This window comes from Solea senegalensis, linkage group LG11 (genome assembly GCF_019176455.1).
Source record: "Solea senegalensis isolate Sse05_10M linkage group LG11, IFAPA_SoseM_1, whole genome shotgun sequence".
NCBI classification, from domain to species: Eukaryota; Metazoa; Chordata; class Actinopteri; order Pleuronectiformes; family Soleidae; genus Solea; species Solea senegalensis.
Genome location: NC_058031.1, coordinates 18,865,378 through 19,007,375, shown reverse-complemented (window position 1 = coordinate 19,007,375; position 141,998 = coordinate 18,865,378). Strand labels below are relative to the sequence as shown.

Here is a 141,998-nt window from a genome sequence, read left to right as displayed (position 1 = left end):
CAACAAGGACAGAAACATCCAGTGATCAGCACGTCTATGGACGGATGATGAGACGTCAGAATGGTTTAAGCTGACAGGAAGGCACGGCATCAGAAAACCACCTCAGGTTCCTCTCTCGTCCAACAAGATCCAGACTCACCAACAGATGTAATATAAGTATAAAATATCAAATATAAAAACACATACGTACCAACAAACCAAACACCAGGGAGCACACAAAACCGAAATACAACACAACATAGAAAATAATGAATTAGAGGCTGTATATAATAGGACTCTGCACACATAATACCAACCAGTCTTCTTCTGCATGTGTTTGAGAGTTGTCACGTGTGCCATAATGAATCCATAAGAACGCTGTTTCCCAACTTTTTATATGAGGACCAATTTGTGTTTTTTATCACAACGCGATTCACCACATAATTACAACTCTGACTCTTTTACTGACATTTCTGCAACACTTTTAAAAAAAGAAAAAGGTGAAGCAGACATTCGGGATAAACTGTGTTTAAATCAATCACAGATTCAGCTCATGCCGTTATTTTGAATCTCCTTTTGTCTTCGCGCCGTCGAGGTAGCCACAGTGAGTCCCTCGCGTCCTCCGTCACAGCATCCATGAACCTTCTCTGTGGTCGTCCTCTTTTCCTGCTGCCCTGCAGCTCCATCTTCAACCGTCCTTTGTCCTTTCACTTTACTTTATCACATACATTTTAAGTTAAAGGCTGGGGAAAATAAAATTCTGTAACTTTTATTTGGCAACGAGAAAAAAGAAAATCTCTACATGACGTATTTATTAAGCCCCGGCCCAGTTTCCTCGGAGTGACGGCACTAAAACACCTTTAGGATATTTTCCACCGACAGATTAAACGTGGAGCAAAATGTCAAAAAGATGTGTCCTAACGAAGAGCTCAGTGCACAGTTCTCACACGGTGGACCTCTGCACATGTTATTTCACCAAGAGGAAGAATGACAAACAAGAAAGATAAAGGTCCACAGTTTTTCCAAGAATTGCTGACAATTTGACTTTACAGAACGTTTGAAGACACAACACGCCGATGACTGCAGCGTGTTGCCTGCAGATAGTCAGCTTGTGTATCTCTGGTGTTTTCCAGTATCACGTTGATCAGCGTTTATGTCTCAGATAAAGCTCAGGAACTTGAGTTTTTGTGCTGATCCTTTTTTTGTGCGGCGGTTGTCATCAGATACAGTGAGAATTGTCTTAGTCATCGAGATGTCACCGTGATGAAATGTCACATTTGAGCGCTTGTCCTAGGGTTTTCCCCCCCCCCACGGTGTTTTTGCTTTTATGTTCAAAGTGACCATGCCACCTAGTGGCACCACGCCTGCCACATCTTGGCACAGGCTATGCATACACTTCCACTTCCAGACTGCACAACACAGTCACATGGACGTTAGATGAAGGTAAAGCCCTGTGACAGGCTGCAGAGTTGATAGCAGAACTTCAAGGCTGGACCAAAGTTTACAGGCCGAGCGAGCACAGCCGTGACGACCCCTCTGTTTCCTCCTCTTCTCTTGATCCCTAAACTGAAACCTTTCAGCATATGAAAATCCTGTCAGGGCCACAGACCATAACCACCCCTGTAAAACACACACATTCTCTGACCCGTGTGTCATTAGCAACATAACAGTGTAAGGGAGAGGCGTCTCCACTCGGCCCCAGCTGTGCCAGCTTTAAGCAGGACGCAGGTTATCCTCATTGTCTGGGCCTCTCAACCTGCACCAGATGTTTGACCTTTATTGCTTTATTATTTTACTATTTATTAGTCTAGGGCTGCCACAAGCGATTATTTCAGTAATCGACTAGTCACCGATTGTTTTGGCGATTAGCCGACTAATCGGATCATTCGTAAATCCGATGCAGCTCATCGCACCAGCATACGGCTGGTAGCTACAGGTATGTGCTAACTAAAAATAAAGACGATTCAACTTTTAATGAACTTTGCAGCTTGTAGCAGCATCTCTGACATGTTTTAATGTGATAGTGCAAAATAAAATGAAGGCACGACTCTGGCCTTTAATATCATAATATATTATAAAACATTAGCGTTATCACATTTCGCAAACACATAACATACGTGTGCTAAGGCTAATGAATTCATCATCGTTCATATTAACGTCTACATGTATAAGTTATTATTATTAATAATAATAATAATAATAATAATAATAATGATAATTTTACCAGCTAATTAGCCAATTATCGCACATTCTTCTCTTTTATTTTGGTAAAATGCCCCCGAACGTTCGAGCTCTGTTGCCGGCTAGCCGATGTGTGATGACATCACACATCAACCCCCGATTACCCCCACTGCGCAAGTGCGTCAAGGACAGACAGGCAGACAAGACAGCGGAAGGTGCAGCGACAGTTTGGAGAGAAAAACAAAGCTTCAAAAAAAGCTTTTTAAATTAAATTATTAAATTTGTCGCCCACGAATTCGATAGTCGACGTAACTTGGCAGCTCTAACCCGGAGAGCGAGCCGCCATCGTGACACCGCAAACATCTCGCCCTCTCTCGCGTCGCTGAACACGTCCACTGTGTGTCAGCGACATGTTAAAAGCTCGCGTGACGTGTAGGTTCATGTCTGTGGAGAAGCCTGCAGAGCGAGCGCACACACTGGGCTGCTTTCACGACGCTGCTCACTGTAGCATCAATGCAGCATTGTCTCCCTTCAGCGTGTGTGTGTGTGTGTGTGTGTAAGAAGCAGCACTTACTGTTCAGTCTCAGCGGCAGTGTGTGTTTCTCTGTGTATAACACTACGAGGCCTGATTGGACATGTCACTGATGGCTGATGGGGGGTCTCTGGGCACTAAATGACCCATCACCTCCCCGGGCGAGCTTCATCTGTCTCGCTCTTGTTTGCTCTCGCTCTGCCTCCTCTTCTTCAGCCCCTTAAGAGGCCCGCTGCAGTTTTCGCTGCAGACCCAGGGGTCAGATGGAAAACATACACTCATAAACAGCATCTATTATTCATGCCTTACAGCCCAGTGATCCACTCACAGCACGCAATGGCTGGAACAGCTGTCCAGCCACTCCAGTCACTGACAGACAAATAGGATCCGTGTATAAAGGCAACATGTTTTCAAGTGCGTTATATACGGAGTTAATATATGGCTGTTTTAACCGGCCGCAGTTATCGCCTCAGCTTACGGAGGTAAACACATCTGTGGTGCATCTGAGTTCGCCGCTCGCCGCTCGTCCACGCACGCCGAGCACGTTCATAAACCGGACGAGGACATGAACACACGGTTTGTGTTGTTGCCGTTTTCCTAATCAACCGAGCTCAAAAACGAGTCATTTGAGTATTATGAAGTCCTCTGTTGATAGGGGCAATTAAGACTTTTCCACTTGAGCGATTGTGTCATTTGACAGCGCCGGCAGGTTTGCGTGGGCCCAGCTTGGCCCAGAGTTGACAGAGTGTTCGTGTACTAATCCATTAGGGCCCCCAAAGGCCCTGTGATTGCACGCACTGCTAATACACACGTTGGTGCTTTACTTCAGAGACTTTTTGTTGACGTATCGGTGGCAGCTTGGCTTGTTCGGTGTGTTTGTGTGTGTGACTGATGGAGGTGGACGGGTGGGGCAGATGGATGTTTGTGCCTGTGTGTGTGCGTTCAGGGTCCAGCGGGCACATAACGCTTTGCTTGAGGTCAGAGAAGAGAGTGGCGCTCGTCTCGCCTCTGACACGCCTCCCTCGCCGGCACCCACAGGCGGCCCCTGCAGCATCCAGCTCCCAAACCCCCCTCTTCTACCGCGACCCTTCCCAACCTTTCCCAGCGAGCTCAGCAGTAAGCGACTCCCGCTAACAACTCTAACTCAACTCTAATGATTTTAATCGTCCACAATCAGACGCAGGAGTCACGAAATCTGCGGACGAGAGACAAGACAGAGAGACGTTTTCTTTGGCAGCAGCAGCGGCAGCAGCAGCAGCAGCAGCAGCAGCAGGGTGTTCGTGTGCAGTGTAGGAGCCTGGCACAATTACCTCCATAGTCCATGGGAACATGATTCCCCACTCCAAAGCAAAGAGACGGGTAATGGGAGCGCCATTCTGGCTCAAGTGGGCTTGATTTGTTGGCTGCGTGCTACGGCATCTGTAATGGGAGAATCTTAAGTTTTCATCTTGTAATTTGACAGTCGGTTTCCAACTCATCACTGTTACCCTGCAGAGGCAGTGATTTCTCTACTCTGCCCCTGATGATTTCAGCTCACGGGCTGTGGTTCATTGACTAAGGGAAGGGAAGGTTGTAACAGAAAGAAGCCGAGTCTGATGCATCTCCGCTTTGTCCCGAATCGTCCCTCCCGACAGACGTACTCTTACACTTTTTACTTCTCCAAAAGCCTCAGGAATACAGAACATCCACATCCTCCCATATGATAAAAATATAACTTGCAACACTGACTGATTCTCAGTGGAGCTCCACATTCGGAACACAGTGAGGTTGTTTTGCGGCTGCCAAGGGAGCCGGAGAGGAGGGGAGTTTTAGGGGTTGGAGGGTGGGGGGTAAGGCCCTGCCAGAGCCGCATGAAGCAGGACCACCCAGGGTGGCGTCAGGAGCTTGGCAGGGATTCAGGGAGGTTGGTCGGCGAGGCCGGCTGGCAGCCCGTACCCACGGCTGAGGCAGCAGGCGGCAGCAGGCGCTCTGAGGCCCTGCCAGAGTGGACGGAGATATTCAGCTCAGCCCACAAAGGCCACTTCAGCCTCCCACAGCAGAGCCACAGTGATAGGGAGTGTGTGTGTGTGTGTGTGTGTGTGTGTGCATCCGTCCATGTAGGTCAGGAAAAGTCTGGGGCAAAGTGAGATATTTTTAGGATCGAGTTTCCTCACATATAAGAGACCTCCCATATGGAAATGAAGAGGCGAAACCAGAACATGTTTATTCATGAGAAGTCCATACATCAGCAGTCTTGGTGTCTGTGTGAAGATGTCCTCGCTCTGCTGTGGACTACAGACCTTATACTGTCACTCAGTCCTGTGCTACCGTGCTACCGGTCGCTCTCCGCCCTCCCCGGGGCTGAGCACAGGCTGCAAAACAAAAGACTTTCTCGTGGTGTTTATCTCTTCCAGCGGGGGCCGGGCCTTTTCATCACAGCACTCACGGCGTATAAACGCCACGACAAATCACATTAGTGTTTAGCTTTTCTCAGCAGTTTGCTACCTTTCAGCTAAAGTGTCGTCTATCGCTCCGTAATTCACTTTCCTGGGTAAAGTGAACTCCTGGCGGCTCCGTTGCATCTGCCTGCTGCAGACGACGTGAGCTCGTAAACACCTTTGTAGAAAAAAAATCACACATGAAATGAATTGTTGGCAACACGAGGAACTCTGAAACCTACAAATAAACACTCTGGTGCTGCTGTTATCAAGTCATCTGGACACTTTTCATCCACTTCTTCCTTCCTGTCTTCTCCCCCAGGGAGGAGCAGTGTGCATCAGGCTCGAGTCCATTTAAGGCTTATAAAACTTTCTCTAACACACAATAATATTTGCTGTCGAGCTTTTATTCAATTATGCCATGAGAGGGGGGGGGGAAATGAGGATATGTGGGCCCCAGAAGGACTTATCTTTGTTTACAAGCTCCGCTGCATGTGGTGTGGCATTCAGTGCATTACTCACATTTCTCTCAGCTGTGTAAAGATAAAAAACAAAAAAAAAACAAAAAGAAGAAGCAATTGTTCCACAACACTATCAACACAACTGCTGTGATGCACCCTTGTTATTCTTTAAAGAACCTATCTCCATGTTTGTCATTATTCTCACTCACAGAAACACTGGGATCCACTGAGACGTATAAATCGTGTGGAATTTGAGTAAATGTCACACAAACCATAATCTCAATGCCATTACTGTCACACGCACACTCTCGTGAGTTGATTTATGGGTGTTTTATTGGGGGGGGGGGTCTTTTTGCTAAAAGAAAAACTTAATGATTGCTTATTATTTATTTAATTAGCGACGGAGACGAACTGTGTTTTTCTGTTTCATTTGTGAAGCCGTGGATCGTCTGCATGTGCGGCACACGTGACACCGACTGACAACAGCGAACAGTGACTCTGCAAATATCTGTGAGCAGTGAAATTTACGGCCTTTACTTCTGTGAGTGATTACGGCGCCGCACTGTTTGATATTAGCGGCTTATGTTCTGTTTCCTCGCCGAATGCAAACTTGTCACATTTCACTGCAGCTCCAGTCTCCGCCTCCAAGAACATGACATGTAAAGATGGAGGCAGTAGATCACGACTGCAGCTGCGGATGAGACACATGTGAACATCTGTGTTGTGTCTTATAGGAAACAATTATTTTTGGAACGTTGAAGTGAAATGTTTCCTAATTAAATATACGATTTAAATGTAATAAAGCGTTGTTAACTTTCAACACGTGTATGAATCACTCAGCCTAATCTGCTTTTAATACAGTTTTATTGTTTGTGGATTATTTATTAAATATTGTAACGTGTCAAGTTTCAAATTAAGACCTCAGCCCTTAATTTAATTTATACTGTGTAACATTTAGGAGGGTGTAGTGGCAGAAATGGCTACACTACCCATAAGTATGTTTGTATAAGTGTAAGAGGTCTTTTTGTTTCCTTAGAATAAGCCTTTAATATGCCATTTAGGCAAGGGCCTTGCTTTAAGGAGTTAAGGAGAACTTGTGTGGCCATGTTTCTAGAGTGGTCTGAATGGATAAAACTTTCTTTCTCGTTTGCAAACGCTCTAATTTTCCTGACGCACTTAAAAAGGGAAGTGTCTCGTCGTCCGTTTGTTACAGTCTGCAGTCTCACCATTAGATGTCACTCATTCTTCCACACAGGACCCTTTTATAAGTCACCTCACAGTTAGCGACGTATCTTTCTCAATAAAAAAGACCCTGCTCCTCTTTCGGTACTGACTAACCAGTGTGTGTATAAAGAACAAAGAAGAAAAAGTGGTATGGAGCAGCCTCCTCCTCCTCCTCCTCCTCCTCGGCTGGCACACAGCTCCTTCCTGCTCCCCGCATCTTGTTTGAGTTGAGTGCAGCTCATGCAGGGCATGGCAGGTGTTTGACTGATCTCCATAGCCTATTTCCCCCAGGCCGTTTATCACTGTCACAGCCACAGCCCAAATCAAACTCTCCCCCGCTTTAGATTCTCTCTGCGTCTTTCTTAAAGATGAACAGATTCTGCTCTCACACATCTCTGCTCGTGTCACACCCCACTGCTTTTCTATGCCCATCTTTTATTTGGCATCGCTTGTTTTGCTCTTCCCTCGCCTCACGCTGTTCCCCAGTCTCTCACCGTCAGCTCACTGGGCCTGTCTCCGTCCGTCAACACAGATAAATCGGCCCCAGTCTCTCCCCTCTGCCCCCCCTCCACGATACATTTGCAATTAATTTATTTTTGCCTCGGTTTCCTCTCCCCGTGCCTCTCCTTTCCCTTGATCCAAAGTGGAGCAGTCTGGAAGTGATTTTGACGCTTTACTTGTAGCGTGCAGCTGCCTACTGGGGACATTTTGCACTCTCTGACTTTTTATTACAAGGGAAATACCATAATAGGTTGTGAAGCAGAGATTGTTTCACTGCTAAAGATTACTTCTTCACTGTAAACCCGGCAGTGTTGTAGTTGTAAACAGGAAGTAGTGCTCTGTTTATTTGTCCTAATATAGGTGATATAATGAGGGGGGTGGGGAAATGTACGAGCGGCCTCTAAGAATATTATCGCTGATGATTTGTTTCCTCTGTGACACTGAAGTGGTGAATGAACGCAACTGTAACCGTGTTTGAGGCGTGAACTCTTGAGGTTTTAGTGTGTAACAGGTTCTCCACCCTGACACCTCTCTCCACCCTGCTCATCTCCTACTGGCACACACACACACACACACACACACACACACACACACACACCTGTTGTGTTCAGCTGAGCAGGCAAATCATGTGTGGCACTTCTGAGGAAAAGATAACATGAGAGGAAACCACAGGTCAAACATAATGTAGCAGCTCTCTGCATCACCACTTTCTCTCACTGAATAATTCTGAATAATGTCATTGAAGTTTGAACTGAACTTTGTCATTGTCTCATTTCTACTTATATTTATTCTTAAGTTATACATATATACAGTGTATATATATATAGTTAATATAAGTAGTGGCTCTTTGTTGCATACTTGACAGTTCCACAGAAACTGTGTCAGGATAACGGACACTTTCACATGTGAAATCAGAATGAAAAACATTTGCACACGACTACGGTTCAGTTACAGTTCTCTGCTGACATTAAACATTGTTTCCTGACTCTCTCGCAGGCTCGTCACACACGTGAAGTTGTGCTTGCTCGGCGCGAGGCCGACGACCACGCCTACAAAAACACTGTAAAATGGACTTCTTGGCCCCCGGAGAGAGATTTTCTAAATTTGAATTTTGAAATTGGGCATCACATAAGAAAACACTCATTTTTAGAAGTAAATGACAAGGTGCATACTTTACAATTTGGCCCCGAGGCCCAGTTGTGTGAGGAGAAACTGCAACGGCCAAGCCTGCTCTGCCTCAAATACACCTGGGTATATTTCCTGTCAGTGCTCAGTGACCCTGTGGGATGTGTTGTTTGCCCTGCAGATGTTTAATCTGCACTCAGCAGCAGCAGCAGCACCTTAGCCTTTGCTGGTGATCTATCAAACCAGCCATCATTAACCTCCAGAGAGTTGACATTCGGGTTTTACACCCTCCCACTCTGGGGTGAGCGCGGAAACTGATTGCAAAAGTAGAGAGAAAGTACTCTGAGACTTATGCTAAGTCCTGAATCCAGGCCTGGATCATATGGACGTAGTAAAGGATGCTAGAGGAAAACAGACGACAAACATGGCTCCAGCGTGATTGACAGTTGGTATCAATCTCCTGCGTCATCACCAAGCTCTGATAAAAGTGTCCGCCCCTTCTATCGCAAACCTACATCCCAAGAAAAGTGAAATCAGAATTTGCGGAGAACATAAACCTTCTCTCGTCGGAGGAAATAATAGATTTAAAAATGAAGAGCCGGTGACCATAAATCATTAATGCTGGAAACTGTTAATTAATCGTTATAATATCTGCACAACAGTGAGCTCTCTCTCTCCATTACAGGCAGTTGTGTTGCCACTGGTCAAACAGCTTCTATCGCCACCGCTGTGGTCGATTTGTTACCCTTGCTGCGTGTGTGTGTGTGTGTGTGTGTGTGTGTGTGTGGATGATGAGTATTATGTGTGCGCGCCATCCCACAGGCCCACAGCCTAGTGGTCGTCTGGCGGTTTGTTTTGGGGGGGGATCTCCTCTTCAAGTACAAAGTTGGCTAATTGCCCCCCACAGCCACACACACACACACACAAACACATGAGTATTCTCTGTTGTCCTGCTGGTTGGAGGCAGGAGAGGAGAGTTAATCCTAATTGCGGTGTGTGGGAGCCTGGAGAGAGGCCAGGATTACTGGGGGCTTGTGCCTGATCCACAAAGATGCTGATGGTAATGCTCCCTGCCCATCCCATCCTCTGGCAGCGTCCTGCGCCGTATACGCGCATGCATCAGCGACGGCACGCCCACTCCCATGCGCACACATGCAGCGGAGTGGATTTTCACAAACACAGCAGCCCATAAGTATAGGTTCTGTGTCCTGAATCACCGGCGCTGGTGATTCACTTCTCCCTGTGCAGCCTTAGCCTCGCTCTGCACGGGCGTGTGAGGCCGCGGCCTTACGTCACGACTGCTGCGCTGCTGTTTATGTCTGCTGTCATGTACGCAGGCTGCACCCCCAGCTGACGCACGGCTGCTTCAGTGGCATTAACCTGGTCAACAGTGGGGCCCGCGTTCAGCCCTCAGAGCGCTCGCTGTCTGCTCAGTCATCGCGGCTTTTATTGGTTAAAAGAAAGACAGATTCTTTTAGATACTGTGCTTAGTTGTTGTTTCTTGCAAACAGAACATCTTCTGTGTTTTTACTGTATATGGTCAAAATGAATCCATGTCTAAACTAAAATGTGAATGTGGGATTTTTCGAGCTTATCTTGGAGCATCTAGACTGCGACGAGGTTGTTTGTTTCCCCCCCCGGCTGAGACGTCATCGTTGATGTGCAGACTTCAGAGTGGGATCACATTCACTTGTAAATGGCTCCTTGCAGCATGTATTACCTCACCAAAGAGATTGTGTTGTTTTGGTCTCATTCGCCTGTTTTTGTGCGACTCGGGGAAAAATAAAGAAACAGATTTTTATTGACTTTTCCTCCGAAGTGCTACCTGTGTTTCAGTCAAATGGTCAAAACCTCTTGAGGACCAGTTCCATCTGTGTTGTCGTATACGAGCTGGAAGCCGTGTCTCTGTTGTGAGGTTTCTCCATTCATGCACTGAGCCCCGAGCCAGACCTTTTCTGCCCCGTCAGGCCTCTCCACCATTACCCTGGCTGTGTGAGAAGCCGCAGGCTTGCCCTCCTCCCTTTAACAAAATCATGTCAAAAAGCAATTAATATCTTAATACCTCCATCAGCGCCAACCACCAAGCAGCCGAAAGGCCCGACTGTGTTTTTTCCGCCTCGGTGTCGGCTGTTGTGCAGCTCTGGCTCGGCCCGTGGTTTCCTCGGTTTCATTTCCCAGTGCCCTGGTGGTCAGCTGTGGTTTTCCAGGGGGCACGGGGGTAGGACGTTGTGGGCAGGAAGGTCCTCCACTCCTCCCCAGCATTAAGTACTCCTCTCCAGGCCTGAGAGCTTCAGTGGCCACAGCCCTGGCCCCATCTAATGCAGAGACCTATAAGGATCAGACCTGACCAGAGACACTCATCCACTCCGCAAGCTTTTCATCCATTAAGGACACAGCAAGGATAATGGTGGACACCTTTGATTCCGTCTCTGGGGAAGTTTACTGCGTTGAACTCCTCATTTATATGAATGTTAAACCTGACTTTGCCGAGCAACACATTTTCCTTAAAGCTCCGTAAAGAAAATCAGAAATGATTCATGATGTTGTCCCACATGAGTTAAAAAGCTTGTACCAGCTTATACTGCACAAGAATTAGCCAGGCGATATGAAACACACAGATTCCTCTGAACCTAATTAAAGTGTCTCTTATCCACACACTGTACTGTGAACACAATACCTGGCCCCCGTTGGGTGTTCCTCCTTTTATAGCTTCATTCTTCAAAGGAAAGAAAAAGATGGGTTTTGACTTCTGAGCCATGGCTCCACAATATTTGGTTTCTCTACATTTTCATTCATTTCTCTTGGCAGGCGCGACGAGTCACTGGTGGAAGGTCTTGGCAGAACATGCGATAAAAGCTCATGATTAAAGGGACTAAAATAAGTACTGTATATAACTCATGTATCCATTAACCGCTGAGAAGAGAAACAGAAAGGAGCAAAAAAAAAGAAATTGTTTTTCTTTTTAACTTTTTCCTGGTTAGTCTATATTGTATTATAAATTCAGCCGTGCGTCTTCGTGTCGCCTCTGTGTTTATCTCTGGTTTTCTTGTTGCACCTTCTCATTGCGAGGCTTGTGCGTGTCCTGCCTGGGTCGTGAATCTTTGCGATGCATGTGCTATATGATATGATACCTTAAACACTCTTTATACGGCGTGTGCACATTTTACTCAGCTCCACTGTACAGGGTCATCGTTTCCCCGCCAGTGAGCCCACACACCTTGGCCGGCAGGGTGGTGTTGCCTTTGAGTACACTGTAGTGGTTTGGCCCTGGGCTTCTGCCTGGCTCCACTGCTATGCAGCATGTGTGCTTTTTGCTCCTTTTGGACATTATGCCTTACGCAGACTCTACTGCTTTCCTTTACCATCAGACGGCAGCTAAATAGCAGCTGTGCAAACACATATACATTAAACCGGGGCCCGTATTAATGACTTTATGTTGGAGCCCCTGTGCAGCAGCGGCTCTGATATTCTAAGAATTTGTAGTGGTCGTTTTAACGGTGGTGGTCTCAGGCGTCAGAAACGCTGATGTCGGCGGACTCCTTCAAGGGTACGCACCGGTGGGGAGAAAATGGAGCGGCCCCAGCTGGACTGGGCTGGACGTCAGGATGTGGATTTTGACGTGCGTAGTATAAGAGTGATTGCCTCGACATGGACAATGGAGGTGACTATAAACTATTGGGTTACAAGCAATTTGGCCACAGTGAGTACATTGTCTTCTCCTAATGATAGGTTTACGGATTATGGGGTTTGAATTCCAAAAACGTTGATTTATCTGCGAAAGAGCGGCGAGACAGTGAACCCGAGTGAACAGCTTGAGCAGTGATTGCTGATGGTTAAAGACAGAGCGAGGTTGTTACCGTTGGTCCTGCGCGAGCTCTGAGTGGGAGCGCGTTGGACAAAAGATTGATTTACTATTTATCCCTCTGACAGCACAGATAGGGAAGAGTCATAATTCTGTGCACTGGGGAGATTAAATTCCTGTATCGCTGTCAGCTACATTAACTGACTTCCTGGATCTCAATTCAATTAGCGCAGCAGCATTTTCTAGCATTAATAAATCAATAGTGATGGCCTGCTGATAGGCGCGCTTACATGCTGAAGATGCTTTCTGTGCACATGCACGTGCACAAAGTCGTCTGTTACACTGCGTCTCTGCACTGTTCATTACTGCTCATTAACGACTCCCAGCCCTGCAGCCGCCAGTTAGCATGTTAGCTGATGTTTAACTACACTTCCACCTGACAGGCCGGGGCCCGCTCTCGGAGATTTACGCACACCAAACACACGCGACTGATATCATCGCAAAGAACAACTTTATAGAGTTGTTTATTTATTGTGTTGCTGCCGTTCAAATGCATAATTGAAGACTGATTTCTCCCTCAAGTCTCTTAACTCTTCACTCGCTCACTTCAGCGGGGGGGGGAGCCGAGCCAAGAAACGCATGTGCCTGTGAGCACAAGAGAAGACACAAGCTATTGTTTTCCAGCCGTTAAATCTCCACAGCTGTTTGGAAACTTCTGTGACAGCCAGTGGAGAAGTGGACCCAGATTTAGTGTATACCGCTGACAGTGAGAGGGAGGAAGAGGAGAGAGGAGAGACGTGCTATTTCTGCTGACCTTTGTGAGACGGTTTCAGCATCAGCTGAAGTTGTCAGGACGCGTGGAAGAAAGTTCGCTTTTCAGTTAAAGGTCCAGTGTGTCACACTGAGAAACTGATTATATTATGCACAAGTATTGTTTGTGTACGTGTGTAGTTGCATTGAACGAAGGAGACACATTTTTATTCCAGAATAATCCAAATAAATTCAGGCAAAATCACCCAGAAGTCAATGTGAAATACCGCTGCGTAAACAGTCTGGTTGTTTCTGGGTATTATACATCTGTCAGTACCTGTGTGATGTGTTCCTTTCTCTATTTCTTTTCATCTTTTTATCCTCCTCATCTATTTTCTGTCACTGGCCGTTAGTTTAACTGTTTTTCCAGGGGATACTCTTGTTTCTTAGATGTTGATTCCTCCTTGATTACACCAACTATGCGTCACTCTGTGAATTGCCAGAGGCTAATTTAGCCTGATGAGACAGTTGATAAGGGCATTGATTGGCTCTCCTTCTGAAGGAGGGAAGGATTTCATTGAGAAAAAGATACGTGGGCAACGCGGCATTCATTTCAGCAATCAGTCCAACCATCCTGCCTCCTCCTTCTTTTCCTTTCCACATTTGACCAAACTCTTCCCAGAAGTCTTTCAATATGGATTACACTGCACGGTGCGGACAGTGGTAATTCAAGGTGAAATGAAACTCTTCTAATCCTACATCGAGAGAGAGTCTGAAAGGATACAAGAACAGACATCAAGCTCGAGGTGATTAGATGAATGCAGTCGTTTCTTTTGATGCCCATATCTGCCGATTCCTACCTCTGTGGAAGTTGATTTGGTAGTGACGGTCTGGTGAGCACGTCCTGTAAGTCAAGTCCCTGTCTCCTCTTTCTGTTGCTCCAAAAAATCATAGGCCTTCATTATCTCCAGTCGGGCAATTTTGGGAACATAATACTGTCTCGGGATTGGAGAGCTTGCCCCCATCAGGGCTGGGGCCTGATCAAACCACTTGCACCGGGAAGGGGAGTTAAAGAGAAGCACGCCCACTAGTCGGTTCATCTCCCTTCAAAGGCATATGGTGCAAATTTGATCAAAAGTGTAGGGGGGTGGAGGGGGGGACGGGACGTGGGAGGGGTGGGGGTTTGAGGGGCCATTCACGTCGCTGATGTGAAAAATAAGGCCAGGCTGTAAAAAACCAAATCAAACCATGGTCGGCTCTCTGGGAGTGATTAGCCCAAAGAAGAACCAGCTGCAGCATCGTCAGCCGCATCTCAATCTCGTTCCACACACTGGCAGACTGCTGGCTGGGCAGGGCAGAGGCAGAGAGAGACAGGGAGAGGGGGAGAGAGGGAGAGAGGGAGAGAGGGAGAAGGAACGGTGCTCATCCCTTCATCTGCCTCAGTGGCTCCTGAGCGCTGAGGATCAGGAGGAAACAGAGCGATGAAGGTGAAGAGGAGAGGAGGACGAGAGGCAGAGACGTACGTGAAGGAAAGTGCAACAGAGGTGACAGGTCAGAGTTAGGAGATAGTGCAATAAGGCGAGAGTGAGGATATAAGGGGGCGGGGGGGGTCTGCTTCACCCCCTCTGGGATGTTAAATGGAAGAGTCCCAGTGTGTTCTTAAATATTCATGTGAAGTGTGAGTTGCAGGCCTCTCTAATGTTCACTAGTGGCCCTGGGAGACCAGGCCCTCCACGCATGAGCGTACACTTCATTTCAAATTACAGCATCATTCAGACAAACACGTCTTGATTGCTCTTTTACAGTCGGCCCATTCTTTGATGAACATCTTTAGTGTTAGAAAGCAGCTCAGAGAGAGAGAGAGAGTTGTTCCACAGCTGATGATCATCGTGTGGCGTCTGCAGGAAGAAGAAAGCCTGCGGATCGCTCACTTCGCAGGAAGTGAAATAAATAAGTAAAGGAAGCTGCTGAGAGACGCGTGTGTCATTTTAAAGTGTTTGCAGTCGTCTTTGTTCGTCCGCCCAGCGTAACACGCAGCCCGTCTGAACCAGAGCAGGCAGATAAACTGGTTCTAAACTAAACACCGTGTTAACCTCAGTCTTATCGCGCCGCTTTTGATCTGAAATAATCAAATCAATCTCAAAGTCAAGTTCATAAAGCAACCTCCTTTGCGTTCATTTCATTTCCTATCAAGTTGTGATTAGACAGAAATGAATTCTTGAATAAAACGTGAATTGTTGGTGATAAATGTGAACACTGACAACACAGAAGTCTCCAGTCTCTTCCACGTCCTCTCTGCCTTAATGACAGCAGTTACTGAGAGGAGACAGAGACAGAACTCCTCACCTCGTGACTCGGGCTGCATCCTCATCAGGGCCCTAAAAGCCCCTTTTGTCCTCCACAGGGGAGGGGATGTGAAATGGAGCTGAGATGGTGTAGGGACCAAAGGGACTGTATACTTTGTATTTTTTCGCCTAGAGGTAGCGAGTGTTCGTCATCGCCATGAATCATTCAAAATACTCAACAGAGCTGTGCAACATCCATCTTGTCCACATAATTCAAGGCCATCAGTGCGTTTCATCTATTAGCAACGCTCACACACACACACACACACACACAGCTAATACACGGAGCAGTAATCAATGCCATTACCAATATAGTCACAGGAGTCAGTGCAGGGCACGACCCGCTCTCCATCCTCTAACGCCATGGTCAGGTCCAGAGGTTAAGGTCAAGTTTTCAGCGTGACTGTTCCAGCTGTAGCTCAACCACAGAGCAGAAGGCTGGAACCTGGTCTCCGTCTGTGGACCTGCACCACCTCCAGATTGTGAATGGTCTCGCGGTCACGGTGGGCAGTGACCGAAGCCTTGAAGAGAGAGAGAGGGGGTCCCGGCACAACAAAGGTCTGCCCTGTGTGCTGCAGGGAGCGGGTTAGTCTGTGTGGCAAGAGGGCAGGGGGAAGTCCACAATGGTGAAGCCCAAGGCCTCATTGTAGACCAGGCGCTGACGATTCGCTGGGGTGCTCATTTTAAAGGCTCTCGAGATGAAGCATAACAACTCATTTGAGCTTTAACCTCGCCAGGTTTTTGTTTTTTTTGCATTATTTGTGATTACTGCATTTCAATTGTAACGTGTAATAACGAATGTAACAGGATTCTTATTGAAGACACTCATTAGCATAGCATGCTACTACAACATTGGCGAACTTGCAGTCACAGCTTCACTGTCTTTTGTTCTCTGGGAACTTTTCTTCTCCCACTGTCTGAAAAATAACATATGCTTGGATTGATCAACAGGCTTAATCTTTTATGACTGGGCAAGAGCTCAGAGGAGCTTCTTACGTAGAGACGTCCCGATCAGCTGTAAACACTGATGTCGTATAAATGTTGGCTGAACAGAAATGTTTCATAAGGCGCTTTGGGGATAAAAGAAAGGATGATTTGACAAGTAATGGAGTCCATGATGGACGTATTATTTACTGGTCTTTAAATGATGATCAATATGTATCCTGATGATAATCACAGTGGGGTTCCTACACCTGTAGTGAAATATGGCCGTACATCAAAGTATAAAAAGTTTATATACACCCTTCCTTCCTTCTAACTCCCCTGAGTCGCAGTCATTTTTCTTGCCTGCACTGGGACGTATGGATGTATTCAATCAGAAGCCATTCCCACTGAAACATGCTCTTACACAGCGAGTGAGTAAACCTTTATGTAACCGCCGGATCGAGTGGGGAGTTGATTTGATGGAGAGCCCTGCTTGATTTGTTTGTGGCTCCAAAGAGGCTTATGACACGCAGCGCTGCCCCTGTTCTGCTCTGATAAATGGTTCTGGTGAGAGGGAGGAAGGAGAAAAAGTGTGTGTGAGACCTCGCCAAAGACTTTGGGGTTTTTCACAGCTTAACTATATTAAGAGACAATCCCCCACAGACACGCACACGCACGCACACACACACACACACACACGTACATATTTAGCTATTAAATATGAATGCACACACACATGCATACATCGGGCCATGCTGGCACATACCCGACGCTCGCTGGGTGGTATTTATTGAAATAAAACAGTGCAGTGATGAGGTGGGATTCTGCTCAGACTCCAGAGGAAATGGTGGCTCCTCATCCTCGGACACGCCCTCCGCCGCCCGTCCTCCTGCAGAGTGTGTTGCGTGTTTGCGTAGTAACGCGACACGACTGTAATTGAACGTTACCTGTCCCGCCCGGGCAGCCAGTCCCCGGCAAAACACTGCCACAGCCCATCAGCTAACACTGCAGCTATGCTAATGACCCATGAACACACACACACACACACACACACACACAGGGGCCCACATGGAATGTGTGTGTGTGTGTGTGTGTGTGTGTCTGGTTCCTTTATATCTGTGACTATGACGTGTAATGGCTGAGTATTACTATAGCGACCGGCTGCTGACAGGCCACACAGAACGGAACACAGTGGTCATGCCGTTGTCCCACTGTCTCCCCCACCGTCTCCCCCACTCTGCCCACAACACACACACAGTCATCATGTCAGGGCTGGGCTGAGAGTGTGCCACTGGTGCACACAGATTTGCTCCGGCTGATGGCAAACCACAGCAGTGAAGCCTGTGGTGGACTGCATTTCCTTTAATATCCTGGCTAATGTACAGAGAGAAGCCAGGGCCTCTAGAAAGCCTCTGGATCGCGGCCAGACTCCCCAGACCTACCACCACACCAGTCTTATGTAATGTTCTGGTCCCTGCAGTGGGCCGTGGGCCGTTTGCTCGGGATGTAAATGTGACTCGTATCAGTACATGACAGTGTCTTGTTCACTAATCACTCGTTGCTGAGTCTCTTGGCCTCCTCTGTGTCATTTAGTTGGACTTTACTTTGACAATGTGCACGGCAGCTAAATGACTGTTTTGGCTGAATGTGAGACTCCTAACTGCTTGTGTTGATAATGTTTCCCTCGAGACACTGTTAGTCCAAGAATAAATTAGTCTTAATCTCCAAAATCCTTTTGCTTTCTCTGGTAAAAAAAAAAAGAAAAAAAAGAAAAAGGAAAAATCTAAATGTGACATTTTCTATTAAAGCCTGATATTAATGTAATTCATGTCAGACGCAGTCACAACGCGTTGTGTGCGATCCGTTGATGAGGAGGTTTTCTCGTCAGCACCTCATCATCATCATCGCTCTGAAACCACAGACTGTTGACGTAGTTTTCCCGTTTCCTCCTTGAAGGCAACCTGGAAGTAACATTATATTGAATAGCCAGCAGGGGGCGACCCTGCTGATTGGGAATTAGTGGTCTCACCAGTTTCACGTCGTCTTTCTACAGGAAATGAAGCAGATTTTGTAAATAAGAACAGCAAGAGAGCACAACACATATTATCACTGAATGGGAGCCCGGTGGGCCACACAGGTGGTGTAGTGGTTAGCACTCTTGCCTTTGCAGCAAGAAGACCCAGATTCGAGCCACGGTTTGGAACAAGGATCTTTCTGCATGGAGTTGTTCTCCTCGTGTGTGAGTGGGTTTTGGGTTTTGGGTCAGTTGGACATTTTAATCAATGTTTAAATCAGGGGTGTTAAACGTACGGCCCATGGGCCAGAACCAGCCCACCAGAGGGTCCGATGTGGCCCACAGGATGAATTTGTGAAAATGTCACTAAATTTTTCAGTTCCAGAAAACTGTGACTAGTTTTTGTCCCTTTGTGATCCACTGGGATCCGTACGTTGTAATGCTCGTGTGTAAATGGTAAACTTAGGCATCATTTTGTTGAAATTGCATTTATTTTTGTCAAGAAATGTCAGGTTGTTCATAATACTTCAAAAATGTAAAACAAAGGGGAAATTTGGAGTTCTTGTTTACAGGTTATTATGCTGTTATTTTACTGATCCGGCCCACTTGAGATCTAATTGCGTTGTGTGTGGCCCCTGAACCCCTGCTCTAAATTGACCGTAGGTGTGAGAGTGAATGGTTGTTTGTCTCCATATGTGTCCCCGTGATGGACTGGCAAACTGTCCAGGGTGTGACCCCGCCCAGCTCCCCCCGCGACCCTCATGTGGAGGATAAAGCGGTAGCAGATGGATGGACGGACATCTCTTACCTTCTGTTGGCTCCGGCCAAACTGCGACTCTCAAGGCTTCAAAATGGGAGTTCAGATTTTTATGTGTAACGTCACGACCGCTGCCACACGTTCTATTGAGGACGACCTTGGCTGAATAAAAATACAGCGGGAAATCCAGATTTACACTCACTGTAAAAATGGCAGCTTTTCATTTTTATAACTCAGCTTTTGTCTGCGTTGATCAAACAAGGCATCGCGTGTTTGCGTGAGAGGATTTTGCCACTGCGGGACGGAGCCTGGCGAGCGGCTTATGTCTAACTGTCATCATCTCAGCATCAAGGTGTGTACGTCCAGAGAGGAAGCTGAACTCATAGAGATGGTCGATCCCCTGCAGTGATAATATTGATAATACGTAGACGTGATGGAGGGATGGGGTATGCGGCCATAGATGTTGTTGTGAAGTGGCGGTGGGGGGGTGTAACGCGTGGCTTCATGCGCAGACCTTCGTTGCAGGATTCATAGCAGCTGGAGAAACCACATCTCCTCCCATGGAGCAGAGCCAGGGCCACAGCCAGACCCGAATAGCATCATCTTTTTTATACCACAAAAGAAAAAGAAAGCAAAAGAGATTGAAGGAGAGAGAGAGAGAGAGAGAGGGAGATTTGGTGCAGCAGTAAAGGGGAGGCTGTCTGCATGGGGGTTTGGGGCCGAGGAGCTGAGGAAGGAAACCACAGGAGGATTACGAGCGAGGGCCTCTGTGTTTCAGTTAAACTTTTCTCTCGCTCTCGGAAACGGTTATACTGTATAGACTTGCTGACCTCTCTCTCTCTCTCTCTCAGTCAGAGTTTCCTGCCTCTGTCTGCCACGCAGAACCACTCACCTGCTTCGAGCCAAATCACACTTCTCAGCTGGACAGTAGAAGTCCATGAATGACTCCACAGAGAGGAGTTCTTGCCCAAACTCACTCTCTTGCTTCCTGCTTTAAAGCCGGGGGCCTCTGTTCTCTGTGTCTGTGTTCTTACACTTCAAACCAGTTACACTCACTTGGCTGCTGCCGAGTCGCTGAGTTGGCACACCTGAGAATTACCTGTGTTACAACCGCGGGCATTAACAGCTGCTGCTGGCACTTTGATGAATGGTAGGTGAAACGAGAGGAGGAGCGCGGGAGGAAGGCCCGCTCAGTGGAGCGCTGCAGTTGTTATTCCTGCCGTTCAGAAACTTCCTGTTGAACTTGGTCATGTGTTGCGGCCGGTTCCGGCTTCATCTGGTCCGGTCTGGTTCCTCTCCTCATGTAGGAGGCGCTGTGCTTGGCCCAACTCGCCCAGCTCGACTTGACTTCCCACAGAGGCTGGTGTTAACAATGGGTAAATGTTACTGCTGGTGTGTTTTTGTGTCAGAGCAGGATAATTGCACCCTGTCCATCGGTCATCCTTGGACCACAGCTATATGCAGTGTGTGTGTATTGACTCTACTGTTTCTCCTCTGTATTTTTCTTATTTGAACTCTCTCTCTCTATCTCTCTCCCTGTCTCTCTCTCTCTCTGTCTCTCTGTCTCTCTCTCTCTCTGGCTGGTGTGGGCTGACGGAAGTGGTTTCCGACAGCTTCTTCTATTAACGTTGTCTTGTTTTGGAAAAGTTTAAAAGCACACGGATCTCTCGTCTTGAGGCAGAACTATCGAGAACACTCTCATCATTGTGCTTGTGTGTCTTGTACCGAGTACAGTACGACTCTGACCACCTACAGTGTACAGTAGAAAACCCCTGCAGCCGCCACAGCTGCTCCGCGTTTGCTGGAGCATTGTGTAATACAGCAGTTGTCGTCGGGAATAAATGAGATTAAGATATAAATGAGAATGCTGAAGTCTCTGTCATATCCTGTTTCCAGGCAGTGTCGAGTACTATTTACTATTTATTTGTTGTTTATCATAGAGAAATGTGTGGTTACAGTCCAGCGTTAATGCCCAACATCACATTTCTAGTCATCTCCTCATAATCTGTAAGAGGAGGAACATCTGCAGAGAACCCCCATAATTATATCTGAAGATGTGGAGAAGAGGGGGGGAGGGGGGGATAAAGGAATAAAAAGAAGGGGGTGAACACAGAGGGGCGATACAAAAAAAAAAAAACCTTCTGACTGTGAAATGACTGCCAGATTTCTATTTGTGCGTCTTGAAAGGCCCGTGTCTCTGCCGCTGCATATGGGATGTGGGATGAGAGCTCTGGTAAATCAAAGGCGTGCTGGATAAAGATCTCTGGAAGCCCATGCTAGTAAACAGGCCCATAAAAGCGGCTTGCGGGGTGGAGCGTCAAAGAAAAACTTGAACGTCTGCCCACCTCCAATAAAGCCAGAGCTTCTGCAGGCGTCGGTTCCAGCGGTGCACACGGCCGGGCGCGCGGTGCTGCCGGTGGTTTGGAGCGTCCCCTGACTTAGACTTATCAGTCGTGCACGGTCCTGCAGCGTCTCTGATTTTCCATATTTGTTGACTCTTCTCATCGTCTTCATCGCGGTGGAACGTCAACTCCACTTTTCACCGTTTCAACGTTATTTCCACACTCACTCTGTCATTTCCTGTAATCATTAACCGCCACGTCTTCTTAATCTAAACCCACTTGACTGTTTTCTTTCTCCAGCTAATGACGCCTGTCCCACAGTAGCACTTGTAGCTATCGCTAGCAGCCCCAAAACCCTGAGTCAGCAGATCAGCACCAGGTTCTGCAGCTGCCCCCATTTTCTTTTTAATTTTTCCTCTTTTTTTGTGTGTGTGCGTAATTTATCGCCGCCAACCATCGATGCACACTGTGCCTTTTTTTTTTCTCTTTTTTTTTTCCCTCCATCGCGGATGTAAGTGTTTGTGACATTGTGGCTGGAGGGGGTGGAGGTGTTGAGGCCAAACTATTTCATTTGAAACAACTAAACCCCGGTAGCATTCCAATGTAGCCAACCCTCCTGCAGTTTGTGAGAGAAGGAGAGAAAAAAAGAAGAAGCAGGAAACAGAAAAACATGGCTGTAGTGGAGGCTTCATGCTGTGTGGCATCTGTGTGTTGTTGTTGTTGTTGTGTGCGAATACTTTACACCACAGAAATCGCCTTTACCTTTTAACGCTGATAATAACAAACAACTTTTGTATTGTAGAAACACTTTAAAAGTCTTTAAAGTGGAAGTAAGGCAACACTGATCTTTAATCTTTAATCTTTAATCTTTGTGTCTTGATACTTGGAAACTCTCATCCCATATGATGAAAAAACGTGGCCGGTGTCTCATATACATTCACTTGTTCCTTGTTAATCTCCACCCCGCTGCCCCGTGTTTGTGTTTGAAGTATCTCTCTAACAAAGAGCCGTCTGTATGAAGGCAGACGGAGCACTGCCCTCCAGTGGTGCAGCAGCTAACAGGGGCCCTTCAGAGCCACGCTGCTTTATGTGCATTCCACCTCGGCTGCAAGTCGTCGAGGGCTCCTGATTTGACAAAGGCAAACGCAGCAGCGTTAAAGAGAAAACCTGTTTCCACCGCAGTCTGAGGAATGTTTATCAGTGGTGAGCACGTTGCCCTGAAAGCATATGGTGTGGTTTCACTGCTTTGGGTGCATGAGAGGTGAACTTAACGCAAGTTGTGTGATCGTAGACGAGCTCACGAGTGGTTGAACGTGTGAGTTTTTCGAGTAAACGCTCTGTTTATTTTTTATCTGATCAAAAATACTGGCCCAAGAAAAACGAGTGCAGTATATTATGTGTTTTTTATTTCATCCTTTTCAGGGTGACACATTTAAAGTGTCACGCACGCACACACACACACACACAGTAAACGTGGGTGTATCTGTTACATGACTGCCACCTTAGGTATGCAGGCTCAGTTAAGTAAGGCTTCTGGCGTCCACAGCACTTGTTGTTCTTTAACCTTGATCATTGTCATTGACACGATTTAAAGGTGACACTCCCTGAACACGGTGGAATACAAATTGTCATGTGATTGTGTTTGCGATCTTTCCGTACACTTATTGTGCGATTAGAATGTTGTTGTGTGTTTTTGGAAGGTTAATGTGTTTCCTCGTGTGCTGCACTCCACTTTATTGGTAGTTTACACAAGTTTTACTTTCACTAGGACGTAGGGCTTTCATCCTACGTGTTCAGCTTACATAGGAACATATGGGTTGTATAGAATAACCTAATCCTGATATATGAATGTTTACTTTGTGGTGAGAGAACTAAAGTAACACAATGTAGGTAGATTTGCTCTCGGGGGGCCCCCTACAGTTTGTAAATGGTACTGTGACATATGCCGTAAAGCTGGGGGCCTCTAATTCAAAATGAGCTGGGGGCCAGTGAACTTCTAGACTGGTCAGGAGAGTGCCCGGGGGTCGCTCAAGTAAAAAAAAACACTTAATATATCTAGGATGATATTGCACAGCACCATTTCAAAGTCAAAGTGTAAAAACATAATGACAAATAAAGGCTATTTTATTCTATTCTATAATTGTGATGCAAAATGAATCTGTAAAAAACGACTGATAGAAAGCAAAACAAATCAAAATAACATGTAGACAATTAAACACTAGACAAGCTTATATACAATTAAATGTATAGAAATATCTTTAGAGACACTGTTGGGCAGTTTGGAAGTGAAGGGCCACAGGACATTAACTGGGGCAGTTTGGGGCCCCTGCCGTAAGGAGAATGTTGTTGTTATTTTTGTCGCATGGACCCGGAACCAGATGTTCCATAGTGCCGATGCGGGCTGTGCAGATGTGCTCAGGCTTTGACGTTATTTGAAGGTTGAAATCCTGGTATTTTGAGAAACAAACATTTAATCAATGACCCAGTGAAAGTCTTTTAAAAAGACTCTTCACTACAATCTCAACACACACACAGAAGACCCTTGTGTGTCAAAGGCTCCCAGCGCCCAATACTTTTAATGACCTTCTCCCCCAGCAGGGGCTCGTTAACTTCTCCTTAGGACAAATTAGGAGGTGTTATGTGTGTCAGAGGTCACTCTGCCGCTCTCTCCACGCCCCCATCATCTGTAACCCTGAAAGGTGTTAACTCAAAGTTCACCACCTCATTTAAATCCTCGAGTTACTGCCACAGCTCAGGTCGGCGAGGTGAAGGGACTTTCTGCAGCGTGCTGGAGTCTTGTTCGCTGATGCCACTGCTTTGTTTTTCTTGGCTCTGTATGAATAGCACTGTAGGATCGCTGGATATACAATAAAGCACATTTGCTATTATGCTGCCACGCAATAGTGGTCTGCTTCTTTTTTGTATTATTATGCAGTGGGTGTAGAGATGTGATGAAATTCTGGTCAGGATCTTTATTTTGGTGTGTCGCCAAATGTTACTTGGTTGATATTGCACATATATTAAAGTATAATTTAGCTCCGAGGCACATTTTGCGTGTGAGTGATGTGGTTTAAAAATAGTTGCCCTTGCGTAAGAGTTTCATCAAAAGCAGTATTGTACAAGAGATGAATATTCCACCCACCAGGGTTTTCAACTTTACTATAAAAAGAAACAAAAAAATCCCCTTATTGTTTTGGTTCACATTATAAATGATGCATTAAAAATGTGGTGGCTCCAAACTTTTCTGCTGATTATCCGTGACGTCAGAGTTCACCTGATGGGATTCATGTAACACCTCCTGCACTCCCAGGAACAAATGCACTTGATTATCTCGGTCTGTACCCCCCGATTTCTCGAGTGTAAATTACATGTCGTCAACATTAAATATTAAACCCCCGACGGTGTTTTAATAATTGATGGCATCACTTGTTCTGCAACGGTGGCCGAGCACCGGGCGCAGAAAAGCCCCCTTGCATTAGCCTTTCCTTGAGGTTAGAGACTGCGGCCACATATATCCATCCATTTCTTTTTAGCAGCCTGATGGATGATTGCAGGAAGTTCATAAAAGAAGATCTCCCCCACCAGAACGGTATCATCTTGGGCAGGGAATGGCAGAGTGCTGAGTGGATGTAAGTGCTTCTTCAACCACAACTAAGTATGTTTCTGTGGACCTGAGGACTTTCGGGCTGTGGGCAGGATGGGTATAATGATTGGTTTGGGGGAAAGAAAGAAAGAATAGTGCGTGTGTGTGTGTGCGTGTGTGTGTGTGTGTGTGTGGTGCATGGTAGGTTACCCACATGGCTCCCAAAGCCTGCAAGCTGTTCCCTCGGCCCCCAAAAGTGGTGTGTTTGGGGTGGCTCTGGCATCTCAGAGTGCTACCACTTTGAAAGTTTATTCAATAGCTGGACAGCCGTAATTATTGGGATGATAAAAGCTGGAAACCACTGATGGAATTTGATGGTAAATATGACTTCCCTGATAGAGTGAAAACACTCGGTTAAACCGTACATCATAATATACAACATATGTAGATATATATATATATATATATATACAGGGTGAAACAAAGACCCAGCTAGTTCTGGTCCCAAGCCCAGATAAATCGAGAGGGTTGCATCAGGAAGGGCATCCGGCGTAAAACCTTTGCCAAATCAAATATGCGGTTCACTATAAACAGCACTGTAAATAGTACTGACATAGTGGATCGGTCCAGGTCCAGGTTAACAACGACCGCCATAGTGACCAACAGGGCTCAGATGGAAATGTTGCTACTGTTGGCCAAAGACAAAGGCAGAGGAGAGGGGGGGAAGGCGTGTTCGGAGGCAGCGAGTGTAAGGACTCTAAATGTACGGGACTATGAGGTGAGAGCTGGCTGATATGATGAGAGAAGGAAGGTACAGACACAAGTATATTGTGTGTGCAAGTCCAGATTCAAACTGTGTGAATAACAGGTGGTACAATAAAGATGAAGAAGAAGTAGACGTAAAGTGGACGAGTTCAAATACCTGGGGTCAAACTTCCAAACCCACTGTCGAAAAGAGGAGGAGGAGATACTGAGAATTTTGTTGGGAGTGAGCGGAACGGACAGGATTAGAAATGAACATATTAAAAGGGCAGCTCAGGATGAACGGTCTGGATGTAAAGCAAGAGAGGCGAGGTTGAGATGGACGGACACGTGCAGGAGGAGGGATCGTGACAAAGCATGTTGTAAATGGAGCTGGGAGGGCACGAGGAAAAGAGGCGGACCACAGAGGAGGTTCATGGATGTTCGTGGATGGAGGCAGATGATCCGCTGTGGGAAAAGCTGAAAGAAGAAGCCTTAAACAAAGCATCATAACAAATACTGCTTATAGACAAATGTTGTAAACAGCTTCAAACTGTCCACTAGTGTTCTTTACTACAGTACTATAGTGCAGGGAGTTGTAAAAGTCTCTCCCTATACAGATCAACAGTCTCTCTCTAGCACACTCATTTCCCCCTGGCAGTAATCAATACAGCTTAATAAGAACCTATAATCAGTCTCGTCACGTTGGGAGTGATGGTGACTGATAGGCTTCGGCTGTCCGCCTGGCGCTCCTGCTGCCACTAATGCACCGGCCGTCTATATACGACTGTTTATTACTCAATAAGGACATTTGCAAATAGCCTGATCAATAATAAATGCAGCTCCCTTAAGTCTGACTGCATGCATGGACGAGGCAGAGGAGCATGTAAACAACAAAGCAGCGCGGCTGTGCAGTGTTCTTAAAGACGGCGCGTGTCATATTTTAATGTCGCTGTAGTTTTTCTTTTGTCTGTCACATTCAAACCACTGTCAAATGTTTCACACAATGCTGATTAAGATGCATTTCATGTCAGGACTGATGAAGGAAGCACAACAGCTAAATAGTGCTAGTAAAGTCAGGCCGCTGCATACAGTTGGACGATGGCTGAAAAAGCAACAAGTTTCAGGAGTGGATTCTCCAACTAAAAATAAACCTGGACATTCAGTAGCAGTCATGGTTTTTTTATTGTCTGATATTTAAAATGTGCGCTAAAACCAACAGAATTCAAAGCAAATCAGTCGCTCCCCAAACAAGTGTCTGCATCTGCTGCTGTTCCTGCACCATGCAGCTCCAAGTTTCCTAGATGCAGAGGGCAAATCCCTCTGTCAGGGAATATGTGAAATAAAAAGTAACTTTGTAACTAAGCTTAATAAATAATCTTGATCTCAATATCAATTAGAATAATCAGGGTGGTTATTTTGGGATAAATGCTTATTGCAGCTGGGTAGTGGAGGCATACGACATGGTTCTCCAAAGACAAACTGATCAACAAGCAACAGTGATTTTTAGTTGTCAGTAGCTACACAATAGAATAACCTGAGATGCAACAATCAACATGTGTACATGAGCAATGGCTCAAATGCCAGTTTGTCATGTGATGTATAGTTTGTGGAAGTGAGTGATCGTCCAGTGTCACAGCAGATAATTACATAAAAGTTACCCATTCAGTCATGACTTGAGGTGCACAGACGCTGTCCTGAAGCAGCCGATAAAAGACAACCAATGCAGATTAAGGGTGCCATAGAATTGCAGTGTTTCCATTGTGCACGATGTTTTGATTCTGCAAAGTAAATCCCCTCAAAGTGGTTTACAAAGCTGTTCAAATGGCCTGCTTTTAACATACACAACCACCAATGTCTTAAGTTACAGACGACGCTGATGTTGTGGAGGTAAAAATTTGCTGTGAGCACTGAGGTGGCCCTCCCTCCCTCCCAACAGGGCCGTTTAACGTGGTGAAAAACACTTTGATTCTGCTCTGTGAATGGTCCTTTTCAGTTGACACTCACTTTCAAACAGCGAGGGCGACAGATATATAAAAGCAGCTCTTCAGGAGCTTAGAAAATATTTTTGGAAACCAAAATAGCCCGGTACTTCTGAGAGAGAGAGAGAGAGAGAGAGAGAATGACACTGTTTTTTCTTCAGTGTAACTGGAAAGGCGACGGCGGTACATATCTGCCTGTTTAAATCTCTTTGGTGGGGGAAAAAAAAGTTTATTTTTTTCCTTTTTGCCACAACTTAGAAACCCAAGGAATCTTGTGTCCTCCTCGCTCCACCGCCTGAAGGTTCAGTGTTTGTGTTTGTGCCTCCAGAGTCATCGAGGGGGGAGAGGTTGGGGGTTTAGGGACTCTAAAAGTGGCTGAGGTTTTCTCTGCTCCTGTTTGGGCATACCGAGAGCATCCTGTGCTGAGCGCAGCCTCACACCATAAGTAAAACTGCTGGAGAGGAGGAGACGCCCCGTCGTCTGCCCGTCTATATCAAAATATTTGTTCTGCATGCATGGGGGCTGGGTGTGTGTGTGTGTGTGTGTGTGTGTGTGTGTGTGTGTGTCCTGTGTGTTTAAAAGTGGGACGGTCAGCGGGACTTGTGGCACTCCATGTGTGGGCACTGCCCAGGCTGTCTTGCCACCCTTTGCCACCACACACAGCCACTCATCTCACCTTTGCAGGATGAATGTATGTCCATCCCTGTCCGCACACACACACACACACACAGAGCCGAGTCAGACCACCCAGGCGAGTGGGGAACCATGAGAAGGCCACTTTATGCTCCCAGACAGTCCAGTCCGACCACAGTGGCGCCCCTCTAACACCCATGCAGCCACTTTTACCCACAGAGCCAGTGTGTGTGTGTGTGTGTGTGCTGCTCTGACAAACGTGTGTGGACGAGGTTGTGACTCTTCTCTTTATATTCCGACGACCACAGGCTCCAACATTTAACTGGCTTCATTTAGTTTGATTACTCCAGTGCAACTTCACATGTTTTTTTTACCTGTGTGTGTGTGTGTGTGTTAGGATCAGGTCCAGCCGCGGGGAGGATTCCACCGTTTTCTGCAGCTCAGTCATTATTCTGGCTAATATTTATGCTGGTGTGTGTGTCAGGAGCAGTAATGAGAGGCTGGACTGGTCAAAGTGGGTTTGTGGCTCCATTGGTTTAGTCTTGTCATGTGACCGTCTCATCTCTCTTCTCTCTCTGACCGTCATCCAAACATGGTGGAAATAAACATATGATGGATAATGGAAATAACAAGTGATTGCTGCACAGCTTACTGTCATAGTGTCCGTGTTTGTGTGTGTGTGCGTGCATGATTCAGACAAAAAGAAAAAGCATTGGTCCACATTAATCATATCTATTCTTCGTCTGTGATAAAAATAAATAAAAATAAGTGTCAGTTTGATTGCTGTGGCATTCCTGATGAGGGAGGAGAAGTGCACCAACAAATCTGGAAAAGCACAAGTGGGTTTTCTGTGATACTTTTCCAGCTGAGCAGCTGTTCCTCCTCTGATTGTTGACTATTGTCGGCCCTCGCGCCTGTGATCTGTCGTCGTGACTTGCTTCAATCACCAGAACATTTGTTCAGCTAATCCTCAAATGCACAGCGCTACATTTAATCTAATGTACTTTTTAAAGCTTATAAATGGCATAATTATGTTCCCGTTCAACAGCCTGTATGTAATGATCTTTAACTACACTGATTAACGTAAATGACATAGTCTATTGATATGCATCAAAGATTCCATTTCATTTATTTTGTTTTTTTGTGCCCAACCCTCATGGGTTTATAAGACACCATCACAGAGTACATGACATTCAAAATACAAATGATTATACAAAATATTCCTCCTTCTTTCCCAAGAAAATTTGCCTCCAAAAATATGTTCCCTTTTAAAGCTGAAGTTGTTCATATTCACCAAAAGAAATCAACACAAATAAATAATAAAGACGTTTTAGTAAAAAATACATTCCTCAAATCATCATATCATCATAAACTGGGCAATAAAATGAATCCCATTCTCATTGATCGCATTGATCGGCAAAGACAATAGTGAATGTGGAGCAAAACTAGAAAGCACAAACATTCTTAACAACACTGTCACCATCGCCCGCGGCACAAATGGCCAATGATGAAACCGGCCAGTGTCCATTCAGGGACAGCGCCGCCTGTTCATTTTTCCTCCCTGCCCTGTGATTGGCCGGCAGAGGTGTGCGGCCAGTGAGTGGCGAGCTTCCCCTCCAGAGCCCGATGACAGATCTAAAGGATAGTTCCCTATCCCCCTTGTTACAAATAACTTCCTATGACATGTTTGGGCAAGCTGACAATGTTTTGAGTGAAAACAGCTTTCAGGGTTGGATGGGATACAAGCTTTCAACCCCAAGGGTGGGCTACTTCTTCAACTGCAGCTTTATATCCCTCTGAAGAGAGAAGGCAAGTGGGACCAGAGCGAGAGAGAGAGGGAGAGAGAGAGAGACTCAAGCAAGGCTGGGATTATGCCCTGCACAAGACAGTGAAGGACCATGAATAAAAGCTTTCTGGAGAGTATGTGATTTTGGCTTTACAGTGTGACACAGTCCTGTTTTCACTCTTTCACTCCCAGCAGCAGCAGCAGCAGCAGCGTGAAGGAGGGGGGCAGACTGGAGCAGAGGTGTGTCATTGTTGACACAGACAGGGAAGAATGCCTGGACAGTTTTCCCTCTGTTGCTATGACTTGATCCACTTCTGTGGTCGGACCTGTTTGTTTAGAAGCAGTTCCAGGTCATTGCATGAGATCAGTGTCACAGGCACAGGCGAGCTTCATGTCTGCTCTCTGTCGGTCTGCTCGAAAAATCATTGAGCAGAACACGTTCCACTGCTTTGTGTGCACCACAAATCCATTGATGTCGGCGGAGGCATACAAGTATTGCTGTTGTGCCTTTTATTTTTTCCATTAATTCACCGTTTGCTCCAATCCTCCCCTGAACTGCAGCCGTCCAATCACAGCTTAGCAATTATAACCAAGGAAAAACAGGTCTGTGAGCTTGGAAATTTTTAAATTTTGCGGGTGGCTTCGAGTTTTTATTCGTCTGCGGAGAATATTTAAAGGGCATTTCCGGTATTTATCTACCTGGGTGTTTAGAAACGTGGGCATGTACGTGACAAAAAGTTTCATCCAGTGGATCGACCTCGGGTTGGACAGCGAGTATTGTTTTTGGTAGCTCTGTCTCTCTGTCTGTCTGTCTGTCTGCTTCCGAACTTGCCAACATGACCAACAGAGGCCGCCAGAGGCTTGTTGCGTGAATGGGGTGAAGTCTGCCATCTCCGATTGTTTTGGTTTAACATTATTTGTTGTCGAGCAATACTATCAGACCTGATTGAAGGAGCATTTGTGTGTACACAGTGGCAGCACAGGGTCAGGAGGGCAGGAGTGACCGGGTTTTTCAATTTGCTTTAATATAACACTTCGTATTAAAGGAACACATATCACCACACATGCATGCTTAGTCTTTATTAAGCATGCATTAACACCTTAATCAGGAAAAATCTTAATTCATGTCGTAATAGAGGTAGAATAAGGTGTTAATACGTGCTTAATATTTACTTCATTCCTTAATATAAAGTGCTTCTGAAGTTTGCTTTACTAGCACAATGTTGCTGTTGCCTTCTGCCTTGACATAAAATGAATTACCTCCACAGCTAACTAAACACAGACAGAGTGGTGTGGAGCTGCAGGTCAAACAGTCTGCTGCTGTATAACTGCGTTAGTTTGTTGGATTCACAGGTCATTATAATAAACACAGATAAATAACATGTACTGTGTAGTATTCTTAGCAGGCCTAATGCTCTGAGAGTGTGGGCCAATGTTAGCTGCTGCTGCTGCGTCCTGCTGTTTATTGGATTTGTGTAAGTTTACACTCCAGCCACTCGGGTCAATGCCTCCCCAGATATAACATTACGAGTGGCATCGCGGTGGTCACTCCTCATCCTGAACGCCGTTTTTCTTCTGCAGCATCAACGATAAAATAAACAAGCAAGACTCACAGCCAAACCATGTTATGTAATCTTCATTTATATGACTTATAATGTATCTTTAGTAACACTTTACATTACGGAACACATATTCAGTATTAATGAGTAACATAATGACTCTTAATTAGTCATTATTTAGTACTTATTAGCCTTATTACACAACCAGTACACCATTAACTCAGAGTTTTCCCTCAATAACCTCAGAATTATGGCTTATTAGCAGTAAGTAAGGAAGTTGTTGTATATGAATTACAATCTCAGTATGCTTTACTTAGTATGGACTTTATAAGGTGGTAATATCTAAGTTAGATATTAATATCTAATATCTAACTTTAGATTAGGGAACATGTGTTGGTTAATAAGTGTTCAACTACAAGTGAGTTAGTAGTGATCAAGATGTCACTTTAGTATGGGGAATATATTCTAAGTAACAAAGACTTCATTTAGAGTTATTTGAACACTATTAACACTTTTTGTTATGTAAGAACAGACCATATTCATTAGAGAATAACTATTCATTAATAAGTACTTCATAATGACTCATTAAGAGCCAATATGTTACTAATTTGCATGTGAATAAGCAACTAATAAACGGTGAAAATGTGTTAATCTAATGCGTTACTGTGTCTTTCAATGGAAGACGTAGCTTTAGGGTGCGTGGGATCATACGCTCTGTGCATCCATTTCCACGTCGTTCCGCCCGGGCCACACACAGACACACAAATCTGCACACAGCTCCACTTTAATGTCACCTGTGCACGCTCGCTGCACCACCAACACTTCACAGTGCAGTCAAAATAGACAGTGAAGGAGACGGTAGCCATGGAAAGTTGCTTGAGGTTGAACGAGGAAGTCCACTTATGCATCCACACGTGTACAACGAAGAGAAGGGCATGAAAAAAAAGAATGTGATTTCCTGGCTGTGTGTGTGTGTGTGTGACAGTTAGTGAAAGCAGATGAACAGGAAAAGAACAGGTTAACAGAGGACGAGCGACCTGAGCTTCAGACAGACACGTAATTAAATAAACAGTAACAGTTTGAACTAGAGCGTGGCACTGCAACAATCTGGTGAAGGCCGGCGTTTAACTCATCTTCACAAGAGCTTTTCAAAGAGCCGCCTGTGCGTGACTTTGACCAAGAACTTGTGTCTTAAATGGATTTTACACACGTTAAGAGTTTGACAACCAGGTAGATAAAGTAAAAAGTCTGTTTTGAATAATTACAGACCGACGTCTGCGTGAAAGAACAAACAAGGACGCGGTGAACGATCATTTTTTACACTTTTTCTCGTTTTTATCAGCCGTCCTCCGGGACGAGTCCTCCCGATCAGGCTCATCGAAAAGTTGGTACGTTCTCCTCAATTGCCTAATCAGAGGAGATGGTGAAATCAATGAGGTGTATGGATCCTAACAGGAATCTGAAATGAACACCATCCTGCCTGCAGGATCAATGCGTTTCTGCATTTGTCTGTGTTTGCATGTGCGAGTGTGAGGGGCTGAAAATGTTCGACCTTCGCCCGGGACAACGCGTGCGGCTGTGATGAATCACTTTTGGGAAATGATAGCGGGAGGAAGGGGGGAGGACAGGAGGGAGGTGTTAATTAGAGGTCGAGGAATTGCAGAAGAAGAAGAAGAAGCAGCAGAAGCAGCAGCAGCTACCCACCACAAGCCACTTTATGAAAATCAGAGCACAATCTTTTGCGGCCGAATCAATCTATCAGCAATATGCAACGACAACTGATCCTGAAGGATCAATCAGAGCAAGTGCAGCGTGAGGGATGTGTGAGGTGAAGTCAGTGGACGTGGATTTAGTCTTGGGTGGGAAGAGAAAGGCAATTTTTCTTGATGAGAATGAACCCCAGCCATGAGAAAGATAAGAAAAGAAAAAATGGATGAGAGGTGAAAAGATGCAAAGCTCATCATCATCATCATCATCTCCTCACCATCTGGTCTCCATCACTTCTGCTAGGACTCCAGTGATGTCACTCTGAGAGTAGATGGTACCAATTAGAAACCAACATCTCTTCAACAGGGACACATGGGCTGAGTCCCAGGTCTTTGTATGAGCCGTGGAAGCTGCTGTCTCTGTAATAAGACCACTGTTTCCAGTTATGCTTGTTGATGTTTCCAGTATTGATCTTCTACATATCGTACTGTGTGTTGTAGATAATGGCTGTCTGGCTGCAAGCGCACAACATTTGAAAAGCTCCGACTGTCGCCTCAGGAATGAGACGAGCAAGCGCTGGTTCTGCTCTCATTTCTTAATCGGGGTCGGAGATTATTCAAACGCTTTCCCAGAATCTGTCAGGGCTGGAGAAGCACAACGCTTCATCCATCACAGGAGCCAGCTCCACAGGCTTTTCATTTGACTCGGGGAGGCCCACTTCAGAGGCCAGAGACCCATTAAGTTTTCACATTCATGTCCCAACGCCTGTCATTTGGCTCACATCAACCGAAGCACTCCTTCATTCTCACTGTTTCTCTCCGTCTATTCTTCATGTCCCATTTATCTTTATTTCTCAGGTTCTCCCTCTTTGACTAACGCCCCCCCCACACACACACACACACACACCACCCCATCGCTCCATCACTTTTCTCACTTCTAATGAGGAGTGAACTCGTTTTAAAAAATTATGGCGTGATCCCGAGGTCAAAACTGCAAATCAAACGCAGGTTTGCGAGCTCACAAACACGGAGGAGGACGTGCAGGGTTTCCAAAATAAAGCTGCTGCTACTTTCTGTGCTTCTGTCGTCGACGCGACTTCGACCAGAGCTCAGAACAAAACATGTCTGTCACGATTAGATTAACCGACCCGTGACGAGACGCCGTGGATTCTGTTTGTTTTTTATTTTACTTGATGGAAAAAATGCCGTTGGATGCAGTTTTTCTTCTGTCAGCTCAGTGATCCGGCCTTTGAGGTAATAAATACTCCAAATAAAACTGCACTTCAGAGACTTATGTTAAACACATGGCGTATAGTTTGTGCTGCTGTGAGTCTCTCAGCGGAAAACAATCACAACCTATAGTTTGGAATCATGGCAATTGTTGAGCTTCAGTAGCAGAGCGCACAGGAAACGACAATCCATTAGTGACAAATACACAAAATAAAATAACAAAAAAGCTAAAGACAACGCGCTGGTTGTATTTCCTTGTCCCAAAGTGTGTAAGTGTCATATACGGTAATGTGTAAATGTGGTTGTACACGTTTGATACATGCTTTACAGTAAATGGGGGAAGTAGTTGGAGGTCACGCAGCCAAGTGTCGGTGTAACAGTAACAGTCACCGTTTACCTCGAATATAAATGACACACGACTTAGATATTTTAATACAGAAATGTTAAGTATAATATCTAGTCAGTAGATTTATTTACCAGTGGTGACAACACCAACGGAGCACAGTGGGCATCACTCCTCTGGTTACGAGCCCAGTTCCCTTCCACCTGTCCACAGGCTGTCCGACATGACGGCAGTGACCAAACTAAAGTCTTTTTTTGTGAGAAAGACACATTAAAGAAAGTAAGAGCTCAGTAGCTTCATTAAACCGATTCACCAGTTTAGTCAGTTCAGTCCACTTTGTACTGTATTGTTATCTTTTACTTTATATAACTGATTTAAACCTGTATAACTCGATGTATCGTTTCAGCTGTATTCCATTCTGTCCCTCAGAGTTTGGGAGTCCTTGCCCTTCCCTCATCGTTGTCGTCTTGGTTACACTCTGGTTCTCATTTTGTTCATGAGGGATTTCTGGTTTACTAGAACACTCTTACTTTTAGTCTCTAATCATGTCAGCCGAGTGACAACAGTGGTGTCTTCCTCTGCAGTCGAGCAGAAAATGTCTGAACAGACGAGTGAACACTATCAGGTTCCTGCCGTTTCTATGCTTCCCTCCCTGAGAGCGAGGCATGTGGCGAGCGTCGCTCTGCGGGGCCCGATCACAGGCGAACGTTGTTGACAGTCAGATTTACTCTTGGAACGGGCTCGGTGCATCCACTGCTTTCTTCTCCTTCATCTTCTCTGACCGTTTAAGAGCGGTTCTGGTATCACTGCCAATCACTCCACAAACATCTTCCCTAATGGAAATCCGATGACTCGAGGCCATTTATCCGTCATTCTGGTGCTTTTCTGAAAACTGGAATGACAACATTCGGTCTTAAAGCATGCGTGTACTGTCCTTGATCAGACCCACATATCTTCTGTCTTCATATATATATATATGTATATATATGTATATATATATATATATATATATATATATATATATATATATATATATATATATATATATATGTATATATATATATATACATATATATATATATATACATATATATACATATATATACATATATATCAGCTTGTGGCTCTGTGTGTTTTGGCCCACCGTGACGCCGGTGACTTCTGCTGCACATGAAGGGAATTATTATATAATTTAATCATAATGACTAGACTCTCCAAATGTTATTAGGCCGAATAGATAGAATTCTGATAATACAGCCACATAGTTTTATTTAGGAATGTGTATGAGAAGAAGAAATCCTTCTCCGCCATGTGATGAAATTACAATACCATGTACAACCACTACAAGATTTGCACCAACACATTCATTGTAATTAGAGTTTTTTTTTGGTCTATTAAAGCTCCATATGTGTAAGAATGAGTTAAATCTAATGGTGCGACTGTAGACTGTTTGGCTTTAAAATACTCTTATACTGCCATAGAAACACGGTACGATCCAAGATGGCGGCGTCTGTAAAACAAGGCCCTCGCCTTAAATAAAAGGCTTTTTCTAAGGCAAAGAATATCAAATCCTTTTTATTTTAATAACATTATAAATGTATTGATTGAATATTACGATAAACACATGGGACCTTCTGATTTATTTAACCCTATTTCACTTACAAGTGAGTCCTAACCAAGACAAGATCCGGACAAACATGTCAAACCATTAAAGAGCTTCACTTCACCTTTTTTTCTTGTTTGTGGAATTCTCTGTAAATGTTCCCTTCAGTCTGTACAATGAAATGTTTATAGGGCAAGACGATCATTAATCTACAATGATATTGTGGTTCTAATTATCTAAATATTGCACGACCTGCGATTTGAAAAGTGCAGTAGGCCATTTTGCGATTTCGAGCTTCAGCTCTACATCCAAGTGCAAGCTGGTAATCTACTTCCTTTTTTACACAGCCCATGGCTAAGAGGAAGGGAATTAGGCTTGTAAGTGGAGGGTTACCGGTTCAAATCTCGGGACAGGTTGAGGGCTGCTGTGCAATGTACACAACCACCATTTCCCCCGGGTGCAGGAGCAGTGGTGGTTTATGTGTGTAAAAATTACAAGTTAAATTTACTGTCACTAATTTCTTCCTCTGGATCATTTTCATTGTAAGACATATTAGTGTGACATTTATTGTTATATGAATGCAACAATGCAGCTAAATTCTGACTTTGCCAGTCTCCCTCTACTAAAATAAATAAATAAATGAATGAATGAATGAATGAATAAAAGTCCTGTGATGTGGCAGCAGTTCATGCAGAAAAGGACAGGCTACACAGTAAATGACATGCATTTTCTTGGCAAACTACCACGGCCAGTGGTCCATCAACGGAACGGCACAAATGTGTTTTGCATCACCAGCACGTTCGTGTGCACGCAGCACATATAACGCACAAAATGGGAACTCTGTGGCACCACTAAAAACCTCCACTGGGATCCTTTAATTGATGACTTCTGAACCCAGTGCTTTTGTAGCCAAACCAAAGAGAGGAATCGTTCTTTTCCCTCCACATTATTCATGTAATCCAATAGAAATGTAAAGTCACTGCATATGCAAGTGTAAAAAACACACACACACACACACACACACACACACACACGTTCTATAAAACAGAATATTAAAGCACAGCCTCGAAAGCCACTCATGAAATCTGAAATCAACCCGATACATTTTATCGTCCACGGAGGTCTAAAAACAGGATTAGCACAGACACAGTAACAGACACAGTTACAGTAACAGACACTGTAACTGACACAGACACAGAAACAGAAACAGATACAGTAACAGACACAGAAACAGTAACAGACACAGAAACAGTAACAGAAACAGACACTGTAACAGACACAGAAACAGAAACAGATACAGTAACAGACACAGAAACAGTAACAGACACAGACACAGTAACAGACACAGAAACAGTAACAGACACATAACAGAAACAGACACTGTAACAGACACATAAACAGATACAGTAACAGACACAGCAACAGACACAGCAACAGACACATTAACAGAGACAGTAACAGACACAGAAACAGATACAGTAACAGATACAGTAACAGACACAGAAACAGAAACAGTAACAGACACAGAAACAGAAACAGACACAGTAACAGACACAGAAACAGATACAGTAACAGACACAGAAACAGATACAACAGAGACAGTAACAGACACAGAAACAGACACTGTAACAGACACAGAAACAGATACAGTAACAGACACATACACAGACACAGACAGTAACAGACACAGACACACAGTAACACATTAACAGAGACACATTAACAGAGACACAGTAACAGACACAGAAACAGACACATTTACAGTAACAGAAACAGTAACAGACACAGAAACAGTAACAGACACAGAAACAGTAACAGAGACAGTAACAGACACAGAAACAGACACACAGTAACAGACAAAGACACAGCAACAGACACAGTTACAGTAACAGACAAAGACACAGTAACATACACAGTTACAGTAACAGACACAGTAACTGACACAGTAACAGACACAGACACAGAAACAGGAACAGGAACAGAAACAGAAACAGACACAGTTACAGTAACAGACACAGTAACAGACACTGTAACAGTAACAGACACAGAAACAGAAACAAAACAGGTGAAATTCACTTCCCTCCAGCTGTTCGACACAAACCACGCCCCACACTTTAGCAGCGTGTAGTATCTCTGTAAAAGGTGTTTCTGATGAAACCACAGCTCCGCCCTGTCACACATGAACGGACGCGTCCTCGCCGTCTCATTTGCATGTTTTTATTGTTGTCGTGCCAAGTGGCGCTGCCAGTAAGAGAGCGTTTAAAGTAAACATGCTGAACATTCCTGTGTGTTGTGATTGCGGTGTCGTGTGTTCTCACATGTTTCGGGGGGTTTCGAGCATGCGTTGCCCCCCCGCCCCCCCGTGTGTGTCAGCAGCACTCAGCAGTTCAGGTCCAGAGAGAGAAGTCAGAGTATTGATTCGGGGTCAGCGATCCACACACGGTTTATTTACTTTATTTTGCCTTTTTGTCAACTCTGACCTTGTCTCCTCTCTTATCCCCTATCTGCCGTTCATATCTCCATCCAGGAAGGGCACAGTCGTTGTGAAACACTCGGGTGGTTTCCTCCCTCCGTGTATCATAAGTCAATGCTCTCACAAAAACAGCAACAAAGGAAAAAAAAACAAAAAAACGTGGGCTTGGCCATTGTTCTATCTATTCATCAGCGTGTTTGGGTTTCTTTGCAAAGCACCAAATGTTTTGGTTTTTGTGCATCTGTGCAGCACTTAAGTGAAAACCTTTATTTAATCTTTACATTTCGACTATAGTTCACTCTCTCTCCCTCTCCGCCTCGGCTCTTTAAGGTGTTTATATAATGAACATATTGAATTTGTTACAGGGCCCAAGTCTTATTTCCACTTCACTCTGGGTAAATAAGAGGATAGACCCCTATATTAAAACATATTTTTAAAATTATATGATAATTAAACCAATTAGGAGTTGTTTATGGGCCTGTGCTTGGGTTATGACCACTTTGGGCATGCCATTGAACAATGTGGATCTTGTTTGGCTGACGTTTGAAGCGGTTTGGCTGTTTGCAGGGTCCCGTTAACTGACTCTTTTAAATGGCTGCTCTTTTTTTGAAGCGCCGTCGTGTGCTCTGCACTCAGCCCAATCTACGGGCTCCTGGAAACCCGAGGGAAACATTATCAAATTTAACACAAAAACACACATTCTGTTTCATATTTTGTCGACCGTGTCCCCTCCACCGACCCAGCCCTGCACGGCAGAGACACTCGCGCCCCTTTTTTCTGCACCAGCTCCACCTACCGTACCCCAGCCTGTTCCACGAAGAGTTCATGTTGATGTCTTACTGTATGCACTTCTTGCACAAGCTTGTTTTTAATTCATCTTTATGCCGTTGTATTAAATTCATATAAAGCTCCCTTTCTTTTATTTTATTATATTATATATTTACTTTAGTGGAGGATTGGAGTGGATTCGAAGAATTGCATGACATGTCGAGCAAAGACGTGCGAGAAACTATGCATCAGTGGCTTTTCCTCTGGTACATTTTGGAGAAGGCTTTCACAAACCGCTGGTAAAAATGTTTGTCTCAAGTTAATGGTCCTGCCTTCACACTCGAGACCAAACAGAACAAACAAAAAGCACTTATGTCAAACAGCATCCTTCATTACATAGGAAAGAGAATGTTTTATTAACTCTAAATAAGCCCCACACCTATCGTAAACACCTATATTACTGTAATGCTATCATTAAATGATGGAGAGGAATCCTTTCAGCCTGATAAATAGCAAACAGCTCTCCATTTGCCTCTGACTAAAATGATTTAATGGCCAGATTGAATCAGTGGAATTAAGTTGTTGTTTCATTCCTAATGTATAAGCAGCTGAGCCGGAGCCAACGGGAACTTACAGTTTGTAACTCTGAGGAGCGTGAAGCTCCAAACACATGATTTATGCATGTATGCATTCAGTAAATGTACTCACGTGGAGAAATATTTATTGTAAACAACAAGTCTTTTTAATTGGCTCATGCATTGACAGATGGGCGGATTATTTTTTGTTTACATCTTGACGCTCGTCTTTCTCTGATGACCTGAGATGCCATTTTGTGGCACGTGTCACGTGACCCCGTCAATTTTTTTTTCTATTTTTTTCCCCCCACCCCATAAATCTATCCTCTGCCTCTAATAACGCGGAGTGCGGATGGACGAAAGCGTCACGGCATTATCCCGCTGCACAACAAGGCCCTGTTTACTTTTTTGAATCTCAAACAACTCGATTTGTGCCAGTAATATAGAGAGAGAAGCCACATGCCTTCATGTGTGGTAGGACTCCCAGGCCTGCACTCATACCTCTGGTTAACCATTATCTTACATCAGTTTTGGCATTCCTGGCCGCAGCCAAGATCAGGCCTGAAATAGGTGGTTAGTGTGTGTGTGTGTGTGTGTGTGTGGGGTAAGAGCAGCATGGGTCGGCTCCAGTGGATTAGCATCAGTTGCAGCAGCGCTGCTCGTCCTGCGCGGGGTATTTTTAACTGTCAGCACTAAATGCCTCATTCAGGCCGAGCGCACACCCCACCCACCTCGTAACCTCAGCCAGAATACCTTCACTTCTGTGTATACAGCACCACAGGCAGGCTCTGCCAGCTGTTTACACACACACACACACACACACACACAGACTTACACACACACAGACAAACACAGAACGCATCTATATAAACTTCATATTTCTGCAAATGTAGTCCCACAAATAGACCCTTCCTCTGTACACACACACACATGTGATTTGGCCCAGGCCTGCACTGTCTGTCGGCGAGTCAGAGGAACGGAATGTGTAAAGTAACGGTGCCACACATCGAGCAGCCACCCAACGCTCGAGCTGGCATCGGGCGCGGCGGGAAAATGTGCCCGATTGAAGAGGAATGCGCATGGATAATAAAATAATTCTGCGGCAATTAAATTCCGTTTCACACCTTCACATCGTCAGATCTGAAGGTGGCTCAAAGTGACGAGACGATGGTTATCTGTGCAATCACTCTCTCTGGTGAGACAGTTTTATGGCATCTAATGAATTTCTCCCACGCCACCGCCAACACTTTTCAATTACAGTCAGGAGAAGTTTTTATCTGCAGGCGTGAGTGGGTGTGGTCGAGACGTGAAACGGTCTCATGGTAGACAGATAGGTGTCGTTACCACACACCTATCAGATGCTTCGACGTTGCATCACCTTGTGCACACACACACACACACACACACACACATGCTGCCTCTCTGCGTTCCCTCCGTTAGCTCCTGCGTCTGACAGTGCTAATGAATGAACGAGAGGCGCTGTGGCTGAGCTGCTCTGTATTTTTAGGGCTGTGTGCCTGTGGTCTGTGTGGCCGGTCCCATTCAGAGGAGCCATGGGGGGATATTTTTGGCCACAGCCAGAGCTGAGTCCAGGCCCACACAGAATCGCTGACAGATGCAGGCGAGGAGGAAAGAGGGATGTTTTCCTATTGGGAGGAAACCAGGCCTGATTATGGAGGGGAGAGAGAGAGAGAGAGAGAGAGAGAGAGAGAGACCAAGAGAAAAGGCACATGACTGAGTTTGAATGTCAGTGATAAAGAGAGATTTCCACGTGCATGCTCTTTGCATTCCTCACATCTCAAATGCTTTAAATTTGACATTTTAGTCTAAAGAAGGACACGAAAAGGCCTCATTTGTCATAAACTTAGCAGATTCTCTATTGTTAATAGTTCACACAAGGTCAAATATGCAAATTAAAACAAAACAATGAAATTCACGGTAATTGCTTCCCAGATTTATGTTATTTTTTCCCTCCGCAGTTGGTATAGCCTATATTAATGATATTAAAGATCACCATAGTTTTATTTATACAGCTCTCCAGATGCTATTTCAGTTGGCTCACTGATTGGAGCGATTTGCATGCTCCATGTAATGTGGATACAGCTCTCAGGCTATGATTCCCCCATATTAATATTTAATTGCCATCAAAGTGTGTTTTCAAAGTATAGGGTGACGCTCCAATCTCCCGGCCCAGTCACGACAGAGCTGATTCCAGAGCGAGGAGAAGAGCGCGGTGCGGTTCCAAACAGACGAGTTTTCGGTCATCTTATCCCCCCCTCCTCGCGCGCCGGCACCTGTAGCGCCTCTCCAGCAACAGTAAATCACGTGACCATTTCCTCGCGAAGAAATCCTAATCCTCGTGCCGGATCCGTCCGGGGCCCAAGACATGCTGAAACCCGAGGCGACGACATTAAGAATTAAAAACGCTAGAAAGTGGTCCCTGTGCGCGCCTTGTTTTGTCATCAATGTTCCATTAGTGTCACTTTATTCTGCGCCTCCCCTCCTTCTCCCCTCTGCGTGTTTGAGTCAATATCGGGAAAGCCGGCCCGTTTCTGCCCAAATGGTTACAATATACCATCTTCACGCCTAAAGAGCTGACAAAGGTTATTAGGCTGACCTGCGCTCCGAGCTGCAGACGGGGCCAAACAGATAAATCAGGGCTGCAACAGATATGTAATCTCCAGCCTTGGGAATTTGCTCCGAGAGAATAATGTGTGAGAGGATACAGGGGCCATGCTGAAGTCCTTAAACTGTGAAACACACTGTGAAACACACTGTGAAACACACTGTGAAACATGTTTCTCCTTCATCCTGTGCTCCGCGTGTCAGATGGTGTACCTGACTTCCTGGACAGTGGCCTCGGTGTTTAGAGGGCTTTCCTCCAGCAGGAAGCCTCATGGATATAATACCTATGTGCGGCTCCGGCCCGTGGCCAGTGTGGTGATGTTGATACAGCAGCAGACCTGACACACACACACACACACACAGCTGTTGTTTATGATGTGGCTAGCCCAGGTAGACGGGACATGGCCACAAGCCAACCTCACCCTGAATCCACAGATCTATAGCTCTGACCAGAGCTGTTTTTAAGTCCAGGGAGAGACAAACCAAGTCTGTCCCAGCAAATCCCAGCAAATCCCAGGCAAAGCACGAGCTCCAGGCCCGGGTAAATCTTATCACAAGCAGTTCTAAGATCACGTTCTAAATCACGTTCTGAGATCAGATCCTAAAATCAAGTTCTAAGATCACATCCTAAAATCACGTTCTAAGACAGTTCTAAGATCACATCCTAAAATCATGTCCTAAAATCACGTTCTAAGACAGTTCTAAGATCACGTTCTAAGATCATGTCCTAAAATCACGTTCTAAGACAGTTCTAAGATCACGATCTAAAATCATGTCCTAAAATCAAGTTCTAAGATCACATCCTAAAATCACATTCTAAGATCACGTTCTAAGACACTTCTAAGATCACGTCTAAGATCAGATCCTAAATACAAGTTCTAAGATCACATCCTAAAATCATGTCCTAAAATCAAACTTCTAAGATCACGTTCTAAATCACGTTCTGAGATCAGATCCTAAAATCATGTCCTAAAATCACATTCTAAGACAGTTCTAAGATCACGTTTCTAAGATCACATCCTAAAATCAAGTCCTAAAATCACGTTCTAAGACACTTCTAAGATCACGTCCTAAGATCACGTTGCATCTTGAGGACCAGAGACCCTGACTGTGGTGACTCTACATGTAGATTAAATAATGTTGTGGATGTGCATGTAGTCACTTCAACTTCAACTTTATTGTCACGTACATCAGAAACATGCAACATGAAACATGGTAGAACATTAATAACATAAACACTTAAATTAAATTTAGAGCTAAAGCTAAATGTACATCAAGATGAACGTATACCATCTCTCTCTTTCTCTCTCTCTCCCTCTCTCTCTCTCTCTCTCTCTCTCTCTCTCTCTCTCTCTCTCTCTCTCTCTCTCTCTCCCTCCCTCTCTCTCTCCCTCTCTCTCTCCTTCTGTCACTTACATAAAAAACCTCACACTGACAAAATTAGGTAACTATTAAGTTCTCAGGTTCTGTTTCCTAATAATTACACGAATGGAGTTTATATGTAACCAGTAATTTCCGAAGAAGTTTCCTGGAAACATTACTGCACATTTATTGCAAATAAAGTTAAAAAAAAAGCACTATAAGCACTGTCAGTTTATTTATTTGACTTTCTTAGATCTTAATTATATAGTAGTTAGACAAAAATAAAAGAGGTCATTTTAATTGGGTTCAAATGAAAGTGCTAATGTATGAAAATATTTTCTTGCAAAGAGCAAAAAGAGAATTCTGGATTTATAATTGGAAAAAGTGAGGCAGAGACGTGCAGCATGAGTGACAGGCTAGGTGTGTGTGTGTGTGTGTGGAAAGAGTAGTTTAAAACTTTCTAAGTCACTTATTCTCTTGAGATAATTACCTTAGCTTGGAACAAACACAGGACAACCGCCCTGGTTTCTTTCATGCGATTAAAGGCGTTAATAAACAAGCTGTTTCCATGCCGACGGTCTTTATTCTAGGCTTTACTCTAAGTGGTAATCTCATACCTTACAAGGCGTAGGAGGCACATCGACTCTCATCAAGCATGCAAAGAAGAGTTCGGACTGAGTTATGAAATTTAAAAGTAAACCATCAATGAGTAGTTTCACTGCACGGCTTATAATAACATATGAAGACAATGAGTGTGTTTGACAAGGTTACACCCTGACTCTTGATCTTGGCAAAGAACAATAATAATAATCCCTGTTTATTTAAAGTTTATTAAATTAATTATGTATTTTAAAGGTGACACTGTGGCGTACTGTAACACCTCATGACCCTCATCTTTACCCTCCATCTTCTGTGGGGGGTTTTTCACAGTTAAAGTTTTTTATTTAGCTTCAGGGTTTCGCGTGACAGCCACAAACAAACTTTTCAAACTGTATAAAACAATAAAAGCTTTTTCATTCAGACGCATCAAACATGCTAAAATGTTAACGCACACACACACACACACACACAAACAGAGGCAGTAATAGAACTCTGATCTCTGGCCTTTCGAGTCATCTAGCTACGTCAATAAATACGGCAAAATAGCATTAGCAATAACTTCAACGATATGACGAGGCTCTAATATGATAGAATTAGTATCAGTGTTTTAAGGTTTGGCCATTTAGGTGAAATCCTAAGCCGGGCAGGGAGTAATTTGGACACAGGGAAAATTGATTTTGACCATCAGCACTTTCTCATTTTCAAACAGTGCCTGTGGCTAAATGGGTTAGCCTGTTAAGCACATTACACAGGTAGCTTCTCCTTTCCTCCCCAATGATTATGTGTCCGCCTTGAGCAATTGATATTTCTTGCAAATAAGAAAATTATCATATTCCATGACTGGAAAGAGAAATTAGGGCCTGCTGTTATGGAGTGCAGTCTCTGCGCTGAGAGACGGAGGCTGAGCTACATTTTTCTTTTTCCTTTTTTGTGTGTTTTTTTTTGTTTTTTTTACAGGGCGGGGTGTGTATATCAAATGTCCCAAGCTATATTTGAATTGGGGCGCTGTCAGACCTCATCAATAAAAATATGCAGTGATAGACTGTAAGTGGTGAAGGGGGGGGGCAAGGAGGGATGAGAGACAGAGGGACGGGCTTTCACTCTGCGATACAGCAGCAGGAGAAGCTGGGAACACATACAGCTGGGTGTGCCATAAGAAACGCTGTAATTTTACCAGCAGACTGTGCACTGCTCCCATAAATCATAACTACAGTTCAATGTATTTGACCAAGGTTAAATAAACATTTCATCTGCTGCATCAATCCTTCTTTGTAGTGTCAGATCTAATCTGATTTATCGCATCATGCCATGTAGAGCCGTAGCACCACCTCCGAGGCCGTCGGACACCAGAGTCACCACGGGGCAATGAGGTGTGTTTTACGGAGCCGGTTCAATGGGGCCTTTCCCTGCACCACTCCTGTCCTGTGGCCTGAGTGTCTGTCTGTCTGTCTGCAGACTGGAGCTGGAGCCCCCGGCGGCCTAAGTGGAACCACATGCAGGAACCTGATAGCAGCGCTGGCCAGAGGAGAAGTCAACCTTGCCAGTGCGACAGGCAGCAGTGAGATGGATGGTCACTGCTGCAGCCCCTGACCCTCAACGTCACCCTGACGACGGCGCCTCACATACCTGTGCGTGCGCGCGCTCCCACTCTCTCTGCCCTCGTGTGCACACCTCATTCATCCTACACCCTCTCGGGGGGGTTCTGCGCTGGCCCTCAGGAGTGGCCGACCGATGAGGAGCATTGACTGCGGGGCCAGTCGGCACGTGAACAACACCAAACACGCTAATGGGAGGGAGACAAAGCCACAGGCCACAGACATCCAGTAAACAGCAGACCACAGTCCATCAGATGCATGCTCTCTCTTTCCTTTGACCATGTAGGTCCGGCCAGAGTTGTGACTGTCTCAAGTCTTTTGCGTGTTACCGCTTGTGCCGTGATCCGGGGGAAACGTGAGCGACTAAAGCAGCACAGCTACTGTGTAACAACAGCGCCATTAAGTGTGTCACTCTCTTACACCTGCACTTTTAATTTGGAGGTCTCTTTCTAGAAATAATCACTCTCGCTCTCTCTGTCTCTGTCTCACCTCCTCTATCTGATGTGTTCTGCAGACATGTGGTTCCCGTTACGTTGGCGCTCAACCCCGCGCAGAGGTTAAGTGAAACTACCTGCTCCTCTGTGCGTGGCGATTATTTGCTTTGTTCGTGGCACCGCCACATCATAAAACACTTGCGTCCACTTTCCTCCCACTCTCAGCGTCCCCCGAGGTTCTTTATTATTATTGTTATTACGCCCGGACGTGTGGCTGTACAAGGCCACCTTTCAAACGTCACATCGTGACAGCGCACGAGGCTTTCGCGTATTACAACAGCAAACTGTTGTGCACTTCAAAAACCTTTTTCCTCTCCGTCGTTTACACACAGTCTGCACGTGATACAGTAAATAGTGAAAAATGAGGTTTCTGCAGGCAAATGAGATGAGACATGAAAAGTGGACTGCAGCGCTGGCTCTGGTTTCCTGTCTGAATGGCTGTTAATTAATGGAGCAGACGAAGGTCATAACTCTTCACCGGCCCGGGACAGTTCAGCGATCACAGCCACACACTGACCTGTAAGCCTCCTGCTTACAGTGGATTTTTCTTTCTGTTTTGAAATAATTCATTTCTGTTAGTCTGTGGGGAAACCCAAGCCAATCTCTCTTTCTTTTTCTTTTTTTTTGTACCCCACACAGACTTACAGATCTAAGGAAGATCAAGCCTTTTTCACCCCCTATCAGTTTGGAACGCCGGTCCGTTGTAAATGATTTTTCCAAATACCACATGTGATTTGTCTCTGTCTCCACCGTCGACTTCATTTGCAGGACTTTAAAGATCAAAAGGCTGAGCAGCTCGTCTGAGACGAGCTCTAATCTCTTCATTAAACGCAGCGGTGTGGACCTCTCTGCCCCGGACGGTGCCAGCTGAAAACGGCCTCCTCCAAAGTTCTGCTCTCTTGAGCAGACGACCACTCGTGAGGGGAAACGTTGGCGCCTCTCGTTGACTCTGATTAAAGTAAATGAATGAAATAAGATACAATTAAATTGGAATGATTAATTTTCGTTGTAACCACGACGACCAGCGAGGCTCAGCTGCTTCGGATCACAAGCGGCTGACAAAGGCATTGATTGTGAATTCCGACCCACGGATTTCTCTCAGCTTTCAAACGTGGTTGAATCTCACAGACGTTTCCTGAGCGGCGCGAGGCCTCGGTCGCTGGACTCCCAGAACTTTTCATGGGAGCTTCTCTGTGTTTTCAGTCCAACCTGCGTGCAGTCGTCTCACTTTCTTCAAATCACTTTATTTTATCTGTTTATTTTTTATATCACTGACCTACTTTTATGTTGTGGAATCACAACGACAATAAAACTTCCCTATGTCCTTACTTCTGTGCAGTAAGCACCCGCTCTACTGAGGAAGACAGGTAGAGTCGTATGGAACTGATACAGTGAATCAGCATTTTGTGAACACATTTGTCAACGGACATTTGTTTATATGTAAAAGTTACACATTTCAGTCTTTTATGGTCGTTAAAACAAAGCTGTGAACACAACAATAACTTATTACTGAACCAGCCAATATTTTCACACAAATTTACGGCGCATATATATTGATTTATTAGCTAGATATTGAAATCTCGTGTCGTCACGGGACACAATATACACACAGCAAAACAACAAACAAAAACACCGGGCTTGATGTGATCTACTGTTGGTACAAAACTAATCACCTTTGATATCCACTACAATTAAAGAGATGTCGGTACCTTTGTACTGCTCATTTGCACAATGCACATTTTCTACAGTATGACATTGCACTCCATTATGCCACTCCTTTATTATTGCACTTTTTTCTTTTCTTACTGTTGCACATTTTACATCTTATGTTTATAATACTGTTTGTATTGCTGCTTTGTTAAAACAATTTCCCCTTGGGGATGAATAAAGTATTTCTATTCTATTCTATTCTATTCTAAAAAAAATAATAATAATAATTTGGATAAACAAGTTATTAAAATGAGTCGATGTTCACCTTAAGATCAAGGTCATACTCGTACACAATCACAATCTCAACGAGAGTTTGCCCTGGTTGGCATGTCGTCGTGATTTAGTCACCAGACTTATACCTGCAACGCAATACTGTACATACATTTTATTCATGCTGTTTTTAGCGCGTCGCCTGAGTGAACTTGTTTTGATCTGTCAGCTTCGTGGCTGTATTTCTTTCTTATTTTTGTGTGTGTTTTTACACCTCTCTCCCACTCGGTGTCTGTAGGCGTGGGTGTAAAAGGGACCGCATTCCCAGTGGGGACGGTTAAGTCCCTCACAAGGGGAAGCAATCAGAACCCAAACCTCCAAATGATGTGTCGTCTTCCTCCCTCCCCATCCGGCTGGAGCCTGCGAGTGGTGGTTGGTTTGTCCCATCCTCGCCACCACACTCTGGGCTGGGGTTCCCACTAAGAACCCACATGGCTGTGCTGTAAGGGCCGGGATAATGAGACACTCTGAGGACAACAAACAAGGCATCTGCCTTTCCTCTTAAGTCACATCGCAAGTATGTATGTGAAATTCCCAACCTCAAATACAGTATGCAGCATCAGAGTTTGGACAGGGGCGCTGTTGAGTGGCAAATTACAGACGTGGCCATCGTGAAAGAGTGCTGCAGTCCGTTGAATATGCTGACGTGCACACATGAAGCAACAATTTAAAACTCAACTCAGACTATAAATACCTCACATTAGCAACCGTTTTCTCTTCTTTCCTTTTTTTTCACTCAAATGTTTTTTTGTGGAAAACGTCGGTTTATAGAATAAACAGTGCAGGGTGTATTTTCCCTTTAATGCCATGTGTCATTTTGCGTTGTATCAGAAAAGGAAATGAAACACAGTATGTAATGTTTTAATGATGGGGCAGTAATGGCCTCAAAAATAGTCTTAAACCAAAGACCTGGAAGACGTATAAACATTTAACGGGAGGAAAAGAGCCAGAAAAATACATGGACAATTTATGCTATAATTAATCACACGTGAATTAAAACTGTCCGGTCAGTCGACGGCTCACACTCATCACACAACCGCCGACCTCCACAACAACCTCTGCCACCCTCCAGTGCCTCTGTGGTGTTTGATCCCAGGCCTGTGTCCACCAACAACCCCCCCCCCTCCTCCAGTGCCCACTTTCATCCCCCACCCACCTGGCACAAGAAGAAAGGCCGCGTCTAAACACAGTGCAGAGCAAGTCAAGCCCAGCAGGCATCATGCCATGCGTACATTTCCACATTCTCTCATCGCCTGTGCTGTGTTTCCTCTCCGGGAGCCATACATCAGCCACTGCTGGGCCTGTGCCGTGCCCTGCCCGGCTCCTCTGCGCCTCGCAACAGGACTACAAAGCCACGGGCTGAGAATATGCACAGCGTGACGAGGAACTAAGAGAGGGTATTGAGCGTGGAAGTATTAAAAAAAGAACATAAGCGTGAATGAGGGCCCAGTCAAAAGCTCTCTGGTGAATTCAAACATGCAGCTGTATCAGTGGGTGCCGCGCTGTGAAGCCGGGAGAGGGCGAGGACGCCGCGGGCCGCTTGCCAAGTGTGGAAGTTTCAGGGCTTCCGAGTAGGACACAAATTGTCACATGCACCAGTGGCCAAACCCAAACCACCATGACCGAGGGTGGAAGTGACATCATCCTCTATGGTTTGGCAGGCGGGAATGATGGCATTATAATAGCAATGGCGTCGGGCTGGAGCAAAGAGCCAAGAACGGGTCGACGGCGGTGAAATACAGAGAGTGGAGGGAAAAGTTGACTCGTCAGGTGAAGGCTGATCGATTAACAGCACAGCTTTACATGCGCTGACAGGTGAGATTAATATTGTTTTAAAAATATTGTCAAAATCCTGTTACTTTATCATGTGCTTACAAACATTAAAAGACAATGAGAGAAAGTGTCTCATATCCAAGTGTGAGTGAACCATGTGTCTCCTACATCAGTTGTAACTAAACCCTCCTCCCTCCCTGAGTTAAAGGCTTCAGCAGCCAGATTATAACTGTCTATTAAACCTGTATCGAGATGCTATAAAAGAAATCTCCATCGAGCTCCATGTTTTTGTTCAATACACTCTGGCAGCAGATCTTTGGCATCAGATGTCATCGAATCACACCTCTAAGGTCGGGACCGTGAGGCTCGGCGCTCGACGCCGCCGCTGTGAAAGGGATGATACTCCCGCAGCATCCTGAATGTGTGTTTATAAACAAGACTCAATATTATTGTGATGCCTGAGCCGAATTCGATAGATTCCTCTTCTGTCAGTTGTGCTTCCGCCTGCAACACGATCCGAAATTACATTGGGCAGCAACAGGAGATGGGAACGGCTCATTCTGTCTGCTGCAGCGCTCCTGCTGCCTCTCTAACTTCATCACGGGGGCTCGGAGGGGCTTGCGAGGGGCCATGGGAGTCTGAAAACACCCAGGTCCATTACTCAGATTGAGAGGCTAACCTGGAGTTAGAGTGTCTTGGCTACCTCCATCACAGTCCCATGTCTGGCTAGAAATGTTCCCTCAGAGGCTTTTGGCTTTAATGGACTCTGCTAAACGCATTCTCCCTGTATATTACCTTTAGGATTGGCCCCTATCTGGTTTCTATATACTCTTGTTTATACATGGCTCGAGCGTGTACGAGCTAATGCTCCACTTTTCCTCTTCATCTCTCCATTTCTATATTTTTTACTATTTCTCTGTGATATTTTTTTCTGGTTCATAATAATTCTCTCTTCCCCCCCCCTGCATGTGAAAGATTTCTTCTTTTTTTTTTTGATTATTTCCCACCGCCCTCTGCATGGTCCTCCCCCCTGAGTGTCAGATTATAGCCCACATTAGTGGAGACACCTCATTCATTCACACACACAGCCTCCATCACTGCATATTGTCTGACTGAAACAATTCATTGACGCTGGAAAATCCGTCTTTTTGTGTCTTTCTTTGACAGAAAAGTTGAAGACTGCAGGAAATGCTGGGAGAGAAACATGCCGTTGAATCCGGGACTCGCTATTCGGGGCATGTGTGGCCATGTGGCGCACACTGTACCCATGCAGTATCACACCGTCTGGTTTTAATGACTGCGAGTCACCCACAGAGCCATTATAACATGACAGACAAAATAGCGCACTGGAAATTTTTACACTTTAAAAAAAAAAAAAAGGCCTTTTTTTTCCGTCTGTTCTAACATCAGCAATTGCTTTTGTCATTGCTTTGAACTGGTCGTCATGGTTTGGTTGCGTTGCATTGATGTTGTGTTGTGATTCATCACACAGTAGTAACCTCTGCTGCAGTGTCATCACGCCGCTCATCACGTTAGTATGGGTAAGTCAGGTAAGCAAGTTAGTTTGTTAAAGTTCTTTTACTAATTGTTGGTTGGAAACAACTGTGTTAATGTCAATGTGATGATGCCTCTCGATATTGAAAATTGATTTCAAAGAAAAACCCCAAAGCCCCAGGCCTGTTTCTGTTCCTGAGTTGACCAGATGACAATAAAGCACATTTAATTGTGATGTCCACAGTGGATCAGACCATCTGGGTATTTTCCTCTAGTTTTAATAATTAATGGTCGATGGTGTTTTACTGCAGTGTCGATGGATGATTAAATCAAGAAGGCAAAAGTACAGTTCTTAGTAAAACAACAACATAGATTATTCAGGTATGGAATCATTGCTACTTTCTTGCTGTGGATGCAAACTGCCTTTAAACACCAAAAAAGAAGAAGAAGACTTGAGGATTTGAAAGTGATTTAAAAGAATCTACTGACTATGGGTCTCAGTCAGGACTCTGGTCTCAGTAACTCTGGTTTTTTCTCATGTCTTTGACCTTTTTGTTGTGGTCTGGACTGCGACACTATTGCATACGCACACAGTTCTAATCCAACTGTATTTGTTCAGCACTTCAAAACAAACCACAGTGGACCAAAGAAAATGAAATAAAATAGATTAAAATAAATTGAAATAACAGTTGACCTGTGTGTGCTAACATAAGTGGCACCAGGAAAAAGGGAACTGGTTCAAAGAGGTTTTGCACCCTAGTGTCAGTTTCTTGTACCCAGCTAATTGTAGAATAAAAAATCTGAATTGTTTTTATTTGATGGTTATTCTCATGGCCTTCTCTCTCAGTTCAGATGCTCACCAGCTTTCCTACGCTGTTGTTACTCCAGTTTGAAACCTAATCAAAACTGTTTTTAACACCTGGTTCATTCCCTGAATCTGGTGCTCAGTCATTAACATGTATCACCTATATTCAGTCATTCAGAAGACTTATTTCAAGGTCTCACAACACAAAATCCCAGGGGAAAATCCTCTCCGTCTGGGAAACGACTAAATGAACATTGCCTCACAAAAAAAGAAAAGAAAAAGTGTTTCCATGAATATAAAAGATCTTTTAGAGCCCTAAATAGTTCAGAGAATAAATCCCACTGACCCAGAAGAAAGGGCTCATTTATCACTCGGCAGTTCACAGAGGTGTTGTTGACACTTGTTTTTGATACTTGGCTCTGGTTTGATTATCATCAGATTTGCAATTAGATCACTGGAGCCTTGAACTGGAGATGAAAGGACGGAGTGCAGTTCTTGTACTAAACAGATTGTTGGTTCTCAGAGCACAATATTGGATGGGAATGGGATGCACTTGTGTGGAGTGAGGGCATTTTTGGAAAGTGAGGACATTTCGGCGCATCCTAAAGGGCTTTTTTGGGTGTTAAGACCTGGTTTTAGTGTTAGGGTTAGAGTTCATTTAGTTGTGATGTAGGGTTAATAGTCTATGATGTGTCGTCACTACGATTAACGCACAAATATGTGTGTGTTTGCCGATACAGCTGCATGTCCGGGGGCTGTTGACCTCTTATCACAGCCCTCTACAGTGGTGCATTGTTTGGCCAAGCGAGAAGTTTACTTCCTCATTAAGGTCCTCTGGTAAGAGGATGAGAAGTCGGAAGCAAAACAAAAAAACCTATGACAATTTTGGGCCCCGCTCGAGGGAAGACACTCATGTTGAACTTGTGTGTGGGTACGGTGGTGAACGGATGCTTCACGGGACCCTGCGCTTTCATCTCTGGTGAGAACTCGACTCTCCTGAAGACTGCGCCTGTGGGAAACGCAGACACATTTGCTGGAGCGAGGATACGCGTGGAGATGTGACCTTTTTTTGTTGAATAACCTCAATCAGGAACTAATGGAACGATCCTCTCTGGTAGAAGATCAGGGAAATGGCTCCCTCTTGTGGTGAATGCGTTTGCAGGATGTTGTTAGAGCTGGTGTTCAGTCGCTGTAGTTGTGATCACCTCACTACATTTTTTCTCTTCAGGACAAACACTTCCATCTGATGGTCCCACTTGGACCCACTTACCGGAATCACTCAAACTCTTCCATTGCTGTCCTCTGAGTTTATATTGTTGCACTTTAATTCTGATCAGTAATTATGATCATAAAGTTTGTGGATGAGTCTGAGTTCCTTTGGATGACAACACAGGAGACATCTGTGTGCCCGCAATGTTCGGGCCGTGGAGCTGCTCTCCCTGTGGTTGCTGCTAGTGGAAAACCCATAATGGCCTTTAATTGGGACTTTAATTGTGTGTGGTGGAGCTAAAGCACTGACTGCGAAACTGGTGGTATTTGAGTGCATACATGCATCTTTTGTGTAAGTATATGCGTCGCTCACCAAATCCTCTTCCTCTCTTTGTCTGTGGAGGGCTTCTCCTGGAAGCAGAGCAGCTAGTAGCACCATGTCAAATCAGGTACATCACGATCTCCATGATCTTTGCATCATTTTGCCTACAGGGGACGACGGTAATTGGCGAGTCGAGCTCGAATAAGACACGCATACACTGTCATTTGTGCCGACACAAAGATGCATTTGGCGCACAGATTCCCATCCAAGTAGCTCTATATTCATTCCAATCACGCGTGCCCTTTGGATATGTGGAACTGCAACAGCAGCTTGGGAATCAATGGCTGCCTGATAACGATGTGCTGTGAGGATCGTTTCAGCTGGAAATGTGCTTGATGACATATGACCCCGTGAGAGATTGCAATTTCTTTTAAATGCAACGCTGCAGCGAGGGAGTATTTTTAGTGATGTTGGCAGATGAACGCTCTCTGAACATCCCCCAAAGTCCAAATCATCATATTATGTTTTTATTCAACATGGACTTGATAGTGTGAGAGGATATGACTGAGAACCTTCACACAATATGGGAGGCATATCTGCGAAGCCTGAGGGAGAGAACGGGTGGAAAGGGGAGGGTCGTGCAAACGGGGTGGAGAAGTGAGGGCATGTGTTGAACACACTGAGAAACAGCAAAAGAACAAGAGAGGGAGTGTGGAGGAGGGGAAGAGGAAGGAAATGAGCAGGAGGGAGATGAAACGGGACGGGTTGTGCCTGTCATGATTATCCTGGCACCAGTGGGAACATGTGGATGAGATGGAAAACAAGACACCATCTTGTGTTCCATTCATGTCTGCAACGCCTTCTTGGACTCCTCTGTTGTCCACATACATACATGCACACACACGCACACACACGGCCAGATTTACATGAAACACACACTGGCAGAGCGAGCAGAGGCAGGAGCTTGTGGTTCCAGTCCAGTGACGGCGGCCTGTAGTCAGGGTGGCGACTCTTCAGGAGTAGCTCCTTGTATTGGAGAAGCATGTTTGTGTTGGCCCTGAATTAATAACTTTTCATTTACTGCGGAAATGACAGGAATAGTAATTAAGGAAATGGAATGATTTTATTGGCCATGATGTTTATATTAAGTTCCAGATGTGAAGCAGCTGCCTGCACCAGAGCCCCATGTGCTATCTAGAGGAACTCTTATTAAGAGCAAGATAACGGCCCTGTTCAAATGTATTTCTGTATGTACAAAAACACAGAGGCTTTCACTCACAGCACGTGACAGAGCAGACTTATGTCACGTATGAGTTGATTAATGGGAGACAGTTATGAAGCAGGTCTGCTCTGTATTTAGAAATGTGCCCCTAAAGTGCAATTTATTTGCAGATATAATGTTACCCTATTTCAGGCCCGATTTGCCTGAGTGGAAAAGTTAATATTGAGGAGTGGCTGTTCAGCGTTTTTGGGTGGCCCCTGCACATGTGAGATACACGTCGTACTGTGCTAAAGCTCAGTATCCTTTAAACGGCAGTGACAGCGCTGCCGGGATCACGTTACCTGTCACAAAGCCAATTTGTATTTCAAATTTGGTTCAAACCAATCTCCGCTGAATCTTACCGAGCTCTTTGCAGGACCATGACGAGCACTGGCACAGAAATAAGCAGAATTACTTCTTCTTTGTTTTCTTTTGCTTTCAGCCTCACTGTTGCTACAGCGCTGTAACTGTATGTCCGTGCAGTGATACTCACACTTACTGTGGAGTACAGACTGGTTTTTGGTAAAAATCCATGTTGGGTGTAGCAGGGAAATTTGCTTCATTGTCTTTTTGTTATTTGTTACTTTGCTCTCTCCCTCTCTCTCTCTTTCTCTCCCTCCCTCATTTGAAAGTCATTTATTATGAAGATGTTTTCTTTTTTGCAGCGCATTACTGTAGCCAATCACGTTCTGTTGTGATGTGCTCCCATCTGGTTCCCAGCGAAAATGCATCACTCCATTAACATTCTCTGTGATCTAAAGGATGCTTTAATCTAAGACTATAAACTTCACTTAATTACATCCTCCAAAAAGAGCTCTATTGGTACAAATGCAGTTAAAACAAAGAGGACGACCGTTTTTGCAAGTCAGAGGCGTTCATATGGCTCCTGAACCCGTTTACTTTTGTCATTGAATCATATTTCTATGATCGGATTGGAACGTACATTTTTCTCTTTTTATGACTGAGGCCTGTGTTGTTTTTTTGTGAGTGATGTTAGGGTTCCATTTCCCTAAAGAAAAACATGACCATAAAAATTGAGTTGAGAGGAGTTTAAACAGAGTCACTGTGTAGCACACTGGTGACTTTACAGCTGACCTTTCATGCTTCTCTCTCTCTCTATAACCTCTGGTCATGTTCATAATCGCTGCCTCTGTGCGTCACGCCACTTTCAATTAGTCAAAGTGTCTTCCAGTGAATTTAAAGCAAAATGGCGTGGAGGAAAACAAGACACAAAGACACAATACAAGATGCCAGGCAATCCCTTTAGCCACGCTGTTGTGATAAAAACAGGCACACAACTGATGCAACATTACAACAACAACAAAAAGAATGTTGTTTGTGTTTTTTTTATATAAGGACTTGACAGAAAACTGTCAGAAAATTAACCCCAAATAAAACTGTGAAAATCCCACTTCCTGTTCAGTGTCAGTGCCTCAAAAGTCTCCTTTTAATTATGATTATGACTTAAACTGTATTCTATGAAATCTTGTTTGCCTTCTGCTCATCCAGATTCTTGATTCCACCAGTAATTCATACAATTTGCACATTTCTTTATGGAATACTTTTTAAGTTTGGTATGAAATCTGTGAGGCGAACAACTATGTTTGAACGTGAGGACACACAGATTGAATACACGACCCATAAGTGTGTTTATAAGTGTGTAATCGCAATAGAGACCATTCACCCGCAGTATGACTGTTGAGGACTGCAGGTTTAGAAGAGGCTTGGGTCATGAGAACTTTTATTCAAAGTTCTCTCATGCAACTTGGGACATTTTTGTGGTCAACGGGCCTTTGTGTTTTTAGTTAGAGTGCTTGTTTTGGTGCTTTGTTTCAGCATTTTTAATTCCAGTTTTGATGATAATTCAATTGTTGGAATTTTTCCACGGGCAGAAATCTTTGAAGATTGTTGCTTTGTCTACATGCACAACACTGACACTAGATGTGTGCACACAGAAACTAATGCTAATACTGACCAGGATAAAAACAATGCAGCAATTCTCACGACCATGATAGAGATCAAAATGATCATTCTGTTGTATCCCCATGGTACATCTGCTCGTAGCTATGAGGGGCAGATATCTGGTATTTTCTTTGCTTTTTTGCATACATAATGGAGATGGGGGACTCAGCTTTAACTGTCAGTTCCTCTCCCGTCTGCTACTTGTATGGTTAGACTGGCTTCCACTCTGGAGCCAGTGAGGGGAAAACAGAGGACAGCAAACTCCCGAGTGAATTATCCGTCTTCATTTGTGTCCTGTCTTGCTATCTTTTGTCTCCCTCCTCGACAGCCACCAGCAATATAAATTCATGTAAATTTCCCCACTACAGGACTAGTAAAGGACTATCTTATCTTTATATAGTAGTCTTTTTTCTTTCTTTCTTTCTTTCTTAGTGTCAGCAGCAAGATCGATCTCCTCCTGTACTTTCTTACCTATGAGGTGATGGTATATGATCAATAAATAATAGAAAATCAATCATATGGAGATTAAATAGTCTATACATACACTATGATGTTATTTTATTTTGTAAACGCAATGATATAGCATGCTGTATACAAACATTGACAACGCATTGGGGGGGTTATATATTGGTAGGGCTGCAATTAACAATTATTTTTAGAATGAGTAATCTGTCGATTATTTTCTCCATTAATGTATGATTAATGTGAATATTCTTTTGTCCATAAAATGTTGAAGAATGCCGATCAGTGTTTACTAAACCTGGAAATCATGATGTTCTCAAATGTCTTTCAGTTTTAATGATTTTTTTGTCAAATGGAGCAAAGAAACCAGATAATATTCACATTTAAGCAGCTGAAAAATCAGAAAGCTTGTATTAACTGTTTAGAAAAAAAACCCAGATTAAACAGATTTTATTCGCATAAAATAGCTTTGAATAAATATGTCGTGTCGTGCTTTAGAAGTTGTATTCTTAATTTTTATTAATTTTTATTTTTTTTTACGTTCCTCTGTGTTCATATCCTGTCTGACAGTCTCACTTCCGGTGTTCGCCACTCGCCGAGGAACAACAATGGCGTCCTGTAGTGAGGTGAGTTGTTTTCTTTTCCAAATTAAATGTTCTCAGTTGTGTTAACGTTATGGTACGTTGGATTAGTGTGTCTTATATAATATATTTGACATCTTAAATTTAATATCGCCCCGCTGAAACTCTCTCACTTTGTTGTGTTAAAGCTAAACGAGGTTAGCTAGTGCTGTTGAGCTAACGTTAGCTCGTTGCAACATCGTTCCGTTGCCGTTTTAAGTCATTTCTGTCTCGTATGTTCTTCTCGTCGTGTCTATAATATGTTTATCACAACGTCTTATGTTTTTGTTTTGTTGAAGTCACAACTGTCTGTGTTTTTATTATCAGGGATCTCGTACAGCCACCGAAGAGGAAACAACCGAATCCCCTGCGGCACAGAAGCGAGAGGCGAGATTACGAAAATTCCGAGAGTTACACTTTAAAAGGGTGAGTTGTCAAACTTTGCCCGGCTAAATCACACGTACGTTGTGGATACAATGTTTTCTATAAGCCGTGGACTGACTGACACTGAGCTGTGACCAAACAAACACACACAGTAGCACTTTCGGTGTTGTCAACAACAGTATTGTTCTGCACCTAAACCACATTGATGCTTGGGTGATCGTACTGTAGGTACTTGATATTGTATTACTGTTGGTTCCACTTAAACACAGCTGTTAAACATGCATTATTCTCTTCTGCAGAATGAAGCACGTAAGCTGAATCACCAGGAGGTTGTGGAGGAGGACAAGAGATTGAAACTTCCTACAAACTGGGAGGCAAAGAAAGCCAGACTGGAGTGGGAGCTTGCTGAAGACCAGAAGAAAAAGGTATTTCAATGTCTAAATGATACTGATAGTTGCTTTACTTGCAGAATTTGTTAAATAACACTTACGATGTATTATGTACATGAAACTGGCAATTAACCGTGTCTCTAATGTTGTCAGATTGATAATGTGTGAAAATAAAATTTAATGATGGCCAGACAACAATTAGCCATTGCAGATGTCTAAATTGCAAAATCAGCTGAGTGATTCATAATTCAACCTATACTTTTCTGTATGTTTAGCGCAGGGTGCTGTTGACGAAGCTGTGTAAATTAGAGTTGCTATCTTATATCTCACCAAAGTTTTTATTTAGAAATTTGCAAAACCATCTTACATCAGTCAAACAACAAGCAACTGCCTTTCAAGTTCATTTATGCTATTAGTCCTGCCTTTAGGGTACTATAAAAATAACATAAAAATCTTTCTCTGCCAGGATTGCGCGGACAGAGGTGAGAACTATGACCAAGTGAAACTGCTGGAGATCACTGCTGATGATGCGGAGCGATGGGAGAGGAAGAAAAAGAAGAAGAACCCAGACACTGGATTTGCAGGTGTGTGTTAGTGCTTTATTTCATACACTTTAAAATGTGTCATCAAGTCAATTAAACAAAAATACTGTTAAATGTATTGTTGAATCCACATTGCTATGCATATCTGCTTGTATGTTAACGACTGCAGTTTCATTCATACTAAGAAGAGAGTTTGCATCAATGTAGTATTACAGGCATCCATACTCCTTACGTTTAATTCCAGGAGTTGCGCTTAATCACCAGCAGTTCACCCTATTTGTAATCTTTGAGTGATGAGCTATACAGGCTCGGATACCAGCCAACCTGCTTGTGTAAACTTAGTTGTTTTCGTCTTTGACCAGAACAAGAGCACACCACCAGTGGGACTGGAAAGTGTTGTACTATATGCAGTTTGAGTATATGGCCTCTGTGATAACATTAAATGTTTGGCTGGTCCCCTGTGTCCGTAAAGAGTACGCGTGGCTATACATACAGTACATGGGAAGACGATATTTGTGTGTCTTGTTTGTATTTTGAATCTGGTCTCACTTCGTCATTAGCCCTCTGCATACTAACTGATTGGGCATGTGTGTAGTGACTGGCTGTCCTCAGAAATAATAGCAGCATCCCATAGCTCAACATGTTTTGAATATTTAACTTCATCTCTAATTTGACAATGCTTTATCACATTTTGAACAAGGTTTGATAAATTCTCTAGACTTGATACAGATGAACAGCTCGTTACCAGGCTTCTGCAGAGCTTGTTGACGAGCTGACCACCTGAAGGTGTGTTGGAGCAGGGCAACAAATAAAACATGCAGGGCAGTGTTCCTTGAGGACCAGGGTTGGGAAACACTGCTCTAGACATTCAGTGTGTTTAGAAGCATGTTAGAAGTCTGACTAAGACAATAATTTGGTTTGTTTAATGTCATGAAAACACATTATTCTGACCAAAATTAAGCTGGTCTTAATCGGACTAACATACCTGGATAATAAGTCACAAGTTCACATGCAAAAATTGCTTCATTTAATTTTAAAAGAATTCTTCATTGATTATCTTTCTCTTCTCCTCACTCCTAATATGAAGGACATTCTCTGTTTAAGACACTGCAATGGTTTTCACTTAATGACTTTGGAATCTCTTCTGAGGCAAATGGATGATAAAAGCTGCTTCATTCAACGCCCTCATGTCGTGTCAGAGAACCATAGTCCATTCCATTAGATCTTGGTGCAATGTTATTCTTTTGTAAAGTTTTTAGTACTTCTCTGTATCATGTGATTGTTTGATACATTTCCACTTCGTAATCACACTGTGATATGTTGCTGCTAAAGATGACACTGTCAAAGTCCTACACAGCTGTAGTTCAGAGTCAATCCAGTGGCAACTTCCTGGGAAAATTATCTCACATTGCTCCCACGTAAGTCTTCTAAAAAAAAAAATATGGCTGCCATCTTTTGCATCAAACCTTTCACGGCATTAAAACCTCAGAGGGGAAAGTTACCACCAGAGGGGCTTCAAGAGAGGAAGGAAGTAGAATTGCCTCTTCATCTCTGCTTAACCAGCCACAGGTTTTGTCACTGAGCGTTGTGCCTGCTTGCTGTTTGTTCCGGTAATTATCCTCCAGTCATTTGTTTTCCCTCTGCCTCACACAATGAACTGCAGGTTATGCTGAGGCCCAGTTGCGACAGTACCAGAGGCTCACTAAGCAGATCAGACCAGACTTGGAAAGCTATGAGAAACAGCGGCAAGAATGGTGAGTTTAAGCCTCTGTCCCTTCTCCCTTTGCTGTGGCGGTAACATATGTGTCTTTTAATAGTTTACTGAGATACACAGACACCTTACCATGGAAAGAAACGTCATCTGCACCAAGGCATCTCTGGTATTAAAAGCGTAACTGTGACATTTTTAGTCAAGTGAAATGAATTGTAACGACTTACTTTGCACCATCATCTTAGCATTCCCCCATCACATGTGCACAAAGCATTTTCTATAAGCTGAGTCCTGTACCCCCTCATATGCCCTGGGGCTAGTGTTTCTCCAAAATAATTTAAAGATACAGAAGTGTTCCGGCGTGGTTTACACAGTAAGTTCAGAGATAAGATCAGTGCCCACAGGTTTTCACTCCAGTAGAATGAACACATTTTGTCTTTAAGCTATAGAAGGATGACCATAATCACAATGATGGTATAGAGAAGTCACATTTGAGTCTGTTAAAATGGTGATTATCTGTGGTAATGAATTTCTAATTTGTTTGCTGGTGCTCCACAGTGGTGAAGACTTCTACCCTACAGCCAACAGCCTGATCCACGGCACACATGTCCCCACAAAGGATGGAATCGACCGCATGGTGGAAGATGTCGAGAAACAGTAAGTGATACTCTGAAAAAAGCGTTAGGATACAAATTCAGTCAGCTCATTTGGTTTTTTGTCATCTCAGTGGGCAGACCATAAACTTTCATATCGTTCTTCAAATTCTGTACACTGGCTGTTTTTATTAAGAAATAACAAGAATCAAAGTAAAACTTAGTTGAAATCATAGGGATTTAAAGTAAATTAAATGTTTGCTTTTTTTGTCATGTGTCATATCATTTCAGTTTCCTCTTTAAATGGTTCATAGAATTAACATAATATTGTTAGTCAGCAGTTTTTTTCCATAAATGAAGTTGGGGCGGGGGGGTTCATTCATTAGTTAGTAATGGGACCGTGTAAAGTAATGACGTTATTATAAAGCCGTTCATCCTCTGTGAGCTCACTACTATCTGGGTCATCCTTGCTAACTGCAATGCAAACTGGTCAAAGACGTTTTTGTTCGTGTCTCATTCTGACATACGACACATTCTGATTTCTGGCTCTGGCACACCACAAACGTCATTTTGAGATGAAACATGAGACTGTACCAGTTGTCGTAAATTATGCGTGGAACCACTGAGTTTAGGACTTTTGCCAACTTGGAAGAGGGGAGGTTGTTGTGTGTGTGAACCAGGGGCCGGTGGGCTGAAGAACTCAGCCGCAAAGTCTCGACCTCAATGCAAGCAGCTGATATTATGATCTAAATAAGGTAACTCATCAGCTAATAGTGAACATGAGTTGTTTGTCCAGTTGCATTTTCTGGTTCTTTTACTCACTCATAAACCCTGGAGCATGACACCCTGATCTGTTTCCACTGCGGGGGGTGAGTGTGTGGGCCGGATATGTAAATTATGGATACCAGCACGACGCTGCGTAGCTCGCATAATTAATTCTAATGGAGGACATCCAGTATTCCGTGTTGTTTCTTCCATTTATCACAAGAAGAGCTTTGTTTGAGAGAAGGCAGCAGACCGCCATGCTTCCCTCCCATCGCACGTAAGTGACGACGATCCTCTGTCGACATATCAATAAACTGCAGAGCGTCTACCTCCGTCCTTTAGCCAAAAACTGGGACAGTACCGATTTATCTCTGTGTTCTTTATGTTTGACGGTGCGTGACGTACCAAAGTGAATCAAACTGAACCGCTTGGTGGAAACGTGGCTCCACATTTCTGTCGGCTCATTTATACTCCAACAGAACAACACTGCAGCTGACACAGACTTGGTAAATCATCTTTAATCTCTAAATATCAAATAGATTTGGCGCTAAAACAACCCGAGCTGCCAGCCTATGAACATATGGAAAGCCTCTGTTTTAAAACATTTTGTCAGCTACTTTTAATTATTGGCTGTTGACGATCATGTGATATATTAAGGCACAACTTAAAGTATTAATAAGCTTAAAATGAGATATTCATTACATAAAATAGATCATTTTAACTAAACCACAATTCCATAAAAAATGTAATTACACCATGTCTTAAAGAGACTGTATTCTTTGATTAAATTGGTTTCACTGTTCATTTTATGCTGATTCAGTTTGAGGATTTCTGGGTGGAATCTCAGAATATTTTGGAACATGACAGAGCTACAGAGATTTAACTGGCTCTTCTCTCCTTTGCCCCCACATTTCTATGGCTTTAGTCAAAAATCAGGCACTGTTTGTGGTTGTTGTGGCTTATCAGTGAATATAACCTCATTCCAAACAAATGGTAACGGTTCTTGAACCTTTATGAAAATCAGGTAAGAGTCACAACACTGAGGGATCATACATACTTTGATGTCCCTCACGTTAAAACAGATGCTTACCTCAAACGTTTTCGGCCTTCCGACGTTTTCTTTGTTTTGTTTTTGCCTTTGCTGCAGACGTCCTTTTCACGTTTTATTACCCCGGTCTTTCCCTGAGCTGTTCTATATTTGAGACAGTCCAAGGCTTGTGTTAGAGATGCGACTGTGGGGCATTAGACAAGGATTGAGTTTCCAGAGTATGACGCACAACAATGCTTTGAAGACACAGTGAATAAAGTCTGCAAATTCACAAATTGACTGTATTTTCCTCTGTGTATGTGTGTTACGTTTTCCGTCGCCACTCCCCTTGCCAAATTTAAGTGCACACTGCCAAATTATTGCCTGTAGCCAATTATTGTTAATGGATGTGTCACGGAGAGTGGTCACACTGGTTTATGGAATCCTCCCTAAGCCGCCTTTTTTTTATTTTTTATTTTTTATTTGCTATTGTCAGGATCGAGAAGCGGGCCAAGTACAGCCGACGCAGGGCCTATAACGACGACGCAGACATCGACTACATTAACGAGAGGAACGCCAAGTTCAACAAGAAGGCAGAGCGCTTCTACGGCAAATACACAGCAGAGATCAAACAGAACTTGGAGAGAGGCACAGCTGTCTAGTGCGAACGGTCGCTTCAGTGGACGTTGTCTATTATTTTGTTGTAACAGTCCTGGGTGTAACTTTTTTTTTCTTCTACCTACTGAAGAGTTCATGCGTAAAATATTGGACCGAGTAATTAAACGCAATTTCTCAAACATCATATATCACGCAGAGGCTACTTTGAAGTGAAAGATGATTGAGTCATCTGCAAGATTTCGTATGTAATGAGCAGTGTTTCTTTGTACATTATTAGAAATTAAAACACATGTTTATTCTTATCCTTGTGTTTTTTTAAATAAACCACTTCTATTAATCTTGCACACTTGTTGGTTTTTCTGTGTGTGGTCTCATGACAGAGACCTTTTTGAGCGTGAGAATGAACTACCAGCAATTATCATCAAACCTCGGGGCATGTTTAGCAAAGCGATGCCAGCCAAAAGAATGTTTGAGTGTAGGTACACACACACACACACACACACACACAGATAAGGACCAAAAATTGAGCAATTCAATTTAGTTATTATCATCCACATCTCAGTCTAACCAACTTGCCCTGAGCTGTGACATGAGCAAGAAAGTCTTGTGACTGGAGAGGAGATAAAAGACAAGAAAACCGGTTCCCATGCAAGTCACTCTTGTGTGAATATGGTGACATTGTACCCTCTCCCAGGCAAATCGGTCGATGTTGACAAAGTCATCATATTTTACACTATTGTATTGGTTATATTGTTATATCTAAATGTATAAGATGCCTCCAAATGTTGCTCATGTTTTGCTGATGAAAGTTAGTGAAGATCTTAAAATGACGGCTTTGATTTGCGACTCTGCTGTGGGTGTTGTTGGGTTGAGGTGGAGGGGGCGGGGGTTAAGTGTTCATGTTCTATGGTTGTGATATTTTTGTAGTCTTATCTGATTCACCTGAGGATGCTGGCTGGTGTCAGGAACAGCAGCACATAAATTCACCCACAGTGTGTGACTCAGAGAAGCTGACACCTTTGAGTCTGTCGGGGCCAACTGCCAGAAACAATATGAAGGTGTGGGTTTGATTTAGGCCCAACAAACACAGGGGAAATGAAATACCCTAGTTTCTTCTGGGGGTGATTTTTCTTTCAACTGACTAAAAGCCTGCACAAAGCACCAACTGTTGCTTCAGACACAATAAAAACAACATTGAATATATAATTGGACAACAATAACAAGACACACCTGTCTGCTATTTTACAAGTATAATTCTGTGTGTGAATAACATTGTTATTATCATTAACGACACTCACTGTGTTTTGTGTTTACATTCCTTATCTTCTGTCATTAATCAGAATTATCAGCTCCATTTACAGCAGGAGACAGACAGTCTGGTCGTGAGCTCTTCACAAGTGTGTGATTTAACCCCAGTATTACAACAGACGTTTGACACGTGTCCAAATATCAGCCTGAAAAGTATTGCTTACCCTCTCACCTGACAGATATGTTACCCCCCTCTTGCAATAATTCACCGCCATTTCAACACCGGCCAAAAACTTGTCAGGATTTAATTCACACAAGCTTTAAAGTGAGTAGTGCAGCAGCCACAACAGCAGATTATATCGAGTTACCCAAGAAAGAACAGGTTGAAATGTTCCAACCACCCATCATTTAAGTGATGGAGGGTTGGAGCTCATCCCAAAGGCAAAAAAAAGTCAACAGTCAAGAGCAGGGAAAGGGTTAAGAGTCTACTGGTAGTTGCATTCTATCACCTCATCATGTCATTGTCATTTGTAAAATCTGTCAAAAAGAGCTGTGTCACTGCACCATGGGATGAATAGAGGCGTCGGTCTACTGTGTGATCCAGTATTGTACTTAATAGTGAGTAAAGTCCCCTTTAATCAATGTGATGTTTAAGTCGATGAGATGGAGTTGCTGTTCAGCTCAGCTCATCTCTCCAGAGGTGAAGTGGTGCACAGATACTGACACCATGTGGTCGTAACAGAAATGGCAGCCAACTTGAATCTTTCACGTTCTCTCTTGTACTTCAGACTGACAGATGCCCTTGAAAACAAACAAGGCAATTGTGCAACTAGTAATACAAAGACAAGAATAAGTATTTTTTGTAATTTAGGGTACATGTGCCACTTAGCCATGACAATTACTAAATCCCTGACATTTTTGCTCCAAGTATTTAAAATGTTTTCCATTTAGCATTGAAGTACAGCTTTACCTTTAATTTCCCTTTCAGTAATGTATAATTGTGTATGTATGGACTGTATATTTCTCATTTGTCAATTGTTTATCTTTGATAACTAATGAGTTAACAAAAATATAATATAACCCTCAGGATTTCAGCTCAACAACTGGTTACAAAAACAACAACTACAGTGTTTTCCCCAAATAGACTTTATTTAATCTCTAGAAATTTTAAATACAATACAAAGGGCAAAAAAAAATCATCCCACCTGTACCGAATTCTTCACTTTATCCCACTTAACACTCTAATATCTGAAAGAAAATGTCGCCATGAATGAACATATCTACAAAACATTTACAGTATGTACAGTGTCCGTTGTCGCACTAACTAACAGAAGTGGCGTGATTTGACTGGAACCCAGTGACCGTAGGGCTTCCTCCTTCCAAAGCTGTCCACTCTGGACGTTACCTTTCCCATTGAAGGTGCCGCCACAATGGGTTTGGCAACGGAATTCTAGAGACGAGAGAAAAGAAAAGAATACATCGTTATATGTTCTGGCTTTAAATGATGTTTGAGGAAAAATCCATTTATGGAACTTACATTGATACTGAAAGAGATTTCCTTCCTTCTGGGGGGCGACTTTGGGTTGGAAATGTCATCAGACTCCACCTTGTGGCTCTATTTCCAAATGACAAGAAAAACGGACCCAGTTAGAAGTGTAAAACTCATGCTGTCGTGAGCTTAGACAGTTTGTGAAGTTCTTCTTCTTCTTCTGATAATCATTTAGATGGATGATATACTGAATTACTAATAAATTAAAACACTTCTATTGCATAGATTACCAAGTATTAACTCCCATGCACTCTTCCCACCCCCACACTGCTGTCAAAGACTAAGCTTAGCCATTCACTGAATACTTCAAAAGGACAGACCCTGAAACTGAATAAGACAAAAATGCAAACAAAATATTCAAATTAAAAAGGAAGTCTTCTCTGTCTAGAGTGGAAGAATGGTGGTGACGTTGGTTTCCCAGCCCCTCAGCACACGCCTTGTGTACCAACTTATCTTTGGCATACGGAGAGGAGTTCTTCGTCTTTTTATAGCTCTCTCGACAGGAATAGTCACTATAACGCAGTCCACACGCCTGCGCCCCATCAGTGAGTGGAAGGTTCTGCTAAATAACAATGACCCATTTCAACTGCAAGCATGAATACATTTGTATTGTCAAATTTCTTTTGCCTTTATACATGAAGTGCTGTAGTGTACTCTGAATTACTTGTACAACATTCAAGTATCTATGTGTGTAATTAGCACTTAAATTAAATGTGAATAATTTCTATGTGTGAGCTCATCTAAATATGTGTGAGTTTAGCGGCAGACCTCATTCATGATACAACATAACGGGAGTCATCAAATAACCTTTCCAGCAAACACATATAGTCTTCACCCAAGTCACATGACAGCCTTTTAATCCCAGGCGCCGATGAGTGAAGGAGACCACTGTCATGTTATCTATGAAGACAGGAATAAATACAGAGAGTATGTGTGTTCCCTTTGAGGTCCAAAGGTTAACACAAGACAGAAAATTGAACAAAGCACAGAACTCATGCTTATCAACAGTCACATGTAGACATTTTACCTTGCTCGATGTACTGCCACGGGTGTTTATTATCTTTAATAAACTGGTCCAATAGGAGTGCCTTCTATTTAAAGCATAACTCCTGATTTTTTCCTGTACAATCATCAATCAAAGGTTTATTTCAAAAATATCTGGATCGTAGGATTTTAGAATCTGTGTCTAAACCTTGTCTTGAGTGTGAGATGTGTTCTGTATGAAGCAGATGTTCACGATGAGAAACCCACCTGTGATGCAGTCTTTTCTGGGCCTTGTCTCACCCTTGTCTCTGGTTTTGATGACAGCCTTTGAGACTCGATCTCCTCCAACAAGATAGGTTGTACACTCTCCGGAAGTTGTAGATGTTCCACGTCCAGGCTCTTTGTAGCAATGAGGAGTTCCTGTTTATCTGCGGATTTGATCATTCAAATTTAATCAATTGATTATTCATCTTTCACATTTCATTCTGCCCCTAGGATTAACTAATACCAGGAGTTTTACACAAATCTATCCAATCAACTTACCTTCCAGACTTAAACTTAGCGAGGAACTTGAAGATCCAGACCTCGAGCGGCTTCTGTAGCTGTCGGCTGGGGATCGTGAAACCCTGCTATCGAATCTGCCGACTGTCCTCTGGTGTCTGTTCCTATGGCTGTTGGAACTAGAGCGGGACCTGTTGCGTCTGCGGTGCGAGTACCTGTCTGGTGAAGGCGAGCGGCTGACGGAGCGAGAGTGGGCCCTGACACGGTGTGCATGAGAGCGGCGGTGGTGGGCCCTGCGGTTTCTGTGGTGGTTGTCACAGCGACAGCGGGATGAAGGTCTATTGCAGCGAGGGCGAGAGCGGGACCTGGTGCGAGGAGTTGACCTGCTTCTGGACGATGATGAGGACCTGTAATGTCTCCTGCGGCGTCCAAGCGCCTTGTGTTGGTCAGACTCGGAGGAGCGGTTGCTGCCACTGCTGCTGCGGGAACAGGAGCGCAATGAGGCAGGACTGTTCTGGTCAAAGATGACATTAATACCGTCACTCCAACGAGCATGGGCCATTTCTGAGTGAGATCCTTCCTCCTTGGCCATTAATTTGGTTTTCTGCCACAGGCTGAAATGAGACAAAAAGATTGTGTTACATTTATCCAACTACTGAAGGACTATTAAATGTGCCTGCCGATTGGTGCTTGTCTAAGAGCCCATTCTATGACTCAGAGCTGCTTCTTTACATTTGTGTAGGACATGGCCTTGTGGCTCCAAAGAGAGCTGGCTTTGATCATTTTTAACGACCACTGTCCCAGTCTATTAGACCTCATCAACACTAACAACACTGGTGTCGATCTCTATGGATAGTCTTGTGTACAATCTAACACCATGGAAGAGAGGACAAAGTGGCTTATGAGAAAGCACATTTTAGATCAAATGTAAAGGGCTGGAACTAGCATCGACAGTAAGAGAACTGTGTGGGGGGTGTCCTGGCAACCGTGGTAGGAGATCTTCATGAATTTATAATAATAATAATAATATAATAATTTCCTTTTTCCTTTCTTGTCTGAACCACCCGTTTTGTTTCATGCAAAGCGAATACACGGAATTAAAATACCATATGTTCCGTGAGAACAAGCGTTAACATAATACCAGTATAGAGTAAACATGGTTATTGTTGCATAACCGTTGGTGTCTCAACATTGCCCCTAGAGGACAAAGTACAGCTGCATGACTAAAACTGGCCTGTGCTGGAAATTTCCAGTATCACACATGCTACACATAAACGGACTAGCTTTGGCTGCCGTCTGTTGCTAATGAAAAGCATTCTAAATTCGATTATTTTAAACTACTTCTATCATTACAACCTGAAGACAACACAAATATAAACTAGAATTTAAAAAAAGAAGTTAATTACAACAGTTATAACATGTAATAACAATAGCCAAAGTCATGCTAACGTTAGCTGCCGCTGTGCTACTTACCAGGTCGGTTGTGGAATAGATCGAAACCTTGGTTAAGTTGATAAAAGTGAGGTATGTGAGAAGAGTCGCCTTGAGAAAACGAATCACAAAGTAATTATTTCAGGAAGATACTTCAACGATGTTGAAATAATGCTGGTTTAACGTCGAATGTTTCCCGAAAGAGCTGGGCTTTGTTCTTTCTGCTTCTGCTTTGTCACTAAAATGAAGGGCAGTGGGGAGGAGCTACCGACTTTCAAGTAAGCGTTGGAAAATTCCAGTCACGTGGTACTATTGTAAAATCTCGCGATATCTTACATAACCCTTCTGTTTTTTTTCCATGGATGTAGTATATAAGTTCTTATAATATGTCCATTGTTTTTTCCCAATAGTATGTAACTGCAGAATCTTAATGAAAATTTTTTAGACATTTTAGGTATACTAAGGTACACATATACGTATGTGTATGTATATACGTATTATTATTTATTTTGCAGTAATAGTACATTTATATCCACATTTCTGATCCACACTCCATACCAGACGGTGGCGGTAATGCACTAAGTAGCCATAAAACCTAAACTATTTACTAGTTGACTGCTCCCTTCCTCCCTCCCTCACTCACTCACTCCCTCACGCCCATCATTCCTTCCTTCTTTAACGCTTGTGCAAACTTGTCGCCGTACCCCTGGACTCGTCGTCGCGACACAAAAACAGTTCACCCTTTCAGCCGAAAGATGGACGTGCTCACGGTGCTCCCGTCCAACTTTGGATACGTCATATTTACTTTCCTCTACAGCTGGATCATGCTGGGCTATTTAGCTGTCAAGGTTGGCGCTGCTCGGAAGAAGTTCGACGTGAAGGTAGTCAAAGTGATAGCAGTTCACCCAGGAATCTAAATGTGTGGATGCACTTTCATTTTCATTATGTGTGGTCTTTGCTTGACTTTGCAGTATCCCACCATGTACAGCGACAAGGAGCAAGTGTTCAACTGCGTGCAGAGAGCACACCAGAACACCCTGGAGGTTTACCCACAGTGGCTTGTTTTCCAGACTATTGCAGCTCTCGTCTATCCAGTATGTCGACTTTATTTTCTTCATGACATGTGTGGGGGCTTTCTGCTTAACCTACATATTTCCCTTTAGCTGCAATCTGGTGTGTGGGAGGGGCAAGCCTTATGATCTCTGGCACAGATTTTATTAGATAACAGAGCCAAATGACAGTGTCACCATGATTAAGCACTTTTTTCCCCATTTACAGTTTCTCAACAACCAATGATCAAAATGCACATTTTTCAAAACTAACACTATCATTTATATAATCATTTGAAAGGTTCTGGATGTTCAGCAAATTGTGTCACGGCAATACCAGGATCAAATGCAATGTTTGGAATGTCTGAGAGCCTGTGTTTCAAGGGTAGGCCAGTATGTACCCATTGTTTCTGATTCTCTGCATTTCATCATAGTTGTCCGCATCTGTGTTGGGAGTGATTTGGGTGACCAGCAGGTTTTCCTATGCCTGGGGATATTACACAGGAGGTAAGACGGACAAAAACACAATTCACCCTCTTTTTTCATGTGTGCAAAGACATTTTCTCAAATGTCTATGTTGACAGCATAAATGCAGTTTACTAATATCAATAATTTTAAAGCTGAGTGTTTACATTTTAGTTAAAACAATTGTGAACAATCATATATGGATCATTGTTTTACCTTACACCAGGTAAAACACCAGGTTTTTTGTTTTTACAATAAGCCTTAATGGACAAACTTTTGAGTGCTACCTGAGGGCTACACAGATTCTCCAACACATGATACTCTGCTGCAACATGCAAGTATTCATGTTCAGAAGATGGCATATGTGTAAAAACTTAAAAAAACAACAACTAATCACTGAGGTCTTAAATCATTTCCCACAGTTGTAGTAAAATGATAGCAAATATTAGTGATAAAGTAATGTACCTTCATTTAATGTGTTATTTCCAAAATCTGGTGTTAAGCGTTAAAAAGAAACCTGATCAAACATTATGCTGCACACAACTTTCTATCCCTTGTTTTGTAATGATTTCATTTTAGTGAACCTGTGTTTCCTGTGTCCTGCTTTTGTTTTATTCCAGATCCATCCAAGAGGCTGAATGGTGCCTATGGCTACATTGGATACTTTGGAGTCATCTTTCTGTCCATAGCTGTAGCCTTGCAGTTGCTTGGTGTCTTTTAAGATGATTGTCATCTTGCAGTTTCTCCTTCTCACTGACAGGTTTTCTGATTCACAGGACCTCTCATACCATTTTTCACTTGTTTCAGAAATAGAATGGCATTACACCTCTTTTAGGGAAACATGTTTTATTTACCACTAACAATGTACCACTATTTTTCTATCTTTTCATCCCAGCACTTAGTGAGTGTGTATTCCATGTAATTACTGACAATAAACCAAATGCTACTGTCTTGATTTTAGTGTCTGTTCATAGTCTTCTACCCACAGTTGAAAGCATTGTCATGTGTGATTAATAACAAAGGGGTTAGCTGCAGGGAAGAAGGCCTCGTGACTCGCACATGATGTCCCGCTCAGGAACAAAATACTATGAAATCAGGCCTGTGGCTCCAAATGAAAGAACTAAAGACAATTAAAAATAGAAGTCGGTTGAGATATTTGCTTCCTGTGAGATGACATTCCTTTTTCTTCATTGCCATACATATAAAGGTAGATACTCAATTCATCCCAGTGGGAAAAAAATCCATTATCCAGTAGCTCATAAATTAGAATCATGTATTTAATCACTGACTGAGCTACAGGTGTGCTAATTAGCCATGAAATAAATGTGTCAGTTTCCTGTGCTGCTGACAATAATAGCAATAATATAATGTAATAATAATAATAATAATGATGATATTCTTGTTATTTTTATTATGGTAACACATCACATAAAAGGACCAAAGCTCGATTGTTGTTGACAAGGAGAAGAAAAGCGTCTGTGGCAAATAAATTCCAACTGTAGAGCAGCATTTTACCTCTTATTACTATGATTGTCACACTGAGACTGAACTGTGGAGGGAAGTATTCCACCTTTCAGGATACAACCTGCCAAAGTATTCTTATTGAATTGAATTGAATGACTTTATTCTATATTATTACTATTATTTATATTATTAGAAGTGTCACCCAGTTTTACTGCATGTAATGTCATGTCATGTCATGTGATGTGATTTAAAGTTCCGTTTTGTCCGACGGCCCCTGAACGCGCCATCATCAAGCGTCTCTGAGGTTCTTTTATCAAACGAACTGTGGACGAACTGCGCATGCGCATGACTGAGCTCAGTCGGAAGCGAAGTCGAGCTAATCTAAAGGAGGTCTCCATCAGAAACCGAAAATAAAAGGTAATAATCCGTTTGAAAATAACATTTGCACCGTGTAAAGCAGTACAGTTGTGCGTTTCTGTGTGCTACATGCACTGACGTTTGAGCTGTGGTGTTATTTTACCCCGACTTCGACACGGAGAAGAAACCTTCAAGGAAATGTTTGCTAATACGAAAGCGTCGAACAAAAGAATCGACACGGCCTTGTTTTTATCCACACTATGAGCACGTCGTCTGTTCCTACAGCTGTGTCTGAAGTCGTGTTGTTACAGAACTGCTGATTATTTACAGTATTAAGGTGAAGTTACACAGTGCTCAGTGTGTGTGTGTGTGAGAGAGCATCATCTCCACTATGCAGTAACTGCGCACTAAAGCAGGCTCGACATCGGTCTCCAGATTTCAGTTATCAGTCAAATAAGTTGTTCTATATCGGCTTCTCTGTGTAACTGGTGATGTTTTGACTGCCTGTCAGTGAATGATTGGTGTTGTTTTCACTTTGACACACTGTCACTTTGAAATGAATCCAGAGCCATGTCAGGATTTCTGGACGGAATCCGATGCGGAGACTGCGAGTGCAATGTGGACTGGGGCGAGAGAAGAAACGCCATCGCTTCTGTAGCTGCTGGAGTTCTGGTATTCACGCTTATTTCACCAGTCACCGAACACAGACTGTACACTGTTACACGTGTGTTCATATGAGCTACTTTTGTTCTAGGTTTTAATGATTATTAGGGGATGTCACGTAATCAAGTTTAGTTCAATTTCACAGTAGCAGTTGTCAGAAGTAAATATCAAGTTGTCCACCAGAGGGCTCTGTGCATGGAACTACAACAGGACTGTGAGCAGGCGTTAACAATATGACAGAATGAGAACAGATCACTGTCACGTGACAAGTGTGATAATTAAGGTTAGGCTTACGTCACATTAACAAATCATTTCTCTTCAGCCCACTTTAAGTTACGCCCCTGTCTTGTAAACTGCAGAAGACACCCCCCCCCCCATTGTTCTGCATCCATGCCCTCTTTTAGAATAAGGTGTTCTAGCATGATATTTGGACGAGACCACTAAATCTTCATCTATACTCTGATCTCCCTCACCTCAAACACTGGTGTCCACCAGTACCAGATGTGTAGAGGCGGCAAATGAAGTGCCACAAATATTGAGCACACATGCAGACTTTTACAGGTCCACGATAGTATTGTTTATTAATATGTAGCTGGAAGACTTTGATTTATGTGTTGGGGAAATGCATCTGTAATCCGCTCAGGCTAACTGTGGATCTTGTTGTTGCAGTTCTTCACAGGGTGGTGGATCATCATCGATGCAGCCGTGAAATATCCAGATCAGGGACAGTTCCATCATGCCTATCACACCTGTGGAGTCATCGCAACAGTGGCTTTTCTCATGTAAGACAGTTACTATTACAGGAAATATGAGCTCCTTCGGTTTGACAAAATTCTCATTGCAGGGTCCCCTCACTTTGTGTTCCTGTAGCTTGTAGACATTTTCTTGGGATTGTGTATTGTCTGCTAAAGTCAATTCAGTCATATGTGATTTATGTGAGAACACAGCAGGAGATGCTCCGGGTAAGTCAGAGCATTTCCCACCCTTCACTGGGGTCCCCTGGACTTTCTCTTGCTTTTGTGAATGAATGAATGAATCATACTAAAGTGGCCTGTCTGTTAGTCTGATCATTCAAAAACTACTGAACCAATTTATATGAATTGGGTGGAGAAAGAAGACATTACTCAAGAACACAGTGAATCATCATAACAACTCACCAACTACCAACGATGTGGCTGAAAGCTTCTGTAACCGCAAATAAGTGGACCACGGAATGAGATTTTTATTTATTAATTTTAATAGTGTTTTTCTTTAGTCTTGAGGTATTTTTTGCAAGAAAGTACTTAAGTATCTTCTAACGTGTTCAAAATTGTTTAATTTTTGTTTTTTGTCATTTGACCCATTTAGGATAAATGCTGTTTCAAATGGCCAGGTGAGAGGAGACAGCTACAGTGAAGGCTGCATGGGACAGACAGGTGTGTATGATAATAAACCCACAAACGTATTTCCCCACACATGGTCTCTATCGTGTATGCCCCAGTTTTCTTGGATTACACAAACCCGTTAAAGAAAGTAAGGCGTCGAGTCACTCAGCAGTCCACCCTTCCTTATCTCTGATTGCAGGCGCACGAGTGTGGCTGTTCATCGGCTTCATGCTGGCCTTTGGTTCTCTCATTGCCTCCATGTGGATTCTGTTTGGAGGATTCGTAGTGCCTCGTGAGTCCTGCTAATCCCCTTTGCATGTCACACATTTCTGCTCTGGAAACTGAAAGTTTTGGGGGTGTGGCAAAGTCATGAAAAGAGAATTTGTGCAAAATCCTACATGATGCCAAACTGAATCACTCTGTGACCCTGCTGTTTTTCTTGCAGAGAAAGCTGTTGTGTACCCGGGTATTGCCATCTTCTTCCAGAATGCATTCATTTTCTTTGGGTAAGTCAGTCGTCCTCAGTGACATGTCTCTCTCAGCTGATGCTCGTCCTTCACTTTCTTACACTGTCGTCCCGTCTTCACATGCAGGGGCTTGGTCTTCAAGTTTGGACGTACAGAGGATTTGTGGCAGTAATGGACTTTTGTGTCTTTGTGTGTCCGCTGTTAAACACTTTGCTTTCTGTATGGTGTGAGACAATGCTTTAGTGGTTGTCCACTTTATATATAAATATATATATAAACTTTTTTAGCATTGATTTAAAATGTTTAATTTAAACTGTTTTCTGTACAATGGCTAAATCGTGGCTAAGCACAAACTATTCATTGTGAGTTTGAATATTTGGCACATCTTCAAATGTAGCCCTGTTAAGTTTGAATGGTTCACAGCTTGTGTATAACAAAAAGTGTGTATTCTGAAAGCACCAAACTTCATACACACTGAATATATTTGGGCTTAATGTTTTAAGACACTGCACGCACGGGCAAATACTGAATGTAACCGTATGAGGTTGTTCGTGTTTCTCTTGAAATAACACTCTGAACTCTGAAGCTTTGCCATCATCCACATTTATTGTTCATGGTTAGTTTTGCTTGGACTTTAATGACCAGAAATCAACAAAGGTTTCACAACTGTATATTTTGTTTGCGTACTAGAGATTTGTACTTTACTGCAACACTTCAATTTTGCTTGTTTAACAGCCGAACCATGACGTCATTGTCCGGCAATCATGGCAGCATTAACATACACATACCAAACAGTGAATAAATCTTTCATTCATCGTTTTTGCTGCTTTGATTTTTTTTCTTCCTTTAGCACTGCACAAATATAAACATCTCATTACTACATTGTATTTTTAAAAAATATATACATCGGTATGAAAATAGCTTTCTCCTCCAGCGTTCCGGACTGCGTCAACTCCACGTTCTTACTTTCTTTTTGCAAGGTGAGGAAACTGTAAAATAAAAATAAAATTGTAAGATGTAGCGCGATTAGAAAATTGAATTATCTTCCTGTAGAGAAGAAAGGAATATGATATCGATTACATACCTCCCAGAAAGCCTGGTCATCATAACACTTGTTTTCTTGGGGCGGTCTCCAGAAGTCCCACTTGAGTAAAAGTCCTTTTTTTAACAATAGTAGATTAAGATCACAAATGGGAAACAGTATTGATATAAAGTGCTGTGCAGAAGGCCACTGTTAGATCTGTTGTATTAGCAATGCCATAATAACACTACAGTATCATTTAGAGATCATTTTATTGGAACACATCTAGAAAATGTATGCAAGAGTAGAATCTTAATTAATGTTATTGGCAAAACCAGTGTCTGTCCTACTATTTCATGTTGACAAATATCTGTTGTGAAAAATTTATTTTATGTCAAGTTTATATAGAACTCATTGACAGCCTCCTAATATATATACTGTAAGACCAACTTTCAGTCACATGACGCCAATGATCATAGAATTTGGCAGACATAAAAACAACAAACCCTGCCCTGAGATTTTAGCACAGTACTGAACATCATACTCATTACATATGTAATTTACACTTTTAAAAATAGGTAAATTACCTGTGATGATTCCCATGGACATACTTATAGCGATGGTGGCGAGGAGAGCACAGATATGAAATACAGCAAAGCGGATTGCCCTGTGAATGAAGGACACGAGGTGTCACACCTTGTGTGTGTGTGTGTGAATGTGTGCTGAAAATCTGATCATATGATGGAATGGACTCTTACGTCGTGTGATCATCTAACGCTTGAACCTCCAGGATGAGACGTATTAGCCACCCCAGGAGACCGGGGAGTCCATGGGTGCTGAGAACAGTGCGGGTGTCGTGGCATTGAAACGCAAGAAGCATTTGTGTCTACAAAATAAGAGATAAATCAGGAATTCTAACGTGTAAGGCAAGCTAATATACCTTGTCTAAGAGGTGACAGTCAAAACCTTTAGGTATCGGTGTCCAACGGTCGAGACGACTGTAGCAGTGAGTCCAATTGTCATGGCTACCCATGGCTGATAAACTGCTGATATTGCGACGCTAACAGCAACGCCACCGGCAAGGATACATTGCTGCATATGGATCTGACAAAGGAGGGAAGACACAAGCTCAAAGACAGCCCATAAGCTCTTTCAGTCATGGTGGATTAATTGTGTGTTAAGAGATCAAGTGTCAGGTCGTACCAGGTTGAGTTTTCCCTTAGGACTGGAAAGCACAGACATGGCAGCTGCTGCTACAGCACTGACAGCCAGGGCCAGGTAGGTGCTACACACGACCCCGAGCTTCCTCCCCGGAATACGACCATCCACAAGGACGGAGTTAAAAGTTGGCCAAAACATCCAGAGAAACAAAGTCCCTAGAGACAAGAGGACAGGAATGATCTGGGTTTCTTTAATTAGTGCCTGAACTTTAGGATTGGCCTCACAGAAGGAAATGTATTACAAACCTAACATGGAGAACAGTCCAGATCTTTGGTCAAATTTCTCCTTTTCAAACCCCTCCTCTGAACCTTTCCGGTACATGGTCCAAGTCAGCATGAGTCCAAAGAAAGTCCCAAAGATGTGAAGCATCATGATGCTGTTCAGCAGCTGAACCTGAAGAATTATCAGCAGGTTATCAACAAAATCTGGACAATCCTACAAGCACTGTGCACAGTGTGACGTGAACATGCTCGATGAAAGGGGGAAACGCAGCATCTAATGTTGCTTACTTTGAGCCAGGTCTGCAGGACCCATTTATTCAGGATAAACCCTGACACCTCCAGCAGGGAGATGAGGACGAGTTGGACAGGGTTGGTCTTCCCGAGCACGGCTCCAATGGAAATGAGGACGGAGGCCGTGCACATTTCAGCATCTATCAAACTGAAATGAGACGTGTCAAAACTAGATCTGTAAAACAATCATATGAGAAATGTGGTAATAATGCTGCCACCTTCTTAAATCTATCCTGATCTTTCCTATGAAGGTCTCAATACCATTGAGTATAATTGCCCATTGAGTGGCCACCACTGCCACAAGTAGAGTGAACGCAGAGGCACTGAAACCATAACGCACCAGGAAAGTGCTTAAGAAGCCAAAACCTAGAATCAGCATCACGTTCACATCCTGGAACACTGCAGGAGAAGAGCAAGCTTTAGAATCTGCCACATGTCTGAATCACAATACAGTCGAGTACAGTGTATTTCAGCTGAGTTTTCAGGGGGAAAACCACATCATCTGCTCAAACATAACTACAGCAGCTTATCAGTGTCCAACAGTGATAAGAGGAGCCCCTCCCCACACTCATCACAAACAACATGTCACTTCATTTAGCTTTATTTAATAACATATGTGGAGAACTTTAAAATCTGTTATTATGTTTTTCCTTGGAGAATTATTCAACTCAAACATGAAAAGTCTATTATTTAACCACCCAACCACTTTCACATCCTCTACTCACTTGGGTAGACGTCGCTGAAGGAGTCCCCGTGTGCGCGCACATGGATCTGGATCTCAGTCTTAAAGTAAAAGATGACAATGAAAGCGAGCTGCAGGAGAAGCAGCGTCGGTACCAGACAGGAGCGCAGACTTGGTGCGTACCGAGGAGCCATTGGAGATGTTCTCTGCAAGTTACCTTCTAATCCAGCTGACTGACGCAAGTGCGCAGTTGGCGCTGTTTGAAAATGGGCGCAACTCCAAGCTCCTCATTTCATTTTTTTTCTTCTTTTTTTTAAAAAAAAAAAAACCTTGGGGAGAATGAAAACGTTTTTTCATGGCTTGTCCTGCATAATGGAATTGGGTTTTAATACTTAATAATACTTATATTACTTAACAATAAGTTGTATTTAAACTATAATAATAAATAAAACAATGTAAAAATATATGCCATTAAAGTTGTATTATCTTGACTCGCTCTCTCATATCAGACACAACATAAGAAGTTATATTTTTATTTTACATTGTTATATATTAGAGTTATAGTTACACATACAGTATGTTATATGTGTCAAACATACAACACTAAACTGGTAACTGCTTATGATGTAAGGGCTGATCTGAGTGTTTTTAACTCGGTCAGGTCATGCAGCAATGGAGGGTGGGGATAAGTTTGTCACATTATGTCACATTATTAACGTTTGTGGATAAAGTCATTCAAAACAAGCTGTGGAGACACATCAATCTGCCAGTATAGAATCAAATGCCCATTATAATTATGTGGCGGACTGGTGTGTATGTCCTCTACTTTTATTGTACATACAAAATAATAACAATACTACTACTACTAATAATAATAGTCTCAGGATCTACCAAACTGTAATGAGAATCAGAAAGGTAAAATAACCAAGAATTTTAAATATAACAGTAATTCCACCATGGTATTTCATTAAGGACCTACAGTACACACACACAATTGCACAATTTAACCAGGTAACAGAACACAGAAATACCCTCATGTAAATAACCTTCTTGTCTCAGCGAGAGTTTTGTCTCGAAGGCTGCTGTATTATTTTACCCCTGCTTTTAATAATACCCACGGTGGAAACCTCTCAGACAAAGCCCGCCTCCTCTGTCAGTTCATTGGCCAATCGTCCGTGCCCAATTTATGCAACAGGCTTTGATTGACTGAGGGGCGGAGGGGCGGGGCGACTCGCTCTGTTCTGTTTGTCTTTGGCGGAAGAGAAACGAGCGAGCGGCTTCTGTGCAACGTAAGTGGCTCATCTCTGTATCCGTCAAAGAGAGAGGCCTCGGCGGATAGATTAATTGGATATACCAGCCGTCTGACAACCGGGCATACGTACAATGTAGCGCGGCTTGTTCTTATTGAGCCTGCGCTAACAGAAAAGGAGGAGGTTCCCGAATAGAGTCCTTTATTTATTTCTTTGTTTCCAGTGGGGGAAAAAAAAATAATAACAACGACAGATACAATAGGTAGTTCATTTATTATTTTGTCTGTACACACAAGAAAACTGGATAAGATTACAGTGGTTACTCGAAGGCCAAAGCCAAGGGGAGGAGGATGAAGCGGCGCAATGCGGACTGCAGTAAACTCCGACGGCCGTTGAAACGGAACCGAATCACCGAGGGTATATACGGCAGGTAACTTCCATGGAGCCCGACGAACGGTCCTCCTCACACCACAGCAGCGGGAGCACTGCACGGGGATTCCCGCGGCTTCACGGCTGCACACCGTGAAAGTTACCAACACTGTCACTCATACTTGAACGGGCTACCACAGCTAGCACTATTATTATCTTAGCGAGCTCAAGTATATGCTAGCGGTGTGTTTTGGTAGTACATTAGTTAGCTGTAGCGCTAGCTGTAGCGCTAGGCCGCAGCACAGCCCGTGTTGCACCGTGTTCCACTGAAGTATCTGTCATAGCAACGTGACAGCTTCAAGTCATTCGCTTGGCAGCTTTGGGGAACTGATAGAAAGCCCCAGTTAAAAGCCGTTACCGCACGTTTGTTGTCACCCGTGCTGTGAGCCCTGTCAAAGTGAGCCGCTTCCCCTTTAGCTAGTGTAACTTATGTTAGCTAGCGCCAAATCATCTTTGTCTATTTACTACACACACACACACACACACGTTTAGACCCGTGTTTATATTAACCACAAACAGGCTTGTTTTGTAGTATTCAAATCTGGAATCTTAATGTGTGTTCTTCCTGCAACAGTTGACAGGCGCTACCGCCGTGTGTCTTTTACGTATCTGATCAAACTCACCCCAGGAGCCACTTGTTACACACGTGGCGTGTAAGAGTTGTTAGTCAGTCTTTGAACTCTTGAACACATGCCCCTGCGTAACACGTCTGTCCTCCTTTGATGCTCAGGGATCACCCCACTGTCTCTCTGTCTGAGTCTCTGTGTTCCAACAGCACACATGTCAACTCAGATCAGATGTATACGTCGCCTCCAGCAATCTTTTAACATCATGGAAAACTGCACTATGCCAAAGTATGATGTTTTTTTTAAATTAAATTGTATGCTATGACCAAATTGTTTTATAAAATGTGCAGAATATGCATTTGGCATACAGGCTACCCGATAAACGACATAAACTTAACACACCAAGTATTGTTTTATATTTTTAAATAATTATTAGTCAGAATCAGTAGGGGTAGACACTTTTAGAGAAACAGCTGTTTGCAATTTCACCTGTATTCTCTGCTCTGTGTCAGTGTGGTCCTGTAGTCGCGTGTATTTTATTCAATAACTTTGTTAATCTCAATTATTTTTTGCAGATGCTGAGAACTTATGCCTGGTTACAACACTTTACACAAGCTAGTTTAGACGATATATATATATACAGTACCAGGTCATAGCAGCACACACACTGACATGCTAAATTTCTGACGTGCTCATTTTGGTTGCAAGACCTTGAAAACTGTTGCTCGCAGTGCCACACAGGACCACAGTTTCAGAGCCACAACCAAATAAATCGCCATGATTGTCTGTTGTCTTTCGGCCCTAATAGTTCCAAATCATACAGTGTAAACCGAGCATTAGAAAGAGCCAAATTACAACATTCGACGCGCTTCCCCAACCTCCACAGCCCTTGGAAAGCGGCAGTACATAAGAACATAAGTACCAGAGACATCTTACACTTGTACACACTCATAATCCACAATTTAATCGTATTGATATTGATTGTTTAATAATAACTTGCCTCATTGATTCTTGAGGGCTAAGATAAGATGAAAAATCACATTGCCAATGTAAAACCAAAACAAAACACTTGTGATGCTTGTGTTGTTTGCATTCCAAATCTTATATTGTCATTCAATTCTTCTCATTTTTAGTACCTTCCTGTACCTGAAGTTTCTGGTGGTGTGGGCACTGGTGCTATTGGCAGACTTTGTGCTTGAGTTCAGGTTCGAGTACCTCTGGCCGTTCTGGCTCTTCATCCGGAGTGTGTACGACTCCTTTAGATACCAGGGACTGGTGAGTAGCTTTGGCTGGTCGTATTAGGTTGGAATTATGTAAACGGGAGCAAGCATCTACAAACAAGCAGAAAGTTCAGTATCTGATCAGGCATTAGCCTCTGTTTTATTAAAGTTTTTCCCTCCAATTTTAATCATCATTTTGTCTGGCTTGTTGTTATTGAAATGCATTGTGTAGGTGTGTATGTTTGGCGTCCTACAGCTTAGTGCTGGTTCACAGCTCGGAAACCATTTCCACATTCTTTTTGGTTTTGGTTCTTGATACGTGACGTACTGAAACTGTCATTTGTTGAGTTGAGTGTGGAATTCTAACTGAGTAAAAGTAGAAATCTATGTCTCACCTCTCCTCTCTCTACAGGCCTTCTCAGTATTCTTTGTGTGTGTGGCATTTACCTCGGACATCATTTGCCTCCTCTTCATCCCGGTGCAATGGCTGTTCTTCGCTGCTAGTACCTACGTGTGGGTGCAGTATGTTTGGCACACAGGTACACGGCTTCCTCCGTTTTACATGTCTTGATATGTGTTAGTTTTAAAGTTTTTAATAGTGCATATGACAAATGCCTTAAGTAAAGGATTGTGAGATTCAGGAAACAAAAACTACGTCATGTCTGTATACCCAGGCTTAAAATGGATCACACTCATTCATAGAGCCTCCACTTCATTTTTTTCAGCAGAGCAGGTGTGAAAAACGTTGTGTAATACCCGTGCACATTGTATTATCATATTTGCAAGTCATAGATTGGCCTCTTAGAATTTTGCATGGCGTGTGTAAATGAGCTGCGCTCTGCGGATTAGTTGTCACTCTGATTTAGTGGTATCCCCCTGCGTTGACCAAAGGCCAGGTGTCAGATTGAGATCCCAGTGCCAGCTGGGGGAGGCAGAAACACAAAATGATCACCACTTGCTGTCCAAGCTCACTTAGCTCAACTCGCCACACATGCACAACCATAGGACGTCACAGAAGTATTAATATTTACACCTCCCCACAGTCTGGTGGTGAAGCTATCTGACTGTGTCACAGCCACAGAACCAGTGGTTGATATATGCATCCTGATTACTCACTTAGTTGAGTGGTAATGTGGAAATCACAGCAGGGGTTAAACAAGTGGTTAACCAAGCTAGAGATAGACATACAGACACGTGTACATCTATTTAAGTCAAGTCTAATGGTCCTGTCTGTATTTGGATAGTTGGTTGTTGCCACATAATTTAATGTGCATTAGGCTTTTTTTCTTTCTAATGTAATGATTTTCTGAGACTTTATACTTTTTTATGCATTTTTGGATGTTATACACTAAAACATGTTATGTTTAAACACTGAAACAACACTGAGGAACTTTTACTTTGGCAAAGCTAGGATGAAATCTCTTGATTAGTGTCTAATCAAGGAAAAGTAAAATATCATCTTCTCTTTGCTGTGGACACATCTCTAACATCTTTGTCCTGCTTTGCTGTTGTTTTTCAGAGAGGGGGGTCTGTCTGCCCACAGTGTCTCTTTGGATACTGTTTGTGTACATAGAGGCAGCCATCAGATTCAAAGACTTGAAGAACTTCCATGTGGACTTGTGCCGTCCTTTTGCTGCACACTGGTGAGTCACTGCTGTGTTTTGACAAGGTGCAGGTCGAGCACTGTGCTAGACCACACGTCTGTGGTTTAGTGTCACTTGTGTGAACGAGGAATGATGTGAAGAATAGACGGCATTATCTAAACTGAACGTGCTGCTGCTTTTGCCGTTTCACACCACACAAAGTTAGTAATGTGTTGTTGAATTACTTCAGTCAATCACTGATTTTTTTTTTTTAATCCATAACCGAAGCTCAGACTTATATCAGTATTTGTCATTATCTGTGTCTGTAGCATTGGCTATCCGGTGGTCACGTTGGGCTTCGGCTTCAAGAGCTATGTAAGCTACAAGATGCGCCTCCGGAAGCAGAAGGAGGTGCAGAAGGAGAATGAGTTTTACATGCAGCTGCTGCAACAGGCTCTGCCTCCAGAGCAACAGATGCTTCAGAGGCAAGAGCGAGAAGCAGAAGAAGGTAAAGTTCAAACATACATGTACTGTCACTTTAGTAAACACCCAGTGCAAATCATGATCCCACGATTCTCTGCTTTCTGTATGCGATCATGCAACGATGCAAGTTTAGAATTTGTGATTAAACAAAGATCACTCGGGCGAAACGTGGCTTAGCTGTTGTACTATACTACTATAGTAAAATGTAAGATATGCAGAGTTAAATATTGAGCTCAGGATACACTGTTGAGTCCAGGAGACTCTTTAGATGTCTGTTAGATGATGTTTCATGCCACTTGTCTTCTTTTTGTCACGCAGCAGCGGCAGCAGCGGCAGCAACTAAAGGAATATCTGAAGTGGACACAACTCCATTGTCACAGAATGGCGCCCCAGCCAATAAAAAGATATCGGCACCACTGCCGGAACTAGAGTATAGAGAAAAAGGGAAAGAGGGAAGGGGCGGCGGGGACGGTAAAAAGCAGCACAACAGCAACAGCATCCTGCCATCATCAGTGGACTCTAAACTCCAGGAGATGGAGTACATGGAGAACCATATGAACAACAAGAGACTGACCACAGAGCTGGGCAGCACAGAGAACCTGTTGCTTAAAGAGGACAACAATTCCTCCTGCTCCTCCTCATCCTCTTCTTCCTCCAAAAACTACAAAAATGCTAGCAGCAATGCCGCAACACTGAACTCCTCACCCCGTGGTCACAGTGCTACCAATGGCAGCGTGCTCTCGTCTGCGCCGTCCTCCTCCTCTTCCTCGGGGAAGAACGAGAAGAAGCACAAGTTGTCAGTGGGCAAGGGGACATCAGGCGGCTCCCACAGGGATCCGACAGACAACTGCATCCCCAACAACCAGCTGAGCAAGCCAGAAGCACTGGTTAGGTAAGAAATGCACTCTGACACGCAGTAAATTAGCCATTGGCTAATTTACATCCCTAGACCCTGGACAAAATACTGGAATACACACACTACAAGGTTACAAATTCATGAAAACGAGAAACATGCATAAAAATAACAGTAACAACAATATAAGTGACATAGGCTGTGCCTCAGTTAAAGACGGATTACCAACAACATAAAGAACCCGTAATACAGAGCTGCAACAATCAATTGATTGCTAAATTGCTCGTCAACTAATTTGATAGTTGATTTATCGGTTTTCTCTGATTTTTCAGCTTCTAGCTTCAAGTGTGAGTGTTTTTTGTTTCTTTGCTCCATTATAATAAAGAAATCATTATGACATTTGAGAACATTATACTACTGAATTCACCATTCACCAGACTTTTGATGGAACAAACAATTACTTTATTAATTGAGAAAATAATCTATTGATTAATCCATGTTTGAAAATAATTATTAGTTGCAGCCCTTTTGTAATATTTTGAAGAAGTTTGATGCCCCTGGAAAGGAACAATAGATTCAGCGTGGATCTGTTGGCAGGAATACTTCAATTCTAAAATTGTTAAAGGAAACGGTGAAATTGCAGCATTTTAAACATATTTTATAATGATCTAAGATCCTGTATTTGGTCTCTCTGCTGTTGATTCTGTGGTTTGTTTACTTGAGTGTTCAGTGTTGTGTGCTTGTGTACCTGGAGCAAACAAACAAAGGATCAGAAATTGACTGGTGCTTTCTGTGGCCCTGGTTGACACCACTGATGATGACGAACTACACAAAGCAAACAGATGGTCATTGATGTTTCAGAATTAGATTCTATTTGTGGTTGTAGCCGTCGCTGTTAATTGCCAAATACTTGTTTTTGACAAATAACTGAATATGTAAAGCTCAGTTTCCTTATGAGGCGCTGTGTGATTTAGTAAATATGTTGATGGATCACCGACACAGCTCTACAATTACATGAGGTTTTCCTTATTTAAAGTGCTAAATAAAATAGAAACATTATTATTTGGTGGTTAGATGGTGACAGAAAAAGAAACTTGTGTCCTATGTCATTTTGTCAGTCGTTTACTTTTATCTTTGGATTTATCTTGCCAAAGTTGACAGCAGAGAGAAGACCAGAACTATAACATCCATAGCATCAATCATGCTTGTTTTTAATGATAAATCTTGTTCTCTGATGCTTTGAATAGTAGGACTACAGGTGTAACTCTTCAGATGTGACCTACCTGTTACGAATGCATCATCTGATGCATTTAAACAAAGAAGAGAACTTGCTTGATCTCTGTGTGTCACATCTTTAGTAGTCGTCTGTACCGTGGTTACGATTAAGATAAATCTGAAATTCCTTTCCTGTTACTGTTACTATTAACTTATTTAGAAAAAAAGCTTTTTAAATTGAGAACCAGTCTAATAGCTAGTCTTTTATTGTGTGAGTCAGTTTAGCAGTATCTGTGTGGCCCACATTAGAACATAAACAATATAAAGTGTGGTGTAATTAACAACAATCTGTTCACAAAGCAGCTCAGGTGTAGAAATCAAATCCTGTTTTAAGGCCAACGCATCCACGTGTCTCTTTTGTCTCCCCTGCCTCGCACAGATTGGAGCAGGACGTTAAAAAGTTGAAGGCAGACCTGCAGGCCAGTCGGCAAGTAGAGCAGGACCTGCGGAGCCAGCTTGGCTCACTGGGCAGCGCTGAACGCTCCGTACGCACCGAGCTGGGTCAGCTGCGCCAGGAGAACGAGCTGCTGCAGAACAAGTGAGTGTTCGGACGATTGTGTGACGATTGTCCCTCCGTCCTCTCTGTGCTTTTTTGCCAAAGTGCTGTTTTATGGTCTGTGTCCTTGTAGACTCCATAATGCTGTGCAGGCAAAGCAAAAGGACAAGCAGGCCGTGGGCCAACTGGAGAAGAGGCTCAAAGCAGAGCAGGAAGCTCGAGCCACCATCGAGAAGCAGCTCGCAGACGAAAAGAAGCGAAAGAAGTTAGAGGAGGCCACGGCGGCCAGAGCCGTAGCACTAGCGGCAGCATCCAGGTACGTACACGTCCGACTGTAACACGTGTTTGTTTGTTTGTTGCTTCTTGTACTGAGTGGTTATGTTCATGTGTGACTTCTTCAGGGGCGAGTGCACAGACACGCTGCGGCGCAGGATCACGGAATTAGAAACAGAGTGTAAGAAACTAACGATGGATATCAAGCTGAAGGAAGAGCAGATCCGAGAGCTTGAACTGAAAGTGCAGGTGAGGATGCGCCGTTACAGGAATTGTTATTGTCATTGAGTGTTTGACCAGTTCACAAGAATGCAGTTTCACTAAAATCATGGTTGTGTTTCTCAGACGTAGCTGTAGTCGAAGTGAACATAGTGTGAAAACTGTGTGTGTTTTTGTTTTTTCAACTGTTTCTAATTTTGTCTCACAAATCAACAGCGGTCATGTCGACTCGTTTGTCTGCTAACCCAGCCGACGAGGAGAGCGTTCAGTCTCCGGTGTGTTTTAAAGCAGCGTGTCACAGATGTCAACCTCCTGACGTTGTCTCTTGTCCTCCATCTATCAGGAGCTTCATAAATATAAGGAGAATGAAAAAGACACGGAGGTGCTGATGTCCGCACTGTCAGCAATGCAGGACAAGACCCAGCACCTGGAGAACAGCCTGAGTGCAGAGACCAGGATAAAACTGGACCTCTTCTCTGCTCTGGGAGACGCCAAGAGACAGCTGGAGATCGCACAAGGTCGGGTTTCATTTTCAAGCTAAAGAGTACAGATAAGAGTTTGTTGTTGGGTTTATGTCTTTGTCTCAAAGTTGTTGTTTTTGCTTCCAGGTCAAATCTTGCAGAAGGACCAGGAGATCAAAGACCTGAAGCAGAAGATCGCTGAAGTGATGGCCGTCATGCCTAGCATCTCCTACTCGACTGACACCAGCAGCATGACCCCTGTGGCCCCCCACTACTCCTCCAAGTTCATGGACACCAACCCCTCCGGCCTCGACCCCAATGCCTCCGTTTACCAGCCACTGAAAAAGTGAACGCTTCGCCCCCCCCGGCCCTTCCTTCCCTCCATCGACCCTTCATTTTAATTTCCCCTGCAGACTCATCACCTCACAATCTGCTCGGCATGTCTGCAGCTGAGAACGTTGGTTTTCTTCTGGGGGGGGAGGGGGGCGGGATTTGTTCTCTCCTTGCCAGGTCAGAAGGATGTTGTATTGTGTGACTGTATTTGTTGTAGTTAAAACAAAAGACAAAAAAAAATAACTTAAAAAACGGGCATCACGTGTCAACTAGGAAGTCCCAGTTTTTGTTTTTCCTCTTAAGTGTCTAGTGAAACCTCACAGAACCGGGTATGTTGTACCTTCATCTCTCCCAACACCGCTGCAGACACCTGCAGCTGGTCACCTGCTCTTTGGTCCTGGGGAATAGCTGGTTTGGTTTGCTTTTATTTAATTTTTTTTTATTTTAAATTGGAAATCAGTTCTCCTTCTATCATACAGCCGCACTTGTATCCCAATTTCTTGGACAGATGATTATTTTCCTCATAAGGCAGTGAGGCGTCGTCTGTGCAACCAGAGGAATGTAATGCAAAGTTGGCACAGACTCTTGTCGTGGTTTAATTTATTCTCTTAATCTACAAGGCGACATCAGATTATCCCTGTTCTTGGCTTGCTTTGGGGTTTGGTGGTGAGTCGTTTTTCATTTGTGTCGCTCAGTTTTGTTTTAACACTTTCAACAAGCTGGAACAACATTGATTTTGATATTAAACAAACCCAGAAAAAAAGGATTGGTGTGACGATCACGGTGCCGTGAGGTGACGACATGGACTGAGTGACATGATGAGGAATGGCCCCGCCCATCTGAATTACTGATGACGCGTCTCGGGCTAAGAATTTGACCTCATCCAGTGAAGAGGGACGAAACCACCCTCAGACACTGACTGATTTCCACTGAAACGTCTCTGAATCGTCACGTCGGTACACGGGAGCTCATTCCAGCTGCTGTTAAACCCCGAAAGTGAACCTGTCGTCCCTTCTTTTTCTTGACTTCTTGATTTCCAGTTGCACTGTTGCACTGTAGGAAACACACGCTGTTGTTTAAAAGGGAAAACTGTAACGTTGGTCTGTGCCGTGTACACACGAAAGCTTTGGAAATGCCAACTTTAACTTTAAAAAAAAAAAGAAAAGAACAGTTAAATAATATTATTTAATGACTCCTCCACCTCAGTTCATGTGCCATGACGGTGTTCAAGAATGTACTGCAGATACATACTGACACTTTTCTTTTGTCCAATATCCAGGTGAATATCATTTGATGGGAGTTTGTGTTGAGCAGGTGGAGAAAAGCGTGGCCACCTGTTTGTTGTAGACTGTGTAGTTTAAAAAAAAAAAAAAGGTAAGGGACTAGAAAGTTGACAGTATTTTGTAGCTGTTGAGCAAGACGCTGTTACACAGCATTTTCTTTGTCCTTACTCCTGTTTGTGGTATTGTTATTTTCCTGCAGGGAGAAAATTGCTCGAGTCTGATGTGGTTTTTGCCGTCATCTGAAATGATCATTATTGTGTGTGTGGTTTTCACCTACTGTATATGGAGAAGCTTTTTTTTTCTTCTTCTTTCAGACGGCTGACGTTGGCTTGTGCGGGCGGGGCGTGACTCAGACAGTTTTAGTCGGTTGTTTGGTCAACTGATTGTTGAAAGTGTTTAGTTTTTTTCTTGTTTTCTATGCCCACAGTCACCGCTTAGTTTCTACCCAGGTCTGACCTTGGCTGCGCTCTCGCTCTGTGAGGTTTGCAAGGAATAAACTTTTTTCTTTTCTTGCACATTGTCTTTTCTCTGCTTGTCGCTATAAAACTCGGACTGAGATCATTTTTCAGCAACTTAGCAGCTTTTGACTGTGAGGTTTCTTCAGTTTACTCCCATAATTCTTCTTCATAATCAACTCTTTGATTTCACCTTGTTTTTTTAAAGCTGCCACATTTGACAAGATGAAGTAAAACCACATTATTATAACCAGGGTTCTTGCCAGCACAGTTGAGCGTAGGGGGGCCTCCTACGCTGTGATTTTCTGGCTTTTGTGTTGTTGTTTTTTCCTTTTTTAATCGGGACGTCATAATAATGTCTTACACAAAATTTGGCCATCAAAATGCAGGAAATACTGTTCCTCCCCTAGGCTGTGAAAAAATCCTGTTGAGAACCCTGTATTACCTGATCTGACTTTAACCAAAAACTGCCTTAAGACCAGATCATTTTGCCACACTGCTGGCCCCTCTCATTACCAGTAGGGGGCAGTGTCTGTGTGCTTAATATACCCTACAGCTTAAGAGAGACAATCCTTCCTTATACATAACTAACTCTTGTCAAGGGCCACTAATTCCCTCATTTCAAACCCATAAAATCCCATGCAGCTCAGACGAGGAAATTATGAAAACCCTGCTCGCTTCAGTGATTAATCACAGCATGTCCACAGTGTTAATCAAGGGTAAATTAACTTCTGTTCCTTATTTCCTCTTCAATCCTCACTTGTCGATGCGATGAGCCTGTCTGTCACTCATCTTGAAACAAGTGACAATCCTGTTGCTGCGCGTGTAAAAAATGTAGGACGGAGATAAAGAATCCTGCCAAGGACACAGAATCCCAGTGAGTCTCCTGCTCATCAGCAAATTCACTCATGCAACACGATGCTTTCTTCCTCGAATACACTGGATTGACAGGTGCAGTGAGACAAAGGCAGGTGAAGCTCCTTACTCACTCCCTCCACATTAACTCATGCTTACTGTATCTTTGGCATTCATTTTTGTTTATAGTCAAAAATCTGGGCTGTGGATGTGGAATTAACAGATTATAGGAGGTCTTGATGACCTCACACAAAAAACACCTGCTGCAACTGTGTCCCCCCCATGTTTCTGCTTTAAAAGCCAGTATACAGTCTGTGTCTTACATGCTCCAGTAACTATGGAGGCTACATTCTTCAGAAGTAGCCTCTAAATTCAGAAGTACAGAGTGCAACTACTGCTGTAAGCGCTGCCACTCGAGCTGTATATTGCAGATATATGCTGGTGCTGTTGCCTCACGTGTCCTTGGGGACACATTAGTTTGTTGAATTCTTATCTCAGAGCTCGTCATCTCCTGTGAAATCTGGTGCTGCGGGAGTTTTTTTTTTTTGAAAGCCATTCTGCTGAACAACTGGTTTACAGTGAGCGGTGTGTGGGTGCGATTGTTCTTCGTTATTAGTTTACGTATCTGATGATGAAACATACTTACAGATCTGCTGGGCTAGGATTTATTTTGAGTGGATTTGTTTTCATCGTCATGTAAAGCAAGTGAACTGAAAGATGACACTTTGATTGACCTTTGACATCACTCAGGAAGAGAGCGAGGCTGCAAGCGGCTCAATTCTGGTACTGTAGTGCTAACACAAGCTCTGTGTCGGACAATAAAAGCAATGAAATATGTCAGATATGTCACTATCAGCTAGGAAATTAAGAACTTTCCTCAGATCGTCTCATAGACTGTATATAAAAGTGGAAATAAAGCCAACCAAGTGTGGCACATATGACTGGTATTGTCCAATCAGAGCCCGGTCGCAGGTGACGTCTGTGAACTTTCCTTTTTTGCAGAAGGTCAACATGGTGCCAGCCAAATGCTCCAGGCTTCAAAAACAGTTGAGATTCTGATGGGATGACCTCACGGTACACCCATGCTCATCTGATGACATGAGCTCAGCACAGAGAACTGCGACCCCCAAATCAGTGAGTAAAATATTTATATATTTGTTTTTAAACAAACGAGGTCAGAATGACATGACTTGTTATTGGCTGGTCAGCAGGCTTTGTTTTTCTGAAAGGTGGCATCTGTACACTCCAGACCTCCCTAAAATACTGACTTCTTGTTCACCAGGTGACCCCCCTCTCCTCCAGATGTCCAGCAGAGGATTCTGAAACAATGACTCACTGATATACAGAGCGTCTTCTGTTCCAGTGCGTTGCAACCCTCGCATGCAGCTGTTCTACCGGGGCACAAGGGCAGAAAAAGGGAGGATTGGGTTCCACACACTCAGAGTGGTGAATCACAGAAAGCATCTGTGATCTGGATGTTACCTTGAGGTATAAATGTCCACCGTCATCAACCACATTCACTTGCAGTTCTAAATTCAGAGGTCAGGGGTCACTTCATATAAAGCAAAACAAGGCCATCAAACTTGTTCTACCTGGTTTTGCATTTTTAAACGAAACACAAATATTCTTATTTTCCTTTCTTCCTACTTTAATTCATATACAGTCATATACGTGGCATTAATCCTGGTCCCCTGCCTCATATGAACCAGGAAAGGTTCAGGACTCAGGACCTGCCTTTTTATTTATGTATTCATCAGTTTGTTCCTTTCTTTACATGTTTTGCATATTTTACTCTTTGGGATTTTGCAGCATTTATTGTATTTGTTCTATCAATCCCAATATTTTGTATTTATTTTATTTATTCATTGTATCTCCAGGACTATTTGTCACGAAAGAAGGTTCACTATGAATGATTTGTGTTGTTGTTGTTGTTAAACAAAACCATAAACGATAAACAAATAAGTCAAATCAAATAAAAGTAGCAGTTGTAAAACAGCGCTCGCTGCACCGCCCGCCCGAGACGCTATTACTGCTGTTGCTTACTGCGCGAGTCCACAAGCGGAAGCTTCATTTACATACATGACACCGCCCAGGGGGGCGGACACGATCATGTACCGTCGCCTGAGAGCTAACCGTGAGCAGGGGAGGGAAAAGACGGCGAAACAAAGTTTGAAGCGGAGGCGGCGGCGGTTGTAGAACAGGCGGAGGTTTGGACGGAGACGAGCGGGCGCGTTACCGGGCTTTCTGCCCTACTTTTGGATTACGACATGGACGCTTTGAAATCCGCCGGCAGAGCGATTATACGGAGCCCGAGTATCGCCAAACAGTCGTGGGGTTCCGGCAGACATAAAAGTGAGTACTTGGCTGTTCGTGGCGCCTCAACTCAAGGCGTTAGCTGTTGCTAATCCAGCTAAACCAGGCTAACCTCGACTAGTAGCTAAAACGACTACCAGTGTGACTTTACAACTCATGAATGTGTGCGTGTGAGTTGGGGAGAGAAAGAGAGACACAGCGAGAGAGCGTCAGCCGCAGCTGCTGGGAACGACAAGCTGTCAGATGGGAGACGCACAGGTGCTTACAAAACAAACAAGTTCGACCCTTAAAGACGCTGCATTTGCTGTATTCAAAGTCGTAAATGTTTGATTGTGCAACAGAACTTGACGCTGAAAGTGACAGCAGCAGTAGCGGCGCGCGCGCGCAGCTGTAAACTGACTCCTGTTGAAGCGTTCACGAGCTCGCCTCAGATTTGTGCATCGTCTCCCTTCACTGAGACCAAACAAAGTTAGTGAGTGAGTGAGTGCTGTTGTTGTTGTTGTTGTCGTCTGCCACGTCACTCAGCCGCAGTGACTGACACGGCACAACATGACTCTGTCTCCCTGGCAAGCCTGTGCCATCCTAGCATGGAGTTGCTAGGATGCTAGTTGCTAGGAGATACACTACGTGAAACAATGAGAAAAAAAACAACAACAACGAGAGGCTGCTCGTGTTAGGAGTGGCTGCAGTTTACACCTTAAAGAGATTTCCAGGTTAAAGTAGTGCTTATGTAACACCAGGGCGTCAATTATGAGATTTTAAGCTGTTTCCTAATGATCCTCCATCTGCCCAGTGTGACCAATCACAGACAGACCGCATAGATGGATGTTGTTATTGTATGATGTAACATGAAATTCATTTTTCACTGCAATCCTTACTATGTAAACAACACACACTGGTGTGTGTTTACTTATAAAGTGGCCATTGAGGTCTTCTGCTGCTGTACTCCATCTGCTTCAAGGTTCATGTAATGAGTGCTTACTTGAGTTAATGTTGCCTTCAAATTCAATTTTTCTCTTTGGACCCTTCATTAGAGATAATCCCAGTAGATTTCTTTTAGTTATTCAACACTCCGACCAGCTCATGTTGCACAAACGACTGTGCCACATTCGAATTAACTTGCATCACCCCTTCTTCCTCATTCACATTCTCTTTTTGAGCTTGAGCAAGTCATCCAAAGCTACAGGTCGACATGATTTGACACATATGCATTAACCAGCAGACAAACAGGTGCACATAAGGAAGTGGTCGGTCGGTAGAGAGAGACAGAGAAAGAGAGCAGTCGGTGTGTATCGGACGTGTTTTGAGTTGCTTTTTATTTTTACTTGCACAAAGAGGGAACGTCCCATGCTCCCCTCTCCACCCACCGTGTTTTATTCTATACACAATAGAGCAGTTAGCAGTAAGATGTCACACGTGCCAGGCAGTGCAATCAATGCTTTGTATCGGAGCCATCCTCTCTGTGCGGGGGGTGGTGGTGGTGGTGGTGGGGGTTATTGTGGGGAAATGCACAATAAGCACAGCCCCTTCACATCTGAGCAGACGGGCGCCCCAGAGGGCTATGGACCAATCGATGGCTGATGTTGAACTTTGCCACAACTCAACATTCAGTCTGTGGCTGAATAGAATAGAATAGAAAGCACTGTACAACATAGATATTAATTGACAAATCCAATATTAGACACACCACACAGTAAGTGTGTTGAATGGAGGAACGGTACCCTTTTTAAAATGCATTATAGATTTTGGGAGAGAGGGCGAAAGTCTGTTTATTTCAATAATAATAATTATAGAAAACAAATCTTCACCAACATTTCTACTTTTGTCTGTGATTAACTATTTGCCAACCTCTGTTTTTTTCCCCCAGTCTGGTGCCAATTATAGGCTTAAATGTGAACTCCAGTCTCAAAAATAAGCAGTGACTTGTTTCATCTTGCTGTGTGTGTACGATTCTCCTGCAAGGTTTTTGTATTTGATGCATGGAGATATTGTAATTTGCTCCTCTGATGGCGTGTCTTTGGACTTGGCTTTTTATTTATAAGGGAAAAACCTCTCGCTATTGACAGGCCTATAATTTGAGGCTAAGTTTTGCTGCGTGTCTCCAGTAAGACTGTCTCTCCCGCCCATGGATTGGGCTTGGTCTCGTCAGAGCAAACCATTCACGTCTTAGGCATCCATCACATTCCTTTTCTCCCATTTGTCAGTGATTCATCACAAGGTTTTCAGTATTAAGTCTCTTTAGCATTCTTGACAAACACAACCCTGTTTTTGCAGTCTCGGTCCTCTGCACAAGCGTGAGCGTGTCAGCTGTGTCATTTCCTGCGTGGTTTTTAAACCGTGTATCTTGGCGAGTGTGCTGAGATGACAGAATGTTTCTGTGCACCGTCCCAAACTGTGTCTGAGAGTGGTAACAAGCGGCATGTAACATCAAGCCTCTTTTGAGGTCATGAAGGGCCTGTTTTTTCGTCTTTCTAAAGTATGTGGGTGGGTGCAGCGTCTGCACTGAACAGTGAAGTGAACACGGAAGGTTCCCTCCTACATTCCTTGACAGGGAGCTGTGTTGCGTTGGCTTTGTCAATATTGAAATAGCTGCATGTATTGTACAGTAAGTGCGTCTGATGACCCAGGCAGGTGGTAATTAAGGGAGTGCATGCCATATTTAAAGGTCCGGTGTGTGGGGTTGGTTATTGATTTTAAAGGATTTTACAGCAACCCCTGACTGCACATACACTACCTGTTTTTCTAGAAGTCATGTTATCTTTCAGAGGAGTTGTTCTCCTATAGCTACTGACTGAAAATACCAAACCAGAAGTCTAAAGGCCCCGTTATACTTCCGCACACAGCGAACTGAATGTCCGCCCCACTGATAGGTGGAACGTAAGCCCCACATTTTTGACCCACAAACCCTCTGACATCCGGACTCCCCTGCCCAACGGGCCTTTCAGCTGTGAACCAGACGTGTCCGAGGGAGCTGTAGCGTTGTTCTCTTCTTCTTTGGTAGGAATGCGTCCTATTCCCTGCGTTCAGCCTTGTACCGCCACCCGATGATGAAGTGGGATACTGCAGGACCCTGACGTGCAAGTAGGGTTGGGTAGCGTTCATAATTGAACCGATACGGTACCTTATTTCGGTACTTTTAAAATGTTTTTCAGTTGTAAGACAAAGTCTACACTCCAGTTTCAGGTTTTTTAAGTAGATTTAAGAACAGTAAATAAATAAACATAAATAAATGTTAGTTAGAAATAAATAAAGAACATTTAGGACCAGGTCAACAGGTCAACTTTTTGAAGTTGTGCTCATTTCGTCGTCCATGTTTCTAGCTTGACTAGCTTCAGGGGTGTTGCTAGTAGTAGGTTGGTACCCAACCCTACTCGCGAGTATACCAGGGTCCGCCATACTTGATCCAGGGCCTTAAGTCTGGGACGTATACTCACTTGTTCCTGCCACAAATAAGGTCCATACTGGGGCAAGGACAAGCAGTCCCAACTGAGTGTGTGCCCTGGACTGAACCTCTGAACCTCCGGCCCTGCTCTGTCCAGTCACTGCTGTGTCCCCTGCACAAAGTCAACCAAAACAAGGCCACCACCAGGCCAGTAATGGAGATTGCCTGCTGCAGGAGTCCTTTATTGAGTTGTAAAGTCCTTGCTGATTTATTGGCCTGTTAGATCTTCTGTGTTTTGTAAGCTGCTTCTTTGTGTGGACTCGGTGCATGGAGTTATGTGTGGGTGTGTTCGGGGTAGGACCGCGTAATCACGCTTTTGAATTTGTTTCTCTGCGAGGACAAATTTTAATCCTGTGGGGAAAGAGAGGTTTGACTTTCTCTTGCGTCGGCTGACACAGCAGGAAAAATATGACTCTCTAAATGCCATAATTGTTGTTTTTGTTTGCAAGTTAAACGGAGCTCAAAATGCCAGTCAACTTTTAATGAGTTGGTCAAGCAAAAGCCGATTTGCATATTTTATTCACTGTGTGTCATTGCATTTGTTTGTCTGTGATGGTTCATCAACTGCTACCAAATACATTTCATTTTTGCTTTGCTTCATCCCCAATTCTATGAAAACCAGTAGAGAATTATGAGCAGGCAGCACAGTGGCTCACCAGAGCGCCTTCCTGGTAAGAAAATGTGGATGTGATCTCCTTCAGCCATACGTCGGTGTGATACTTCACAGTCCTCGCAGGACAAAATGGTGACTAAATAAAAACCATCTGAGACTTGAACTGTGCCGGGGAAAAGCCCACAAATCCCACTTAAGTACATTGAGACAGCAGTCTTTGCCTGGAATCAGTTACTGTTGGTGTTTTCAAAGCAAGAGCAAGAAATTGGAGCTCTGAGGATTATTGGATGTCTTTTTGAGTGCAAGACTGGACGGCACTGAAACTTATAGGTTGATGTAGGAACCTGTCCTTTTCTGCTCCCACATTCTGGTGAGCGTGTAGTTCAGGAAAGACCTGCTCTGACAAAACCTGCATTTTCCTCCCTCAAGATATTTTCAGATATACCCAGAGGTATAGTTCATCAGTTCTTCAGGTGACACACCCTTCCCTGTAAATTCATCTTTCTTATTTATTAACATATCACCGGTCTGACTTTGTATCACTCGCAGCCATAAGTACAACTTTAATATGTCTCCGAGACAATCTCTGCATACTTATATGCAGAGATTAGACTTGCATACAATCTCAGACACATTGCACAAATCTGTGGGTTTGTGTGCCAAACACTGAACAAGAGGAATATTCATTAGTCCTCGGGGCATGATGTGAGTGACTCTAAGAGTCCAAGTGAACAAATGGTTCATTTGTTCTTCATTTGAAGCTGTTTGTTCTTAAACATTTGACCATAGACATCCTTACATGTCCTCTGTGTTTGTTGTGACACTAATAATTTAATCTGAAATGAAATGGTTATAATAATGATTATGGTTGCAGCTGATCATGAATTATTGGCACGGCATTATTGACACTGGTGCTGGTGTCCCTGTTTTGTTCTCATTATGTCTTTGTCTTCATTTAGATTGGTTCTGTCCCTGTGTTTTTGTGTTTTCTTGGCTTGGGTTAGGTTAAATTTAACCTCATACATGTTGGGAATAATGCTTATCGTTATTGTATTGGAATATAGATTAGTCAATGTTTTAATGGCGTTGTATGGTAATGCTCCATCATTTGCTTAAAATCTATTACATGCTGAATATTGAGTGAAAGCTTGACTTCGAGTTGAACTGAACCATTGATTACTCACCATAGCTCTACTATGTATGCATGTATAACTCCGCCCTTGGTTTACCAGTCAGAATGATGCCCCTTGCTTACATGAACACAGTCTTGTAGACGTCGTCATTCGTCCTCGTCTACTTTGAGTCCATTAAGAGGACGCAGCTGGTGCCTTTGTGTCGCAGTGACAATGCTGAAAATATATTTAAGGAAGTGTCTACAGAGTCTGCACTCTCATATGTCCCACGGAGTATAAATATAACAAATTTAGGTGTGAACATGCTTGGACTTGGTCGGACTAATCACAATTTCTATTTTCTAGTGTCATGTAAAGATACGGCCTGATTCTTGTTGTTGAGAGTACATTCTGGCCTCAGCTGGTCATCAGCTGTAATCCCTGACGAGCATGACCACTCATTTCTCTCCTCCTCTCCTCTCTTTCCTCCTTTTGAGTGGATTTAGCCAATGCTGGAAAAACACGTGTCTCAACATTAGGACTTAAACCCCGGCGATAAGACTTTATCCGCTGCAAATCTGCAAAATGGCTTAAGATATTCAAGAAAATCATTGTAAAAGGCAAAACTGGAGGAGCATGCTGGAGCACAAGGACACAGATTGGGGGCGGCTGAGCGTAAAGGATCACCACAGACCATTCATCTTGTTTATTTTATATTGTCTAACCCTTTAGTCGGCAGCTCTGTAGTTATCGTCTGTTATTATTTTCTTTCTGTTTGTCATCAGGGGAGACTTTGACCTGGGTCAGACTCAGACACACACACACGTGTGAAACATTTCCCGGATCCTTTTACACAGGAGCTGAAATTAAGAGGAGGAGCAGAGACACTGGATCAGTCACAGACAACAACGACACACTGTTATCATCATAATTCTCAGTTTCGGTCTTCTGCCATGATGCCTGTGTGTCTGTATTTAGGAATAAGTGATGGCGTTGCTCGTCTCTGACCTGCACTGTATTTAGATTTTTACTGACACATTTAAATGTTTGTTGAAGACGGGCTTTGTGCAGTGTCTCTGTAGACCCCCCCCCGGCATCTTCTCTCAACTGAGTCAGCAGTTTCTAAATTAGGCCAAGTATCCAGATTGGAATCGGCATTTGTTTTAAACGTAGCTGTGGTGCCACGTCCACGGCGATGGAAGAACAAAGAATGGTACGACAATAGCAAACGTCAAGGAAGTGCAAATACACAGAAATGCATAGAAAACAGAGTTTATTCAACCAATACTTACAAGTGCCAGGCTGGCATCTGTTTTTCACGGACCATTGTGGCCCCTTGCTTGGTCAGAAAGTTGTTTTGTCTTCTTCGACAATGGTTTTCTCGGCTTCTTTTTCACCGGCTCTGCCATGATGGACGTCTAAAATAACGCTACCGCTGCCTTGATCTTATACCTGGTACCTGGGTGTGTGTGCTGTAAAGCAATTTTTGTTTTTAGACTTTGCAGGATCTCCAGCCCTGATCTTGCAAGGTTGATTTTCTGCTAACAGGTGGTAGTGGGAGTGGAGAGAGCCCCCAATCTCCCCGCAATAAGCATTTAATCATCACAGTGGCTGTTAAATCAGGGTAAAAAGTTTAAAGCAGTGGCTACAGGTGCCTGTGTGCGCTCACTGCGAGGTAGCCAGGGTCAAGTGGGTACTCACAGAAAGGCTTGCCTCATAAAATGCATGTCAGCTTTAGTGTTTGCTAAATTCAGAATGTGTCTTCACTGATTCACCTTGCTCTTAGACAGCATTTTCCAAGAAGGGAAACTAACATTTGTGCCACTTTATAAACTGCTTACTCTCCATTAGAACGTTCAGCTTGTGACCTCTCTTTGAAAGTGTTTGTTTGGAAAGAAATACGAACTCCAAGCAGTAGACAAGCATCTGGCAATGTTTCCGAACCCACCCTGACCCTGAGGAGAAACCACTCCATCTTTAAGAAACATACTGTATGTACCCTTGGATTAATTCTTTTTTTGTGTGTGGAGACAAATTCCTACAGCAGCAGGACAATGGCCCCAAACACAAGTCTAAGCTTTATAAAAAATCACTCTGTCATGGCTTTCCTCCTGTCACCTGACCCCAAACCCTCTTAACTTTTGTTTTGGAGCCCTTGTTGACTGAGAAGACCAGGAACTCTATAAAAAAAAAGCTCTCTGGACAGAGAGATAACAAACTTGTGGTTTCCACATCAGCTCAGGGGCTACAGTTTCATGTAGAAACATTATGATATCTTTGGAATCAGTGTTTTTGAGTTTTTCCACACAGCGTGCTCACAGGCAAACCTGACACCTGACACCAAACACAGTGATTCTGAATAAGAGAAGGACTCTTGTGTATGAAACCTACAAACTTCATCCATCCTAGCCCAGGGTGATTCCAACTAATTCAAGAAGGGAGACTTCCAATGTTCTTCAGGATGGGCTGGTGTAGATCCAGCCAGACCAAAAACACAGAGCGATTTACTGGGGTCCAGAGGGCTCCCATAAAAACACTGGGACACAACTCTCTGTCTCTCAGTGCTTTAAAAGCCTGACAAAGGGAGGAACTGTCGATGCAGCAGGCTGGACTTGTGGAGCCTGCTGGATCTGTGGAGTGGTGGCAGCAGGGCTTTGTCTGTTGACCTGGAAATCTTTATTTGTATTTGTATGTTGGGCCACGTTGCTGCCAGCCCCCCCCCTTCCAAAAAAGAATCATTCACAACAAACTGGACTAAATATCTAACTGCGGTGCCTCACATAATCTGGTATCACTTGTAGAATGAAAGGATGTGATACTTGGTGACTGACTCAACCTTGTCACCTGTACATTCTTATCGTTTTGGTTGGTAAATGAGTCACTGACTGCAAAAGGGATTTGGTATTTTCATCTTTAATTAATCTTGGCTGTCATATATTGCATTTGCAGAAGCATTGTCATCTATTTTCAAACAGAGAGACCATAAATGTTGGCTATATTTTTAAGGAAGTTCTAGATAGATGGTAGAGATAGCTATCTCTTGGCTTTTGACTGTAACCCCACTTCCTTTTTCATTTTCTTTTTAATCAGCTTGTTCTTCATTTCTGACATGTCATTTACCCGTCTTTACTCCTCTGTCTGTGTGTCGCCTGTCCTTCCTAAAGCAGAGGCAGAGCCACACAGAGGAGATTCCTGTCACTGACTGTTGACAAGGATAGTCCTAATGATCCTCTCTGTCTCAGAATTGCCTGCTTCACTTCCTTTGTGTTGGACTTTGACCAAAAATATCCACCAGCCCTCCTAATGCTCTCCTGCTGAAAGCCTCAGCTCTCAGATCCCTGTGATTATAATTCCAGAGACCTCTGAGCTGTCTTTCCTCCCCGGATCTCTTGTTGCATCAAACGGGCCTAACTGCCTCTGTAGTATTAGCTTCATTAAAACTTCATGAGAAGTCCCAGCTTGTGCATATGATCAGATCTTAAAGAAGAAGAAGCTCTTTTGTGTTTTTATCTTCTTCTTCTATACGCAGATTGGCTTTAAACTGAGAGCTGGGATTCCCGTCTCCAGGTTCATTGAACTCCACACTCAAAATAACTCCTTCCTGAAATCTGCAAATACAGGAAACTATTGGGAGTCCACGGTGAAGATGGCTCAATACCACATTTTTGTGTCCGATACACGACCAATGCAATGTTTTTACCTCTTATAAACAACTTGGCTCTGAATAAGATATTATATTATGTCATATTAAGGCTTTTATCGATTGTATCGTGGTTCATATTTAATTTTTTCAGACATACATACTGTCAGATACTGAGTATCGCAGCAGTTCATCCATAGTACACAGTTTAGCCTGCAGTAACTTATTAATATTGATATCACTTTGCATGTTGGAGAAAATTAGGCACAGCAGATGTGGAAAAGTGTGTATGATTGGGGAATGAGTTATAATTAATGTGCAGAGTAATGACTTTGAAATGGTTCTGAATCTAAAAAGTGTGGAGTAATGCAGATTCAGGAACTTGAGATGTCTGCTGATCGTATCTTTGACGTCCTCATGCTGTGTGAAATGTCAGCAGCAAGAATGAGTTATCTGAAAGCCGACAGCCCGTGATCTGTTATTTCACCCACTTAAAGTGAACATTTTATTGTCTGATGTTCCTGTTCTTTTAAATCTATCTGCACTCCGTTAACAGTACACCATTGAGATTCTATAGGTCTGCAGTTTAGATGAGGTGAGCTGCACAGTTTCATCGTCTCCCGGCTTTAGTCTTAGCGGTGTAGTGTTGAGACATGTCTGAAACAGGAGGAGAACAAGGAGACGGGAGCGTGGACTTCACACAGGCTTCACTCAGTGGCTGCCAAGGGAGTTTTTGTCAAAGGTCACGAGTTTACATACTGCTACATGACTTCACAAGAAATGACATGTGAAATGTCTAATTATTAACAGTCAAAACTGTCCCGTCAAACTTTTACCAGAAGCGTTGACTTCATCAGAGTACATTTTTATGAACGTTTCAGTCTTCTTCTCTGTAAATTAAAGAGATAATCCCACAGATACATTGGTATCACCAATAAAATAAAAACAGATGTATCTAAACCTGTTCTCCTTGGGATGATGATGATGATGATGATGACGACGACGGTGTGTGGCTGGTCTTCTTCTCTGCAGCTGACCATGGTCCTTCAATGTTGGAGCAGGTCATTTTCAATTCGGCTGATTTTCTGTAATGGGTTGTGGAGTTCAGAGAAATCAGGAACCGGAACAGAATTAAATGGATAAAACAACAACAACAACAACAGACCCCTGTCACCCAGCAAGCATCAGCTCTCCATGGCTCTCTCGCTGTATTTACAGTCGCTGACCGGCCGGCGCTGCAGCGGAGCCCAGAAGCCTTTGAAGTTGAGTCAGTTTAGCTGCTGTGGAGGCGACTGGTGCTCGGTCGGGTTGTGTTAATGCAAATGCAGCCAAGATGAAAATGGATTATTATTTCATACAAAGCAGCGCTCTGGGTTTATGCACCAACTGGCCTAAAAATAGCTCGGGTTCACGAGTTGTTCATTTAAACAGCCGTCGTGTCAGGGTTGTTTCTTTGATCTGTCGAGCTGCTCCACTGTAGTTTTTTATTATTAGAACAATAATATTCTGAAGGGATCTATTTATCGCATTTGAGCAGGATAGATGTAAGATTTATCATCATCTGCATAGTGTTCTTTTACATTGTTTTTTAATATTGAATTAATATTTATTGTTTCTGTCAGGTGACCTTGAGTGTCATGAAAGGTGCTTTTAAATATAATCTTATCATTGTTATAGTATACTGTATATGGTCTTACTTGCACTTAATTAACGAGTGTGGAGTATTTTGAACAATTTCGGGAAAATATTTATCACAGATATTGTGATTTAATTTGCGATATGCACAGCTTCAGTTCCAAACAGTGTCATAGATTTAAAAACTGATTGGGCGTTACCATCAAAATATATACAACGAGAAGTCAACCATTAATCGTTTTCAAATTTTGAAAACGATTGTAATATGTTATCAAAAATCATGTAGTTCACATGCTTGCATTAGAGAAAACACAAGTAGATGTTCAGCCCTTTCTACTTCTGTATAATCACATCGAATGCATGAATGAAGAATGAGAATCTGAAATAAAATGACATATAAAAAAAATATAACAGAAAAGGTTTGAAAAATACACCATGCACTGAATGTATTACGATTTTTAAACTGCCGTACAAACTTTGGGATTTGCAAATTGCGTAGTTTGAAATTAGACAAATTTGTGATTTTGATCTGAAAACGATCAGCTGTTCATCATCATCATCGTCCTGAACACTGACTGTTGAAATTCAGCAGCACAGTCCTGCAGCCAGCAATGCAAACACTGAACACTTCTCAAGGTTCACTGCTGCTTATACAAATAAGAGCAGCAGCACTAAAGGTCATTGTCCCCATTGTAACGGTGTAACCGCGCCAAGTGGCTCCACCTCGTAACGCGCGTGCATCGTCCACCTGGAGCACTCGCTAACTTGATTTAGGTGGAGAACGGCAGCGGTGTGTGATTCCTCTCTGCAGATTATGTTACAGTCAGGGAGCCATTAATCCAGGCACTAATGCAGCCGCAGAGGGAGGTGGAGGCGGCGGCCCGATCTGCTCACGATACAAAGAAGTGCGAGACCTTGACCTCGGAGTGGGTCTTCGCTCTTAAGACTCGCCCATTACTTAAGTACGGGTTTGGGTAGCGCTGAATTTAGACCATTAAAAACCATTCTCCATAACCACATAACCACTCCCAGCTGGGCTGGTTTGACTGAAGAGGGAGAGAAATGCAGTGGGTTAACCTCGGCTGCTTTCTTCAAAGGCTTTAGTTTCCTTCAGTGATATGGTTTCTCAGACCCAGTGATGCTGTTTATTTCACTTACAGGGCAGATGACTGGTGTTATGAAGTTGTCTGTTACAAGACTGCATGTTAAAAGTCACTAATTCTGCTTTTGACTTCTTTTAGCTGCTTTAAAGAAAATTATTTATCATGCAATGTATGCCTCTTATATGCTAATGTCATCATCACTCAAATGCAATTGTCCTTTCATCGTGCCGTGATGGAGCTTGTTAATTCAAATCTGTCCAAAAACCATTTGGTGCCGAAGAAAAAATTGAAGCTCACGATCTATAATAGATGCAGAGAATCTGAGGTTTGTGTGAGCGGTGTCATTTCAGTGAATCACCAAATCATTCTGTCAGTTAATCAACTCTTCTTTTTTTCTTTGATTGATTTCTTAAGCTCTTTAAATGTCTTGTTTTGTCTGACTAAAGGTCCCAAACTAAAATATATCACAGAAAAAAAACTAGCAAATTGCTAAATAAAGTTTAAGATTTGAAACTCTAAATAGCTGCTGGACAAAAATAATTACTCAACTAATCGATTACTGAATAGATCGTCATCTATTTTGATAATCAATTAATCTGTTTGAAGCTTTTTTTCATGATTAAAACAAGATTTCTGAAATAAATGTGAATATTTTCTAGTTTCTTTGATTTTTCAGCTTCTTAAATGTGAATATTTTCTAGTTTCTTTGATTTTTCAGCTTCTTAAATGTGAATATTTTCTAGTTGTTGATTTTTCAGCTTCTTAAATGTGAATAATTTCTAGTTTCTGTGATTTTACAGCTTCTTAAATGTGAATATTTTCTAGTTTTGTTGATTTTTCAGCTTCTTAAATGTGAATATTTTCTAGTTTCTGTGATTTTTCAGCTTCTTAAATGTGAATATTTTTTAGTTTCTTTGATTTTTCAGCTTCTTAAATGTGAATATTTTCTAGTTTCTGTGATTTCGTGAATGGTTAGATGCAGCTCTGAAAATCATGGTGACGGTGGATTCTGTTGAGATCAAACTGAAGATGCCAGGTGACGAGATGACTATGTCGAGAAGGGAGAGGGAGTTATTGTGGGTTGTGTTTTCTGCTGGACCTCTTAGAGGACACAGATGGCCTGCACTCACACTATCACACCACATCATGGCAAGTCCATAAACCTCTTACTAACAACAAGGAGATGTTAGCATTTTTTATTGCAGCAGCAAATGGCTGAATACTGAAGAAGTTGTTTGTGAGATATTGTTTCCATGGTTCTAGCAACAGGTTCCTTTTTATGAGCTAAAGTGTGGTCACTTTGAAAGCTGCTGAACATCGAGATCTGGTTCAGAGTGTCAGCACATTTGGAACTTCGGGTTCATTGATTTGGTGTCGTGTGGAAAGAAGGTCAGGTCGTTGTTCCGTCTCTGTGTCCTCAGTCCTAACTCTCTCTCTCTCTCTCTTCACACGGACATAACTTGAAGAAAACAAAAACAGAAAGTATGTGTCATTGCCTCAGAGGTTGCCAGAGATTTGACAGGATTGTAAGTGAATTCTGGAATGAATCAAGTGTGAGTAGTGTTATCATTTTTCCACGTTTCCATAAATATTGATTTGTATGGCGTTGATGTGTTAGAGAGGAGTACAGTGAGTGCAGACTGACATACTTATGGGATTGACATGGGAAAACTTTGACAACTACAGCAGCTGAATGTACTGAATAAATCCATAGAAAAGTAACTTTAAAAATTACACTATAAAACTATAAAAAGTAATATGAAACTAACCCTTAACTAAGTATAATACAGAAATGAACACATTGCCTTGCTCATCTCCTACAAGACCGTATCAGCATCAGTCATAATTGTCTTTTTTTATTATTATATCATATTTTCATATAAAATAATGATGCTTTATGTTTCTTAATGTCTTTCTTATGGGTTGAAATTTATTTTCATGGCTTAGAAGAGTCTTTGAGACGTTTGAGAGATGACCGCGCATTTATTTAGCTTTCAGGAAATACTTTTCTGTGACTTTACACTGGTTTAATCATGCATGTCACATTAGGCAGGACTTCTAGATTTAGATCTTAACTGGCAGTAGATTTATGCAGTTATTATGTTCTATAAAAGCACTTGACTGCAAGGAGATTTAGCAAAAAAGCATGTGCTCATTAGACACAGCTGTCGGAACAAAGCAAGTTCTAAAACAGAGAAGTTGTTGTTTGCTACTGACACATGTGACAGTGTGTGTGTGTGATATTTGTGAGCAGAGGTGTCACCCGTGCATGTCTCTCCTCTCGCAGAGCTTCCAGAGAACTGGACGGACACGAGGGAGACGCTGCAGGAGGGCATGGTGTTCCAGCTCAAGTATCTGGGAGTCACCATGGTGGAGCAGCCCAAGGGAGAGGAGATGTCAGCGGCGGCCGTCAAGAGGATCGTGACCACGGTGCGAGATACCACACACACACACACACACACACACACGGGTCCCCCAAATCATCTCATCACAACCATGCTCGGAAAGTCTCAGAAGATAAATCACAAAAACAAGTTCCATTTCTCCCCATAATCGACTCGATTGCTTTAATGACCTGTAGAGGAGGATGCAGTTAGTTTGCTCCCTGTGTGGCTCAGCCAGCTTTGTCATGGCAGAGAAGGCTTAATGTTATTGGACGTGGCAGCTCCGTGATGGATAATGAGGTGTAAGCAGCGGCGGAATGGGAGACTCGATGGAGGCCCAGACTCTGATTGAGCCTAATCTGTGGTCTGTCCTTCTAAAAACAGTGTTGTGCTGCTCAGTGGGAGGTTGTTTTTAGAACTGGTGGGCCTGATGTTTTGTCTAAGTAGAAAAAAAGTAGGTAATTGCACATTTCCTGACAGATATTGTGACAGCACTTTGATTTGCAGGGTTCTAGTGAAGAGTCTCAGGGTCACTGTTGCTGTGTTTAAGATTTAAAACACGTTGAAGAATGAGAACTTGAAGATTAGAATAGTTTCAACATGATGTAATGTGTTTCCCTCTCTCACTCTATCTTCAAGGCCAAAGCGAGTGGAAAGAAACTCCAGAAAGTCACGTTAACGGTCTCTCCGCGAGGAATCATCCTATACGACAGTGCCTCCAAACAGCTGATAGAAAACATCTCCATATACAGGTCAGTCCTCCTCAGGCTCTTTACACGACTCACACACACACACACACAGTCTGCGGCTCAGCGTCCGTCGTGAATCACCCTGACACTCTCTATCCTCTTACCTTAACTGTAATCTAATCTGTAAACCGTTTAAAGTTGTGATGACGGTCTGGAAACGTCCTCAAAATGATGAACTATGTTGTTTAATATGTGTTAATTTCCAGCTGATGGATTGAGTCACTCCACAATCTCTTAGTGGCTGTTTGATAGATTTGTATCACTGATGAAACACGGATCGTGTTTTCGCTGAAATCCTTTAACTGCGCTCGCTGCTGCCTGAACCGTTGACCCCGTGGGTCAAAGCAGCAGTCCAAACTACTTCCCGTTCACTTCCTTTTTTGTTTTCAGAAACGCCGACACACGCGCCGGCCTCCTTCGCCTCGCTGTCGTGCTCTCAAAAACGCAGCCTCTTCTTTTATGATAACTGACTCCACCATGTGGGGAATAAAAAGTGCATTTAACAGACGGGGAATTAAAGACGGTTACCTCAGAAGCAGCTTGGTTGTACGTCACGCTCCTCTGAAGACGTCTGATGGGAAGACGGATGACCAATAAAAGAAATGGATTTGTCTGGACTCCTCTAAATCTTAGTTTTGCTGCATAGGCAACAGGTGGGAAACTCAATCTCAAAACTCCCACTTTTATTTGTCTGTCCCAAACTTTATTCTAAAAACTATATTTATTATTTCACTAGAGCTGAAACAATGAATCATTATTAATCGACAACTATTAAACGATTAAAACAAGATTTCCGATTGTTAAAGCTTCTGAAATGTGAGTATTTTCTTCATTTCTTTGCTCTGGATAACAAAGAAATCATTAAAAGTGATTCGTTTTAGTTTGTGGAAAACAAGACATTTGAGAACATCATCTTTTCCAGATCAGCATTTTTAAAGGTTTTGTTGATATTTTATGGAGAAAAAAATCGACCGATTGATCGATTATGAAAATAATCGTTTGTTGCAGCTCTAATTTTCACGACTTATTAATTAACGACAGTGAAGTAGGAGCACATGCTCTCAAGAGAAGAAGGACAGATGGGAGCTTTTTTTTTATAGCCGTCCTCCATCATTTTATCTCTCGCTCTCCGACTGTCTAGTGAGCCCATTACTTTGATATCATGGTAATGATGACACGCTGATCAAATAGTAGCGGAAAAGCCATTTGAGAAGCATTACAGCTTAATTGAAAACCCCATCTCTGCACCTGAGACTCGTACCTCACAAACACGCAGCGCGGCGTAATCTCACATCGGCAGGTGACCTTCAACATCAACACAAGACGGGAGCTGTGCGACTCTTTCCATGTAACTCACGTTGTTGAGTTGTGCACCTGCACTGAGCTGTGGTGTGTGTGTGTGTGTGTTATCACGTGTGTGAGCAGCATGAGCACGAGAGCAGCTGGCTGTGAGAGAACTCCCCTGTCATAGATGTTAGACAAATACAGTTTAAATGGAGCTTAAAGGCTTAGTGCCGATGATGTTGCACGTTTGTCCCGCTTCATCTGTGAGGACTGTTTTATTAAAGTGTGTGTGTGTGTGTGTGTTTTCTCTTTCAGAATATCATACTGCACGGCAGACAAGATGCACGACAAAGTGTTTGCCTACATCGTCCAGAGCCAACACAACGAGACTCTCGAGTGTCATGCCTTCTTGTGCACAAAGAGAAAAATGGTGAGTAAAAGCAGCGTCAGACACTTGACTGTGTCCTTGAGTTTGCTGTTTATCAGGGAAACACACTCCCTGCTCTCTGTAAGAGTACACACAGCACAAGGGCTTGAAACTACAGTACCTGGATCTTTTATGGAACAATAATAATAATAATAATTCCATTTTTGCCAGACGCAAAGATTGTAAACACTCTCTTATCTGCTTTGAAATCAAAGTGGCTGGTTAGCTGAGCATAAGCACCGGAGTCAGTATCTGACAGTTATTATTCTTTTGTATCGATACAAAGCAAGAACAATATAATTATTGACATGTAATAGCACATATTTAAATGCTATTATAAGTCCATCATAAAGACAATGATGAGGCTTCTTCAGGTTTTACTGACGAGCCTTTCACTCTGCCGCCCAGCCCTGAACGCTGGTGTCAGACTTTCTTGACTTTCTGCAGTCTCTAGTCATCACTGTGAGGTTGCCAGGCAACTAGCCTGCTTCCAGCCAATAAATGATCCCATACAGGACCCCCATAAAACAATTACTGGCTTTTTTTTCCCTTGCTTTTTGTACAATTTGGCGAAAAACAACATGTTTAGTAATAAGTACCAGACGTAGATGTAGTGCCGTCTCCCCATTGTTTCTGGTCTTTATTTTGAGTTATTTGGCCACAGCTTATAGTTTTATAGTTAACACAACCACACACACACACACACACACATATATATATATATACGCTACACATGTAGGCTGCAGATTTGTGATGCAGGTGTGGCCTCCAGCTTCAGTGTGTTATGCTTCACAAGAACTCAGAACAACTGCACTGCTGCTTGCAAGTGTTTTAGAGAGAGAGCAGTGGTGAGAACATGAAGGGTGTGGAGGCCGTCATCCCTCTCCTCATCACATTCCCTCCATCCCTGGAGGTTTGAAGAACGAGTGAACCACTCCCTCCTCTTCCTTCCCCTCACTAATTTAGTTCTGGTCAAAAGGCCACGTATCCTCCCAGTTACATAAACAACTCTTCGTGGAGCCCGTGGGTCTCTCTTCCTCTTCTTCAAAATGTCCGAAGGAGCTCCTTCTAGTGTTAATGGTCACTTCCTGTTTGTGTTACGGGTCATAGGTCTCTGACTTCCTGGCGACGAGTGTGATTCACTGTCCTTTTATTCTGCGTCTGACGCCGTTTCTCTCCCCGTTTCCCTTCACCAGGCTCAGGCGGTAACCCTCACAGTGGCTCAGGCTTTCAGAGTGGCGTTTGAGTTCTGGCAAGCCGCCAAGGAAGGTAGGCATGGTCGCCCCTGACGACCACAGTGTGACGGATGAATGAAAACATTCCCTCCCATCCCTCTCCTCCCCCACTGTTGTTATTCTCTACCTCTTCCTGAACGTGACGTTTCTCAGAAAATGTGTAAAACGGGAATTATCTTCTGACTTCCTGGTTTTGACCTTGACACCTGTTCCGAGGGTCATGGGAACACGTTCGTCCCTGTTGTCCTACACACACACACACACACACACACACACCCTCCCTCCCAGCTCCTCAGACATGAGCTTCTGCCTCATTATGACCAGGTTTTTGGTCTCTATGAGGATTCCTGTTCTCTGACAACATCAGTGTTTATGACAGAACGGGTCATAAATACAACACACACACACACACACACACACACACACACGCCTCGCATGTGTCTCGTGTGTCTTATAGAAACCTGTGTTAGTCGAGCGCTGCCTCTTTATTACACAGAACTCCGTCATGGTTTAAAATCTCATTATCGACTTGGAGAGACGATGTCAAGGAAATGAGGTTATGTCGGGACAGAGGTGGAGTGACTGGAGTCTTACGTGTGTGTGTGTGTGTGTGTGTGACAGCAGGGATTTTCTCTCTCTGTGTTTTTAATGTTCCTGCATTTTCTTGTCATATTTTTCTTTGTAATGTCCGACGTGAATATGGACCTGTTACCCCTAATAGTGTGCTGGTGCCTTCCTGTCTCCTCACTGATGGCGTCTCACACACGGCTCAACAGAACACGCGTGTAATTTACTGCATGTATGACTTCGGTGTAAATGAGCAGTTCTTGCCACGTAATCATGTCTCCCACCAGCTTTACACACACACACACACGTTGCCTTGTAGATGCTCTTTGAATTTTTTGATTATCCATTGTCGCTGCTTGTCTTGTTTTGCACCTGGCAGCCCCAACACACACACACAACCTCTCATCCTCCCCCTTATTCCAGCACTTGCAGGAGGAGAGCAGAGGGCGGGGGATGGGAGGGTATAGGGAGCGAGAGGGCAGGAGGGGGATGAAAGGCGGGGGCAGAGTAGGATGGAGGACGGGCTCTAAAGAGAGAAAAGAAAATGAATGTGTACATGATGTTGTGTCAGTGTCAGCGTGTCATCGATTCTTTCGCCTGTGGATTCTACCGCTGCTTTTAACCTGTATGTACACACAGTCCATTTGGAGGTGGCCACAGGCTCCTGTCTCACACCTCCACTCGTTTCTCTCTGACACCAACACTCACCAGTCTTCTGCTTTCTTTGGGTTCAGTGCGGTGTCGTCGATGTACTCGCGGTGATTTATATGAGGATTTGTTTTCCAAAAGGAAGTAGTGGCTGTTCTTCCGTGGCAAGAAATGTGTTTTGAGTCTGTTTCATTCGTTACAAGACCCTGGAGGATCAGGACAGGAAGATGTTGTATGCACTCGCTGCATCTGTCTGTGCACCACCCACCAAGCATGCCTGACCCACATTCCTCCATACTTAACAGCTCCCTCCATAAATCTTTGTTCACAGTGAATTCACCGCCAACACACTACAGCGGGCTTTGAACTTGCACGTCTTGAAGTTTTGCTCCATGTTTAGCGCGAGCTAAGACTCCAGGACCGAACTTTCCTGTGGGAATAAACACTGGCATCACTAAGCGACCTGGACTCAGGGGAATGGGGTGTTTTTCTTTTGTTGCTGTTTTTGGTTTTTGTGTTTCACCTCTAGTACATCTACCATTTTTATTAAATCAAATCACGTCCTCGCTGTCATATTGTGTATAATCTGTCATATTGACAAAAATAGACATTTTGATTTGCAGTCATTGAGCTCAACATCTCAGCCCACGAGGGGATTATTAGGCGAATATTATGTTATGTATGCACCTTGTTTACTTTTTAAACACCAGTACTGTGAATATTTGATTGATTTGAAGACTTGAAAAGCCACAGTAGGGCAACAATAATGAGTCACTTATTAATCGATGACTAAATTGATAATTGATGAATCTGCTTTAATGTGTGTTTTCTTTTTTGTAATTTAAATGATCTTGCTGATTTTTCAGCTGCTTAAATGTGAATATTATCTGGATATAATCCAGTAAAAGTGGATTATTTTTGGTTTGTGGCCAAAACGAGACATTTGTGAGCATCAAATTATCATAAGTAATTATGAAAATAACAGTTATTTGCAGCCCTAGTTGACCGACAGAAGTTATTATAACATCTTACTCCTTCTGTAGAGTAGTAGAGAGGAATAAGCGACATAGAAGAATGACTCTCAAGTGTAGATTCACGTTGAGCGCGAGGGAAACTCTGAACTTGACAAACATACGAGCCATGAAACGACTCCACTGCACAGAGCGAGCGGAGATGCACTCACTGCTGTGTAAAGTATGAACTGTGAAGCACAAACAGGGCCCGCTCAGTTTCAGCTGAGTAATGGCCCTAACCTCGTTTGCCACTTACTGCCGCTAATTTGTTTACACACACGATTTGCTCGGTTAGTTCAGACAACCAAACGGTTTATTTCATCGCTGCACTGTGAGGGCGTTCACTTCTGAATCGCACTCTCTCCTGCTTGTCGTCACTCACTGTTCTTCCCTTCTTCATTTTGTCTTCCTGCCTCCTCAGAGAAAGAGAAGCGAGTGAAGTCGGGTTCAGACGGCGAAGGAGCCAGCAACTCTCAGTCGGAGAGCTCGGCCAGCCTGGGCAGCTTGAAGGGAGGGGGTGAGTCCTCGCACACTCTCTGTCATCATCCCTCCGTCTCCCTCTTTTTCTCTCACCCACCCTCGCTGTCACTGCAGCCGTAGCCTCGGGGAATGGGAAAGTATTCACTGGTTAAAGGTTGGCCCGTATTGGGCAGCAGGTGGCATTTCCAGGTGATGATGTCTGATGATGACAGTAATGATGGTGACGTCTTTGTCCGCTTGCTGTGTTTCGTGATCTCGTTAAAAACAAATCTCGCTCTCGCGGTCCGTGTGACATTTTACGGTAATGAAGAACTGTCATTTTCTGTCTGACTCTGTTTGTGTCGAGGCCATGAACACAGCAGCACTGACCTAATTGCTCCGTCAGATTTTCTAAAGATTCCCCCGGGTTCATGCCTTCAGAACATGTTAGTGATCTGCAGCCAGAGATAAAATGAGATCATGAGCATCTTATTGCCAGTGGCTTAATGGATGTGCACTTATTCCTCACGATGCTTTCATCTTCTCTGTGTTCACGCCCGGTGCCTCTTTTCCTGCCGCACTTTAAGTGCCAGCGGCCACTGTCGGTTTCCCCTGATTCTTTTTGTACTGTTGCTTTCACTTTTTTTGGGAGAGCTGAACTGAACTTCCTCCTCAGCGTGCGCTAGAAAGGGGATCTGTGAATCTGTTCTTTGGGCTCATGACCTTGGATGTGGCATTTTATGACCGACACGGGTTTTTGTCTCATCTAAGTCTGAACTGGAAACAGATTCTGGTCTCAGGGTGGCTCTGGGCCAACGTTATCCCACTCCCTGTTGGGTCATTAGATTTCTGTCCAGCAGAGTAACACACAGTACTGTACCACAGAGTCAGGCATGATTCAGCTTTATTACAGAGACGTGATACTTTCAACCATCTCCCCGTGCCACTCCTCTCACTGTGGTTACAGAATATTGGTCTTGATTTTTTTAGATTTGTCCAGCAGCTCTAGCCTCCTCTATCCTCGGTCTATTCACAGGGTTTTTGAAACTGGAATTTCAGATGTCAACTGCAACCAGGCACCTTTTAGTTGATACTAGCTGTCAGCTGTCATCTATTTCCTCTAAATGGAATTGGGTTCTGTGGTATTTCACAGAACCCAAAGAGAAGTCTTTGTGTTGCCTATTTTGCAAAACACAAAACATTTACTGTCATAAATTTGCCACATTTGAGAAGTGGGAAACAGCTCGTCAATTCAGTTTTTCCTCCACATCAGTTATGTACGAGCTGAATGTGCCCAGAATCCCACGTCCACCCTAAAACAAACACAAGCTGTTAACTCCCACAATATTATTGCCTTCTTCATAACAGCAGAATACTCTAAATGCCGTTGAGCCTTGTGTTGACAAAGAGGACAGACTGAAGGGAACTGAGGGACAGACATTGAGGTGAAGGTAGGACAAGGATCATCAGGTCTCAGTGTTGGAGTGTGTGTGTACTGCACAGATCGTTGTGTTTGCGTAACTGTTCTCTGTGGATAACGTTCACATTACATTAGCATCACCAGAAACTGAGTGTCGACACATATTATTGCCACACTTTTGTCATTAGGCAAGGCCATTACAAACCAATCTGGCTTCAGATCAGCAGAAGTCACGGGGGTTAGTTCAGTCCACACATGGCTGCATTAATGAGACACATTAGACAAAAGTGGACCTTAACGACGAGCATGGCATTATCCTCGCAGGTTTTATTGTAAGAACCATCAGGACTCGAGTGTGATGGGCGTTTTGTCTGAGTTTCTGCTTCTAACTCGTCTGCGTTTCGTGTTTACAGAGGTGGCCACTGCAAAGCTTCTGGACTTGACCGAGGGAGCCAACGTGGCACAGGTCCACTTGGACACAAAGCAGGCGGAGTCTGATCCTTTTATGGTGCATAACCACACAACAGAGAACAACAATACTGTATGGGTAAGACAGAAGTCAGTGGGTTTCAGCTGTTTAGGCTTGATAAGACGGGAAGAGGAGGACGCCGTGCAGGAAGCACTGATTCATTGGTGAAAGTGCCCCCAGTTGATTTTTGCAGCTGTGGAATTAGACAATAGCCTATTATCGTATGGTCACATAGCTGCAGAGGGTGTGGGGCAGCGAGTAGCTCACATGAACCTACTGAGACTTATGTAGTGTAGAGAAAAGTGGCATTATATACTTTTCTGAATAGTGTACCAACACTCTAGACATCTGTATTTATACTGAAGGTAGTGGACAATTCTAATTCCGCATTATCGGCTTCACAGAACGTTGACTGGATTTATTTTGTACCCGAACAGGCAACAACATGTCTGGCGTACACACACGTGACTCTCCCACACACACAGCATGAGCAGCGCGAATACTGTAACAATCCAATCCAACTTTATTTATAAAGCAACAACAGCTGAAACAAAGTACTGTACGTCAGAGATCAATAAAAACAAAACAGAAGTAGAAACGTGTGACCTAATACACCTGAGAACAAACAATAAAATACTGTGGAAAATGTCAAAACACTACGAGTGAGACAGTGAGTTGTCTGTGGAGTCATTGAAAGTCACAAATCCTCGGATCTACATCGTCCATGCTGCTCACTACTGCTCCATGGGATCAATTCCTGCCTCTCTCTCGTTTTTAATGCTGTGTTTTATTGCTTTTATAGTTTCTATTGAAACCTTGAATGGATGTAGTTTTGGCTGATATAAGTACACTACTCGACGATGTATAGCATCAGCCTCACTGTTTGTAGATATTTGAGTGCAGAAATGTATTATATTATTATTATTATGTATTATATCGTTATTGTCTCATGTGACTAACGTGTGTTTGTTCTCTGCGGCAGGAGCTGGAGGACGGTCTGGACGAGGCTTTTTCAAGGTAAGAACGTTTTTCTTTTCTTTTTACTTTAACAACAGCCGTACATGTGGGCTGCTCTGGAAATAGCCACCTGCGGTTTGGGGGGCGGCTCTCATAATAAACAGCGCCTCTCCTGCTGCGTGGCTCGCCCCGGTGTGCTCCCACAGGCGGGAGACAGGGCCGACACCCTCCCTGCGTCACGCTGCTGTTGTAGGCCTGGTTTACTGCCCTGTCAGGCCCACACGCTGATTCTGTGCGAGCTCGGGAAAGCCTGTGATTACCGACGGGAGCTGCCGAGGGACAAATAGCTTGGTATTCTTACCACAAAACCACAGGAAAGTAACTGGGTTTGTTCTATAGTTTCACTGGAGAAATAAATCACAGTCTCATCGTGTTCATGTTGACGGGAAGGTCCACCGTTGAATTCGACAACAAACTAATCTTAATGGAGTTTCCATTTAATACTTATCAGCGCCACACAGAGGAGCTAGTGGGTGCTCTTTGTACTGGGATTCTCTAAAATCCCAGAATATATTCTATAATTGAATTCCTCCCTTTTGATTATAGAGGATTCATCTCCTGCTCTGCTAATATGATGGCAGCTTTTTCTTATTCTCTCACTTCTGTTTGGTGAAGGCGAAGATTTGGGCCATTTTAGCTCGGTTATATTTATGTGTGTGCACACTGTGATTACACCGTAATGCTGTTAATATCCAGTTCTCTGACTAATGACATGAGCAGCGCTGCGGCCACGTTAAGATGTCTGGAAATGAAGGAGTTCAGGGAGCCGGGCGGGGGGGGGGGATTTCAGGATTCTGTGAATGAGAATAGAACAGAATGAAACCTGATCGTTGATCCAGGTGTGGCTCAAATACGATGTAAGCATGAGAGTTGGAATACGCAGCTGGGAAACATGAAGGTAACACGTTATCACTGCTACAGTACTGTATATACACATGGACGTTTTAAGTTGCAGTCCTCTATTGCCCTCCTGTGGACTTCTGAGGGATTACCACAACACTGCAGCCCTGAGTTAATCTCACACACTCTCATCTGCAATCTCATACATAGACAGAGAGGAAGTGAGAGGAAGTGAGAGGAAGTGAGCCGGGAAGTTATGTGTTGTTCATGTTTTGTTTATATTAACGTCATTCAGAAATCTCACAGCTTTGAGGTTCAGAGGTTCAGACTCATGTACTTGGGTAGCTGCTTTTTTTAAAGCTAAAAATGCTGATAAAATTTAAAACGTTTTTGTTAAGCCCCCTCTGAAAGGCCGTACGATCTGTTTAATTTAAAGCGGTGTTTCTCAAACTTAACCCATAAAAAACACTCGATTCACGGACCGCCTGACTCAAAATAGGCCAACCTCAACAGTTCAAAAATTACAACCTCCTAAAATGAACTTGATTTGATATTGAAAGGAAGACATTATGTCGCAGACACTTTGAGAAACACACACATTTTACATTTTAAAACCTATCTTACTTGCTTTGTGTGTATGTTTTGGTGATTTGTTTATAATGCAATGTACATTTTCATGTACATTTTCATGCAGCCACCTGCTGCCACCTGCTGGCTGATGTGAAAGTTTGGCAGAGATTAAGGGCTGCATCACACTGTAATGAAAATGTACATTGCAATGGACAATAAACAAATCACCAAAAACATACACACAAATCCTGACTGAAGTGCAATAAATGCAGATTGTACCTTGTGCTAGTTTTAGCTGGCCACAGATCATTACCTCCCAATCTGGCAACCTAGCACACGTTATAGGAAACTCCACCTGCAATATGATTTAAATGAATGTTTTTAGATTTTTTATTTATTTATTTCAAATATCCAGGCAGTAAGGTCTGTTTTTCGTTGTGTTGGAATGAAAATAATGCATATTCTGTCCATTGTTTTAGTAGCAAACCCAGAGGAGAAAGACATTAAAACAGTTTTTAAATGAATTGCACTACAGTGCTTTTTCCTGTCACTTTTTCTGAGGGCTGCAGTTGAGCGACGAGTGTAAATGTTGCCTGACGATAATATAATGTCTCCTTTACATCCTCAGCCGCAGTCTGGATAGCTTTGAATCGTACTCAGGTAACGACGTGGATGTAGTGACGTTCACCTCATTCTCTCACCGTCCACCCATTATTCAGCTTTGATGTCACTGTCCAAACAGATGATGTGTATACATATATATATATATATATATGTAGATATATAATTAAGACACGTGTCGTTTCACATGTTCATTTGTGGCCATACTCCACTAACATGCTGTAGCTCAGAAGCTCTGTTTGATTTAAATGGCGGGAAACCCCCGTCTCCTCCTCCTCCCCCTCCTCCACGGTCATTTCACAGTTTGATTGAATTCGTCCTCAAGTGTCCATACGACCATCTCAGATGTTTTGTGTGTCTTTGCTTCTATTTGTACTGAAAGGTGTGACATGAGTGTGTTTGTGTGTCGGCGTCATTCATTGTCAAGGAAGGGAAATTTCTTTGTGGTTTTGCTTCTTTTCGTTTTCATTCAAAATTCAGGAAGTTCACACAAAAAAGAAAATCCACTCATTTAACTCGGGTGATTGCTACTACAGTTATTGTTGTTTTAGCCGTACAGGAAACACTATTGAAGATTTCAGACACTAAGAGTTACACACAAATACACTGTTATATAATCACTTTAACTTTATTGTCACAATGTATCATTTTAAATGACAATTTAAAAAAAAAAATGAAAGCAAATCTGCTTTTCTATCACATCTGGAGTCAGATATCGTAATAACATAATGAAGCATCAATGGATGGATCTGTCTGTCAACGGCTGAGTTTAAAATCTCTGGGGATTATCCGGTGTAACAGAGTCTGGCTTAGAGGGGTTTATTCTGGCCTAGGCTAATTTATACTCCATAGGCCATAATATACCTGAGGTATAATCTAGCATAGGCTGCTTTAACCCCTGGTATATTCTGGACTGGGGGTATATTATGGTCTGTCACACCTGGCCATAAAGAATACATTATAAATCCGTAGCTGCGCGTCATACAGAATCTGACCGAGGGCCGTGACTGGCTTGGTATTTCACGTTCATGTTCCATACATTGTGTACACACTCTGTACCAAACCATTACACTGTACGTAAACGTTATTCTGTCTCTCCTCCTCCTCACAGACTCGCTGAGTCTCGCACTAACCCCCAGGTCCTGGACATTGGGGTGAACCCTCAGGACTTCAACGCTGAAGAGTGCCTGTCCCCGGGCAAATGGGACCAAGAGGACACAGACTTTGCCGCTCAGAAAGATTCTTTCGGGTGCTAACGTGACGCCAAGACGAGGAGGAAGTGTGGCAGAAGAGGACATAACGAGACATTTCTGACGTCCGGGAGGTTTCCCACCCTCCGTCTAGTGGCTGTGTGATGCTACTGCATCCACACGAGCAGAGAGGAACATGAGCGAGGCTGCTCATAGAACAGGCCAAAGCAATACAAACCAATATCTCCCTTCTTTTCTAGAGGGGGGGGGGGAACCAGGCAGTTATTTAATGTTTTAACAGTCCAATGTGTTACTTCCTTTTTCTGTGTCTGTTTTCACTGTGCTGCAGTGTGTGTGTGTGTTATGTAAATGGTCAAAGTATGTGCAGATGAGTGTGAGGTCAAGGTCAACAAGGGTCAACGGTCATTATTTTCACCCAGAGGTGGAGAAATGTAAGTTTATACGAGCAAGTTACTACCTAATGTGCTTCAAGGCGTCGGCAACAAAAGCTTTAAAAGAAAGACGTGTGTGTGTGTGTGTGTGTGTTTTGGTCAAAGAGTGTGTGTGTGAGTGATAGGAACAAAAGGACAATGTTCTTCTTATTTCTTTTTTTTCTAATGCAAAATATATTTTTGCACTCCGCATTCATCCAGCTTCAAAAGCACACGATTCACGTGAGTCTAAATGCATCAGAGTCATTATAAAGTGCCTCGGTTCTCTCCTCCCCTGGACCGCTCATGGTTTCTTCTCACACATCTTTGAATCGCAGGGTCAGAATAAACGGAGGGAAGTCGAGATTATTTCAGATTATTTTCCCTTCGATGGCACCAGCAAGTCTCACTTTTGACCTTGTGCTTCATCGCTGAAGTAAACTGAACTCTTCCACGGGAGCGAGAGGAGGCACTTCTGCGCCTGTATGTGAAATTATCATTTTGCATTTGATCATTTACTATATTTTGTTTTATTTTATTTTTTTCCCCTGGGTATGGTTCCCTGTGTTATTTTGTTTCTGTATGAATTTAATTTAATTCATTAATTTACATAAAAAGTCAAATAAAGGTAAAGTCATACCTGTACCACACGCCGCTTAAATGTTTTTGTTCAAAACTAATCCCACAAAAGAAAAAACTAAAACGCATCCAACAGTGTGGAACTGTAGCGTGGGATCATCACGATGATCACGTGACTGACTTTATGACTTCATTCCGGGGAACTACGGTGGCCTTGGCGTACCCGTGAGGACGTCGCTCTGCTTGCTCTGTGAGTTGTGATCATGTCCTCTCCTGTAAAACAAGGCTTATTCTCACGGTATGTGATCTACTTTCATACGACTGGTCGGTGTCTTCTGTTCATGAAGCTGTGACGACTAATATTTGTGGATTCTTTCTCTCTCTCAGGCCAAACGCTTGTGGTTCTTGTGTCTCTGCTGGAGAACCTGCAGGTCGTCTAACCTTCATCCATGGCTGATGTCTCCTCTGCTGAGTGTTGCACTGTGTCTGTCCATCCTGTCAAACATCCGTCCACGTCCCCCCGATACTACAACACAACATTACACGCTGGCGTCCATCTCGTCCACCATAAAGAGATTTAATCGTGATGCGAGTTGGTGGCGGTCCATGGAATCTGACGGCGCTTTTTCAACAAGAAGGAAGTGAGAGAATCTGTTTGTCTGTGACTCACTGACAAACATTTCTACAGACAACGTGCTGTACGCTGAACCTGGATTATTATGCCATATCATCCTGCATCCAGTCTGACCCGATCAAGGTCTCAAAATCTTGCAGCAACTAACGGAAAAGGTACAGATAACGGACGACACCAGCAACTCATAGTTTTTAATGTAATGTCGATCAATTCCAGAATGTCACTTAAAAAGTGTCTCTACTGGAGAAAAGGGAAAATAAGGGTCTGCATTAGAAAAAAGAACAAAGAAAGGACAACTCCCCAACCATAAATCACACCCTGCACCTTGTTGCTGTGAAAGTAAACTGGTCAGACGCTGCTCTGACAACCATCTTGATGTGTCGAATCACTGTTGTGTAATATTTCATCAACTGTCAAAACAGTCTCACAGGGAAGTGCCGTCACCCTGACATCTCCGCTTATCGGGTGATGATTCACTCACTTTCAACCTTCGCTTGTTGCTCAAGTGAAAAACCACAAAGGGTTCTCAGGATGTGGTTTAAGGCCAGAGGAAGACAAGTTTATAATATAGATACAATATGTATTCAGGATTTTAACAAGGTAACAGTATAAATTAAATGCGTTCATGTTACAGTACCTCCTATAAACTGGGAGTTTATTTTCTTCCTCTCGTGAACATGTCATTGTTTACTGAGGCTTCTTTACGGCTTCATTAAGTCAAGAATACAAACATCTGCCATAAACTTTGTCTTTTTTCTGCTAACCGTCATCATGTTTGTAAAGTAGATGTAAATACTTGACATGGATGGATAATGCCCGTGTATGAAGCACTCCTTGTTTAGTTAGAGAGTATCCAGTAACTTTAAATGTGGAGTGTTGGTGTTTTGGCTCATTCTCACACCTATAGTCTGCTGGATGGATGATGTACGAGCCAGGAATCAATTAGTAGATGTTTGTTTTTCTGTTGGTAAGAAGGTGAGTGATTGCTATTGTTTGGTGTTTGTTTTTGGCAGAGATTGATAAAGACTCGCACAAGTGCTCTAGTTGAAGTGTTCTTTAAGCACCACACTTAAGTGGAAGTACTAAAGTATTCAAGGAGTGCTTGTGGCCAGCATATACCCCTATAACCATACTATAACCCTCTAAACCAGACTATAACCCTCTTGTGTGAAGAGGTTTTGATTGTATTTACACAAGAACGACTGATTTATTCTTGTGTAAATACAATCATCTCTGTTTTACTGGGGTTTCAGCTGTGTCATGTAAATTAAGTGAGAAAGATAACACAGTGATAATCCACCACATCATCATCACCCTGAGAAAACAAGGGTAAATACATGTTCCTGTCCCTGTTTCTAAATATTAGTGAGTGAATATACGGCGTAAATACAATCAAAATCTCTTTACACAAGAGGGGAGTATACTCTGGCCCAGGTCTGTTACACCGGGCCGGAGTCAGATTACATGTAATCCCCAGAGATTTTAAACTCAGCCGTTGACAGACAGTTCCATCCATTGATCTTTTATTATGTTATTATGATATCTGACTCCAGATGTGATAGAAAAGCAGATTTTCTTTCAATTTTTTTAACTCCCACGTGGCTTTAGATTTGGTTACATTGTTATTTAAAAATGATAAATTGTGACAATGAAATTAAAGTGATTATATAACATAGTATAGTGTATAATATCGTGTATTTGTGCGTAACTCTTATCCGTCTGATATCTTCAACACTTTCACCTGTAAAACAGGTGAAAGTGTTTCCTTCATACATGAATACTTGAATCTACACGGTGAACTACAAACATACATGAGTAGTCTGTCTATTGAGTCTGTTTTGAGGCTCTATAATGTGCCCTTTGTATAACATAGAAACAAGTATTAATGCCCTCTTCAGTTTTCTTTTTGCCCCTGCTCTTCAGAAAGTCTGTGCACTCAAAGATTGGAATGATCCGTAACAATTTTGTAACTGTAACGATGCAGCGCGTGACAACTGTATCGCAGTACCAAACTTGAAAAAGTGGAAGTAGTGAGGAAAAAAAATCCTCCACTAAAGTAAAGATACAGCATTTTAGTACAGTAGTGAAGTACATGATACATCTCTGGTTTTTGGTGAGTTTATCATTTGTTATGTGGTCACACTGAGTTGGGAGATAGCAGGTCACGTGTGTGTGTGTGGTTTCCTTTCTCCTTCCTTTTGTATCACAGTCACTGAGTCATATACCTTATACTGTATAGACTGCTGCTTCTTCCATTTGAAGTTGTTGGGTTTGGGTAGAGCAGAAAATCATTACTTAGAAAACTAAAAGCAATATTTTCACAATTGTTAAATCTGTTACATTCCACAGTAAATTCTACACATGAGCTTATTTAGTGTTTTAATAACAGCTGTCCATGTTGTTATTAACAAAGTACTGTAACTGTATCCGGTGTAGCGTGTGTGAGTGTTATGTAATCTCTTTTGTGTCAGCACATGAGTATTGTCAACATGAGTTTATTCACATTGTCATAATACTGAGGTTTGGAAGACGTGGAATTCAGCTGCAATTGTAAAATGCAATGAAACACACACACACACATACACATGGCTAACGTAGCCATGTGTATGTAGTATCTAAAATGTGACAAAACCAAGAAATGTTTACAACAGCAACGTCACAAAAAACTCACAAAACTCTGGAAGAAGCTGAAGACACAGCTGTTACATTAGATTGTTCTTAACGCTCATTAACAAGATAAGATAGTCCTTTATTTATCTCGCAGTGGGGAAATGTACATTGTTACAGCAGCAAGACAGTAAAGATGAAGATAATAAACACGCATTAATAAAAAAGATATTGTATTATTTATTATACATATTTCCTGAAATATAACTCACATTTAAGCACGTTGAATGAGTGTAAGGTGACTTGTCAGTCTCCACAAGGAAGTGATGATAATGCATAACTTGCGTGAAGAGAGGCATCTCAACATGGGGGAGGGGAGGGGAGGAATTATCGAGCGAAGACTACGAGGTTCCAGAGAGAGACCGACCGCGAGCAGTCAAGATGATTGAACGAAGGACATTGGTGCTGCTTACACTCGTCTTATGTGAGTAATGTTAATGTTTATTACGTTATTTATTAACACCGACGCCTGTCGAGTGTGAAGGAACGCGACAGGGTTCGTGACACGGCAGCTTCGTACGGGACTAAAATCACTGCGAAACTCTGCTAATTTGACTTTAATCCACCTCCTCATATAAATTAATCCAGTCCAGCGCGGCGCACGCGTGTGTGAGCGTGTGTGTGTGAGCGTGTGTTGGACGGTGACTGAGAAACAATGTTAGAGTAACATAGGTTTTGTGTTTCAGTTCAAGTGTACAGGGATACTGAAGTCTAATATTTAAAACTATGGGATTATTAAGGATTATATGAGTCTTCTTATTCTTATTATTAGTATTATTATTTTGGTCAGCCTGTGGCCAAGGGGAAAGGGAACTTGACTTGTAACCGGAGGCTCGCCGGTTCAAATCCCCACCCGGCCAAAAGGGCTGGGGTACCCCTGAACAAGGTACCCAACCCCCAATGCTCCCCGGGCGCCACTCAGTGTGGCAGCCCACTGCTCCTACTTGTAGGATGGGTCAAAATGCAGAGGAATACTTTCCCTAAGGGGATTAATAAAAACTAACTTAACTTATTAGTATTATTTTATTGAAAAGGGGACAGTGCAGTTTCATAAAAAGCCAGAATTAGCCAGGCTAGTTTTCATCTGTAGTCCCCTGGCCATGATGTGAACTTAAAAAGAAGAAAACAAAACAAAACAAACACACAATACATGTACAATATAATGCAAACACTTACTATACAATTAAGAAAAAAATGCAACATCACAACATAACATTTTATCATAACATCAAAACAGGCTTATCTTTTTAGAGTTTAGTTCTTTATTATTTGAATATGTCTGCATAACTGCATGAACACATTGTGTAACTAGTTTGTGCCTCTAATCATGTCTTCTTGTATCTCCAGATTGTGTTCCACGTCCATCTCTTGCATACAAACTAAACTGCACTTACAGTAAGACCCCTGAAGGCCACATGTACAGCGTATCACCTCCACCAAGTTGCAACGAAAATGACCAAGCTGACTTTAGTTGGTCACATAACAAGGTCAGTCATCACGCTGTTCACACTTTAGTTGTGTGGTGTTTGTCGTGATCTACATTAATTTGTCCTTTTGTTGGTTGACTGTAGACAGTTTTGGCAACTCGCGAAACGAGGGTACCTGGAGTTGTGACGAGCAATGTCACCACTGTGGTCATAGACAGATGTGTGTCCAAGATGGAGTATGAAGTAATTTGTGAGGTACTGCACCTTTACTTGAATAAAATGATCAACTCTGTTTAAAGCAGTAACAATGTGATGCTTATGTTTGTCTCAGTTCTGCTGTAGTTACCATGTAACATCACAAAAAGTTGTGAGCTTTAGGGCCCTCACCTCTGTCACATGCTCTGCTGTTTTTGGCCAGTTCACAGAGCCCGTCACAGCTTTTATTTTATCTGACGTTCTTTTAGCCACAGACTCTGGTCACTGTGTTGTTTTGGTTCTGTCAGTGGACCAAAGACAGCGGAGAGTTGCTTAGGTCCGTGTTGGAGCCGCTGAGTCCTCTCCAGCACCTCTTACTTGTGGAGTACTTCAAGGTTCTATTCTTGGGTCGCTTCTTTTCTCCATGTACCTACTTCCTCTTGGATCAAAACTCTGCTTTTCCTGAAATTCATATCACAAAGACAAAATGAATATTGTTTTTTGTTATGAACAAGAACCGCCTAGCACGAGCCTCACTGTATGGCCTCTGTGTTTCTTCTCCACAGGATTTGCAGCACTACCCGGGTGTCTGTGAGCGTGAGTATCACTTACATGTCAGGCCTGTTTCTGTATGAGGACGACTTTCTCATTCACTTTAATTCACAGTATTTCCATTCAATCACTGTTCTGATGGTGGAATCTCTTCTGTTCACAGCCAACTGCAGTGCAATTAAAGAGAAGTTCGAAGGTGAGGATGTGCTACAAGTCACAGTCTCTGAGATGAGATCTTTGTTGGAAGCGACCAGTTTAGAAAGGGAAGCAGTGTTTGTGTCCTCCATGCTACTGTGTCACAAGACTGTTTCTTTCATCTCAATTGTTTTTGTAGCTGACCACACCACCGTCAAGATGGCTGTCTCTGAAGTTGTGATTCTGGTGGTGGGGCTGGTGCTGGCGGTGGCTGGCGGGCTGATCTATAAATTCAGAAATTGCATCAAAAGGTAAAACCTTATTTTCCTCTCAAGGCATGATTTGAAATCACAAGTATTTTCCTAATTTAACGTGTTTTTAATAATGCTTTCCCTTAAGTGGTTGGGTGAAACTACGTGGTGTGAAAGAGACTGAGGGCACCTCGACTGTTGTCTACGTTAGCGATGGACTAACACAATGAGCTGAGACCTTCACCTCCACGTAATTGGTGCTGACAGCCAGAGGTGCTGCCTTGATCATTTTCCTTCTTTCCTTACTCTGCGACTTCCTGAAATTGTCTGACAGCAGAGATAAGTTTTTACGCTTCAATCAAACAAATCAAACATCTATAATAGGACTTTAATAATATGGATCGACTTTTTGCTTTTTTTCCACGTATATAATCTTGGCAATGGGACTAATATTTCTACTATTTCTACAAACTATCAATGAATTAGTGATCATTCAGGTCAATCCTGTATGTAAATCAGATTTACTTAACTGTGACCACAGTTGCCTTCAGACATATTTATGACTGGACATTTATGACTCACATTTCCCTTTTTTAAACACAAAAGAAAAAGATTTTAAGGTTATTTTTTTAATCTCATTTGACGACGCATCTTCGGTCAGGAGCTGGCTGTGGGATGCAAACAAAGCACAAACGATAGTTTTAAAAGTGTAAAAGTAATATATTGTACTGTTTACATACTGTAGAAAGTTCCTGACGCTGTGGAAGCTCATGGACTCTTTGCTGGGCCAGAGCGTGCACTCTGAGGACCAAAGCTTAGCAGCAATAATACTGTAACGCTCCCAAAACTATTTATAGAATATATATATGTAGTATATATTATACTACATTAACTATTTAGTATCATATATTTAATGATGTATTTAATATTTATATAAAAAGCATGTTTATAGTGTGGGACAATGCACATAATATAGTTATAATATACCCCTATACACATATACATATACACATTATATATAAATATATATATATATATACATGTGGTAAAGCATTACCTCCTTGATGGAGGAATAATACATACAGTATAAACACTATATGGAGTTGATCTGCCTTCTGCGGCCATAAAAGCTTGCACAACTCTTGGAAGAACCTTCCTCAAAATGTTTCCACAAAAGTTGCCTTAGAGATTGTCCTTCATTGGAGATAAGATATATTATAAAAGAATAATATTATATAATAATAGGAAAGGGTTAGTGTTAAAGGATGTATGGTTGTTCTGGATCAAACTGTGTTGTGAGCCTTTTATGTCCACTTATTTAATGTCCCTGTCTTAAGCTATTTAACTTGATTATTCCTTTTTTTCTGTTAACAAAATCATGTTTCACTGTCTTTTCTTACTTCTAATCAATAGAAATGCACCAAAAAAAAAGGTCTCTTGTTTTTATTGTTTCTGTGGGTGTGGTTTTGATTGTCTGCTGATTTTTTTGGGCCAATCGAGAAGAGGCTGATGGTGTCACTTGTGAGAAAGTGAAGTTTGTTTAAAGATTCAGATTGGAGGTCACTGTTTACTCACACAATATGAGAAAGTCATAGGTTGTTAATGAAATAACTTCTTTAAGTTTATAAAGTGACAAAACCGTCACTGTGGTGGATATGCAGGTGTTACAGTATCATGACGATGATACTGCATGTGGTATTTCGGTAAGAGAGCTGTGAGTTGGTATCTGAGAGGAAACTCTCCGATGGTTTTTTAGGTTTGTTGAGCCTGTCGTGTTTGTACAGTAACTCGTGATTTGGCCCTTTCTTCAAGGTTCTGTATATTGCACATTCTTATAGCCTCTGTATAAACTGTGTGTTTAAACATAAAGAAACAATACTGCGATATGTGTGGTATGTGAGGCTAAATATGGTCTTTAGATAATAGATCAGTATCAGTAAGACAACTGTGGGTATTAATTAAAGTGTATGTGTCAACTAAAGGGTGTGGCTCACCTGGCTGAGCGGGTCACTGCCGGTTCTGTTGTAAATGTGTGTGATCGACCCAGTATTTGCTCACTGCTGTCGCTGAAAACTTCCCTGACTGGTTAGTTGACCCCTGCAGTTGTTCATGAGTTCTGTTCACTGTGCATAAAGATGAGTTTGGGCTTGTGACTTGAATAAACTTAAACTCAGCAGTTGTCAGACAGTTCCATCCATTGATCTTTTATTATGTTATTAGGTGCCTGCTGCTGCAAGGCATACTAGTTAGGTGCCTGCTGCTGCAAGGAATACTAGTCAGAACTCTCTAGAGTTCTCACTAGATTGCATTGCAGAGCAAGCATCTCTTGATATTCCACTGGCGTTTATTTTCTGCTTCTTCTTATTATTCTCGCACCCTCCCAAACGTTTGCCGCGCTACTCCTCCCGCAGTTTTGAGAAACCCCCAACACAAGTTACATCAAAACGTGCGCCTTGACCGGGAATCGTGTGCTATGTCTTTTCTAAGACTTTCGAGTAACCATGGCGACACAAATCGCGAAAAACTGCGATTAATTTCCACTCACACAATAATGGGAAACGGCCAAAATTTTGAAAAAAACCAAGCCCACTTTGGAGCATCACAGTGTCGTCATACTTTAACGTAGAAACGTGGTTGGAACTTTAAACGGGTCACAAGACTTGGGACTTTTCTGACCCAAGTCAAAGTTTTGATACATGTTACGGTTTTTAAACAATCGCAGTTTACATTTTGTACTTTTTTTCGACGCTTTCTGATTTTATAATGATTGTGTGAGTGGTCTGTGAAGTGAGTGGCCCACTCTAGCGAGATCCAGCAAAATAATCACCAAAAATCTCTAAACAAACTCTTCTCCTGCCCACAATTTCCAACCTACACTGATAATTTTTACATCAAAACGTTGCCATGGGCGTCGTCTAACCCTGTGTGTGTTTTCATGTTCATATGACTTGTAGTTTTTCTTAAAATCACCTCAAAGCGCAGACAACTCCAGTCACACTCTCCATTCACTCCCATGTTAAAATGTCTGCTTTTGAGTTCTGGGAAAATCAAGACGAGGGTGATTTTAAAACTGTGATTTCTCTGTCAATTCTTGCCCGTTTGTCACAAATTTAAATGTGGGAGTTGCCGAAAGCCTCCTGACGCTCACAAACCAAAAATGTTATCTCTATCATCAACCGTTCTTGAAATATGACAATTTTAAAACATGCTGTTTTCTCAGCTTTCTCTGCTGGTTTTGGAGAGATAGAGACAAGCGTGTGTGTGCGTGTGTTTGCGTGTGTGTGTGTAAGGAGCAGAGGGGACTTTGGGAGGGGCTTGTCAGTCTCTCTGTATTCTTCCACCCAAAACTATGACGTCTAACTCCTCCCACAGTTTTGAGAAAACCCCCACACATGTTATATCAAAACGTGCGGCTCGACCGGGACTTGTGTGCGATGACTATTTCTAAGCGTTTCAAGTAACCATGGCGACAAAAATCGCAAAAAACTGCCATATAACTTCCACATACACATGAATGGGAAACAGAGGGGCTTGTGAATCTCTCTCCCCCTCTCTCCTTTAAAACTTGGTCTTTTAAAGGGTGACTCCACCAAAAAGTACTTCCAAGGTGGATTGGATCCAAATCATATAACTTCCACATGCCGCAAGAACTGCAGGCACCCTCGAAATTTCGGCACGGAATTGCCGATCTAGTTATGATATCTGACTCCAGATGTGATAGAAAAGCAGATTTTCTTTAATTTTTTTTAACTCCCATGTGGCTTTAGATTTGGTTACATTGTTATTTAAAAATGATAAATTGTGACAATGAAAATAAAGTGATTATATAACATAGTATAGTGTATAATATCGTGTATTTGTGTGTAACTCTTATCTGTCAGATATCTTCAATACTTTCACCTGTAAAACAGGTGAAAGTATTTCCTTCATACATGAATACTTGAATCTACACGGTGAACTACAAACTTACATGAGTAGTCTGTCTATTGAGTCTGTTTTAAGGCTCTATAATGTGCCCTTTGTATAACATAGAAACAAGTATTAATGCCCTCTTCAGTTTTCTTTTTGCCCCTGCTCTTCAGAAAGTCTGTGCACTGAAAGTTGGGAATGATTCGTAACAATTTTGTAACTGTAACAATGCAGCGCGTGACAACTGTATCGCAGTATCAAACTTGTCGAAAATGTGGAAGTAAAGTAAAGTAAAAAGTAAAATCCTCCAGTAAAGTAAAGATACAGCATTTTAGTACAGTAGTGAAGTACTTCTGATTTAATATGATACATCTCTGGTTTTTGGTGAGTTTATCATTGTAGTCACACTGAGTAGGGAGATGGCGGGTCGTGTGTGTGTGTGTGTGTGTGTGTGTGTGTGCTCTTCTTTCTCCTTCCTTTTGTATAACATATCAGGCACAGTCACTGAGTCATATACCTTATACTGTATAGACTGCTTCTTCTTCCATTTGAAGTTGTTAGTTTTGGGTAGAGCAGAAAATCATTACTTAGAAAACTAAAAGCAATATTTTCACAATTGTTAAATCTGTTACATTCCACAGTAAATTCTACACATGAGCTTATTTAATGTTTTAATAACAGCTGTCCATGTTGTTATTAACAAAGTACTGTAACTGTATCTGGTGTAGCGTGTGTGAGTGTTATGTAATCTCTTTTGTGTCAACAAATTATTGTCAACATGAGTTTATTCACATTGTCATAATACTGAGGTTTGGAAGACGTGGAATTCAGCTGCAATTGTAAAAAGCAATGAAACACACACACATACACATGGCTAACGTAGCCTCAAACTAGAAATACAGGCTACAAATCTAAAATGTGACAAAACCAAGAAATCACTACAGTAGGAACTGCAAATGTTTACAACAGCAACGTCACAAAAAACTCACAAAACTCTGGAAGAAGCTGAAGACTTTAGATTGTTCTTAACGCTCATTAACAAGATAAGATAGTCCTTTATTTATCCCGCAGTGGGGAAATGTACATTGTTACAGCAGCAAGACAGTAAAGATGAAGATAATAAACACGCATTACCAAAAATATATTGTATTATTTATTATACATATTTCCTGAAATATAACTCACATTTAAGCACGTTGAATGAGTGTAAGGTGACTTGTTAGTCTCCACAAGAACGTTATGTTAATTCATAAGGCACCAGTCTTAACCACTGAAGTCACTCCACGCCAAAAGCCGCAGCGTCCGACCAATCAGAAAGGGGAGTGGGTGGCCGTGGGTCACCCCCCCCACTCCCTCCCGAGTAAATAAAACTCGAGACCGTGAGCGTTCAAAGAGACACCGGGAGCGAGTAGTCACGATGATGGAAGGAAGGATGTTGCTGCTGCTTACACTCTTATGTAAGTAATGTTAATGTTTATACGTTATTTATTAACAACGACGCCTGTCGAATGTGAAGGAACGCGACGTGTGTGTGTGTGTGTGTGTGTGTTTCAGTGCTCTAGTTCACAGTAGCAGGTGGAGCGGTGTCATCAAAACATTAAAGGCCACATAGACCGGAAGCTCCAATTAACGCTGCGTTTGTGTGTGTATCTGCGTCATTACCTCGTTTATGAAACCCTAAAGTTTCAGAACAAACAGTTCAGCCACTGCTGAGAAAATAGTGTTGCATTGTTGCTCTGGGCTCTGCCAAGCGGATCTGCACTTCCCGAAGCTGATGATGTCATCAGAAATCCTCACCACTCCTCTCACCACCGTAGCTCCTCCTGGTGCAGGCACTACTCCGGGCACATCCGGTTGCGTAAATTCAACCGCAGAAGAAGAACTACTCTCGTTGTAGCTGCTGAGCATATCGGTTGAGAACATGTCTTCGAAAAAAAGATCAGTTTGCTCTGTTCTGTGTTGTAGTAAACAAGGAAAGACGCTCCACAAGCTCCCCACCAACAAAAGCTCAGTGGATATTGTTCATTTTTGATGGGAATGCCCCTGCTACATTTCCCTTGTATGTATCCCATGTATGTGGCAACCACTTCACAGAGGATTGTTACACAAACTTCGTGCAATACAAAGCAGGGCACAGCACCACACTTCGCCTCAAAGAAGGAGCAGTGCCTACAATACATGCTGGATTACCTGCAGCACAAGTAAGTATTTCAAACAGTAATACTGTCTTTGTGTGCTCGTTCTGCCGTTTAGCATTAGCGATAGCCGGCTACTTGCTAAGCTACAAGCGTTCGCTCGTGTTTCAATTGCGTGTATGTGTCTCTCCTATGCCGGTAAACACGGCTGTATTGTGGGTGACTATCCGGGGAGCACGTAGGTATGGAGGCTAATCACTATATGAGTTTTTCGGGAACCCTACACCGATAAACACGGCTGTATTTTGGGTGACTATCCGGGGAGCACAGAGCTAAGCAGGCTAAACGCTGTAGAAGTTTGGGACCGTGTTCGCTCGTTTCAATTGCGTGCATGTGTCTCTCCATGCCGGTAAACAGGGCTGTATTGTGGGTGACTATCCGGGGAGCAAAAAAGAGCTAAGCAGGCTAATCGCTGTAGAAGTTTGGGACCGTGTTCGCTCGTTCCAGTTGCGTGTATGTGTCTCTCCATGCCGGTAAATAAGGCTATATTGTGGGTGACTATCCGGGGAGCACAGAGCTAAGCAGGCTAAACGCTGTAGAAGTTTGGGACCGTGTTCGCTCGTTTCAATTGCGTGCATGTGTCTCTCTCACTTGTAAACACAACGTTATTCATGCGGTGTAGGAAACGTGTGTTTATGTTAAAGTAGGGAAAAAGTTATAGTCGAATTGGGGCAGATTCATGAAAGGTAATGAAATAGAATCTAGTCTTTTTAGCATGATCTGTATTATTGTTTTAACCTTTACTATTTTCCATACCAGGATCGTTTTATCCACACGGGCACACAAACAGAAGCTCCAAGTGTGAGAACATGTGCCACTCAACTGTCAATTGGGACCTTGAAAACACACGTGCACAGCCAAAGTAAGTAGAAGTAAGTAAGTTGAACATTTCATAAGAACCAAATTAGTAAAGAGCATGAAATGTTCACACATTGTATCTACTCCATAGGGACCCAGACACCAGTGTTGTCACATGAGACTGCTGGCACACAAACCACACTGCCTGAGAACATGTTTTCATCCACACCTATAAAGGGGCCAGGGTTTGGACCACAAAAAAGAGCACGTGTTGAGTCAGAGGAGGAAGAGGGATTCACCTCACCAGAGTCACAAGTCGACCCAAATGACTCAACCTTTACTCCTGGCGGATCCCTAACAACACACGATTCAACAATGTCGTAAGTACTGTACAAGTTCACTAGGCTTGTCACTTCAGATCAAAGAAGTGAGGCTAAATGCTTTTTGTCTTGTTACATTTGTAGGACTGAAAGTGCTGTACACATGGATAAAAAATACATTGTATTTGAGTCCTGCCTGAGGGAGCTTTTTGACACATGTCCAGTGTGCAAGAGAAAATGCGAAGTGCAGCAGCAACAGAAGGGCACGTATGTTGCATTTCATCAAACGTGTCCAAAATGCAACTACTCCAGGAAGTGGCAAAGTCAGCTCATGATGAATAACACCCCAGTTGGCAATGTACAGTTATCTGCTGCTACATATTTCACTGGTGCATCCTTCATCCAGCTGGAAAAGGTAATACTATTAATGTTTTTGTCAAAATCATATGACACTTTCAACCAATAGACAATTACTAAACACTGTTTGTATTATTGTTATGTTAGCTATGCCGCGCCTTGCAGCTCCAGATTACCTTCCGGAAACATGCAAGGAAATACCTGGAACCTGCAATCGTCCACAAGTGGAAGAGTGACCAGCTGGTCCTTTTCTCCACATTGAAACCGGGGGGGAAAGTTCAAGTTGCAGGAGACATGCGTGCAGATTCACCAGGTAATGAAAAAAATCAGACCACCATCAAAATCATAAATACCAATTGTAAACATAAAAAAATCAATCACTAGTTGTTTTTCAAGAAATGAATTCATATTGTTCTGTTTACTTCAGGGCACTCTGTCTCATTGATCGGAATCTTTATATTTACATAGGTTGTACCTTGCATCCATGCATCACAACGAAAATTCCAGCCGTGAGCAGGCAACAACCGCTTTAGGCCAAGCTGTCTACAGAGTGTCGTATCCGAAGGCCAAGAAGGGAGAACCCACCGCGAAGCCGGTCAAAACAGACCCCACGTACAGTAAGTCACTAAAAATTTTTATTTACATTGAATAAAGCGTTATACAAAAACAGACAAATACTGACATTTCTTTTGGCTTTTTTTCCCTTTCTTATTAACTTAAATTAACACCTAACACAGCAAATAACACATTTAAATTGAAATAGCTGAAAATGTAATGACACAGTAAAGAAATTACTGTCTGAATGTAATGTCATGGTTCTCTGTTACATTTTAAAGACTATGTGGCTGAATTGATGAGGCTGGTGTTCGAGGAGGTGATGGAGGACCCAGAGTCTTTCGCAGAGGACATGAGGAAGATCGCCATCCCAGAGACCCTGTCAGCCCAGTATGACAGGCCCTTAAAGGAGGAAGTCATTGCCTCACACGTGACCCGCTTCAGTCAAGGGGTGGGCGGAAGCCAACATATTGTCCAGCCAGATCAGGAAACTCCTGGCGTATCCGGCACACAACACACGACGGGATGACAACTCGTACACGTCGTCCCAAATATCCCCAGCACCAGCTGACAAAGCTGCGGTATGCTAAATGCCGGTAGCGACTGAAAAGTAGATAGAAATGTAAAAATTAAATGCTGCTCTTGCACTGAGCACATTTTGTGTAAAAAGTATTTATTAAACATTTCAAAGACACAATTCTTTTATCACTTATGTGTGTTATGATTTAAACATGCCTCTTATTTGTATGTTACATACATACTCGTGTATTGTTCTTCCCCGCAAAGGCCCATAGTCTGCACGGTAGATGTTGTTCATGTTCTGCAGTGTGTATGGGTTCAAACAGTTAGGCTCCAGGCCTGGATGGTAGGTCATGCATGTTGGTGTGTCCGGAAGCTCATTCATTCTTCGGATAACCTAAAAAGGGGCAGAACAATACTGTTACAGTAATGGCATAGAGTAATTAGGTGAAAATAGCTGGATCACTCAAAAGTGATGGATTATTACTGTAAAAAGGTAAGTACAATCATAGTTACAAACAGGATTAGAGAAAATGGAGCTACATTGTAGTGCACTGGTCTAATTACAGGATTGAAAATAGTCAAATTTGTACTACATTGCTTTAAAAAAATTCTAAACTAACATTTACTAATCCATTTTTTTACAACACTAATTTAGTTATTGTTTATGGGCAAAATAATACCTTAAGTGTTTCTTTACAGCAGACGTTCTCCCCTTCTGTGGGCATCGTCATGCAGTTCCCACAAGTGCACCTTCCAGAGATACAGTATTGTGTATGAAAAGTACAGTAACACATTTCATAGATTCAAGAGTTCTATTCATCAGTTACTCATATTACGTACAGGGGAACAAAACTACTTTCATTACAGTCCCACCATATATCTACACAAAATGTTAAAATTAGCGTTTCACCAAACAGTAAGTGATAAATTCTAAATAGAAAACAAAAAGACATGTACAGGTACTGCTGAAGCTTATACTGAGAAAAAATGGTGGGGGGAGGGGCGGGTTATCAAGCCTCAACCAGTGTCTCCCTCATACTGTATTGGAAATATACACAGAGAAAACATATTACCATTCTGAGGCGTCCTGCAGCAGTCTTTGTTGTGGAGGTGTTTCACTTGCGACAGTATCTTCTGTCTCTGGGTCAGACTCCGGGTAAAATGTGTAAGGGATTACGGCGCGGGGTCGTGACACAGCCATTTAACAATGTTTTGATAATGACGAGCAGAGCATCCATCGTGCCAGAGGGGGAGCTGCGTATCTGAGAACTGACGTGCTAAATACGTCACTTCCAGGTACCTAGCCAATCACTGGACAGTGGGAAAGCTCTCGTTGGCTGGCCAATCACAACACAGTCCACGTTCTGGGGGTGTGGTTTTGGTCTGAAACAGCGCGGCTGACGAGAGCGTCAGTGAGGAGATATTTTGATCGGCTCGTTTGCAGCGATTAGAAGGTTTTTAATCATGAAAACAAGTTAATATATGTAAGTAGACCTCCATAACTAACATATATGTGATAACAAGCATTCGATGTCACCTTTAACACCGACGCCTGTCGAGTGTGAAGGAACGCGACAGGGTTCGTGACACGGCAGCTTCGTGTCACGAACCCTGACTGGGTTCCTGACAGGGTTCGTGACACGGCAGCTTCGTACGGGACTAAAATCACTGCGAAACTCTGCTAATTTGACTTTAATCCACCTCCTCATATAAATTAATCCAGCCCGGTTAATGTGGTTGACGGCACTTGTTCACTTTATCACTTTAGCGCGGCGCACGCGTGTGTTCGCGTGTGTGTGTTTGCGTGTGTTGGACGGTGACTGAGAAACAATGTTAGAGTAACATAGGTTTTGTGTTTCAGTTCAAGTGTACAGGGATACTGAAGTCTAATATTTAAAACTATGGGATTATTAAGGATTATATGAGTCTTCTTCTTCTTATTATTATTATTATTATTATTATTATTAGTATTATTTTATTGAAAAGGGGACAGTGCAGTTTCATAAAAAGCCAGAATTAGCCAGAAGTTTTCATCTGTAGTCCCCTGGCCATGATGTGAACTTAAAAAGAAGAAAACAAAACAAAACAAACACACAATACATGTACAATATAATGCAAACACTTACTATACAATTAAGAAAAAAATGCAACATCACAACATAACATTTTATCATAACATCAAAACAGGCTTATCTTTTTAGAGTTTAGTTCTTTATTATTTGAATATGTCTGCATAACTGCATGAACACATTGTGTAACTAGTTTGTGCCTCTAATCATGTCTTCTTGTATCTCCAGGTTGTGTTCCACGTCCATCTCTTGCATACACACTACCCTGCACTTACAGTAAGACCTCTGAAGGCCACATGTACAGCGTATCACCTCCATCAAGTTGCAACGAAAATGACCAAGCTGACTTTAGTTGGTCACATAACAAGGTCAGTCATCACGCTGTTCACACTTTAGTTGTGTGGTGTTTGTCGTGATCTACATTAATTTGTCCTTTTGTTGGTTGACTGTAGACAGTTTTGGCAACTCGCGAAACGAGGGTACCTGGAGTTGTGACGAGCAATGTCACCACTGTGGTCATAGACAGATGTGTGTCCAAGATGGAGTATGAAGTAATTTGTGAGGTACTGCACCTTTACTTTAATAAAATGATCAACTCTGTTTAAAGCAGTAACAATGTGATGCTTATGTTTGTCTCGGTTCTGCTGTAGTTACCATGTAACATCACATGTGTTCTGTACAGACGTACCATGTGACACTGTTCATACTATGTTCCATGTGAGCACTTGTTCTCTGGAAGCACCTGTAGTAGTATCTGTGTAGTCGCCATCATTCACATCATCGACAGTGATATTATCTTCTTATTACCCCACTATATTATCACTTAATCTAAAAGGAATAAAATAAAGATAGGGTAATCAGCTGGAGTGTATGTGAACATGAGCTTTTTTATGAATAAGGTTGTGAGCTTTAGGGCCCTCACCTCTGTCACATGCTCTGCTGTTTTTGACCAGTTCACAGAGCCCGTCACAGCTTTTATTTTATCTGACGTTCTTTTAGCCACAGACTCTGGTCACTGTGTTGTTTTGGTTCTGTCAGTGGACCAAAGACAGCGGAGAGTTGCTTAGGTCCGTGTTGGAGCCGCTGAGTCCTCTCCAGCACCTCTTACTTGTGGAGTACTTCAAGGTTCTATTCTTGGGTCGCTTCTTTTCTCCCCGTACCTACTTCCTCTTGGATCAAAACTCTGCTTTTCCTGAAATTCATATCACAAAGACAAAATGAATATTGTTTTTTGTTATGAACAAGAACCGCCTAGCACGAGCCTCACTGTATGGCCTCTGTGTTTCTTCTCCACAGGATTGGGAGCACTACCCGGGTGAGTATCACTTACATGTCAGGCCTGTTTCTGTATGAGGACGACTTTCTCATTCACTTTAATTCACAGTATTTCCATTCAATCGCTGTTCTGATGGGGGAATCTCTTCTGTTCACAGCCAACTGCAGTGCAATTGAAGAGGAGATCAAAGGTGACCAGAGGCGCGAAGGTGAGGATGTGCTACAAGTCACAGTCTCTGAGATGAGATCTTTGTTGGAAGCGACCAGTTTAGAAAGGGAAGCAGTGTTTGTGTCCTCCATGCTACTGTGTCACAAGACTGTTTCTTTCATCTCAATTGTTTTTGTAGCTAACCCCACCACCGTCAAGATGGTGGTGGGGCTGGTGCTGGCGGTGGCGGTGGCTGGCGGGCTGATCTATAAATTCAGAAATTGCATCAAAAGGTAAAACCTTATTTTCCTCTCAAGGCATGATTTGAAATCACAAGTATTTTCCTAATTTAACGTGTTTTTAATAATGCTTTCCTTTAAGTGGTTGGGTGAAACTACGTGGTGTGAAAGAGACTGAGGGCACCTCGACTGTTGTCTACGTTAGCGATGGACTAACACAATGAGCTGAGACCTTCACCTCCACGTAATTGGTGCTGACAGCCGGAGGTGCTGCCTTGATCATTTTCCTTCTTTCCTTACTCTGCGACTTCCTGAAATTGTCTGACAGCAGAGATAAGTTTTTACGCTTCAATCAAACAAATCAAACATCTATAATAGGACTTTAATAATATGGATCGACTTTTTGCTTTTTTTCCACGTATATAATCTTGGCAATGGGACTAATATTTCTACTATTTCTACAAACTATCAATGAATTAGTGATCATTCAGGTCAATCCTGTATATAAATCAGATTTACTTAACTGTGACCACAGTTGCCTTCAGACATGTTTATGACTGGACATTTATGACTCACATTTCCCTTTTTTAAACACAAAAGAAAAAGATTTTAAGGTTATTTTTTTAATCTCATTTGACGACGCATCTTCGGTCAGGAGCTGGCTGTGGGATGCAAACAAAGCACAAACGATAGTTTTAAAAGTGTAAAAGTAATATACTGTACTGTTTACATACTGTAGAAAGTTCCTGACGCTGTGGAAGCTCATGGACTCTTTGCTGGGCCAGAGCGTGCACTCTGAGGACCAAAGCTTAGGAGCAATAATACTGTAACGCTCCCAGAACTATTTATAGAATATATATATGTAGTATATATTATACTACATTAACTATTTAGTATCATATATTTAATGATGTATTTAATATTTATATAAAAAGCATGTTTATAGTGTGGGACAATGCACATAATATAGTTATAATATACCCCTATACACATATACATATACACATTATATATAAATATATATATATATACATGTGGTAAAGCATTACCTCCTTGATGGAGGAATAATACATACAGTATAAACACTATATTGAGTTGATCTGCCTTCTGCGGCCATAAAAGCTTCCACAACTCTTGGAAGAGCTTTCCTCAAAATGTTTCCACAAAAGTTGCCTTAGAGATTGCCCTTCATCGGAGATAAGGGGCGGAGCCCAGATATATTATAAAAGAATAATATTATATAATAATAGGAAAGGGTTAGTGTTAAAGGATGTATGGTTGTTCTGGATCAAACTGTGTTGTGAGCCTTTTATGTCCACTTATTTAATGTCCCTGTCTTAAGCTATTTAACTTGATTATTCCTTTTTTTCTGTCAACAAAATCATGTTTCACTGTCTTTTCTTACTTCTAATCAATAAAAATGCACCAAAAAAAAAGGTCTCTTGTTTTTATTGTTTCTGTGGGTGTGGTTTTGATTGTCTGCTGATTTTTTTGGGCCAATCGAGAAGAGGCTGATGGTGTCACTTGTGAGAAAGTGAAGTTTGTTTAAAGACTCACATGGAGGTCACTGTTTACTCACACAATATGAGAAAGTCATAGGTTGTTAATGAAATAACTTCTTTAAGTTTATAAAGTGACAAAACCGTCACTGTGGTGGATATGCAGGTGTTACAGTATCATGACGATGATACTGCATGTGGTATTTTGGTAAGAGAGCTGTGAGTTGGTATCTGAGAGGAAACTCTCCGATGGTTTTTTAGGTTTGTTGAGCCTGTCGTGTTTGTACAGTAACTCGTGATTTGGCCCTTTCTTCAAGGTTCTGTATATTGCACATTCTTATAGCCTCTGTATAAACTGTGTGTTTAAACATAAAGAAACAATACTGCGATATGTGTGGTATGTGAGGCTAAATATGGTCTTTAGATAATAGATCAGTATCAGTAAGACAACTGTGGGTATTAATTAAAGTGTATGTGTCAACTAAAGGGTGTGGCTCACCTGGCTGAGCGGGTCACTGCCGGTTCTGTTGTAAATGTGTGTGATTGACC

General features: G+C 42.8%; 8 protein-coding genes and 1 long non-coding RNA gene across 22 annotated transcripts; 7 read left to right on the top strand and 2 right to left on the bottom strand.

Moving 5' to 3' along the window:
* The first annotated feature begins 52,287 nt into the window (after positions 1 to 52,287).
* On the top strand, positions 52,288 to 65,231 carry syf2 (SYF2 pre-mRNA-splicing factor). 3 transcript variants are annotated; one of them, XM_044037522.1, is made up of 8 exons: positions 52,288 to 52,306; positions 58,851 to 58,906; positions 59,228 to 59,326; positions 59,584 to 59,709; positions 60,140 to 60,257; positions 61,879 to 61,969; positions 62,485 to 62,583; positions 64,808 to 65,231. In XM_044037522.1, the coding sequence occupies exons 1-8, from the start codon at positions 52,303 to 52,305 to the stop codon at positions 64,971 to 64,973; spliced, it is 759 nt and encodes a 252-aa protein (XP_043893457.1). In that variant the 5' UTR covers positions 52,288 to 52,302; the 3' UTR covers positions 64,974 to 65,231. The 3 variants fall into 3 exon arrangements, with proteins under 3 accessions (XP_043893457.1, XP_043893455.1, XP_043893454.1); XM_044037520.1 differs by having other exon boundaries at positions 52,288 to 52,315; XM_044037519.1 differs by lacking the exon at positions 52,288 to 52,306 and adding an exon at positions 53,962 to 54,043.
* A 2,074-nt stretch (positions 65,232 to 67,305) lies between these two features.
* Positions 67,306 to 70,901, bottom strand: rsrp1 (arginine/serine-rich protein 1). 5 transcript variants are annotated; one of them, XR_006361265.1, is made up of 6 exons: positions 70,685 to 70,901; positions 69,254 to 69,825; positions 68,978 to 69,138; positions 68,534 to 68,846; positions 67,715 to 68,288; positions 67,306 to 67,627 (listed from the first exon to the last, which is right to left on the bottom strand). XR_006361265.1 is itself a non-coding variant. In XM_044037518.1 (5 exons), the coding sequence occupies exons 2-5, from the start codon at positions 69,801 to 69,803 to the stop codon at positions 67,502 to 67,504; spliced, it is 915 nt and encodes a 304-aa protein (XP_043893453.1). In that variant the 5' UTR covers positions 69,804 to 69,825; positions 70,685 to 70,899; the 3' UTR covers positions 67,306 to 67,501. The 5 variants fall into 5 exon arrangements, 1 of the variants encoding a protein (XP_043893453.1); XR_006361266.1 differs by having other exon boundaries at positions 67,715 to 68,285; XR_006361267.1 differs by having other exon boundaries at positions 67,715 to 68,626; positions 68,754 to 68,846; positions 70,685 to 70,900.
* A 372-nt stretch (positions 70,902 to 71,273) lies between these two features.
* Positions 71,274 to 73,111, top strand: mgst3b (microsomal glutathione S-transferase 3b). Its single transcript, XM_044037523.1, has 4 exons — positions 71,274 to 71,523; positions 71,614 to 71,736; positions 72,126 to 72,198; positions 72,777 to 73,111. The coding sequence occupies exons 1-4, from the start codon at positions 71,398 to 71,400 to the stop codon at positions 72,875 to 72,877; spliced, it is 423 nt and encodes a 140-aa protein (XP_043893458.1). The 5' UTR covers positions 71,274 to 71,397; the 3' UTR covers positions 72,878 to 73,111.
* An 841-nt stretch (positions 73,112 to 73,952) lies between these two features.
* tmem50a (transmembrane protein 50A) lies at positions 73,953 to 77,290 on the top strand. Its single transcript, XM_044037856.1, has 7 exons — positions 73,953 to 74,037; positions 74,544 to 74,649; positions 75,310 to 75,422; positions 75,988 to 76,055; positions 76,204 to 76,296; positions 76,450 to 76,510; positions 76,598 to 77,290. The coding sequence occupies exons 2-7, from the start codon at positions 74,548 to 74,550 to the stop codon at positions 76,641 to 76,643; spliced, it is 483 nt and encodes a 160-aa protein (XP_043893791.1). The 5' UTR covers positions 73,953 to 74,037; positions 74,544 to 74,547; the 3' UTR covers positions 76,644 to 77,290.
* Positions 77,059 to 80,176, bottom strand: rhd (Rh blood group, D antigen). Its single transcript, XM_044037855.1, has 10 exons — positions 79,951 to 80,176; positions 79,444 to 79,624; positions 79,223 to 79,373; positions 78,959 to 79,106; positions 78,696 to 78,868; positions 78,459 to 78,596; positions 78,251 to 78,378; positions 78,080 to 78,159; positions 77,556 to 77,629; positions 77,059 to 77,460 (listed from the first exon to the last, which is right to left on the bottom strand). Exons 1-10 carry the CDS (start codon positions 80,099 to 80,101, stop codon positions 77,434 to 77,436), a joined length of 1,251 nt encoding a protein of 416 aa, XP_043893790.1. The 5' UTR covers positions 80,102 to 80,176; the 3' UTR covers positions 77,059 to 77,433.
* Positions 80,177 to 81,168: 992 nt separating this feature from the next.
* maco1b (macoilin 1b) lies at positions 81,169 to 91,146 on the top strand. The gene is made up of 11 exons (XM_044037854.1): positions 81,169 to 81,587; positions 83,286 to 83,427; positions 83,785 to 83,911; positions 84,892 to 85,015; positions 85,285 to 85,463; positions 85,757 to 86,330; positions 87,946 to 88,104; positions 88,196 to 88,378; positions 88,464 to 88,584; positions 88,898 to 89,072; positions 89,163 to 91,146. Exons 1-11 carry the CDS (start codon positions 81,508 to 81,510, stop codon positions 89,363 to 89,365), a joined length of 2,067 nt encoding a protein of 688 aa, XP_043893789.1. The 5' UTR covers positions 81,169 to 81,507; the 3' UTR covers positions 89,366 to 91,146.
* Positions 91,147 to 94,042: 2,896 nt separating this feature from the next.
* On the top strand, positions 94,043 to 121,005 carry ldlrap1b (low density lipoprotein receptor adaptor protein 1b). Of its 4 annotated transcripts, none has more exons than XM_044038519.1 (10): positions 94,043 to 94,293; positions 108,087 to 108,229; positions 108,823 to 108,935; positions 110,532 to 110,646; positions 111,840 to 111,912; positions 114,528 to 114,623; positions 116,399 to 116,493; positions 117,437 to 117,471; positions 119,510 to 119,541; positions 120,614 to 120,725. In XM_044038519.1, the coding sequence occupies exons 1-10, from the start codon at positions 94,209 to 94,211 to the stop codon at positions 120,658 to 120,660; spliced, it is 834 nt and encodes a 277-aa protein (XP_043894454.1). In that variant the 5' UTR covers positions 94,043 to 94,208; the 3' UTR covers positions 120,661 to 120,725. The 4 variants fall into 4 exon arrangements, with proteins under 4 accessions (XP_043894454.1, XP_043894453.1, XP_043894452.1 ...); XM_044038518.1 differs by having other exon boundaries at positions 116,399 to 116,532; XM_044038517.1 differs by lacking the exon at positions 119,510 to 119,541 and having other exon boundaries at positions 94,044 to 94,293; positions 120,614 to 121,005.
* Positions 121,006 to 123,969: 2,964 nt separating this feature from the next.
* On the top strand, positions 123,970 to 141,640 carry LOC122776915. 5 transcript variants are annotated; one of them, XM_044037713.1, is made up of 7 exons: positions 123,972 to 125,427; positions 138,517 to 138,656; positions 138,741 to 138,851; positions 139,585 to 139,603; positions 139,722 to 139,772; positions 139,911 to 140,004; positions 140,093 to 141,640. In XM_044037713.1, the coding sequence occupies exons 1-7, from the start codon at positions 125,385 to 125,387 to the stop codon at positions 140,172 to 140,174; spliced, it is 540 nt and encodes a 179-aa protein (XP_043893648.1). In that variant the 5' UTR covers positions 123,972 to 125,384; the 3' UTR covers positions 140,175 to 141,640. The 5 variants fall into 5 exon arrangements, with proteins under 5 accessions (XP_043893645.1, XP_043893648.1, XP_043893647.1 ...); XM_044037712.1 differs by lacking the exons at positions 138,517 to 138,656; positions 138,741 to 138,851; positions 139,585 to 139,603 and adding exons at positions 126,351 to 126,490; positions 126,575 to 126,685; positions 127,192 to 127,222 and having other exon boundaries at positions 123,973 to 125,427; XM_044037714.1 differs by lacking the exons at positions 138,517 to 138,656; positions 138,741 to 138,851; positions 139,585 to 139,603; positions 139,722 to 139,772 and adding exons at positions 126,351 to 126,490; positions 126,575 to 126,685; positions 127,192 to 127,222; positions 127,341 to 127,373 and having other exon boundaries at positions 123,973 to 125,427.
* On the top strand, positions 133,329 to 135,319 carry LOC122776917. Its single transcript, XR_006361274.1, has 5 exons — positions 133,329 to 133,673; positions 134,427 to 134,529; positions 134,617 to 134,845; positions 134,930 to 135,200; positions 135,290 to 135,319. It is a non-coding gene; the product is annotated as an uncharacterized LOC122776917 (long non-coding RNA).
* Positions 141,641 to 141,998: the final 358 nt, after the last annotated feature.

Excerpts from the sequence above, each read along its gene's own strand:
- tmem50a (XM_044037856.1), top strand. The coding sequence starts at position 74,548 with ATGTCAGGATTTCTGGACGGAATCCGATGCGGAGACTGCGAGTGCAAT. Across the intron at positions 76,297-76,449 it reads TGGAGGATTCGTAGTGCCTC|AGAAAGCTGTTGTGTACCCG; the intron begins GTGAGTCCTGCT and ends TTTTTCTTGCAG. Across the intron at positions 76,511-76,597 it reads AATGCATTCATTTTCTTTGG|GGGCTTGGTCTTCAAGTTTG; the intron begins GTAAGTCAGTCG and ends CTTCACATGCAG.
- LOC122776915 (XM_044037710.1), top strand. The coding sequence starts at position 125,385 with ATGATTGAACGAAGGACATTGGTGCTGCTTACACTCGTCTTAT. Across the intron at positions 127,223-127,340 it reads CTACCCGGGTGTCTGTGAGC|CCAACTGCAGTGCAATTAAA; the intron begins GTGAGTATCACT and ends TTCTGTTCACAG. Across the intron at positions 127,624-127,711 it reads TTCAGAAATTGCATCAAAAG|TGGTTGGGTGAAACTACGTG; the intron begins GTAAAACCTTAT and ends CTTTCCCTTAAG.
- maco1b (XM_044037854.1), top strand. The coding sequence starts at position 81,508 with ATGAAGCGGCGCAATGCGGACTGCAGTAAACTCCGACGGCCGTTGAAA. Across the intron at positions 81,588-83,285 it reads ACCGAGGGTATATACGGCAG|TACCTTCCTGTACCTGAAGT; the intron begins GTAACTTCCATG and ends TCTCATTTTTAG. Across the intron at positions 86,331-87,945 it reads AAGCCAGAAGCACTGGTTAG|ATTGGAGCAGGACGTTAAAA; the intron begins GTAAGAAATGCA and ends TGCCTCGCACAG.
- syf2 (XM_044037519.1), top strand. The coding sequence starts at position 53,977 with ATGTTGAACTTGTGTGTGGGTACGGTGGTGAACGGATGCTTCACGGGA. Across the intron at positions 58,907-59,227 it reads CAATGGCGTCCTGTAGTGAG|GGATCTCGTACAGCCACCGA; the intron begins GTGAGTTGTTTT and ends TTTTATTATCAG. Across the intron at positions 62,584-64,807 it reads GTGGAAGATGTCGAGAAACA|GATCGAGAAGCGGGCCAAGT; the intron begins GTAAGTGATACT and ends TGCTATTGTCAG.
- rhd (XM_044037855.1), bottom strand. The coding sequence starts at position 80,101 with ATGGCTCCTCGGTACGCACCAAGTCTGCGCTCCTGTCTGGTACCGACG. Across the intron at positions 79,374-79,443 it reads ATCAGGATAGATTTAAGAAG|TTTGATAGATGCTGAAATGT; the intron begins GTGGCAGCATTA and ends GTCTCATTTCAG. Across the intron at positions 79,107-79,222 it reads TCCTGCAGACCTGGCTCAAA|GTTCAGCTGCTGAACAGCAT; the intron begins GTAAGCAACATT and ends ATAATTCTTCAG.
- rsrp1 (XM_044037518.1), bottom strand. The coding sequence starts at position 69,803 with ATGGCCAAGGAGGAAGGATCTCACTCAGAAATGGCCCATGCTCGTTGG. Across the intron at positions 69,139-69,253 it reads GCTAAGTTTAAGTCTGGAAG|ATAAACAGGAACTCCTCATT; the intron begins GTAAGTTGATTG and ends TCAAATCCGCAG. Across the intron at positions 67,628-67,714 it reads AAATCTCTTTCAGTATCAAT|AATTCCGTTGCCAAACCCAT; the intron begins GTAAGTTCCATA and ends TCTCGTCTCTAG.
- ldlrap1b (XM_044038516.1), top strand. The coding sequence starts at position 94,209 with ATGGACGCTTTGAAATCCGCCGGCAGAGCGATTATACGGAGCCCGAGT. Across the intron at positions 108,230-108,822 it reads TCAAGAGGATCGTGACCACG|GCCAAAGCGAGTGGAAAGAA; the intron begins GTGCGAGATACC and ends TCTATCTTCAAG. Across the intron at positions 114,624-116,398 it reads GGGCAGCTTGAAGGGAGGGG|AGGTGGCCACTGCAAAGCTT; the intron begins GTGAGTCCTCGC and ends TCGTGTTTACAG.
- mgst3b (XM_044037523.1), top strand. The coding sequence starts at position 71,398 with ATGGACGTGCTCACGGTGCTCCCGTCCAACTTTGGATACGTCATATTT. Across the intron at positions 71,737-72,125 it reads TTGCAGCTCTCGTCTATCCA|TTGTCCGCATCTGTGTTGGG; the intron begins GTATGTCGACTT and ends ATTTCATCATAG. Across the intron at positions 72,199-72,776 it reads CTGGGGATATTACACAGGAG|ATCCATCCAAGAGGCTGAAT; the intron begins GTAAGACGGACA and ends GTTTTATTCCAG.